At 38.1% G+C, this 138,539-nt stretch overlaps 18 protein-coding genes and 3 non-coding genes across 29 annotated transcripts in view; 10 read left to right on the forward strand and 11 right to left on the reverse strand.

The window, feature by feature from the left end:
* Positions 1-9,445: 9,445 nt before the first annotated feature.
* LOC125471655 (cytochrome P450 71B26-like) lies at positions 9,446-11,845 on the forward strand. Its single transcript, XM_048572342.1, has 2 exons — positions 9,446-10,434; positions 11,018-11,845. The coding sequence occupies exons 1-2, from the start codon at positions 9,487-9,489 to the stop codon at positions 11,639-11,641; spliced, it is 1,572 nt and encodes a 523-aa protein (XP_048428299.1). The 5' UTR covers positions 9,446-9,486; the 3' UTR covers positions 11,642-11,845.
* A 3,261-nt stretch (positions 11,846-15,106) lies between these two features.
* LOC125471458 (myosin-9-like) lies at positions 15,107-18,746 on the reverse strand. Its single transcript, XM_048571848.1, has 5 exons — positions 16,912-18,746; positions 16,733-16,809; positions 16,452-16,563; positions 16,237-16,353; positions 15,107-15,565 (listed from the first exon to the last, which is right to left on the reverse strand). Exons 1-5 carry the CDS (start codon positions 18,310-18,312, stop codon positions 15,209-15,211), a joined length of 2,064 nt encoding a protein of 687 aa, XP_048427805.1. The 5' UTR covers positions 18,313-18,746; the 3' UTR covers positions 15,107-15,208.
* A 6,438-nt stretch (positions 18,747-25,184) lies between these two features.
* On the forward strand, positions 25,185-28,290 carry LOC103949841 (E3 ubiquitin-protein ligase RGLG5). The gene is made up of 11 exons (XM_048571835.1): positions 25,185-25,596; positions 25,761-25,845; positions 25,954-26,094; positions 26,176-26,289; positions 26,369-26,466; positions 26,591-26,670; positions 26,761-26,866; positions 26,971-27,098; positions 27,187-27,457; positions 27,698-27,754; positions 27,876-28,290. The coding sequence occupies exons 1-11, from the start codon at positions 25,339-25,341 to the stop codon at positions 27,954-27,956; spliced, it is 1,419 nt and encodes a 472-aa protein (XP_048427792.1). The 5' UTR covers positions 25,185-25,338; the 3' UTR covers positions 27,957-28,290.
* Positions 28,291-28,580: 290 nt separating this feature from the next.
* On the reverse strand, positions 28,581-34,486 carry LOC125471452 (mRNA export factor GLE1). Its single transcript, XM_048571831.1, has 15 exons — positions 34,238-34,486; positions 33,979-34,146; positions 33,711-33,875; positions 33,352-33,472; positions 32,918-33,066; positions 32,539-32,710; positions 31,902-32,118; positions 31,667-31,773; positions 31,340-31,410; positions 30,735-30,816; positions 30,375-30,449; positions 30,136-30,213; positions 29,316-29,447; positions 29,116-29,238; positions 28,581-29,030 (listed from the first exon to the last, which is right to left on the reverse strand). Coding segments are annotated over exons 1-15 (1,935 nt in total). The 5' UTR covers positions 34,240-34,486; the 3' UTR covers positions 28,581-28,757.
* Positions 34,487-38,784: 4,298 nt separating this feature from the next.
* Positions 38,785-42,762, forward strand: LOC125471453 (glycosyl hydrolase 5 family protein-like). The gene is made up of 4 exons (XM_048571832.1): positions 38,785-39,221; positions 40,694-40,941; positions 41,232-41,752; positions 42,005-42,762. The coding sequence occupies exons 1-4, from the start codon at positions 38,817-38,819 to the stop codon at positions 42,487-42,489; spliced, it is 1,659 nt and encodes a 552-aa protein (XP_048427789.1). The 5' UTR covers positions 38,785-38,816; the 3' UTR covers positions 42,490-42,762.
* Positions 42,763-48,981: 6,219 nt separating this feature from the next.
* Positions 48,982-52,753, forward strand: LOC125471454 (glycosyl hydrolase 5 family protein-like). The gene is made up of 4 exons (XM_048571833.1): positions 48,982-49,389; positions 50,814-51,061; positions 51,237-51,757; positions 52,023-52,753. The coding sequence occupies exons 1-4, from the start codon at positions 48,997-48,999 to the stop codon at positions 52,466-52,468; spliced, it is 1,608 nt and encodes a 535-aa protein (XP_048427790.1). The 5' UTR covers positions 48,982-48,996; the 3' UTR covers positions 52,469-52,753.
* Positions 52,754-53,134: 381 nt separating this feature from the next.
* LOC125471455 (cytochrome P450 86B1-like) lies at positions 53,135-54,831 on the reverse strand. Its single transcript, XM_048571834.1, has one exon. The coding sequence runs from the start codon at positions 54,829-54,831 to the stop codon at positions 53,266-53,268; it is 1,566 nt and encodes a 521-aa protein (XP_048427791.1). The 3' UTR covers positions 53,135-53,265.
* A 7,836-nt stretch (positions 54,832-62,667) lies between these two features.
* LOC103949845 (protein SIEVE ELEMENT OCCLUSION B) lies at positions 62,668-66,676 on the forward strand. The gene is made up of 7 exons (XM_009360971.3): positions 62,668-63,375; positions 63,513-63,638; positions 63,911-64,362; positions 64,496-64,596; positions 64,690-64,829; positions 65,159-65,650; positions 65,793-66,676. Exons 1-7 carry the CDS (start codon positions 62,848-62,850, stop codon positions 66,447-66,449), a joined length of 2,496 nt encoding a protein of 831 aa, XP_009359246.2. The 5' UTR covers positions 62,668-62,847; the 3' UTR covers positions 66,450-66,676.
* Positions 66,677-69,300: 2,624 nt separating this feature from the next.
* On the forward strand, positions 69,301-72,570 carry LOC103949844 (protein SIEVE ELEMENT OCCLUSION A). Its single transcript, XM_009360970.3, has 7 exons — positions 69,301-69,764; positions 69,886-70,014; positions 70,144-70,595; positions 70,676-70,776; positions 70,876-71,015; positions 71,117-71,608; positions 71,735-72,570. The coding sequence occupies exons 1-7, from the start codon at positions 69,489-69,491 to the stop codon at positions 72,377-72,379; spliced, it is 2,235 nt and encodes a 744-aa protein (XP_009359245.2). The 5' UTR covers positions 69,301-69,488; the 3' UTR covers positions 72,380-72,570.
* A 1,885-nt stretch (positions 72,571-74,455) lies between these two features.
* LOC125471706 lies at positions 74,456-74,542 on the reverse strand. The gene has a single exon (XR_007253791.1). It is a non-coding gene; the product is annotated as a small nucleolar RNA R11/Z151 (small nucleolar RNA).
* A 618-nt stretch (positions 74,543-75,160) lies between these two features.
* LOC125471713 lies at positions 75,161-75,313 on the reverse strand. Its single transcript, XR_007253798.1, has one exon. It is a non-coding gene; the product is annotated as a small nucleolar RNA snoR137 (small nucleolar RNA).
* Positions 75,314-75,874: 561 nt separating this feature from the next.
* TRNAT-UGU lies at positions 75,875-75,946 on the reverse strand. Its single transcript has one exon. It is a non-coding gene; the product is annotated as a tRNA-Thr (tRNA).
* Positions 75,947-82,288: 6,342 nt separating this feature from the next.
* LOC103949846 (protein JINGUBANG) lies at positions 82,289-83,836 on the reverse strand. Its single transcript, XM_009360974.3, has one exon. The coding sequence runs from the start codon at positions 83,819-83,821 to the stop codon at positions 82,508-82,510; it is 1,314 nt and encodes a 437-aa protein (XP_009359249.2). The 5' UTR covers positions 83,822-83,836; the 3' UTR covers positions 82,289-82,507.
* Positions 83,837-92,058: 8,222 nt separating this feature from the next.
* LOC125471257 (vignain-like) lies at positions 92,059-94,292 on the forward strand. The gene is made up of 4 exons (XM_048571486.1): positions 92,059-92,503; positions 93,068-93,303; positions 93,395-93,538; positions 94,035-94,292. Exons 1-4 carry the CDS (start codon positions 92,059-92,061, stop codon positions 94,290-94,292), a joined length of 1,083 nt encoding a protein of 360 aa, XP_048427443.1.
* A 3,349-nt stretch (positions 94,293-97,641) lies between these two features.
* On the reverse strand, positions 97,642-101,175 carry LOC125471256 (protein terminal ear1 homolog). 2 transcript variants are annotated; one of them, XM_048571484.1, is made up of 5 exons: positions 100,240-101,172; positions 99,411-100,065; positions 99,156-99,299; positions 98,283-98,424; positions 97,642-98,179 (listed from the first exon to the last, which is right to left on the reverse strand). In XM_048571484.1, exons 1-5 carry the CDS (start codon positions 100,958-100,960, stop codon positions 97,844-97,846), a joined length of 1,998 nt encoding a protein of 665 aa, XP_048427441.1. In that variant the 5' UTR covers positions 100,961-101,172; the 3' UTR covers positions 97,642-97,843. The 2 variants fall into 2 exon arrangements, with proteins under 2 accessions (XP_048427441.1, XP_048427442.1); XM_048571485.1 differs by having other exon boundaries at positions 98,040-98,226; positions 98,258-98,424; positions 100,240-101,175.
* Positions 101,176-108,756: 7,581 nt separating this feature from the next.
* LOC125471444 (D-cysteine desulfhydrase 2, mitochondrial) lies at positions 108,757-111,652 on the reverse strand. Of its 3 annotated transcripts, XM_048571811.1 has the most exons (8): positions 111,368-111,652; positions 111,048-111,233; positions 110,545-110,862; positions 110,356-110,398; positions 109,914-110,252; positions 109,565-109,694; positions 109,268-109,441; positions 108,757-109,167 (listed from the first exon to the last, which is right to left on the reverse strand). In XM_048571811.1, the coding sequence occupies exons 2-8, from the start codon at positions 111,198-111,200 to the stop codon at positions 108,912-108,914; spliced, it is 1,413 nt and encodes a 470-aa protein (XP_048427768.1). In that variant the 5' UTR covers positions 111,201-111,233; positions 111,368-111,652; the 3' UTR covers positions 108,757-108,911. The 3 variants fall into 3 exon arrangements, with proteins under 3 accessions (XP_048427768.1, XP_048427767.1, XP_048427769.1); XM_048571810.1 differs by having other exon boundaries at positions 111,099-111,498; XM_048571812.1 differs by lacking the exons at positions 111,048-111,233; positions 111,368-111,652 and having other exon boundaries at positions 110,352-110,398; positions 110,545-110,687.
* A 118-nt stretch (positions 111,653-111,770) lies between these two features.
* Positions 111,771-116,621, reverse strand: LOC125471443 (oxysterol-binding protein-related protein 1D-like). 2 transcript variants are annotated; one of them, XM_048571808.1, is made up of 10 exons: positions 115,655-116,621; positions 114,884-115,240; positions 114,687-114,771; positions 114,314-114,493; positions 113,903-114,237; positions 113,567-113,722; positions 113,045-113,353; positions 112,579-112,923; positions 112,092-112,258; positions 111,771-112,006 (listed from the first exon to the last, which is right to left on the reverse strand). In XM_048571808.1, exons 1-10 carry the CDS (start codon positions 116,174-116,176, stop codon positions 111,922-111,924), a joined length of 2,541 nt encoding a protein of 846 aa, XP_048427765.1. In that variant the 5' UTR covers positions 116,177-116,621; the 3' UTR covers positions 111,771-111,921. The 2 variants fall into 2 exon arrangements, with proteins under 2 accessions (XP_048427765.1, XP_048427766.1); XM_048571809.1 differs by having other exon boundaries at positions 114,884-115,185; positions 115,655-115,792.
* A 2,846-nt stretch (positions 116,622-119,467) lies between these two features.
* On the forward strand, positions 119,468-123,478 carry LOC103949850 (actin-related protein 3). Its single transcript, XM_048572093.1, has 9 exons — positions 119,468-119,920; positions 120,084-120,543; positions 120,669-120,815; positions 121,028-121,120; positions 121,328-121,447; positions 121,565-121,675; positions 122,141-122,266; positions 122,382-122,480; positions 122,915-123,478. The coding sequence occupies exons 1-9, from the start codon at positions 119,874-119,876 to the stop codon at positions 122,993-122,995; spliced, it is 1,284 nt and encodes a 427-aa protein (XP_048428050.1). The 5' UTR covers positions 119,468-119,873; the 3' UTR covers positions 122,996-123,478.
* Positions 123,479-124,705: 1,227 nt separating this feature from the next.
* Positions 124,706-128,836, forward strand: LOC125471549 (cleavage and polyadenylation specificity factor subunit 6-like). Of its 5 annotated transcripts, XR_007253676.1 has the most exons (3): positions 124,710-124,864; positions 125,574-127,767; positions 128,394-128,836. XR_007253676.1 is itself a non-coding variant. In XM_048572091.1 (2 exons), exon 2 carries the CDS (start codon positions 125,626-125,628, stop codon positions 127,600-127,602), a length of 1,977 nt encoding a protein of 658 aa, XP_048428048.1. In that variant the 5' UTR covers positions 124,706-125,003; positions 125,574-125,625; the 3' UTR covers positions 127,603-128,046. The 5 variants fall into 5 exon arrangements, 4 of the variants coding, with proteins under 4 accessions (XP_048428048.1, XP_048428047.1, XP_048428046.1 ...); XM_048572091.1 differs by lacking the exon at positions 128,394-128,836 and having other exon boundaries at positions 124,706-125,003; positions 125,574-128,046; XM_048572090.1 differs by lacking the exon at positions 128,394-128,836 and having other exon boundaries at positions 124,707-124,903; positions 125,574-128,046.
* Positions 128,837-131,617: 2,781 nt separating this feature from the next.
* LOC103949853 (T-complex protein 1 subunit epsilon) lies at positions 131,618-135,242 on the forward strand. Its single transcript, XM_009360981.3, has 9 exons — positions 131,618-131,934; positions 132,367-132,685; positions 133,008-133,356; positions 133,501-133,633; positions 133,759-133,811; positions 133,995-134,097; positions 134,343-134,509; positions 134,599-134,712; positions 134,816-135,242. Exons 1-9 carry the CDS (start codon positions 131,736-131,738, stop codon positions 134,984-134,986), a joined length of 1,608 nt encoding a protein of 535 aa, XP_009359256.2. The 5' UTR covers positions 131,618-131,735; the 3' UTR covers positions 134,987-135,242.
* Positions 135,243-136,848: 1,606 nt separating this feature from the next.
* LOC125471624 (probable pectate lyase 5) overlaps positions 136,849-138,539 on the reverse strand; it is a 2,295-nt gene continuing 604 nt past the window's right edge. The window contains exons 2-4 of the mRNA XM_048572290.1: positions 137,823-138,539; positions 137,446-137,584; positions 136,849-137,310 (exon numbers count right to left, since the gene is read on the reverse strand). The exon at positions 137,823-138,539 is cut by the window's right edge and continues 21 nt beyond it. Coding sequence (XP_048428247.1) covers positions 137,089-137,310; positions 137,446-137,584; positions 137,823-138,539 — 1,078 coding nt within the window. The 3' untranslated portion in view covers positions 136,849-137,088. The remainder of the gene's footprint in view (positions 137,311-137,445; positions 137,585-137,822) is intronic.

Here is a 138,539-nt window from a genome sequence, read left to right on the forward strand (position 1 = left end):
TCTTTTGTTTTCTTCTATTTGAACGATCATAATTAAATTACGTAAATATCTTATATTAATTTTTATAAAAAAAGAAAGATAAAATAAAAAATATGAGAGAAGGGGATGCAAAGAAATGAAAAGAAAATAAGAGAGAATACTAGTCGGACCAAAAGTTCCTAGACGACGCAAAGAGCAGAAATATGAGAAGACAGATCAAAGGTACAGGAACCCATCTAGACATTGGTCTAAATCCAGTGAAACACCAACTTTTCTAGGACAAGGATTATCTGCTCTCTCACTTTCGGTGTTCTTTTGTTTTATGTGATCATGGTTAAGCCACGTCAACATTTTATATCATTTTTTTATAGAGATAATAAGATAAAAATGAATAGTAATATAAAATGTTTACATAGCTTAACAGTGATCACACAAACAAAAGAGCACAGGAGGGCACCGGAAGTGGAAGGGCAAACAATCCTAGTCCATTTTTCTATGGATCTTATCTGCAAGTACAAAAACAATAGTTTAAGCGAGAACTACAAATATTTTACAAACAAAAAATAACAACAAACAACTATGTGTGTGTTTTAAATGAAAACAAATATTCTATGCTACTCAGGCTAAATTATTTTTGCACGCACACAGTTTGGAAACAAAATTAATTAAAAGGATAAATTTCAACACTTTAGATATATATATATATATATATATATATTATCTAAACAAAATTGTTATTGGCACTTCAAATTTTTTATAATTAGAAAGAAAAATATATTTGATGAGTGTAGAACGAGATTTATGAATGTATGTTATGTATGGAGATTAATAAAATGAATTCTGTGAATTCTTTTCCTACAATCAATATAAAAGTCTCAATCCTTCTAATTTTGTGGATTACAACAACTACACTAATATTTGCATCACGCATTTCAAGTATTTTTGAAATTTAAAAATATTTTTTTAAAAACGTTTTCGGTCATCTAAAAATATTTTCCAAATGAATACTTGTTCAACACCATTTTATTATTATTATCAAAATTATTATAATGATCAATTTGACTTAAAAAGCCCATATTTGATAATTAATCATTTACTTTTATGGATGAAATTGTCTATTTGCACTCGAGTGATGTGATATGTTTTTTTTAAATAATTAATGATATGTTAATATTTAATTATAATAGTGATATTCACATACTTATTTTTATCTTTTATACACCCATCATAATTTTTTGCTATATATTCAAATGAACTGAAGAAGACAAATGAATAAAAATTAACAAGTGGATGTAAAAGATAAAAAGCCACATGTGAAAAACACTATCCTTTAGCTAGTCTAAATCCACACATTGTAAGTGAGAGCTGCGTTTTTTTTTTCTTTTTTCTTTTTTTTTTTTGGTTTGCAGGGGTTTGTGCAGTTAAGAAGAGAGACGTGAGGTAAAGATAGGGTGAGATGAGATGCTTGATGACGGAGTAGGATTATGTTCCCTCATATTTTCATCCCCTTTCCTTTTCTCCTCTCACATATTATTTTCTATCTTATTATCTCTATAAAAAAAAAATCAATATAAGATGTTAACGTGGCTAAACCGTAATCGTTCAAATAGGAGAGGAGGGAAATGGAGAGAGATTAGAAGGGGTGAGAATCCTCCTCCGCTTGATGACATGCAGGTGAGGAAAGATAAAAAATAAAATAAAACTCTTTTTTGTTTGAAATTTATTTTAATGCCGATGTATTTTCTTACAGTTTTATTAAATTGTGAATAAAAGATCAAATTGTTTTTTTATGATAAAGAGAGTTTTGTTAATCAATACTAATATATATGTCCACATACAAAGTGAATGTAAATTTTTTTACTTTTGTTTTAAAATTGAATGAGAGAGGAAGAGAGTGAGAGAGAATGTGAGAGTGGGGAGAGTGGGAGAGAAGTTTGTTTGTTTGTTTTTTTTTTTTATTAAATTAGATATGATAAAATCACATATAGATGAGGTTTAAACAAAAAATAGCAAAATTCTTATTTGGGAAATTATGTTACTGTTTTTAACTTTTTTGTTATGATAGAATACAAAAAAGTTTTTTCACTCTCTTTTGATTAACAAAAAAGATTTCATTAATATGTAGTTTAAATAATATACATGACAACTAATAATCATACAGGCTCCATTTTATATTAGTTTAGATAAGAAAAAAGGAATTTTAAAGAAAAACTTATGATATTGTTCACTTTAACGAAAAATCATATTTTTACACTAAAAAGCCAATCTTGGTACTATTCACTTTACCCTTTATTTTATCATTATCGTTAAAACTCAAAGTATTCAAGTCATGTTAATTAATTTTCCTTAAGAAAAAGCTATAAAATGTAAGAACATGGGTGATTGTCGTTGTTTTTTAATGAAATCGAATAGGAGGTGGTACGTTACATATTATTATAAAATTAGAGAAATTTTTTTTTTTCGGTGTCCTACTGATTATATTTAATAATATGGGGTGTACTGTGCTCAGAGTACATTAAAATGGATTTGGATCCTCTTCTGAGCTAATGGAGATGATCCTCCTGATCCATCATCGTGAACCGTTGGATAAAAATCCAACGGCTACAATTATTATAACTTTAAAGGCATTCTTTTGTTTGTAGCTGTTGAATTTTTATCCAATAATCCATGATGATGGATCAGGAGGATCATCTCCATTAGCTCATGAGAGAATCCAAATCCCATTAAAATGTTCTCCTTGATTACATTTGGTATGCTTATTTAGCACCAAAGGGATAGAACTTTGTGGAATTTTCCGTGGTATGCTACACGTGTTTAGGAGTACGACAAAACCCATTTTTGATGTGAGTCCACCGTTTCAACTTTCGTGCATAATTTTCTTCGACATTTTCTACTCCACTGGGCAATCGTCAGAGTTGATGGCTTCAAGTTTCATCACTTTGACTATCTAGCGCGATCTAGATAAATGGAGAATTTATAGTGTATTAAGAACACTGTTCAACATTTTAAGTATTGTAATATAAGTAATTGGATACTTAAATTTTTTTTCTTCTAACTAATTGTATTATGAGAGTTAATATAGCGAGTTGCTTTTCGGCACACTCCATATATAACATTTTCGCAAGGTTCTAAAAGACGCTAAGTGTTAGTCAGGCGGTGGGCTGAGGCCTAGTACCTAGGTGGCTAAGCCGAGCTTAGACGGGCGCCTAGGAGGACTATACGCATTTAAGTAAATCTATTGTATTTCGGATAAATAAGTGTCTGTTTATACTTAAATATATATAATTTCATCATAAACTAGAAAATATAATGATATATATATATTATGAAGTAATGGAACATAATAAAAACATGAGGAGCAAACATATAATGTGTGTTTATATAAATGTTCAATAAGTATCTTACAATTTATTGGAAACAATAAAATGTAAAAGAAAAGTTATTTATTTTCTATCTAAGTGAGTTGCAACCTAGGCAGGTGCCTAGGCGTGTCTGGGAGGGCTAAGTGGTCTAGGCGCTATTTCTTAATTTTCAAACGCTTATGCATTAATCGAGGAGGTGACCAGCTGCCTAGTGCCTAGACGGGGCCTAACCGGCACTAGGCGGAGATTTTTAGAACGATGATTTTCGTAAAGAAAAGGTAAGCAAGGACGTCATGATCATTGATTATGTTCTCGGCAAGAATGTTTCTTTATCAAGAACTGCTCTCTTAGAGTGGGTTCTCTATAGATTCTTTGTCACCTTACAGTTTAATGACAATTCTCGCAAACATTATAGAATATTGTAACAAAAACATGAAGTGGCAGAGAGTTTATGGAGAGTCTCACTTTAAGATAGTCTTCTTAACATTTCTCTTAGTTATTAGCTTGCTTAGAGTCAGAAAACAAGGAGAGCCTTTAGCTAGGCGAACCTATAAGAGCACTTCCACCCTTACCAAATTGCCCAAGTAATTACTGTCTAGGCTACTAAGCAAGGCAATTACTATCTTTAGTGAATAGTAACTACCCAAGTGTATCTCTTCCTCTAAACTGAATAGCAAGGCTTATAGGTACTAACATATATATTATTATATGTTTATATAAAATAATAAAAGATAATTTTATTTTCAATTTCGGATATGATTTTTAACTAATCTTGTCACACCATATGTCATTAAGCGAAAGTACAATTTTTGTGGATAAATTTTCGAGTAGACTTTTAACCAATTCTGTAACTCTAAGTGTCATGATTCTGTAAGAATTTTGTGGATAGACTTTTGTACGAAATATGATGTAAGGTGGAAGAGCATAGTTAGTGTAACATCCCATATCACCCAGGGGAGTGGATCATGTAAGCCTTATATGTATATTCCCATCTCTACCTATCACTAGGCCTTTTGGGAACTCACTGGCTTCGGATTCCATCGGAACTCCGAAGTTAAGCGAGTTCGTGCGAGAGCAATCCTAGGATTGACCCACTGGGAAGTTCTCGTGTGAGTTCGCAGAAACAAAACCGTGAGGGCGTGGTAGGGGCCCAAAACAGACAATATCGTGCTACGGTGGAGTTGAGCCTGGAATATGGTGGGGGTCTGGGCCGAGATGTGACAATTTTGGTGTAACATCCCACATCGCCCAGGGGAGTGAATCCTGTAAGCCTTATATGTATATTCTCATCTATACCTAGAAGGAAGCTTTTTAGAAGCTCACTAGCTTCGGGTTTCATTGGAACTCTGAAGTTAAGCAAGTTCGGGCGAGAGCATTCCCAGTATGGGAGATCCACTGAGAAGTTCTCGTGTGAGTTCCCAGAAACAAAACCGTGAAGGCGTAGTCGAGGCCCAAAACGGACAATATCGTGCTACGGTGGAGTCAAGCCTGGGATATGGTGGGGGCCTGGGCCTGGATGTGACAATTTGGTATCAGAGTCAATCCCTAGTCGGAAGTATGCCGACGAGGACGTCGGGCCCCTAAGGGGGTAGATTGTAACATCCTACATCGCCCAGATGAGTGGTTCATGTAAGCCTTATATTTATATTCTCATCTCTACCTAGCACGAGGCCTTTTAGGAGCTCACTGGCTTCGGATTCCATTGGAACTTCAAAATTAAGCGAGTTCGCGCGAAAGCAATTCCAGAATGGGTGACCCACTGGAAAGTTCTCGTGTGAGTTCCTAGAAACAAAACCGTGAAGACGTGGTAGGGGCCCAAAGCAGATAATATCGTCCACCGCGCACAATATTGTCTGCTTTGGGCTCCTACCACGCCCTTACGGTTTTGTTTCTAGGAAATCACACGAAAACTTCCTTTGTCTGCTTTGGGCCCCTACCACGCCTTCACGGTTTTGTTTCTGGGAACTCACACGACAACTTCCTAGTAGATCACCCATCCTGGGAATGCTCTCGTCCGAACTCGTTTAACTTCGGAGTTCCGATGGAACCCGAAGCCAGTGAGCTCCCAAAAGGCCTCGTGCTAGGTAGAGATGGGAATATACATATAAGACTTACATAATCCACTTCCCTGGGCGATGTGGGATGTTCCATCAAAATTGTCACATCCCGACTCAGGTACCCACCACATCCCCGGCTCGACTCGACTATAGCATGATATTGTTCGCTTTGGGCCCCTACCACGTCTTTACGGTTTTGTTTCTAGGAACTCACACGAGAACTTCCAGTAGTCAACCCTAAAATTGCTCTCGCGTGAACTTGCTTAACTTCGGAGTTCCGATGAAATCCGAAGCCAGTGAGTTCTCAAAAGGCCTCGTGCTAGATAGAGATGGGAATATACATATAAAGCTTGCAGGATCCACTTCCCTGGACGATGTAGGATGTTACACTAACCATGCTTTTCCACCTTACATCATATTTCGTATTTATTCACAAATTGTTCGGAAGTCTATCCATAAAATTCTTACAGAATCATGACACGTGGGAACTCACACGAGAACTTCCCAGTGGATCACCCATACTAGGAATGCTCTCGCCCGAACTCGCTTAACTTCGTAGTTCCGATGAAACTCAAAGCCAATGAGCTCTCAAAAGGTCTCGTGCTAGGTAGAGATGAGAATATACATATAAGGCTTACAAGATCCACTCACCTGAGCGATGTGGGATGTTACAATCCACCCTCTTTAGGAGCTCAATGTCCTCGTTGGTACACTTCCAGCTAGGGATTGGCTTTGATACCAAATTGTCACATCCCGCCCCGAGCCCCCACCACATCCTGGGCTCGACTCCTCCGTAGCACGATATTATCCGCTTTGAGCCCCTACCACGCCTTCACGGTTTTGTTTCTGGGAACTCACACAAGAACTTCGCAATGGGTTACCCATCCTGGGATTACTCTCGCGCGAACTCGCTTAACTTCGAAGTTCTGATGGAATCCGAAGCCAGTGAGTTCCTAAAAAGCCTCGTGCTAGGTAGAGATGGGAATATACATATAAGGCTTAAATGATCCACTCCCCTGAGCGATGTGGAATGTTACAGTTAGGTTATATTTTTTTTGTATTTTTTAATAATTTTTATTACCTTAATTAATAACGGACGGTTGGATTACAAAAAATTGTAATCCAACAACCTAGTTTTGACACGTATGCCAACGGTAACATTTGAAATTTTTCTGAATTTTTTAGGCCCAAATGTCTGGACTGTTGATCTGAAAATCCAACAGTCCAAATTTTGACACCTAACCTAACTATTTGGAAAGGCCCAGTGTGCCTGCTCGGCGGGCCCCAACTCTTTTTTTTTTTTTTTTTTTTTTTGTCGGGCCACTTGCCCTCCTCCTGTGTGTAATTCACACGCCTGCCTAAAAAAATATAAAAAATGGATGACGTCAACCACCTGAGGCGATGAGCTAGGTGATTCGAGTTTGTGTTGTCTGTCGGGCTCCCTTCTAACCTACTTAAGTGAGTTGGGCTAGAGTGATTTTGATGAGGAGGGATTGGATTGCCCAATAGCCTAGGGTATATTCATGGGGTGGAAGTGCTCTAAAAGAAGTCTTTGTATAAAACAAACCAATCGTGTGAATACCAATAACATATTTATAATAAATCATCAACTTGTTTCATACATCTTGGTAACTAAACAATTTTCATATTTAAAATAATTTTTAAAATTATAATCTTCAAATAAAATTAAGAAATTAAACAATTTTAACTATAAAATTTATACGATATTATTAAAAAATGTTAAATATGTTCTAACTCTATGAAAAAAATGTAATTATTATCCGTCCTCTCGGATATATAGAGAAACCTTCATTACATGTCCATTTCGCCAGCTATATGTTAGCTGGAAGCTTGGCAGACGTTCCACAAGCAATAGTGGAATAACCCACCAGCGGGCTCATAATTTTAATGGCCGGCCTGATTGCCAACACTATAAAACTCCAAATCTCTCTTTTGTATTATCTGTCCCACGTTACATTAATTGGAACCGTTGAATTATAATGTAATTGACATGTTACATTAATTGGAATCGTTGGATTATAATGTAATTGATATGATGGATAGGTTTCAACTTTCATTCCATGAAAGCACAAGGAGTTCTGTTAGCTGCCTGATAAGTTTTTTTTTTTTTTTTTTTTTTTTTTTTTTTTTTTGTCAAAGATAGAATAGCTGCCTGATAAGTTAGCTGGTGGATATTTGCGGGATTTTGCTTCCTGGCCGCGCATGTATAATCCTTATCCATAGTAGACATATTAATAAGATTAATATTATGAGTTTGTAAAAACAGAATTGATTCAGGGAATTGGAGACACAAAATAGAATGTTGTTTGTGCCCATTAGCATGCATAATGCTTAACCATCAATCGGTCGTTAATAGTACTATCATGAGCCTGTCAAAACAAAATCTAGTAGACTACAGACATAAATAGAAAGTTGTTTGCCCCATCAGTATGCATAATGCTTATCCATTTACCGATTAAGATATTATTTTGAGTTTGTCAAAACATGATTCAGTGGAATGGAGACATAAATAAAAAATTGTTTGCGCCAGCAGTATGCATAATGCTTATCCATCAACACGTCAATATATAGGAGTATTATCATGAGTTTGTCAAAACAAGATTCAATAGACTACAAACATAAATAAAAAGTTGTTTGCGCTGGTAAGATGCATAATGATTATCTATTAACCTATCAATATATAGGAGTACAATCATGAGTTTGTCAAAACAAGATTCACTGGACTACAAACATAAATAGAAAGTTGTTTGCGCCAGAAGCATGCATAATGCTTATCCATTAACCGATCAATATGAATGCTATCATGAGTTTGTCAAAACAAGATCTAGTAGACTACATACATAAATAAAAAGTTGTTTACACCCATATGAAACAATATGGTTCAGAGGAAGAGAGATGTATCTTGCATCGGTTGCGTTCCCTCTTTTCCCTTTTTTTTTTTTTTTTTTTTTTTTTTTTTTTTTTTTTTGGGAGATTTCTCCACATGAATCTAATTATTGCGTTCCCTCTTTTCCCTTTTTTTTTTTTTTTTTTTTTGGAGATTTCTCCACATGAATCTAATTATTTGAAGGATATGGATTGCTATCCATCAACCGATCCATATCAGTACTATCATAAGTTAGTCAAAATAAAATCTAAAGGGCTAGAGACATAATTAAAAAGTTGTTTGCTCTTATATGTAACAATAAGATGAAGAAGAAAAAGAGAGATGTGACACGCATATGTATTGTTTTCTTATTTATAGAGATTTTTCCACATAAATTTAATTAATCGAAGGATTTAAACTGCTAAATTATCCCTATCTATCACTGCCGTCCTTCCATGATAACGAAGGCCATTAGAACTAAAAAATAATTGTCCTCTAAAACAAAACAAAGAAGGGCATTGAACTATAAGGCCCTTACAAACTGTTACCTACGACCACTGTTCTAAAAATTCTCACCTAGCGCCGCCTAGGTGCTAGGCAGTTAGCCACCATCCTGATTAATGTCTAGACTTTCAAAAGTTAAGAAATGATGTTTAGACCTACTAAGGCACCCATCTAAACCGCCTAGGCACCCGTCTAGCTCGCCAGACCTGCCTAGGTTGCGACTTACTTAGACAGAAAATAGATAACCTTCATTTTGCATTTTATTTTTTCCAATAAATTGTAAGAGACTTGCTAAATACTTAAACGAACACACACTATATGCTTGGTTCCCATGTTTTCATTATATTCCAACAGCTCATAATATATTTGTCATTCTATTTTGTTGGTTATGTTGAAATTATATATATTTTAAGTATAAACAGACATTTATTTACACGAAATATAATAGATTTAATTAAATCCGCCTAGTCCGCCTAGACCCTGCCTAGCCATCTAGGCGCTAGACCCCAGTCAGTCATCTGACTAGCGCCTAACGCTTTTTAGAATCTTGCTGACGACAATTTACATGAGTGATAATTTTCAACGACATTGAAATACTACTTTGTCGTTTGTTTCCAAAGTCTGAGCTATACATAGCTAGATACTTAGATCACCAGAGCTTATATATGATGGACAAAATCTCCAGAAAAGAAATAACATGTCATTGATAGAACCTCCAATGGCTATCATCACCTCCTTGCTCATATGCCTTCCATTTCTCCTTCTTCTCCCTCTATTTCTACTCCAAAAGAGGAAAAATGTTTATAAGAACCCACTGCAAAAGACCTTTCCACCAAGCCCCCCCAAGCTCCCCCTCATAGGCAACTTGCACCAATTCGGCACCCCACCTCACCAATCTCTCCACCAACTCTCCATAAAGTACGGACCAGTCATGCTCCTCCACCTCGGTCGTGTCCCCACCCTCGTCATCTCTTCCGCCGAAGCAGCCAAAGATGCATTAAAAACCAATGACCTCCACTGCTGCAGCAGACCCTCCTCGGCCGGAGCCCGCAGGCTCACGTACAACTATCTTGACATGGCCTTTTCTCCCTATGGCGATTACTGGCGAGAGATAAGAAAAATATGTGTGCTCGAGCTTTTCAGCGTGAAGAGGGTCCAGTCATACAGGTCAATCAGGGAAGAAGAAGTAGATGAAATGGTCAATTCAATCTCTGCCTCTTCATCTTCTGGTGCTCCTGTTAATCTTACGGAAAAGTTGTCTGCTCTCACGGCTAGTATTATTTTTAGGATTGCTTACGGGACAAGTTTCCAAGGGAGTAAATTTGAGCATGCTAAAAATATTGATGAGTTGATTCAGGATACTGAGGCCATGCTCGGAGGGATGTCCGGGGCTGACTACTTTCCGTCTTGGATGGGGTGGGTTATCGATAGGGTTTCCGGTGTGCACAAGGAGTTCGATAGGATTTCCAAGGAGTTGGATGGTTTTTTCCAGCAGGTGATTGATGATCATCTGAAACCTGGGAGGAGAGTTGACGACGAACAAGCTCATGAAGATATAGTTGACGTTCTGCTTAAGATAGTGAAGGAGCAAGGTGAGTTTGGAGATTCTCATCTTGGTCACAACAACATCAAGGCAGTCCTCTTGGTAATTAATCTCTTAAAAGAACCTCTTGTGGTTATTAATTTTGTGTTAATTTGTTATTGGTTTGAGAATTATTTTATATGCAGACAAAAGTTTGAACCCTTTCCCCTTAGTGCCTTTTTATTTTTTTGAACGAACTATGTTATTTACAAGGAAGTGACAGAGTATGCTGAGCCTCACAATAAATTAGCAATTATATAGTTCAAATTTGGTATTTTCGAGAATTGAACCTAAGAAGAGGAATAAAAGTTAAGAAAACAGTAAAAGTTATTCTGTTATAACCCCAAAAAAATTATTTGTCCAGTTTTGTGAAAAAAGGAAAGGAAAAAATTTAGTTCATGTCCCATTTTGTTAAGGGGTGTGATTTCCGTTATTTTTTTTTTTTTTTTTTTTGACTTGTACACTTTTTTTTTTTCTTTCTGATATTTGAGTTGAAGAAGTCAAACAAGAATAAAAGAAGAAAAGTAAACATGGTATGCACACACAGAAAAGTAGTGCAAAATTCATCAATTATTTTTTTATGCATCATTTTTCTGCATTGTTTTTCAATTATTTTTCTTACTATGATGTTGCAATTGTGAATCAGAATCTATTTTTAGGTGGAATAGACACAGGTTCAATAACAATGGTGTGGGCGATGGCAGAGCTAGCTAAGAACCCAAAATTGATGAAGAAAGCACAAGAAGAAATCAGAAAAACCATCGGAAACAAAGGAAAAATCACGGAAACGGATACAGATCAGCTTCAATACCTCAAGATGGTAATCAAAGAAACCCTAAGACTGCATCCTCCAGCTCCAATGCTCCTTCCAAGAGAAACCATCTCCCATTGCAAAATCCAAGGTTATGATATTGAACCAAAAACAATAGTTTATATCAATGAATGGGCAATCGCACGCGACCCTGAGGTTTGGAGGGACCCCGAAAAATTTATCCCAGAACGGTTTGACGGAAGCTCTGTCGATTACAAAGGACAACATTTTGAGTTTTTGCCGTTTGGAGCTGGTCGAAGAGTTTGCCCCGGAATGTATATGGGAACGACAACAGTGGAGCTTGGACTTGCAAATCTTCTCTACCGGTTCGATTGGAAATTGCCTGATGGACTGAAGGAGGAAGATCTTGACATGGAAGAAGCAAGCGGCTCCCTTTCCCTCACCGTTGCTAAGAGAACTCCTCTCAACCTTGTCCCGGTGAAATTTTCTCAAAATTAAGAAAAAATTTAACGGAGGATTGGAGAAGACCTGTTTCTTGTTATGGTTTAAGATTGAGTAGAATTCAGTCGATATGTTTCTTGTTCTTATGGTGTAGTTAATTAATAATGTGGCACTTGTATTGTGTTTCCTTGAGTGAATGTGTACTATTACTCTGTTCTCGTTTTAAATTAAATAAAACATTACAAATCACAAGTTGATACATATTCTAAAGTGATTCGTTTGTAATGTCAAAGTGCTCTTTACAAGTAGAGTATTAATTAGTTAAATCTTTTCTAACAAAACAGAAATTATTATGTTTTTAATTAATATTTGTTATAAGTTGGAACATCACTTAAGCCTCTGATGTTTGAGGTCACTGAACTCGTTTTCAAAGCAACTGGATATGCATGTTAGGCCTTTTCTTTTCTTTGGGGTTCTTCACATGGGAACTGCTAAGAGAGTGCTGAGATATGTGTAAGGGACACTTGACTATGGAATCAAGTATGAAATGGGGAAGTCAACTATCTTAATTGGATTTTGTGACAGTGACTAGGGTGGTGGCAGTGAAGATGTTTGCAGAAGCACATCAGGTTATGCATTTATTTTGGTTCAGGGGTTTTCTCTTGGGCATCAATGAAACAACAAAGTGTTGCACTATCCACAGCTGAGGCAAAGTATGTGAGTGCCTTAGAGGCAACATCTCAAGCCATCTGGCTAAGATTCATACTCAAAGACTTTGGGGAATTGCAAGTTGATGCCACACCACTTCTGTGTGACACCTCAACAATCACCATGACTACAAATCCAGTTTTTCATCAGAGAACAAAGCACATAGAGAGGAAATATCATTTCATCATAGAAGCATTGCAAGAGAATACAATCAATCTACACTATTGCAAGACAGAAGATCAAATCGCAAACATTTTCACAAAAGCTCTTCCAAAGGAAAGATTCAATTACTTGAGGGGTTGCTTGGTATGACAACCAGAACCAATTTAGAGGGGAGTGTTGAAACCTAAATTGCTTATGGTTCCAAGGATCGAAGGCAGCAAGTGAAGCTCCAAGTAATGAGTTGCTGCATAATCGAAGAAGAAAGAAGAAGAACAAGGGTTTTTACTCGAATGGCTAGTTTTGTTTAAAGCTTTTGTTTGTGTAAAGAGTGACACGTGTACACTCCGGATTAGATCACTAAAACCCCAATGAAGGGCTAGGATTAAATACGGAGAAAGGTAAGTGTAATTCATAGAACATGTTTGTCTCCTAGCACATTTAGAGATAAGTTTGTGGGTTGGCAATGTACCAAAACCCCACAAACATTCTCTATATAAATCAAAATATGGCTAATGCATTTGCATAGCCTTGTAGCCGTCACAAACCTGCAACATTCCTTATTTCTCTTGTTCATTTCAAATCCCTAGAAAACTAATCAAACAGTGAATCAAAACATACAAAAGACACAAACTTTATCAATCTCACGGGACCCCGAGTTTCTGCCATTTGGAGCTGGTCGAAGAGTTTGTCCCATAAAGGTTTGATTGGAATCTCTGTTTGACAACATTTTAACAACATTTTGAGTTTCCGCTATTTGAGGTTGGTCGAAGATCCTGAGATGTACATTGCAATAACAACGGTAGACCTTGGACATGCAAAATCTTCTCTACTGGTTCGATTGGAAATTTCCTTACGGAATGAAGGACAAAGATATCGACATGGAAGACACAAGCGAATCCCTTTCCCTCACCGTCTCTAAGAGAACCCCTCTTAACCACGTCCCAGTGAAATTTTCTCAAAATTCAGAAAATAAAGACCTGTTTTCTTGTTATGATTACGATTGAATACAACTGATTGATCTGTTTTCATGTTCTTATGGTATAATTAATTAATCAAGTGACACTTGTGTAGTCCGGTGTGACACAATGATTTGTCTATAAAGCCGGACTACATGTAAGGTGCCGAATATTTTCCAATTAAATAATGTCTTTTCTATTTCTAACAAAAAAAAATTGATTCTGCTTTTAATTAAAATGTGTTGCAGTCTTACATGATGTTTGAGTCAGTGGCAGAGCCAGAAATTATGATGTTTGAGTCAGTGTGAGTCAGTGGCGGAGCCAGAAATTATGATGTTTGAGTCAGTGGTGGAGCAGGTCGGAGAGTTTGTCCTGCGATATACATGGGAACAACATCAGTAGAGCTTGGACTTGCAAATCTTCTCTACTGGTTTGATTGGAAATTTCCTGAAGGAGTGGAGGAGGAAGATATCAACATGGATGAAACAAGCGGCTCCCTTTCCCTCACCGTCTCTAAGAGAACTCCTCTCAACCTTGTCCCCCATGAAAATTTCCCAGAAAGAATAAGGAGGTTCTGTACTTGGCTTAACAAAAAATGAGGAGGTTCTCTACAAGAGGTCTTAGGCGTAGTCAAGTTAGCTACAGCAGTGTGTTTGAGAAATTTTCTCTGAAAGAACAAGGAGGTTCTCTACAAGTGGTCCTAGGCGTAGTTAAGTTAGCTAGAGTAGTGTTTTTTCAAAATTTTCTTAGAAAAAATAAGGAGGTTCTCTACAAGCAATCCTAAGCGTAGTCAAATTAGCTAGAGTATTTTGTTTCCCCTCCCTAATATTGCTCGAATAAAAAAACAGAGCTGCTCTACATGTTACATATTTTTCTTCTTACGACATAAAAGTTTTACAGAGTGAGGTTTGGGTGGATTGATGGTACAGTGTCTGTGCTTGTTCATATTCTTGTGTTTCTGGATGTTCTTGCATAATACAACTCAAGAGAAACTAAAACGGGATACAAGTAAAGGAACATGAACCAACATCGTAAAGAAAACATGATACGGCATCAGATGTATAATCTCCAAGTAATTTTCCATTTTTATTTGAACTTCAATCGCCTTGGTATGAATAATGTTAAGTTAGCAAGGATACATACAACAACAACAAAGCCTTTTCCCACTAAGTGGGGTTGGCTATATGAATCCTAGAACGTCGTTGCGTTTGGAATGTCATGTCCTCCGTTAGAACGTCGTTGCGTTCTTTAGTCGCCTTGGTATGAATGTCATGTCCTCCGTTAGATCCAAGTACTCTTAAGTCTTTTCTTAGAGTCTTCCTAGGTCTCCCTCTACCCCTTCGGCCCTGGACCTCTGCCCCATAGTCACATCTTCTAACTGGAGCATCAGTAGGCCTTCGTTGCACATGTCCAAACCACCGTAACCGATTTTCTCTGTTCTTTCCTTCAATTTCGGCTACTCCTACTTTAACTCGGATATCGTCATTCCTAATCTTATCCTTTCTCGTGTGCCCACACATCCAACGAAGCATTCCACGAAAAATTTCAACCGGAAACTAAATCACAGTGAGAAAACTGCAACCTCCCCCAAAAGAAGCATGAATACGAAAGGTTACCTTGCGTCTTAAGTAGCTACCCTGCGAAAACAAGCAATTACATGTCCACTGCAAATAAGAGGGCATTGAAGAGTAGAGAGTTAAAAGAAGCCATTTTTTTACAGTTCTAATTTTGAAATATCACAATAAATACACAAAATAAAACTATAAAGAAAAGGGAAAAGACAGAAAAAAGGTGCTAATCATAAAAGAGGTTCAGAGAGCTCCATTTCATTTGAACTACTCTCTTGTTGTGTGTCGGTGCGACTGACACCAACAAAGTCCAGCCCAAGCCACTGCCACGGCCAGCATACATATCTAGGTCCACTCAGTCCCCTTCTTGTGTCTTCCCGATTTTCAATTTCTTCAAGCTGACGCGTAAGCTCCTCTAATCTATCCCGGAGCCTGGTTGCCCTCAAGTCAGCCAATTTCAATGATTTCTCAGCAGCATCTCTAGCTGCCATGGCAGCATCAGCTGTCTCTTCTTTGAACTTGAGTTTCTTCTCTGCTTCCGCAATAGCCTGCTTTGCCTCTTCAAGTTCCTGCTTAAGCGTTGACAACTGCAGGTTCCAACCATAGTCATTATGAACATGCTAGTTGAACAATGAAGATGGAATATGTAAACATGAAATGAAATTCGTAAACCTTTTTCTGCAAACTATCAAGCCCTAATTGTTACGATAAAACTTTGGGTCCATTTGGAGTGTGAGATTTCAAACTCACGAACTTTAGTTAAAGCCCAATGCTTTGTAGCGATCTTGAATGGATATTACCGAAACATAAGTCTTTGTTTGTATGGGAAGAAAGAGAAGAATACATGGATTCCAAATGTTTTGTTATAATACGAAAAATTTCAGGCCACTTTAGGTGTTTGAATCAGTTAAATATTTGAAATGATTGTAGTCTGAAGATAATGAATAGTAATGATATTGCTAACTATATACTTCATCCTGTCACAAGTATCTGTTCCTTTACGATATGGTCCTATATTTCCCTTCGCAATCAGGACGCAGCTAGACATGGTAACAATTTGGACCTATAACTCAGCAAAATGCCACCACACTCCCTTTACTCCTGAAAAGAACTGTGGGGCAAATCTATCTGCTTTATACAATTATATCCGCTCAGGCCCTAAATATTTATTTCTTCCACTGAGATATATATCATTTGAATGCAAACAACTAGGTAACCAAGCGAAGAAAATGATATCATGCCAAACTTGCAAGATTACCTGTGCCACAAATTCTTGTTCTACACCTGTGCCCGCAGCAGCTTCTTGCTCTGCTGCCGCTTTCCATCTTGCAATTTCTTCTTCAGCAGCAGCAATGTCCATCATTAGCCCTTCAACCTACATCCAGAATGGTTTTACATGAGTCCTCTAATTGGATCATGAAAAGTAAGTGCTAGAATAGATCACTGAAATGTAAATAGACACTAATAACATACGCTTTCATTTGCTACCCTCTCCTTCTCTTCAAGTTCCTCGATTCTATGCATTCTGTGGTCAAGCTCCTTAGCTTGAGCCTCAACATGCTGTTTGAGTAAGCTCAACTCTGCCCTTAATACGGTAAACAGTAAATGTAACATAACAATACCATGTCAGGACAAAGTTAACAGTATAAAAGAAAAAGTACTTCTTTAGTAGAAACGAAACTTCAAGTTAAGGTGCATATACAAACATCAAAATTGATTTGAAAGTTTAAATAATTTTGGGCACAACAGTGTACCTTAATTCCTCCGCAGAATGCTGCAGGTCAATGATTTCAAGCTGAGCTGCCTTCACAATGTTCTCCAAAGCCCCAGCCTGTATATGATATAACAATTATATCAGCAATGAAAATTGAGTTTGAAACCGAGTCGAATTCAAAGCAACAGTCATCACAGATTAACAGTAAGGGTTACTTACTAATGCGTATATTTCATCTTCCTCCGACTCAATATCCACATTTCCATTCCCAGCATGCTTACTAAACTTGAAATCTATTCCTGCCCCTCTTAAACCATTTTCTGCAACTTGAAACAATTCATTTGTCTTAGAAGATGGACTGGATGTGATTCGCTTTGACAATGCGCTCCTCAGCAACGATCCAATTTGTTCTTTCTCATTAACTAACCGATTCACTGTTTCATCCAAACTCTTAATCTCACGATTCTTTTCCTCAGACAAATCCCTTGTCTTCTCGACAACAACCCTGGTTAATTCATAAATGGATTCCATCCCAGCCAGAGTTGCACGTATGTTCTCCTCCATGTCCGTTTCTTGAGGGACGAACAGAGACTCTGAAAACTCTGACTGATCCAAATTATTGGCATCAACAATTTTGATAATATTATATAGCCGGTCATGAATTTTGGAAACCAAATTCAATTGATCAAAAAGTAAACCCCTCTGTGCTTCTGTTTTCGAGTCCAAATCCGTCAACTTATCATCATACTCTCCAACTAACTGCTTCAACTGTGAAACCTCACTCTCAGCCTTACTCAACTTATCCTCCATCTCCCTCTCAATATCCGACACTTTCCCACTCTTTTCTGCAATGCTCTTCTCCAAATTCTCAACTGCAGATGTCTTCGTCGCTACTTCTTCTCTCAAACTGCCAATCGTGGCTTCCAGCTGAGAAATTTCAATTGCAATTTCATAATTTCTCTGATCCATCTGCTCTCTCGTTTCGTTCCTAGACTTCACTGTAGTATCAATCTGCCTCACAAGCTCTTCCACAATCTCATTCGCCCGCTTAATCACTCCGTAGGCAACCGCGGGCAATCCCGTGTACTTTTGCGACCTTGGCAATCCCCCGCCCCCAAAATTCTTGAAATTGCTAACTTTCCCCGATATCTTGTCCATTCCAGACATGAGCATATGAGTCGAATTTCCAATCTCAGCCCTCAAACCATCCCTCTCCTTCACCGCCTCCTCCAACTGTTTCGCAATCTCCTCCCTCTGCTGCAACGCCTCCTCTCTGGCCCTATTTGACTCCGCCAGCTCCGCCGTGACCTTCTCGTTGGTTCTACAAGCTTCTTCCTTATCACGCAACGCCTCGTCCCTCTGCCTCCCCCATTCGTCCCGCTTCTTTATCGCCTCGTGCGCCAGAGCCTTCAGCCGATTGAACTGAGCCTGCAAATCCGACTTCGAATTCTCCACCGCCTCCCGAGCTTGCCGCTCGCGATCCAGCTCGGCGATCAGCTCGCGAAACCGCTCGGGGGAAATTTCGTCCGACGACGGAGTCTTGATCACGATCGGCACAGGATCGTCGCCCTCCACGTCACTGAGCACCGCATCGTTGTCCTCGTCGCCGGTGCTTGCCATTTAATATATACGCCAATCGCCGAACTCTTGCTATCGCCGATTGTGCAAGCAAAGTATCATTCCGAGTAGGATCAAATCGCCGAATATCACAACAATTCGTAATTCGTAAAAAGGAAAATTTTGAAATCCTAGGGATTTGGAAGCCGAATCGGAAAAGGAACTGGAGAGTTTGTGTGATTGGAAAGGTGGGAAATTTGGGCGGTAACTTTGTTGAAGAAGGATTACGAAAGTGGGAATTTGCAAGTTACTTTAATTTAAAGAGATGGATTTGGGAAAGGGATTTTGTACCTTTAAAACGAGATGGAGCAGGAGGAGGAGGAGACAGAGAGGGAGAGTGCCAGCGACGGTGCGTAGCACGGTAGCAGTGACGACAACGATTACTACCAACCAGTCTCCCTCCGTTTTTTAACTAAATATTTTTTAATTTTTACTTCTTCATTTTTTTTTTTTGTCAAAAAGTTATTTTTGTGTTCTGTTTGATGCAATCTAGGAGTAAGAGGTAAAATGCGACAAGCTGTCGCATTTCTCATGTCGTTTCGTCCGCCCTCCGCCGCAGGTGCACCGTGTATATGTTGTCACCTTCCGCTTGATTTTTTTTTAAATGCTATATTTTTAAACACTTAACTTCTCACTTGTTATGTAACTGTTGCATCAAATAAATATCGCTAAATTGTAACGTTATTAATTTAACATTGAAAAATAAAATCGTAAATCATTGGAATTTGAGATATGATTATAAATAATTAGTATTCTCAATTATTATTTAATTTATGGCATGAAAGTTCTTTTATTATTATTATTTTTTTTAACGAACGATGGTATCTATATATGTGAGTGGACTAAGGCTTCCAATGAGCTTGCCCCATAATGATGTGGTTCAACTTCGTCTTTAGTGAAAATCAAACATCTCATTTCCAAGCCAAGAAGAATATTATCAAACCTCTTACTATTGCATCTTGAGTTCAAATGTTGTCTCTATTATTTAATGTTGATTAATATAAAATGTCGATTGCATTAAAAAAAAAAAGTGTAAAACTCTATACAATCTTTTTTTTTAGCAAACGATATTATCTATATTAAGAATGAGGGAATGAGTTTAGCCTCACAATGAGATAACAATAATGTGATTTAAATTTTTCTTTGGCGATAATGGAACCTAAAACTTCTCACTTACAAGTGAAGAAGAATATCACTAGACTATAGTACTGAGTAGCCTATACAACCTACTTAAATGCTTATGGATGAAGATAATCTACCCAAACGACTGCATATTTGAATTTGTTGGCTAGGTTATAATATACGGCTTAAGACGGACCAATTTGATCATGATGTTAACATTGAACTGATTATTAAGGTGGGCATTGGATGGGTTAGTTGGGTTGAACTTCAATTTGTTGGCGAACCTAGTAGGTTGGCGTTGACATTATTAAAACACATATTCACCCAAAAATGGGCAAACCCAACCCACAAAAACCGTTCTAAGGCGGGTTGGGTTGGGCATGTTCCAAGGTTGAGATTATTTACTTTTTTAATTATTCCTAAAGTGAATATGAGTGACGAGTCATGCAAAATATATGTCATATTAGGCTTAAATCATGTGAGTTTGGTGTTGTAAAATCACTAGTTGTTACTTAATATTTAAATTTCGTTAACATATGTGTTTAATAACTAATAGGCTTTATGTATATGTATATGTCTATGTAATATACATGTACATTTAAGAATTATTAATATTCAAACAGATCAGTTTTAGTCAGGCTAATAATACTTCAACTCAACTCAACCCACCTATTAAACAAGTGGTCGATTTTTTACTTGAAAATGAACTTGGGTTTTTATCACAAATGATCCCTGAAATTGATCCTCACCATCAAGATGGTCCCTGAAATTGAAAATCAATCAATGTAGTCCTTGAAAAATAGGTGTTGCAAATCAATGTGGTACTTCCATTACAATTTTGTTAAAAATTCTGTTAAGTGCTGATGTGGCACATAAATGGGTCCCATAAGTCTTCTTTTTTTTTTTTCCTCACAAATGGTCCTTGAAATTGACCCACGATATCAAAATTGTATATGAAATTGACCTGCGACATCAAAATGGTCCATGAAATTGAAAATTGATCAACGTAGTCCCGCAAGTAAGTGTCTCAAATCAATGTAGTCATTCCGTCACAATTCTGTCAAAATTTTTGTGATGTGCTGATGTGACACATAATTGGGCCTTACAAGTTTAATTAAATTAAAAAAAATTACAAATAGGCTTAGTACTTTAATATTTAATAAAAAAATTGTCAACCCAAAAACCCAGTCTTGCAATTACCTCTGATCCCAGTCCACATTTCTCTACCTCATTCGCTTTCTATTATCTAAAAAATAAATTACCAATACACTCATCTTTACACACTTCGACACCATTCACCTAATTGAACTTAGATCGAGATCACCTTTGGTGATGGCTTGGCCCATTGGCAACGACTTATGTGACATCACTGTTAACATTTAGGCGATCAATATTCTTACAACCTTAATCTTGGAGAGCTTGTTCGGCGCTTCCCTGGTAGTCTGGTGATGCAAAGAATGGTGAGGTCTGCCTTGAGATAATGAGGTTATAACCGAGGTGCGTCTATTGTTGGTTGAAAAATATTTCCACACCCCCTATTAGGCCTTGGTTAAGCCTTGTGCCTTTGAGAATTTATGGAATGAATCTTTCTTCGGATTAGGCCCTACTATAAGAAAAAAAAAATCCATTGTGCAAAAAGGTATTTAGACACTTTTTTTAATTAATTATTAAACCCACATCAGCATATAACAAATCTTTTTACATAATAGTGGCGGAAGGATCATATTGATATGCGACACCTATTTTTAAAGACTACATTGATTGATTTTTAATTTCAGGGACCATATTGATGGTGTGGGCCAATTTTAGAGACCACCCTGATAGTGTGGGTCAATTTCAAGGATCATTCGTGATAAAAATCCGTAAATCTTGTAGAGCCTATTTATGTGCTACATCAGCAACATCAACACTTAACGAAATTTTTAACATAATTGTGACAAAAGGATCACATTGATTTGCGACACCTATTTTCAGGGACTACTTTGATTCATTTTTAATTTCATAAACCATCTTGATAGTGATGGTCAATTTCAAAAATCAATTGTGATAAAAACCCAATAAACTTTTAAAGTCTGGAGCCACACCCATCAAACCAATTTCGATTGAGTTGGTTGGTTGGTAAACCGTAAACCCACTAAAGAAGTGCCCACAGCAACGGGTTGCGCTTGAGACCCAATATCAAACCGAATATAAACATTAGGCTTAAACAGGGCCTACACACTGGGCCAGCGTGAGTAAGGGTTTCAGTATAAATGGGCTCAGCTACAAGGTCCATATTTCTTTGTCTCTTTTAATTAGGCCCAATATATTCTGTAGATCGACATGACCAAGTCTTATAAAAAGGAGTTGAATTCGTACCCACGTTTTTTAAGCAGGAACAATTTTTTCGGCTTTTTATTTGATTTTATTAAATTTTGAAAGGGAGTGGTTGTGACGTGCGAGAAATCTATCAATTTTCAAAACCCTATGATCGGAATCCCCAAGTTAACGGAGTTATAAAGGAGTTTGACCCCATGCTTCAACAACCCTCGGACCCCTACAACAAACCCTTTCACTTGTTTAGAACCTAACTTCGTGTTCCCACACTGTTAACTTTTATCTACAACAATAATAATAAATATTTGTACGTTTACAGGATCATTAAATGATTGTCGCACCGTTATATAATATATTTAATATGCGTAATATGATATCTGTATGTTTAGTAATAATAATACCACGTAAAAATGTGAGAAACGTAAAAGGCTAAATAGTTAAAATGGTCCATGAGATTTGCATAACACATCACTTTGGTCCTTGAGATTGAAAATCAATAGAATGGTCCCTGAGATTGTCCACCATCTATCATTTTGATCATTCCGTTAAAAACTCCGTTGAGTGTACCGGTGACTTTGGCCGGAAATTTGGGCAATTTTTAAAGCTTCGTAACTCAATCATTTCTTAACCAAATTCGACCCATAATGTATCAAAACGAAGGTGGGAAAGTGTAGAACAAGATTATATCCATTTGGAGGCCCAATGGTTGCCGGAGATGGCCAGAAAATAGCCTCAAAGGTGATTGGTATGCGGGAAAACTGAAAAACTCGCCGGAAACTGGATAAACTTTAAACGTTCATAACTTCTTTAATACTCAATGAAATTGAGTGATTCAAAAATAAAAATCATACTTCTCGACGAGATAAAGAGCATGGTATCTTTCTAGATGACTAACTCGCAGTGGTTTGGCCGGAAAACGGCTCAAAAGTGACTAACTAGAAAATGGTTAGCCACTTTCGAGCCGTTTTCCGGCCAAACTATAGTGAGTTAGCGATCAATAAAGATACAATTCCCTTGGTCTCGTCGAGAAGTATAATTTTCATTTTTGAATCACGATTTCATTGAGTATTGAAGAAGTTATGAACGTTTAAAGTTTACTTAGTTTCCGGCGAGTTTTCCAGCGGACCAGTCACATTTGAGGTTATTTTTCGGCCATCTCCGGCAGCCATTGGGCTTTCAAATAGGTATAATCTTGTTCTACACTTTCTTATCTTCATTTTGATATATTATGAGTCGAATTTGATTAAGAAACGATTGAATTACGAAACTTTGAAAATTGTCCAAACTTCAGGCCAAAAGGTTCGGGACAGTTTAACGAAGTTTTTAACAGAATAACCAAAATGATGCATGGTGGACAATCTCAGGGACCATTTATATTGATTTTCAATTTCAAGAACCAAAGTGATGTGTTATGTAAATCTCAATAATCATTTTGGTTATTTAGCCAACATAAAATTACATGTTTGTTTCGTGACTTTCCTAAGAAAAAACAAAAAAAGTTAATGTGAATCTGACATAGTTCTGCCCTTTCACACAAGAGAATAAGGCCGCCACATTGCGTGCTAGAATCAATCAGTCTTTTACTTTATTTATTGGGTTAATGTAGGAGAATCAAATTATCAATCATAACATCAGCCTCAAGAAACACGTTCTGATTCGTTGTAACTTACACACGGCTTAGAATTCATCATCCAAATTAGGTTTAGGTGAGCCTGCTACTGTTTCAAATAGCTATTAATTACTTTTAAAAATTAAGTTAACGACCCTTGAATTCCTGCCCATTCCACAATTAAAAAAGTAATTATAAGTTTATCATTAATTTTGTGGATCACCATTTTATCCATAGATTTAAATAAAACTCTACTTTTTCAAAAAATTAAAAATTAAAAAATTAAAAAAAAATACTATGGATAATGGATTCTTATTTAGGTTCAAGTCCCAAAAGCAAAAAGTGCATTGTTAGTTCCAATAATTTTTCTAATACAATGGTGTCGACTCGTCTGAATATGTTTTTAAAATGATTAGAAACGTTTTTTTAGAGAAAATTTGAGTTTCAAGAGCATTTACATTTTTATTAACTATTGGTTTCAAAAATATTTTTACCATAAACATTTTCAGCTATTTTAAAAGTACTTCCAAACAATCTCTATATTAGATTAATTACAATATCCAACCACCATACACAAAGTAGCAAATTTGAATAAGTTAGAATATCACTTTGTCTAACCAAAGGAACAAAGTTATGCATGATTGTTTTCTGCGAAGCGCCATTTGCATTTATTTATTAAGAGTCGGACTCTTTTTCGTTCATTGAAACGGACTCTAATTATACACACACATACATATATATATGTGTAATAATATAGATACATAGAGATATATATATAGAGAGAGAGAGAGTCAGAACCTTGGTTTTCATTTAAATCTTCCATCAATTGCCTCGGAGTTTCTTGATGTGCTTGCTGCATCTGACTTGACTTTAAGGGAGGTGTATTTAATTGTGTTAATTGTGTGCTTGCTGCAGCTAACTTGACTCTAAGGAGAATGTATCCAATTGAGATTTTAAGGGATTTAAATTCTTTTAATGAATTTAGGGATATTCAATTAAGATTTTAAATGATTATTTGAAATTCAAGGTGTATTCAATTAGAATTTTAACATAGTTTATTAAAATCCTTAGAAATCCCAGTGTATTCAATTAGGATTTTTGAAAAGTTTATAACATTCAAGGTGTATTCAATTAGAAATTGATTTTAAAGAATTTGAGAAAGTTGAGGAATTAGAGGGAATTGGAGAGATTTCGTAGTGTATTTAAAGTATCCATAAATCTCATATCTTCCCATGAGATTTCGAGAGAATTGAATCAAAATTTTATATAGAATCTTTACAAATCAATTAAACTCCATAAAAATCCATTGAAGTCTTTCAAAATCTCAATTAAATACACACCTAAGTTTTGGTGGAAAATTAAAAGTAAACGATGATGCTTCTTCTAATCAATTGATTGTTTGAATAAGTCGCCTCCCGTTGCCTAAATGTTCTTGGTCTTTATTTGTTTTTTATGACTATTTTCCACTGGGATTTCGTGCTACATTCTCGTCCTTATAGTTTATAATATTGCGGAGTTTTAAGCATTACTCAGTTTTCATAAAAAAAAAAACAAAAACAAAAAGCAAAAATCAAAAATAGAAGAGAGGAACAGCAGCTTTACATACGATTTTTAGTGGGGAGAAATTATATTTACACACCTTAAATTACTTTTCACATTTTTTTTTATTTTTTAATATTTTTCTATCAAGTGTTCATGGTGTGTAAAAAATATTAAAAAATTTAAAAAGTATGAGAAAAGTAATTTGGGGTGTATGAATATAATCTCTCTTTGGTGAAATAGCAATCTTTATTAATATTATTATTATTATTATTATTATTTTAATGAAGCTAATATTGATGTGAAGGTCGTCAAGGTGTTTTATTCATATAGCTATATATATGCAGGTTGACATTTGAACTGCTTCAGCTTTGGAGGAAGAAAGAAGAATACAGCGTTTGCCGCATTATTCAGAAGGGTTCTTCTGCAGATTCTACTTTCTGATGGGAGCAAAAAGCTCGAAAGATTCGAGTGTGAGACAGTTTTCGCACAGAGGATCAACTGCAACTTCTTCATGGAATCAGCATGGCTACTCTGAGCCATCACACCCTCCACACAACACGTATCATACACCGCAGCATCGCTACGCTCCTTCGCCGTCTTTTAACCGTGTGTCTCAGCCAGTTACAGCTCCCCAGCATCGAAGGACTTTGCATAAAAGTTACTCAAGGATTGCTGATAATTATCGTTCTTTGGATGAGGTCAGAACTTTATATATATACATGTAGCATGTTTTTGTTCTGCCCTGCTTTAAGCACATGTTGTATATAAACTACGGTCTAGTATCCCTTCAGTTATGTTTTTTATTAAAACTTTGTAACCAGTTCTATTTGCGGATAATTTCCCGAATATTAATTGACCACAGGTTACTGCTGCTCTTTCACAAGCTGGCCTAGAGTCGTCTAATCTGATAGTTGGTATTGATTTCACAAAGAGCAATGAGTGGACAGGTTTAGTCTTATCTTACTTCTAAGAATTTCTTTGGTCACAGAATATCATTTGAAGGAATAATGCAATATGCTTAAGCTTTGTTTCCACCTTTCCTTCGGGTTGTACAGGTTCGAGGTCATTTCACCGGAAAAGCTTGCATCACATTGGAAATGTTCAAAATCCTTACGAACAAGCGATCTCAATTATCGGGAAAACACTATCTGTCTTTGATGAAGATAACCTGATTCCGTGCTTTGGATTTGGAGATGGTAAACAAAGAACTGTCTTCTGCATTATTTCTACTACTATTTGGATCATGTGATTGACAACTTTCATGTGTATTCTTGTAGCATCTACGCATGACCAGGACGTCTTCAGTTTCTATGAGGACGACCAAAACTGTAATGGATTCGAGGAAGTATTGACGCGATATAGAGAGATCGTTCCCCATCTTCGACTTGCAGGTGCAGCCTCTAGTCATTACACTTAGGTTGCCAAAATGTTACTATTGCTACATAATCAATATTTGGTCCCTTGTTGCAGGACCCACATCTTTTGCACCCATTATTGAGATGGCCATGACTATTGTCGAGGAAAGCGGAGGCCAGTACCATGTCTTGCTGATCATTGCCGATGGCCAGGTAATTCGATTTTAACCTACTTTATTTCAACATGAATCGTCCAAAAAATTGAGCAAGACGATCAGAAGCAACAATCTGCAGCATCTTTCTTTGTTCAAGTATTGAATTGTTTTTTCAATCCTAGGTGACAAGAAGTGTTGATACGCATCATGGTCATCTCAGCTCACAAGAACAAAAGACAGTTGATGCAATTGTAAAAGCAAGGTAAACTTTCACAGAAACACATTATTTTACATGCTTACAGCGAATATTTTGTAGTTTGGTTTTTTCGGTTTCTGAGCTGTTTGTTTGCAGCGAGTACCCATTGTCTATAGTCTTAGTGGGAGTCGGAGATGGCCCTTGGGACATGATGAGGGAATTCGACGACAATATTCCTGCTCGAGCATTTGATAATTTTCAGGTGATCAGACACATTCTAACATCAATTAGTTCTCGAAAACATGGTTGGCTCCTAGAAGTTTGCTTGCTTGATTCTGAAGGAACCGTTGTTCTTTGTCCATGCAGTTTGTGAATTTTACCGAAATCATGTCAAGGAATGTAGATATATCCAGAAAGCAGAGAGAGTTTGCTCTTGCAGCCTTGATGGAAATACCTTCTCAGTACAAAGCAACCCTAGAGCTTGGAATATTGGGGTAAAAACTTGCAGCTTAATGTATGAACTTTTACCAGTTTTACGCAAGCATGTTAATAACATGAAAATGATTTGCCTTGAAAAACCAGAGGACGCAACGGGAGTTGTCCAAACAGGGTTCCCCTTCCTCCACCCCATAATGGTGCAGTCTCAGCAGGCAGCAACTCAAGACGTTTCAGCTCGAGCAATAGTTTTCAGCAGAGATCAGCTCCTTATGCTGGATATAACTCAGGAGCCAGCACACCTTCTCATCTAGGATATGCTGGATATAACTCAGGAGCCAGCACACCTTCTCATCCAGGATATGCTGGATATAATGCAGAAGCCAGCGCACCATCCTATACGGGATATGATAGTCAGGTATTCAAATACGTTTAAGTGAAATCAAGTTCGAGTTTGGTAATGTTTATGTAGGAAACACTACTGCTCGTAAGCCATTCTATTGGGAGTTTTTTTTGTTAAAGGCACAGCAAAACTTTCATTGAAAATTCAAGTGCTTTCTGAGCGCTTTCCGAAAAAGCACCTACTCTTTAAATACTGCAATTTGTTTATTTTCTCCTCTATATGCATTCAACTTGATCTCATTTTTTGTTTATACAGGTTTGCCCTATTTGTCTTACTAATCCAAAGGACATGGCCTTTGGATGTGGGCACCAGGTATACCATTTTCTTTGCGAAATAGCAATCTTTTCATAACCTCTGATTTATGCAAGCAAGTTACAAGTAAAGAGCTTTTTTCTCCTTCGTCCTAAGTTGTGCCTTCGTTTTTGTGTGGCAGACTTGTTGCGACTGCGGAGAAGACCTTCAGTCGTGCCCGATTTGCCGGAGCGGAATCCAAACTAGAATAAGACTCTACTAGTCATGTGTGTTTTATGCGCATCTTTGAAAAAATTTACCATGAAAGCTGGATCAAATGGTTTACAATGCTGGAAACTTATGTGACGTGCAGGAGCGGACGATCTTAGTCGATGCGTGTTCTTGCACCTTGGAAGCCTGTGTCTCATATATGAACCGCCTGATTTGTCGTGCTTGATGACCTTGTTTATAACTGTATACAAGGAATTTCAGGTTTTCTAGTGTGACAGTAGTTTTGAGATTCGAAAGAGAGTGAGTTTTTGATACTTGATGTTGAATCACTGCAATTTTTTTCCTGATTAATGATTAGATGACAGTGGTGAGATACCATTGATGTTCGGAGAGGGTTTTCTGGTATGCATCGGTGTATAGTATAACCGGGATCCTTGGCCACACATCCAACCCCCGTTCATTCACGCGATCGGGTTCATCTTCGAACCTAGTTGTTCTTTTAGTGCAGGCATGAAATGTTCTGAAATGATGGTCAGCGTCATCCCGGCATTTCCGGGATGTGGAGCAGGCTGTCTTGGTTTATTTGTTCTTGGCTCAGAACAAGATGGGGTTGCCATCAGTACAGAATCAATTCGGAAACACCCAAATTCAAATCCGATCGGAATACCGTTCAAAATTCGCAGAATGTTAGGGCAGATTATGCAAATTTCCCTCATCAAAATTCTCGTATCCTTACACTTTTCGTAACTACCAAGAATACAATTAGCTTGACTTACAATAACGGCAAAACATTCTTCAACAGATCCTCCAGGAATCACGGAAGACGGTAAACCTATAGTACATACAAATACAATCAGTAGCGGTATCCGCCGTACGAATACTGATTTGAATGTTGGTAATCAACTTCAGGAACATAGGCGTCTGATTCCAAGGACCCCAACAGGGTCCTTCCCTCAGGTTCACGATGGAATTCGTTGTCCTTTATGAACGCCTCGATTTCTGCAATGACCGAGTTCAGATTTGAATCTTGTCGTTCTTTTAGTGCCTTCAGGAAGTTGTCCGAGATGATATTCAGCATCTTCCTGAATTGGGATTTGTACTTTTTGAAGAGAGAATACCCTGCCGTCTGTTAAGGCATCGAGCCATTTAGCATAAAGATATTTGTCCTACTTTTTCTCCACAAAGAATATTTAACTTGTGTAACAACTTACATATAGGAATGCTTTAAGCGCAACAGCAGTGTATCTGTTGGCAGGGAGAGCATTTAAAAACCTCGCCATCCATGCCCAACCTTCTCTCAGGCCATGCGCATTTTCGACCCTAGAAATTTCCGTCTGCAAAAAAATACCGAGTAACTTAAAGATGCCAAGAAAACATTAAAAATCCAAGCAGCAAGATCGTAGAGCCAAACCTGAATCAGTGCCCCATACAGTTTCATATAGGATTCTAATCGTGCCAAATAATTGTCAACATTTTCAATCTTTCCTTCGTCTTCTTTGAATCCAATTGCTTTATAATAGGCCTCTTGTGATTGGAATGCTGACTGTAGTAAAAGAAATGTCGAGATGCATTTCCAGAAAAATTAAATTCCCACCTAGATAAAGAAAAACAGATATGACATCCTAATGGTTGTAGGGTTGTAGGGTGAAGGGTGGGGGTGGGGTTTAGGGGTTAGGGATTTAGTGGTTTCGGGGTTTTGGAGTTTTGGGGGTTGGGGTTTGGGTCGACCCGGTGCAACTCGACCCAGTTCAGTCAGCCCAGTTTGGTCGAGCCAGTTCGTTCGGCCCGATTTGGTCGGACCGGTTCAGTCTGGCCGGTTTGGTTTGACCCAATTCGTCCGATCCGGTTTTATGTGACCCTGTTTGATTGGATCCAATTCGGTTGGACCCGGTTCATTTAACCGGAATCAGACAGTCCAGTTTCCAGGGCCCAATAGACTCCAAATCCCATCTCCCGCACGATTTGATCTCTCTCCATTTCCCGAGTGGAGGCTATGAGCCCGATTATTTTAAAAAGATTGGAAACTGCCGGATCTCCTCTTTAAATTACAAAGGAAGGGGTGAAAATTTAATTTTGATTATACAGAAAATCATAGAAACTGGAGAGAAGGCAAACTTGTGCCGGCAGTGTGTTATTCTGATCCAGATGGGGTAAGGATCATTCAGGAACCACCCCACCCCCTTTTTCTCCCCTTCTTAAAAGAAAGGAATGAGACTTGAGATTTGAATCACCTGCGAGTAGTGTTTTGGAACTGTATAGATGCAAGCTCTGTGTAACTCGGCAAGGATAAGATCCATCGCCTGCGGAACCTGATTCAAATGTACAAAAATATCATACTAGAGAAAAGAAAAAGACGATTCATTCTGGGACATGAAACTGAGCATACTACGAAAGGAAATGGAAGTATCTTTCATTAACCCCCCACACCCCCACCCCCCGGCGGCGGTGGCGCTCTATCATCGTGCTGTACCTTTGAAGTAACAAGAACAATGACATAGCCACACGCAAAAGCAGCATTACGCGGGGTTTCACAATTGGAGACAACCTGTAATTAATTTCCAAATGTGCAAACCATTGAGCATAAACATTAGTACCAGTTCCATAAGAGGAAATATATTGTTAAAAAAACATAACGGACGCAGTCCACATGTAGAATGACTAGGAATAAAATATTTGTGGAATGATGGAGCTTCTCAAAATTGGCTCCACCTGGTCTCCAAGAAATACCCTAGAAAAATGAAATTCTGAAGTTTTCCATCAGATAGAGAATTCTGATATTCTAGATGGTAAACTCTACATTTTGTCACTGAACTCAAAAAAGTGATATTACCTTCTTTGCAAACGCTGCGATGCTGATAGATTGGGGGCAACGTGCATCATTAAAGATATTGAATAGTTCATCTGCTTTTTGTCTGAAAAAGGTACGTCTTAGAATGTAAAAAATCTCATTGCATTACGAGCAAGAATTTCAACAATAATCAATTAAGTACCTCGACATATAAAAATTCTCAGTTTTATAACAACACTACTTCAGTTATAGTTATTTTTTGAAAGAAAAGAAGATAAATGGGAAAGTTACAATAGCATGTGAACTGGATGAAGATATTTCTCTAGATAGTACATGTGCAAGACTAGGGTTTAGCAGCTGTTCCCGCATAGGCTCGGTTGTCAATATGGGAGAAGAGAAAACATATGAAGAATGGTTAATTTGCCTATAAATATCCCAACTTGGTAGCAAACATCAAGCCAGAACAGCTTTTAATGAGCCTTATGGAGAAATTTCACAAGCATAATGCACATTCCAAGTCCTCTACCAGTGAAAGTAGCTACCTCATGTGCAGCAATGCTCAATACAGTACAGCAGAATAAATATAAGATCAAACAAATGTCAACAAGCCACGTTATATAATTGAAGGCATCCTGCATCCACCTTACCTGACACTATCTTTTGTTCCTGTAATTTGGCGTATCAACTTAGAAATTTGCCTCTCAATCTTTGCAAAATCCTAACAAAAAGAAAAGACATGACATGACAAACTAACATGATGGACACAAAGGAACGTATAAAAAATAAAGTTCAAATATACATTAACATTGATCTCCACAAGTCAAGGTTCAAACAAAACCTACTATAATTTTATAAATTCTATTCGATGTCAGTAAGCGGTAGACAAATAGCAAATACAGAAGCAAAAATAATTGGTTCACAAAAAAAATAAAAAATAGAATAAAGACTTCAAAGCTCAATGTGTGCCAGCAGACCTGGTTGGAACGTAATGTCAATGCCTGGTTTTCTTCTTCTAACTGTATAAGCATTTGTAGTCTTCGCTGCTCTAACTTTAGAGCACTTTCTGCTGCCTTTATCTTACCTGCCATGACGTAGCCCAGTTAATGCATCATATGAAGGAAGATTCTTGAAGGAACCAATTGAAAGGGCAATAGACAAAACATGGGTGCCAAAAAGTTTTTTCTTTCCAATCAATCTACATCATAATACCTGCTGCTGATAGTTTTCCATTGGACTGAGCAGTTAAAGGTCCCAAATTGGCATTTATTTGAAGCCTGTTAGTTTCTTCTTGTGCCGCTCCAGAATCAGCCTTCTTCGAGATTTCAGAAGCTTCTCTTTCTGCAGCTTCTTTAGCTGCTCTGCTCTGAGCTTCCAAAGCAGCTCTTTTAGCATCCTCGTCTCTTTTTGCTTGCTCCACTCTTTTTGCCTGTATTGAGAACATTCTCTTATTATGAACTTAGTATAAATCTACCTACAGAGTGCTGCCTAGAGAAATTAAAGAATGAATAGAGGCAAAGAAAAAAAAAATAACATTGCAGATGAGTGGTATTAGCGAATCAAGATTAACTAAGATAGCTTCGCTCAGTTAATGGTTGTACATGCAAGATAATGTTCTTATACAAAAAGCATGGTGAGCCAGTTAGCGTGGAACTCTAGCTTTTAACCAAGTTCCCTAAAGTTCACTGAAACGGTTCTTACATGAAATGAAAACCTAAAATGAGTGACATAGTCTCAACGCATCAAAAATAGAAATGGTTATGTAATGCAGTAACATAATGGGGCCATTGTTTACGCAAATTAACCAACAAAACCATAAGGATATAAAAAAGGCGAAATAAAAAAAAACCTCAGCTTCAGCTCTAGCTCGTTCTTGTCTAAGTTTTTCTTCTTGGCGAGCCTTTTCCTTTCTTTTAGCTTCTTCATAAGCTGCATCATTTCTTATTTTTCTTTCTTCTATTTGAGATTTGATTTCAAGGTCCCGCTGGATAGCATTCAGGTGATTATCAAGTGCTTCTGCTCTACAGATGATCATAGTAAACTGTTAAAAATGATATATTGTGGCTAATACCAAAAAGAAATGAATAACACTTTTAATAACAATACACACACACACACACACACACACATATATCTCAACCAAGACTAGAAGAATAGATAGTCCATGAACAGAAATTTTGGAGTACCATATTAAGATGCGCTTAAAAAAATGAAATGTGCAAGCTTACATCTGGCGTTGATTTTGAGTATCAAGATTTCTTTCCATTTCCCATCTGTCTTCTCTGTACTTTTGAACCCGAACAAGTGCAGAAATAGACTTTTCCTTTTCTGTTTTCAGATCTGCCTCTAGTGCTGATATTTGGTTTCTAATAACTTCCTGTAAATTAATGAATTACAATTGTCAGCTGTAACACAAAACTTAAATCACATTATAACTTCTTCCATAACTTTTATTAATCAAAACTGTTTGGAGACAAGGGGAAGGTGGGTTTAGAAATGAGGGGCAACAACCATTTTTAAATCACAATGGACGCACAAATGTGTCAATTATACTCGAGTGCCACATATCTCAATCTACTGAGTAGACAATAATTTTCAAAAACTAGAATAAATCAAACATAAGTGAAACAACAGAGACATCACCAGTTACGTAGCTACAGACCTTCACTCTGAACTGATGTTCACGGGATAGCTCGAACAAACTACTTTCCCCCGGTTCAACCTTCTCCATCAGGTAAGGTTGGGCTTCAAGAGATGACTCGTCACTAGAGTCATCGCTATCACTGGAAGATAAAGCAAAACCACATATCAGCCTATTGTTTAATATGGGAGATGAGAATGTAATATCACTATACGACATTTGAGTCAAAAGCTTCAATAGAAATCCACAAAGACGGAAAATAACAGGAGATCTTCAATGGTTATGTCATGCTTAGCCTGGTCAAGTTCACAATAGAGAAGCGAAACAATCAAATATTGGCATTGTATGAAAGAATACAAATGGGTAATTTAATTGCACACCTGAGATAGAGGTCATCGAAATTAAACCGATTGGCACCAACGAAATTTCGATCATTATCCTCCTCATCTTCATCATCGTCAGTGCTGTCCATCTCATCCTCGAGGACGCGCATAACAAACGGGCTAGCAGAAGTTCTCCCATTACTCTTCGAGTTCGAGAAATCTCTAAACAAAGGCGCAGACCCCAAGAAAAAACTCAGACCAGCGAATAACACCGCCATTCGCGGCGGACGAATCCCAAAAACACTCAAATTAAATACGCACTCACCGCGGTTTTTCCTTTGTAAATGACCCCGAAACCTTGGAAGAGCTACTGATCTTTTGTTCCAATGCGTCTAGCTCCGACAGAAGAGATTCGAAGCTCCAATCAGGCATAGGATCAACTGAAATTCCATCGACTGTCTGGGGACAACGAAGCTCCAGCTTCAAAGCTCCCCTAAATTCATATATACCCACAAAAATTCGTAAAAAAATAAAAAAAATCAAAACATATATTCAAAAGATTAAAAGAAATGAACAGAACTTACATCGTCTAATACTCCAATTTAGAGCTTCGACGGCGAAAAACCCTAATCGGCGATATATGTGGAAATTTGAACTGAACCGCCTATTGGAGAAATCGGAACCGGTGGGTCTGAGATTTCGGGGAAGGGGTTAGAACCCCCGAATTGAACTTTCGGATTTGGGATTTACAGAGTCGGCCACTTCGCCTTCGTCTCTCGCACACTTCAAGACGGTGGCGTTTGGGTTAGGAATCGGACCGTTGGTGAGATAATGGACGACCAACCAATTATCTGCTTTTAAAATGTTTTTAGAATAATATTTACTAACGATTTCGAGGAGTAATTAAAGTGCTTTATGGAATGAGCATATAATAGGTAATTCTTACAGAAAATATTTTTAAGTATTTTTGAAACGTAAAAATATTTTCTTTAAAAACGTTTTTAGTTATTTTAAAAGAAAAACTAATGAAAAATACTTGAAAACTTTAAGTTTTAACTATAAGGCCAAGATAAAAAGTAAAATGAATAGTATCAGGATTGACTTTTGAATGTAAAAATATGATTTTTCATTAAAATAAATAGTACTGGAAATTTTTCGTCAAAGTTCCCAATTTTAAAAGCACATAATCTTGATCCCTTGACTAGGGCTGGCATTTTGAACCCGACCCGTTAAAACTAGTATTTGGGTGAGTGCTTAACGGGTTGAGTTGTTAACGGGTCACTTTGGGTCAACCCGCGAAACCCGTTAACACCCATTAAGGACTTTTGTGTAATTTCATAGTTGGAATAGAAAACCTAGCTCTCTCTCTGTTCTCTCATGTTAGAACCCGGACTAAGTGGCTGCCATTCTCTCCCTCATCTTCTTCCTCAAAGTTGGCTGCCATTCACTAAGTTCTGCCACCCTCTCTCCGGTAAGTTCCGATTCCCTTTCACCTCTTCTTCCATGGCAATTACTTTTCGTTTTTGCAGATTATATTTTTTGTCTAATTTTCTCAGTTTTTGCTTGAGCTTGGTTTGAGGTGGTACTCTTCAGATGAGCTTTGAATTAATTTGGAATTAGTTGATTTGTGTTTGATGATTTCGATTGTGATTGTGCTTTTGTTGCCAAATGGTGCTTTTTGTGTGTGATTGTACTTTCGTTCTCTTCCTTCGCAAGTTAGATAGAGAGAGATCTTCCCACTTCTCCATCCCATCACACAATCAATTGTGCTTTTGCTGTTAAAGATCTTCCCACAAATCTTAAGGTCACAATTTGCATTGAGAAGCAAGTTACTCGGTTTCAGGTCGCGGTGCAAAATATTTGCACAGTGTATGTACTTCAATCCCCGTATATATATAGTGTTTGTAGTTTTGGGTAAAAGATATGTAATTTGTGTTGGAATGCAAAATGTTAAAAAAAAAAAAAACAAAAAAAAACAAAAAAAATTGTTAACGGGTGACTTTTTAAGCTTAACGAATTAGGTTCGGATGACCCAACTCGACCCAAACTTAATAAATCCGACCCGTTTACAGGTCTGCGCTTGACTTATGCGACATAATTTTGACCCCTTGACTTACACGAAAATATCAATTTCTCCCGTAGATTTTAATGCTTCTGCAATGCACCCCTGCTCTGTGGGCCTATAACTGGGCCGTTGGTGTAGTTACATTTAGTGTTATGGGGTCTGATCCGGACGATATTTGTGGGCTTGACTATTGTCTGTCTATGCGAACACCTAACATCCCACATCGTGTAGCAAATACAGGTTGTTTTTCTCATATATGAACAACTAAGTAACATTTTTGTATCCTTATCTCTCGTTACTTCTCACATTCCAAGCAAGTAAGTATGGCTAAAGAAACAATAATGCATTTGTACCACATTTCACTTATTGCATTGCATACCATTCAATGGCGGATCTAGAATTCGAATCTTGGGTGGTCCTAGTTTTAAATGTTCAAGTTTTTTAGATAGAAGCTGAATGCAAATATATATATATATATATATATATCATGTCAAACCCTTGATGAGTGATTTCGAGAGAATTTGTCGAGTTTTGTCCACACAACTTGTTGAAATATGCCTATTAGGTATTACATCAAACACGTTGTAGGTGCAAAGGGACCTATACAAAACGCTCAGAGGGTCTTCAAAAGACCTTCACATGTACATTTCATAAAACTTCGAGTGGTCATGGGACCAACTAGGTCCCAATGTGCATCCGCTTCTAATATCACTCCCAAATAGGATAAAAAACTATAGTGTAAACACCAAGACCACATGGTTTGTCTGAATGTCTCTCACTCGTTATATCATGTCAAACCCTTTCACCTGTGATTCCTATCCTTTGTGTTTGATGTCGTATCCTCTTTGAATACTTATTTCTATAATAGAGATAGACCCTACTCATGCACGTAGAATTCCTTTGTATTTAAAGTTGGCGAATGTAGTAGTGAATGGTAAATGTGATTTGAGCGTTTAGTTGGCCAAAATAATGTCCATATCTTTGCACGTGAACTAAAATACAATGACAGAGTTATAAAATTTTCATCGGGTGGGCTAGCTTAAAGATGAAATCTTTATAAAAAAAGAAACGTGATATTGTATTTTTCACAGTATTAGCTAGCTTAAGAAAATTTTCACAAGGTGAGCCAAGAATTTTCGTTATTCAAACAAATTCAAACTTGTACATGTACATGAAGCGATGATAAAAAGAGATAGTTTGTAAATTGTATTATATAATTAAACCGAGAGAATTCGGTCCAATGACTAAATATATAGTGGGCTACATTTTATTTTCTACCGAAAGCTACCTAGGCTATAGTCTAAGGTAGCCCTTAATGTGGCTCTGCCAGTGCTAAAATAGTTATGAACAAGAAATTCCAAGAAAATTCAGTCGAAAATTTGATATCTTGAAAGGAAAGGAATATTTAAGCATTATGTGTGGCATGCCTTGCAAGTGTGTCAAAGACCAAAAAGTCCAAGCACCATTTGATACTCGTCATTCCATAAGGTAAAGGGTTTGTTGGTCTTGTTACATATTCTTGGCGTTGCTTTTGCTTCGTTAATACTTGCTCGTACGTGAAAACTTCCTATGACTTGCCGTGTTTCCAATTCCAACATCAACGGAACCGATAACGCATCAAACGTTATCTCTTTATGGCAAATAACATATATATAACATGAATAAATTTTATATTATTAACTTATTAATCACAATTTTTTCTTCAAATATAACATGAATAAATTTTATATATTAACTTATTAACCACAATTTTTTTTCAATTATACTTGGCATAATAAAATACAAGAGGCCTTTTTGACCTATCTCAACTCTTGGAGTAAAACTCAACTTTTAGATTTTAAACTCACTCGAACTTGCTCTAACCTTGGGGCTAAATATGAGTTTTAACCAAAAACTTATTTTTGGGCCAAATTTCGGCCAGGATACCACACTAAATTAGTGAGTTGGCCCACCACATGTGAATGGAAGCGGCCATCTGAAAGCCAGACGCGGAACTTCACGTGCCCCAACACCACACTGCAAGGGCAAGAGCCCACCCTTGTGGGCTTGTCGACCACAATAATGAGCCCAACGACTCTTGGGTTCAATTGGACGACACATATTCAAATGGACATTTGGTTATCCAACGTTTCATATTCAAATTTATATAATTTTTAGTTTTATATTTATGAATTCATTGAATTCAATGGCTGAGATCTAGTATGATCAAATTTAATGGTAAAAAAAGATCTAATGGCCCAAAATTAAATCCAACAGCTAAAACAATTAAAAAATTTGTTTCATAATGTTCCATGAGTTTCATGGTCTCAGTTTAGTGATTTTTCAATATTGATTGAAATCTAAATTTTTTTAAGTTAAAATGTTCATAAGGTAAATTAAGATAGTCTACATAGCTTCTTTTTTTATTTTTTGAATAAGTTACTTTTAAAAAATAGCCTAAATTTATTCTTTAATAATCTCGAGTTAAAAATTTAACCCAAAAGGGTTGGAGAAGAAAAATGTTTTTGGATTAAATTTTTTTAACCCAATGGTTGAAGATGGTTTAAGGGACGAAATTTTTTTTTTTCTTTTAAAAAAAAAAAAAAGGTATTAGTTGTGGTTGTAGGGCACATATCACATCGAAATTTAACGATCCAAACCGTTTATCTTTCAAGTTGCACCTCACATATCGTTCTTTTAAAATATTAGCTAAATTGAAAATATTTGAGACATCAAATTGAGTTTAAAGAAACTGGAGAACACTTTGTTTTATAATAAACAATGAAATTTTATAGTGATAATTATATAGACAAATAGTTAAGATTGAATTGAATTTTTACAAAAAAGAAAAAAAAGATCTATAAATAAAAACTTACAAAATAAATAGTTTGAATTGTTGAAATTTGATGTGGAAAAAGTCACCAACTAATCACTATTTTTGAATAAAATGAGAATTCTTTACCTTATAAGTCCTGATAAAATATATAAAGCCTTTGTAATAATTGATTATCTTTCTTAAATTTGTACTACATGAGTGCGGTGGGCCTTTGAATCATAGTATATAAATTGAAGATTGAGTTCCCATATATTTTCAACAATCCTCCTTCCGAGTTCCAACCATGGCAAAGCCAGTCATCTCACTCTTCTCCTTCCTCTCGATCGTTTCCCTTCTCACACTCGCGCCTGCAGCCTCGGCTCTCCCACTCTCCACCTCCTCCCGATGGATCGTCGACGAGAGCGGGCAGCGCGTGAAGCTGGCGTGCGTGAACTGGGCGTCGCATCTCGACGCCGTCGTCGCCGAAGGCCTCAGCAAGCAGCCGGTGGATGCAATCGCCAAGCGAATCGCGTCGCTGGGATTCAACTGCGTCAGGCTGACGTGGCCGCTTCTCCTGGCCACGAATGAAACGCTGGCAGCTGTCACTGTTCGGCAGTCGTTTCAGAGCCTCGGCCTTCTCGATTCCATTTCCGGTATCCAGTCCAACAATCCTGCCCTCGTCGATCTCCCCCTCTTGAAAGCTTACCAGGTACGCTGTGATTTTCCCGGGAAACAAACAGAAAAAAAAAGGAAAAGAAAATATGCTGGTTATTTTATTTATTTTGCTTAATCATGATATGCTGCATGGACCCCACAATCATGCGTAGGATTAGGTATTCTCTTAAGTTAATTTCATGGATTGGCTTAAGCTAAAGCTATGAGGATAACTTCCCAGTGAAGACACGTTAGTCATGATCATCAAACTTTAATGAGTTCTTTTGTCAACATGATCGACGGCTTATATTGTTTACACGTAAGAGTATCATGTGATAAATATTTGGTGTGTACGGAATTACCCATCGATGTCAGTCCGTCCCTACCCAGGTACCAAATTTTCAACTCTGTGGTTTCAATTATTATTGTTTTAGTCTATGGCGGCAATATCAAGAGTGATTTTTGTTTTACTAAATCAAATTAAATTACACAGTAATTTGGTTGATGGTGACCCTAATTATACACCGCCATTGTACCTGCCATTTAGTAAATGCATAATTCAATTTTGTTTTTTGCTGGAGCTCAACAGAGGATTCCCCGGAGTTTTTTTTGTTTAACTATCGATATATTACTAATTTATGTGTAAAATATTATATTTTAGAATATACTTAATACAACTAAAGTATGATTTTATGTCCTTCTAGTTTGGGATAAGATGCACTTTAGTAAAGGAGAAAATTTCTCTCATTATATATCACACATGCTAATTTTATCAGATAAAGACTCGTTGGATGTGTTGTTAAAATGACTGAAACCGTTTTTGATGAAAACGTTTTTAGAATCAATCTTTAGTAAAGATGCAAATAAATTCTGGAGAAACACTTAAAGTGCTTCTTGGAAGAAGCATGTAACAGGGACATTTTGCAGAAGCATTTAAGTGCTTTTAGAACCCAAAAATATTTTCTTTAAAAGCGCTTTCGGTTACTTGAAAAGCGCATTCAAACGAGTTCTAAATTGACAATTAAGTTGTTGTCCTTAAATTGCAAGAATTAATACACCACAAAGACTTAAGTCGTGAAAATTGAAATTACAAGGACTAAAGTGGAGTACTACAAGCATCAAAACCATGCCGGCATGTTATGAACCGAAATTTTTCTCAGCCATGCGAAATACGATTAGGGCCCATGGTGGGCTGGATAGAATTGGGCATTAGACATAACATTGGATTGGTAAAGACCTGGAAGACATGACTTGTAACTCATGTATGAGGATATGTTACTGTATTATGGATTCATAACCTATCATGTGCACTCCTATCCATCTCACATTTTGACACAACAAACAATAGACTGGACCAAAGTCTATTTTAATTGATCACAACCTACCTCATCTAGCACACTAAACGGGGCCATAGGTTTTAGATGACATGGTTTTATAAGTTTTTAGAGTGACAATAAGGACTCCCTCATAATTTACTATTTCTAATATTCATAAAAGATAATGACTGGTTTATTTTCATATGTTTAGGCAGTAGTTTCTAGTCTTGGGAGCAACAATGTGATGGTTATACTTGATAATCACTTAAGCAATCCTGGGTGGTGTTGCAACAACAACGACGACAGTGGTTTCTTTGGTGACAAGTATTTCAACCCGGACCTTTGGATCACTGGCCTAACTCGAATGGCCACATTGTTCAAAGGCGTCAGTAATGTGGTGGGCATGAGCTTGAGGAATGAGCTGCGAGGCCCCAAACAGAATGTTGACGACTGGTACAAGTAAGTGCGTCATTTCATTTCCAGCTGAAAATGAATTCACGTATTATAACATAAGTGAATAAGTTATCCCACATGGTTCACATGGCATTTTTGTAACATCAATACATAACCTAGGGCTATATCTATCTTACCTGGATTATTTTGGCTAACCTATTTGGTTTATATTTAATAGTGTAGATAGTGGGTTTTTCCCTAGTACAGCATAATTGATGTCTTTCTTTATGCATACGACTGATCAAAACGAATTAATGGTAATTACTTGTAACTTGTATGAAATACCCGTTGTTTAGGTACATGCAAAGAGGAGCTGAGGCGGTGCACTCGGCAAACGCAGACGTGCTTGTCATTCTCTCTGGCTTGAGTTTTGACACGGACTTATCTTTCCTCGCCAAACGACCCGTGAGCCTCACATTTGCCGGGAAAACAGTATTTGAAGTGCACTGGTATGGATTTTCAGATGGGCAGGCGTGGAAGAACGGCAATCCCAACCAAGTGTGCGGCCAAGTATACAATAACGTGAAGAGAAAGTCAGGATTTTTGCTTGACAATGGGTTCCCATTGTTTGTGAGTGAGTTTGGGGTGGACCACAGGGGCACCAATGTAAATGACAACAGGTACTTAAACTGCTTCATGGCTGCTGCTGCTGAATTTGATGTGGATTTTGCTCTGTGGACCCTGGTTGGGAGTTATTATTTAAGGCAAGGGGTGGTGGGTATGGAAGAGTATTATGGAATCTTGAACTGGGATTGGAGCGATATCAGGAATTCAAGCCTAACTCAGAGACTCTCTGTCCTCCAATCTCCTTTGCAAGGTAATACCGTGTTTCAATTTCCTCGTTTAATTTTGCTAGGGTAAGACGCATGTGATTTCTAATGGTTAATTAGATGTGGACCTTGCTCGCCCACATGGGCCACTGGTGCAGCACATAATCTTTGTTTCATTGAAGAGTTTTGAACCATATATTTCATTTTTGGAGGGTTGACGCTAATTTGCTTGTGGCAAACATGGGTGTAGAATATCGCTTGTGTCGGAGAGGTTTATTATGTGTTTGTGTTGATTGCAGGGCCAGGCTTAGCTCAATCCAGGATGCATAAAATCATTTTCCATCCAGCCACAGGCCTGTGCGTCCTAAAAGTCGGATTCATTGGCCCTTTGAAGTTAGGTCCATGTTCTCAGTCTGGAGCCTGGACCTATTCAACGAGGAAGGTCCTAACGCTGAAAGGAACGTATTTCTGCATACAAGCTGATGGACTGAATAAGCGGGCAGCAGTGGGGATACTTTGCACGACCAGGAATTCGCAATGGGATATCATTTCGGATTCTAAGTTGCACCTCCAATCTAAGACCATGGATGGTACCGACGTTTGCCTTGACGTGGACTCCAGCAATACCGTTTTCACAAATTCCTGCAACTGCTTGAGCAGAGATAGTTCGTGCGACCCGGGAAGCCAGTGGTTCAAACTTGTCGACAGCACGATAAATTCGTCACCTAAAAGCCCCATGCTCGAGCTCAACTCAGTCGTGCAAATGATTGAGGCAACTAGCTAGTGGCTGAAGCTACTGAACAAGGGACTGGCAATCATAGGAAAGAAAGTGTAGGCTCCTTAATATTTCTATACAAAATATCAAATGACGCAATTATATATATGTATGTGTGTGTAAAGAAATAAATATTTGGTCATGGCAGATTAAGAAATTAAGTACGGAGTAGGGTTGATCAAGTAATTAAGGCTGCTTTGTAAAATTATGTGATCCATTATTAGTTGGTGTAAAATCATGATTGGAAAGTAATGTAATTCTAAAGTTAGGGTTTGCTTTGGATATCAAAGATCATGTTTGCTAGACAAGTAAGAAGGAAAATATATAACGATGATTGTAATTTGTTTTGTCAAATTTACGACGTGAGTTTGTCAAAGCATAGATAATATTTGCATTCATTCCGTGTGTGGAGCAACATGTCCATCCTTGTTGAATAAGGTATTTTCAACATAAACTTTTATAATCAAAATCATTGAATTTCTTAAGCATCGTTTAACAATCATTGCTATAAAAATCATTCAAATCAGAATTTTTTTAGTCGTCTAACTGTATCAAATAAATATATCTAATGACACAAATATATGTTTGTAAAACATAAATTGTTCATGGATTAATTACAAGCTAGGGTTTGATCATGTAAAATTGGTGATTTGAAAGTAATTAGAAAAAATCATATTCCAACTGTAATTCATGCTTTATTAGGACGAGCAATTGAGAATAAAATTCTAATAATCATGCTTTATTTTGTCTTCTCCATTGTGTAACAATCGCGCTCTAATACAATATTTGCTACAGGAGTGGTCACCTAAAGTCCTAATACAGACAAATGCGGATGTAACCTATCATTCATGTCTCTTTGTGACGATTTGGGCCTGCTTTTTCGGCCTAGAATCTGCTTTTTAAAAAGTTTTAGGTTGCTAGATTGTTTGGTACAATTCCCACTTTTTACTTATTTTGAAAGTTAGCGGTGGAAAAAAGCAAACTTCACACTTACGCTTGAAAAGCAGCTGCTTTTCTTCCAACTTTTGCTCAAATCGAATTTGGAAGATGTAAAAATTGTGTTTGACTCAACTTATTTTTCATTCATCCTTAAATGTACAGTATATAGTAAATACAAGTACATTAAAAATGAAAACCTAATAAGAGGCCTAATAATGATATTTTATTCTCTATATAAAGAGAAATTCTTTAGTCCGGCAGCTGTACCATATATTCGAATTAATGAGTTGTGATGCAAATGTTGTCGAAAGTAAACTAAAGAAGCACTTCTTGGAGATCAACACCGCCATGTTTAGAATTCACCAATTCTTAATCAACTTCGACTCCTAGAAGCCCCATTCTCCAAATCAACGCAGTTGCTCGTATACTGAGGCAATTAACTTAATGACCCTTGTATAAAAACTCCTGCTACAAAGTTAATTTATATGTCTATAGTTGTATTAATAAGGACAATTTAGAATAAAGCAGGCAGAACCAAACCAAAAACATAAAAGTCCGCTTTTGCATATGGATGTCATGTTTCTCTTATTCAGAACCTAGAAAATTTTCCAAATACGAAGTTTTTAACAAGTTAATAGATACGTAGATGATATCATATTTTTAGGGTCATTTATAATTTGGAGCCATGTGCAAGGGAACTTATTGCACATGCCCAAAACCACCAGCTCCTTAATATGTCTTGCACAATATTAAATGACGCAAACATATAGTTGTAAAGAAATTACCAGCTATTTGGTCGTGGCAGATTAAGAAATTAATTACATACTAGGGTTAATCAAGTAAGGCTGCCCTGTAAAATTATGTAATTCATTAGTTGATGTAAAATTGGTGATTGGAAATTACCAAAGATCTTGTTTGTTATTCATCATCTAAAGATACTTTTAGAATTCAAATGATAGATTTTTAGTCATTTAATTGTATCAGATACTTGGACAGTTTATTGTAAATATGTTATTTGGTACATACATTGTCAACTTGCTTCATACATTTGGATGACTAAACAATTTTTCGATTCTAATGATATTTTGGAGGGATCATCCTCAAATAAAAAATAAGAAATTAAACAATTGAGTTTATGATATTTGTACAATAATAATATGTTTGTCGCAAGAGTTGAATATATACATCAAAGTTAGGTGCAAGGTATTATTCATAAATGTATATTGATAGGATTTTTACCACCTAAAAAAGTAGGTATAAAAATATCTAAAATACTTACAAGAGTAACAAGGTTATCACAATATAGTCGGCTTAAGCAAGGTCATTCTTCACAGGATTCTTAAAACAATTTCTATTTAAAACCAATTGTTAATTAATTATTTAAAACAAAGTTTCGAAAAGATTGATTTTATGTCTTAAAATTATAAAAATGAATTTAATAAAAACAATTTAAAAGGTTTGGCAAAAGGAATATAACTAAAAGAAAACAATTTTGAAAATCAATTTAAAAAGACACTAGGGTTCCGCCGTCACATTAACAATTCTATGTAGTTCCTCCCAATTACTTATGAATTGCCCATCTATATTTTGAAAGTTAGGTTTTCCTAAAGTAAGCTATATTTGGACCTCGAATCTATACGGTATATCAAACATGCAATCCGTCCGGACATTCGGATTAAATGTGAACATGAAAGACTTATTAAGCATTATGAAAACCCTTTGAAAAACCATGCAACCTTGAAGGCGTGGTGTTCACCCTAACACTATGTTTGGATGAAGAATTTATAAATTATCACATAATTTTAAATGACGGGAATTACAAATGACAGTAATTAAATTCTCGTTAATTGAAATTTCATTGTTTGGATGTTGGATACATAGAAATTACAAAAATGACAAGAATTCCAAATTTCATTGTTTGGATATTCGCTAGAATTTGTATTATATAGAGGAATACAAATTTGAATAAAAATGTTAAACGAGTTATAAATCATCAGGGTTAAAGTCATCAAACAAAAATGAGACATTAATTAAAAAATCACCAAGTCGATTCAAAATGATACATCAGCAAGACATTGGTTAATTAAAACCAGAGTCTAAATTTTTCAACAATTAACAGGTGCAATAATGTGATGAGTCTGCAATAATATGATAGAGTTGATTGAAGTAGGAAAATCCCAATAAAGCACACTTGCAAATGTCAATGAACTTTCATGACATGCAAGGCTTTTTTAAAAAAAAAACTAATATCTTACTGAAAAACACTAAAATGGAAAATATAATGAAAACAATCCTATGCGCCTCGTAAAGTAAACAATAATACCATTTTTTTTTTCTTCTCAACTGGAAGTGTCTTTAACATGAGAAATTGCTTGTCATTTTCGATCAACCAAGCATATGCTTTGATTTGTTCTTCAGTAAGATTTGGTATTGCATTTACTTCATCATATACCTTTGTTGGATCAAGCTTTTTTGTATCTGCACAAATATAGTCTTGAAAGGATGAAGCCATCCATCTTGGCAAGTGAATCTGCAATCAAATATTTAGGGGTGGTTGGTTTTCTCTTTGTATAAGGCACATCAACAAAATTTGTTGGCTTTCTCTTGCTTTGAGTCTTCTGACCATTGGCTGAAGTAGTATCATTAACAATTTCAATATCTTCTAAACCTTGCTTATCATCCAAATCAATATGATTAGGTTCATTATGCAGAGGAGCAGCTTCAACACCTGTTTCAGCACCTTCACCCGTGACTTTATCTTTGCCACACAAATCCATTATATCATCCCAATTTGGAATGACCTTCCAACAAAAACTTTCAGCACCACTATGTGACTACCAGTCAAAACATAAAAATCAAAAAGCAAACCATAAGTATAAGAATAGTTAAAAGAATATCACACACACAAAAGAAAAGCAATGATTTTGTCATACCTTCACGTACTCTTGCCAGACATAGTCTTCATCTACACTTATCATCTTTTTGGTTGCATCCCAACTAAATCCACTTTGACTTAGTATATCACTCACTATTGAGAAGAACACTCTTACTATACCAATGCATGACAATGACAATAACATATATAATTGTACTGACAATAATTTTTCTTTTTTTCCCTATTTTCCTCTTCATTTATAGCACACTTTCGCTTTAACCTCGTTAGCATGTCTACAACATTAGTATTTTCCATACATGTTTGAATATATGAACAAAGATATATTGTGATATGCAACAATAGTTATGGGATATGCAACTTTTTGTTTTAACCAAAAGTTGTAGATATACATGTAGTAGACGCACAAGGTTTTTGAGGCAAGAAATTAAGAGTGAGGTTATGCAATCAAAAAACATATGAGGCAAAAGTGAACAAAAAAGAATGAGTAGCCATACAAGTTACATTTAAATCAACAGTTGGTTCGTAAAGAAAGAAAGATCTGACATTAGTATCATGAGAGTAATTCCTTCTTTCAATTACTGCTTTGGTGGCTTAACAAAATAATCACATTCAATCTTGGCTGTTGTTAACCTTCAAAAGAACATTTGTAATAAGGAACTTCTAACCTAATACCAAAGGCCATCAAAAACTAAAAATGGAGGACTGCTAGATTATGTTTTCTTTTCTTCTAGTGAAGGAAACAATTCAAGGGAAGAGCCAATAATGTGTATCCCCTTACCCACCACCACCAAAAATCTTCCCTTTTTCCCAAACAATGTTACAGACCCAAAAACCTTCCCCCTTTCCTAGATAAGGTTACATACCCAATACACAATTCAATCGGGGAAAAAAACCTAATAAGCGCACCAAGCGTATGACTATCAGCAAAATTCACAATTGCTATAACAAGTATACCCAAAAAGCTTAAAATAATTCAAGAAAGAAGAGAGAAGAGGTTGACCTAGAACGAAGGAAGAAGATGAAGCACGAGCGAGAATCCCTTCGAAGATTGGAGAGTTAACAGAGTGAAGATGCAACCCTTTTATTGTGAACTTTGGTGCTAATCATCCCAGTTTGACGCCCTAATCATGAAATTTCAAATTTGGTGCGTGCAAGATTTCCAGCTGATGAATTTGGGATTCTCGTCGTTGTTGGAATTGTGAAATTCCACCTATTTAGACGGAAATTAAACTTGGAAATCTTCATCCCCAATTTCCCCTTTTTTTCTCGTAGAAATTGGCTATTCTCACGCTACAACTTCCCAAATGAGGGAAAATTGCTTTCCCATCCCAAATTCTGTATTTTAAATGAAATTATGTTTTATTTTACTATATCCAAACAGAGTGTAAGTGAACTTACAATTATTAACCACAATAAATCATAGCCAATTTCAAAGAACCTTCAGACCAAAATTGCATCAAATTACTTTTTTAAACATCCTAATGATGGCCAATCATCACAACTATTAGATAGTTTCAAACACGAAGATTAATAATTCAAAACATACATGCATAATATCATAAGTAAATTGAAAAGAACCTACATATTTTTGCAAAGCTTGTGGCCTTGCTCTAGCAAAAGGAATTAGTTACGCATAATCATACTTAAAAAGCAAAATATCATAAAGAAGAAAATGATTGAAGACACCTTGTAAAATGAAGTTGAATGGTCAAATAGCTCTCTAAGCTTAGTTTTCCAAAGTGGTGCTTAGAGGACCATAATGGCCGAATAAGCCTTATTTATACTACTATAAAGCTTCCTATGAAAGGTCTTCAAAAAACTCGGAACAAAATAATAAAACGATAACTTAAAATCACAATCTAAATCAAGGTAGGAAATTTGGCCAATTGAAAAATTCCCACATTTTTGGATCGTCATGGCCAAAACATGTTCAAAATGACTTGAATTAAAGCTTAGGATGTCCTCTGCAAGTTTGTAGAAGAACCCAAGTCCAAGAACCACATCTTGAAGCCCAAATCGCAAATGAGCCTTGCAGCTCAATCTGCCAACACTGCGTGTTGTACCAAAATTAATTTGCTGCAATCAAATACTTCGGGATAAAATTCTAAAATTTTGACACAACTTTCTTGACAGACTCACGAACCTGCTCCAATTGAAATTATTAAAAAATTCCACTGGTTCATCGTTTTATACCAAAAATGAGTTTGCATGTTCTACATTAAAAATACATAATAAAACATCAAAATCTCACCAAAATAATCACTAAAGTATACCAAAAATAAGAAAAAAAATATATAAATAAAATCGCCTCATCGTGTATTTAGTAAAAAACCTTGTATTAATTTACACAATCCGAAGCATGATAAATGCATACCGGGTAAAAAGCCTTGTAAATTGTAACTATTTTAAGGAAAACTAATAAAAAAGGTTTCAAAACTTTGAGTTTTAACGATAAGAACAAAATAAAAGGTAAAGTAAATAGTAACATGATTGACTTTTTAGTGTAAAAATGTAATTTTTGATTAAAATGAACAGTACAGTGGACTTTTCGTTAAAAACCCCAATTTTTTTATCTTATTGTTTTGAAGTGCATGGAGTGAACTGCATGGAGTGTGGTGGGCCTATCAATCAGCAGTATATAGATTAAGAGCTCCCATAAATTCTCAACTAACATCCTAGCCATGTCGAGGCCGATCATCTCACTCTTCTCCTTTCTCTCCATCCTTTCTCTCATCGCAGTCCCAGCCCTCCCACTCTCCACCCACACGCGGTGGATCGTCGACGAGAATGGGAGGCGCGTGAAGCTGGCCTGCGTGAATTGGGTGTCGCATCTCGACACCGTCCTTGCCGAAGGCCTAAGTAAGCAGCCGGTGAACGCAATCACCAAGCGCATCACGTCGCTGGGGTTCAACTGCGTCAGGCTGACGTGGCCGCTTTCCTTGGCCACCAATTCGACGCTGGCAGAAGTCACTGTTCGTCAGTCGTTTCAGAGCCTTGGGCTGCTCGGTTCCATTTCTGGTCTCCAGTCCAACAATCCCGGCTTCGTCGATCTCTCCCTTATAAAAGCTTTCCAGGTACAAGTTCTCTGATTTTCACGGGAAAAATAATGTAGATACTTTTTTAGGGGTTGTTAAAAGGTAATGCTAGATAGATTAAATTTAGAGATTAAATTTACAAATTAAATAATACGTCACCAATAAGAATAAACATGTTTATCAATATCTAAGTAATAAATCAATCATCAACTTTCATGTTATTTAGTTTTTAAAACTTTGTCTACAAATTTAGTCTTTCTAGCATTACTCGTTGCTATATTATCGCTTTAAAAAGGTCATTCTACGTGTCAAATATTGAGTGATATAAAATGAAAAATATAATTGAGGTGAGTTTTTATTTTCGTTTGCTTAACTATGATATTCTGCATGGACCCCACAAGTATTTGTATGAAATTTTTTTTAGTGTACCGAAAATACGGCTCGCTGCACTAAGTGTTATAGTCTGACCGTATGAGTGGGGAGTAATTTTTTTTTTTCAAATGTCCATCTACTTGTATTATGACATTAATGTTTCAGATTACATTTCTACAGTAAAAAATCTCTGTCGGTAAGATTAGTTTTTCTGCAAGAGACCGTATGCACTGAAAACTTATTTGGTAAGTTCTTTAATTTTGAAAAATTGAAAGCCAAAGTTTGAAAATTATTAAAAGTGAGTTTCCGATTAGTTTTCATTACCAAACAAGTCAAGGACAACTTTAAATGAAGAGCTACAATCGTACAAAATCCAGAATAGACTGGCTCATAGCATGAAACAAATGAATCCAATGACTAAAGATAATCGTTATATATCTCGGTCCATGCTATCATGATATTTACAAATTTCTTTTCTATAAATCCGTAGTCGACAATGTTAGCACTTGCATCTGCAGAATAAATAACCCAATAAATTGTTGTGCACCATCGGACATTAACACTGCAACCTGGTATTACTAATCTAATTATTGTAACATTGATAAATGACAGGTTCTGTTATACGCATGTTTTAACACGAGTGTAAATTAAAAAATTTATTGATCATAAGAAATAAAAGTTTGGGATTGTTTGATAACCATTTCGTTTTTAGTTTTCAACTTTTTGAAAATTGAAATGTTTTTTGGTAACTACTTTAAGTTTTGAAAACTAAAAACCAAAACGTGAACATCCAAGGCCAATTTTTGAAAACTCAAGATTACTTTCAGTTTTTTGGCAAAAAAAATGAAAACTGAAAGTAATTATGAAACAAGATTTCGGTTTTCAGATTAAAAAAAAAAAAAAAAAAAAAAACGAATTGGTTATTAATCAAACGGCCAGTTTCATATGACATGGATTTAAATTTAGGGGTGGCTGATTACCTGCAGAACAGACTAGAGAGGTGAAGATCGAGAGTCTACATGTTCCAATTTTACTTTACAGGTTTATTAGTTTAAGCAAGGTTAATAACTGCTTATTACGTCCACGTGTAGGCGGTGGTTTCTAGCCTTGGGAAAAACAATGTGATGGTTGTACTGGACAATCACTTAAGCAAGCCTGGATGGTGTTGCAGCAACACTGACGACAATGGTTTCTTCGGCGACAAGTATTTCAACCCTGACAATTGGATCGTTGGCCTAACTCGAATGGCAGCGTTGTTCCATGGTGTGCGCAATGTGGTGGGCATGAGCTTGAGGAATGAGCTGCGAGGCCCCAAACAGAATGTTAACGATTGGTACACGTAAGTGCGTCATTTCATTTCAAGCAAACTCACGTAGTATAACATAAGTGAATTGGTTATCCCAAGTGGCGATATCCAAGCACATCACAATGATTTCTTTGTGGTATGCATGTACCACTGATAAAAACGAATTAATGGTAATTAACCATACTATTATGAACTATGCATGATATAGGTATATGCAAAGAGGAGCTGAGGCAGTCCACAAGGCAAACCCAAATGTGCTTGTCATTCTCTCTGGCCTGAAGTTTGACGCAGACTTGTCTTTCCTTGCCAATCGACCAGTGAAGCTCACATTTTCTGGGAAAACGGTATATGAGGTTCACTGGTATGGATTTACAGACGGGCAGGAGTGGAAGAGCGGCAACGCCAATCAAGTGTGCGGCCATGTGTACAATAACATGAAGGGAAGGTCAGGTTTTTTGCTTTACAGAGGATTTCCGTTGTTTGTGAGCGAGTTTGGTGTGGACCAGAGGGGCACCAATGTAATTGACAACAGGTACTTAAACTGCTTCATGGCTGCTGCTGTTGAACTTGATGTGGATTTTGCTCAGTGGAGCCTGGTTGGGAGTTATTATTTAAGGCAAGGGGTGACGGGTATGGAAGAGTATTATGGAATCTTGAACTCGGATTGGAGTGGTATCAGGAATACAAGCCTAACTCAAAGACTATCTGTCCTCCAAACTTCTATCAAAGGTATAGTGTGTTCGATTTCTTGGTTCGATTTTTCTAAGGTCAGTCTCCCAGACATGCATGCTAGTGATTTTTTACTCAAAAATTCCTGCGTGCTCATGGGAGACTGATACAACCAATATGTTATTTTAAACTAATATAAACTGTTGGGATGGAAATTTAAACTCGGGTTGATAGGGGAGACCACATCCGCTCTAGCCAATGTGTGCGACGCCCACGTCTACTCAAATTTACATACTTAAGATTAATGTACTTGTGGTGTTTGCAGGGGCAGGTTTACATACACCCACGTTGCATAAAATCATATTCCATCCAGCCACAGGCCTCTGCCTCCTAAAAGTTGGAACCCGTGGCCCTTTGAAGTTAGGTCCATGCTCTCAGACTCAAGGCTGGACCTATTCATCCACAAAGGTCCTATTGCTGAATGAAATAGATTTCTGCATACAAGCTGATCAACTGAATAAGCCGGCAGTATTGGGAATACCGTGCACCACCCCGAATTCGCAATGGGAGACCATTTCGGATTCCCAGATGCACCTTCAATCTAAGACCACGGATGGTACTGAAGTTTGCCTGGATGTAGACTCCGACAAAACCATTGTCACAAATGCCTGCAAATGCTTAAGCGGAGACAGTTCGTGCGACCCCGCAAGCCAGTGGTTCAAAGTCGTGGACAGCTTGATAAATTCGACGCCATCGAAGGAAGGTTTGTAAGCGTAGGAAATAAAAAATTAGGCAACTAATGACCGAAGCTACCAAAGGAGGGTCTTGTACTTTATGTCTAAAGACGCAAATATGTGTTTGTAAAATAAAAATGTGTGGTCGCGGCAGATTAAGATGGAAAGTAATTCAGGTTCGCTTTGCATATCAACGATCTTTTTTTTTGTTAAAAGCCTATATGCCGAAGTGGTTGCCTAAAGGAGTAGGAAAAAATTCGAACTGTAATTCATATCTCTTAAGACGAGCAAACAAGAATGAAATCCTAATTATTATGTTTTATTCTGTCTTCACATTTGCCAAATAATCGTGCTCTGATACCATGTAAGAAGTGGTAGAATTAGAATTGCATATAACCAATATAATTAATATGTGTTCACTTATTGGTCAAGACTTCAAATAAACTAGAGACTTGCACACGAATCAGAAAATCATTTTTGAGTATTTACTTTCCAATATTAGGCTTGGAGGCGATAGATGACCGATTGGTGCACTACGTCGTTATCACCACGTCTTTTGTTTGGCCACACTCAAATAGAGTGGGTCCAATGCAGATGGATCCCACTCTTTGTGAGTGTGGCTGGAAAGATGTGGTCCACTGCCAGATCCTTTAACTGCCAGTCTGTCGCATTATTCCAATTTCTAGCTGCTAGGACAACAAAGAAAGCTTGTACTGCCTGTGGTTTTACCATATCAAGTTTATTCCATGGACCAGTTGCCCAAGAGGAACATAGAACAGCAGCCTAGGATTTCCATAAATAGTTAAAAAATAAATGCTCGACAATTCCTCACACTCACAGAGTTGTAAGAAACCTAGGCTTGAGAGTTACAAGCAACCCATTCTGCATGTATAGTGTGGTTGTCAACTTTGGAACTACATTATGTTCTTCAACAACTTTAACCTCATACCTCAACAGAATGGCAGCAGCCACCATTTTCATCTGCATGTAGGCAAACTTCTTCCCCAAGCACAACCTTGGACCAGCGTTAAACACCGGATACTTGAATTGATTCTCGCTCACATAAGCGCCGTCTTTAATCCATCTTTCAGGCTTAAACTCCAAGCAATCTCGTCCCCATATGGACTCGATTCGCGCCATGGAGAAAATCGAGTATAGAACCCGGCCTCCCTTTTTCACCATGGTGCCATCAGGGAACACATCGTCTTCAACAACCTCTTTGATGTCAATTGGCACTGCTGGGTAAAGCCTCAGTGATTCTGACAATGCTGCTTGTAGATACACCATTTTCTTTAGTTCTTCCACTGTAAAAATTGGATTTTTCTGACTGCATTCGCGTCCGCCTAAAATGTCGTTGACTTCTTTGAGGATTTTGTTTTCCACTTTTGGGTTTTTTTGCACCAACCAAAAGAACCATGCTAAGGCCACAGAGCTTGTGTCCCTCCCAGCTAAAATAAAACTTATGCAGAAATCTGTTAGGAACTTATCCGAAAAGCGCTTTTGTTTTCCTTGTCCTTGTGGGTTTTGATCAGTGTACTCCATAAGCCTAGACAGGAGATCAGACCTATCTTTTAACCCGCTGAGCTTAATTAATTCGTTCCATCGTTCTGTCACTACCTTCCCGGCAAAGTCATGCACGATTCCAATTGATTCTTTGAGCCTCCTCTCGTACCCCATTTCGAAGAACTTCATAACCTTCCACACAAAAGGTGGAACCATGAACCTGAAGAGAGTCAGTTCAGTGGCTTCTTCGAAAGCTTTCGCGAAAGGAATTTCAGGCAAGTCAAAAGCCAAGCAACCTGGATCAATACCAAGAGCCGTGATGCAAATGTTGTCGAAAGTAAACCGAAGAAGCACTTCTTGGAGATCAACAACACCATTTTTAGAACTCACCACATGCTCCATCAACTTCAATAGCTTGTCGTGCACCAAAACTTGCATGGAAAGAAACGAGTGGTCCGAAAACCGGCTCGAATGCATCTCCGAAGTTGCAATTCTTCTCTGTTCCTTCCACATTTCGCTGTCCGCATTAAAAATCCCATCCCCGAGCAAATCACGAAACCTCTCCCTGTAGTACTGGCCTTTTGGGAAGTTGATAAATCTTGTTTTGAGCATGTACTCGATTTTCGAAGGATCGATGGTCACAATCCCGTGGGCCCCGCCGAACCACATTCCCCTGAAGCGAAAGGTTCCTCCGGCCCTGATCAGAGCTGGGGTTGCCCAATCGTAGATGTTGGATATGTTGAGAAAAAGTGAGGGTGCGATCCCCACTACTGGCCATAGCATTGGACCCTTGTTGGTAAACTTTTCTAGCAAGCAAGTGAATATGAAAAGACCAAACAGGGCAAGAGCTGCATCCCAGAAGCCTACCAAGTTTATAATTTCGGAGAGAAAAAACATGTTTGTCAATTATTCTTTTGTGAGCTTAGTACTTGAGAAATGAAGTTTTAAGGTTGCTAGTTTCATATGAAATGTGCCACCTGCTTTTTTGACCCCACGTAGAGGAGAAATTTTTTATTGTGCTTAGAATTGAGATGGTACACCACGTGTCATTGAATAAGCGGAGGGAAATTTCATTTTTTAAGTTGTTAGTTTTTTTTACACAAGTATCTCATCACTTACTTTATAAAAAAATATCATCACTTATATAGTGACACGTGATGTTCTACTTCGTGTTCGGGCACAGTGAAATATCCCCCCACATGGAGGGATTAAATTAGAGATTCTTCGGCCGCATGAGGAATTTTTCTAAATGTCATGTAGTCAAGCGGATACTCCACGTGTCATAAAATAAGTGAAGAGATGGGAAAAAATATATCATTTTTTCACTTGTATTATGACATATATGTAGAGAACCGCTTGAATACTTGGCAATTGGAAAAATCTGTCCAGACGCATATACTATGTATTGAGAGATTTTTCAGTGTAATTATTGTTGAGAATGGATCTCACTTGATGGGAGGAGCGACCTCAAATGAGCTTATAAGAGCTTGTTTGGACATGCTTTTAAAATGATTAAAAGCGCTTTTGGTGAAAATGTTTTTAGAACCAATCCTTAGTAAAAATACAAGTAAATCCAGGAAAAACACTTAAAGTGCTTTTTGAAAGAAGCACATAACTGGTGTTTCTTGCAAAAAGCACTTCAAGTGCTTTTGTGAAGTGCTTTTGGAACCTAAAAAGATTTTTTTTAAAAACGCTTTCAGTCATTGTAAAAGCATATTCAAACGAGCCCAAAGTTAGATAATTACGCTTTCATTACGGTCGTACAAAATAACAATTACTTAAAATACGTTCGTATCCGCCCAAGGGTTAATAGGTCGGCTCCATAATGACAATTAATTCTATAGTGTATCCCCAATTTTCTTTAACTCTCTCCACATACTTTATGACGGGTAATGTATCGGCTTATGTTTTGCAGATATGAAAAAAATCTCTCCTACTTTACTGTGCTTATTTCGTTTTGAATAAAAGCATGTTTTCCGAGAAAAGAGAATCAAATTAGCGAGAGAATAAAGTGGGTAGGAGTTGAAGTAATAAAGGAGATCAATAAGTTGGGTGGCAATTAAGTAAATGTGGTTAGCATGTTAATCCGTCGAACTAGATGTGTTTAAAATGTTAACGTGTATATCAAAAGCTATGCTTGACCAACTTTAATTATAAACTTCTCAACTATAATTTTTTGCTTAAGTAAACATTTTTGGAAATCCCTTAAATAAAAGCGATACAGGAGAAAAAGAAAGACAACTACTCGTTTATCAAGCAATGGTAGCAGTTGGGCATTAACCTTAAACAAGGCAACAGAAAAAGAAGATTAATGTTAGGGAGACCAAATTTCTAAATTAAATTTTGTAAATCAAATTATGTGGACGTTGATGATTAAATTATTACTTAAGTAATGATTAATGTGTTTATTTTTTATTAGTGAAACATCATTTGATTTAAAATTTTGATCTCCCTAACATTATTCGAAAAAAAACACAACTACTTGTTTATCATTTCGAATACCTAAATTAAAAATCATATAAAGGGAATTAGAATCAAAGTCAATTGACAATGGATGAAGAACCTCATTATATTCTACATTATCATTTTAAACAATCAAAGTTTAATTCTCTAATAAATTCTGATAGTTGTTATTCGCTCTCTAAAAATGTTATATACACTCTAAATATATAACTCACAAAAAAAAGTTTATATAGCTAAAAAGAGTGTATGATGACAATCTTTTTTTGAACCAAATTGTAAACCAAACGATACATCACCGATAAAAAACAAGCATGTTAATCGACATTTAATCAATAATTAATTATCTACAATCACATCATTTGATTTGCAAATTTAGTTTAAAATATTTGATCTCCCTATAATTCCACTATTTTTAATTATTAATAACATAACCCCAAATTTTTTATCCAATTCAACCGGGGATATCCTTCTACCAGACTGCCATTTAACAATTCGCATCTCGAAATTAATTTGTATTTTGCCGAAGAAATAGGATGCATCGTTTTGGGGGGTAATTTAAAGTTGTAATGACCTAGGGATAATCTCATACTCTCCTTATAAAAAAGGGTATCTCAGACTCTCACTTAAGATTCTGAAGGCATATTAAAATATAATTTCTCTGCAAGAAGGGTATTCTGTATGAAAATGTACGTTACTAATCCAAATGTGTTGAGGTTGCACTTAAGAACAAAATTTAACAAGAAATTATATTACTATAACGTTTAGTCGTAGACGTGGATAAAGATCATTATATACTTTTTGTACTCAACTTTAAATTGACGCTCCATATGTTTGTTGATTAAAAGGCAAAAAAAAAAGAAAAAAGACGACATCTTTTGTAAGACGACACAAATGAGCCCCATCAAAGAGTTTTATTTCAAAGACTGGGAACAAAATCTCTTTATTAGATTTGTGTGATGGATAAAACGGCCTCCAGCATTGGATATCAGGATTGCACGAGTTTCGGTCCCCATTTCAACCTGAAAATCAATACTATAATCTGCCATAATACATGATCTAAGCTCCAAGGTAATGAAAATCAAATTAAGTGCGTTCAACGCATATTGGTCGAAGTCAAGAAATATTATCCAACTTTGCCTCTATAAAATGGTAACTTCTATTCCGTTTAAAAGGTTAACTATCTTTCCTACTTAAATACTATATTAAAGCTAAATTCACCCTCATGGCGTCTTCAACATACTTTGTTAACTTAAGCATCGGAGGCTCTTAGGCTGCTACCACACCGGTGTCTTTCGATGCTTATTCAATCTTCCTTGCATGTTGCTTCGTTTGCCCACCCTTGATTAGAGCGCACTCGTGAAGGTCTCCACACACTTTACGTTGACTCAAGGTCCAATAAATTTCGTACATCAGCAGAGTGCGTGAGATTCTAAAAAAGTGTATGTATATCATTTCTCATCATCAAACTTCACTTTTATACGCATCTTTCAAGATACACATAAACAAAAAAAACCCAGCAACCAACCAAATTTTATAAAGTTGTGTTCTTTTATTTTCACTTTTCTTTATTTAATAAATTTTGAAGATAGGGGGCGGAGGGGCCATTCTATCAGGGAGAGCACTTTCTAATCGCTCTGAGAGGGAATAAATTTGCCCACTTGTAGTTGATGGCTAATCCTAGTCTTGGTTCTTTCTTTTCGCCTTGTGTAGGTTTAGAAAGTAAGATTTCTATTATTATAATCCGACGACCAAGCCTTCTGTGTAGCTCACCTAATGCATTATCATTGTAACATCCCACATCGCCTAGGGGAGTGGATCCTGTAAGCCTTATATGTATATTCTCATCTCTATCTAGCACGAGGCCTTTTGGGAGCTTATTGGTTTCGGGTTCCATCAGAATTCCGAAGTTAAGAGAGTTTATGCGAGGAAAATCCTAAGATGGGTGACCCATTGGGAAGTTCTTGTGTGAGTTCCCAGAAACAAAACTGTGAGGGTGTGGTAGAGGCTCAAAGTGGACAATATCGTGCTACGTGAAGTCGAGCCCGGAATGTGGTAGGGGCCTGGGCTGGGATGTGACAATTTGGTTTCAAAACCAATCCCTGGCCGGAAGTGTGCCGACGAGGATGTTGGGCCCCTAAGGGGGGTGGATTGTAACATCCCACATCGCCCAGAGGAGTGGATCATGTAAGCCTTATATATATATATTCCTATCTCTACCTAGCACGAGGCCTTTTGGGAGCTCACTGGCTTCGGCTTCCATCGGAACTCCGAAGTTAAGCGAGTTCACGTGAGAGCAATCCCAGGTTGGATGATCCACTGGGAAGTTCTCGTGTGAGTTCCCGTAAACAAAACCATGAGGGTGTGGTAGGGGCCCAAAGTGGACAATATCGTGCTACGGTAGAGTCGAGCCCGGGATGTGGTGGGGGCCCGGGTCGGGATGTGACAATTAGGGCTTAAGGCCATTTTAATATGGCCAACCTGTGGCCACACTCATAAGCACACGTGCAACCTACATCCTCTCTCTCTTTCTCGAATTTTCTTCCCCGTCCGTACAACCGAGAGCATTCACCCTCAAACTAAACCAAAACACTACGGATCGAACTTGGTGTTTCCAGATTCTTACTCTTCTCGAACCCTAGAACACGGTGATACCTTTTGTTAAGTGGTTTGACTTCGAAAACCTGAGACTCCATAAGCTCCAGCGAGGGGTGTAATTTTCTCCGACATGATCGCGATTAAGGCGCTAATTGGATGATTTATGCGTATTTTCCCAATGAGGGGCATGATGGTAATACTGCATCCTCTGGAATTTGTTACTTACTTATCGGGACAACAGTGAGTTTTGGTATTACGAGCTGCAAACCATAATATTGAGAGTTTAATTGTTGAACTCGTTAAGCAAGTGGACATCTAGGTCCGTCTACGTTTAGTTGTTTATTTATTGTTTAGGCTTAACCCAAAGATACCACACACTCATCTTCGGGACACGTGACGCCTACGGGGTGTGTAGATGAAGTTTTTCTATTTTCGGTATTGTTTTCAGTACAACTATTTTAACTTCACTTTATTATATACGCACTTCGACGTTACGCTATTGTAACATCCCACATTGCCTAGGGGAGTGGATCATATAAGCCTTATATGTATATTCTCATCTCTACCTAGCACGAGGTCTTTTGGGAGCTTACTGGCTTCAGGTTCCATCGGAACTTTGAAGTTAAGCGAGTTTGCGCGAGAGCAATCCCATGATGGGTGACCCACTGGGAAGTTCTCGTGTGAGTTTCTATAAACAAAACTGTGATGACGTGGTCGAGGCCCAAAGCAGACAATATCGTGCTACGGTGGAGTTGAGTCTGGAATGTGGTGGGGGCTCGAGCTGGGATGTGACAATCATCCTTTAAGGAAAAAAAAAATAATATATATATATAATAAGCATATTGCTGATTCTACATGTCCACATTTTAAAACTGAAACTTTCACTCAAGGAATACCATAAGAAATTTAATCAAAGGAGAAATTAGGTTCTAATTATTCTTTTTCATTGACCAAAACCTTATTTCTTTGTAATTTTTTTATCAAGGTTCTTAGGCTTTAATGAATGTCATTATTTCAATATACAACATAATTACATTAAATTTGTAAAATATTCATTTAGTGTGAGAAAAATTACATATGGTATACCGTATATTTATATTTTATGGCTAAACTTTGTATCTTATATTTATATTTTTAGTTTGTACCCACTTTTAATTTGCAACCCTATTTTCAAATTTGTACTATTTTCTTTTTAGTTTTAATTTGCACCCATGTATTAATTTATTTTTGTGCCCATATTTTGCTAGGTAGAGATGAGAATATACATATAAGGCTTACAAGATCCACTCCCTTGGGCGATGTGGGATGTTAGGCCAAAATTTGTATCTTATATTTATATTTTTAGTTTGTACCCACTTTTAATTTGCAACCCTTTTTTCAAATTTGTACTATTTTCTTTTTAGTTTTAATTTGCACCCATGTACACCCATGTATTAATTTATTTTTGTACCCATATTTTGCTAGGTAGATATGGGAATATACATATAAGGCTTACAAGATACATTCCCCTGGGCGATGTGGGATGTTAGGCCAATCCTGATACCAAATTGTCACATCCCGACCCGGGCCCTCACCATATCCCGGGCTCGACTCCACCGTAGCACGATATTGTCCGCTTTGGGTCCCGACCATGCCCTCAGAGTTTTGTTTCTGGGAACTCAGATAAGCAGAACTTCCTAGTGGGTCACCCATCCTGGGAATGCTCTGGCCCCTTTCTCGCTTAACTTCGGAGTTCCTACAAAAACCGAAGCCAGTGAGCTCCCAAAATGCCTCGTGCTAGGTAGAGATGTGAATATACATATAAGACTTACATGATCCACTCCCTTGGACGATGTGGGATGTTACATTATAAATCTCATAAGATATCAAACAATTAATGTCAAGACTATAGAAATATAAACATTAATAATATTATAATAAGGTGTACAAAGTCAAGGGACTTTGATCAAACTTTGAATACTATTAAGGTTTTAATAAAAAAAATGTTGAAGACTAAAGACCGCATCCCTTTATCAAAACTTGTATCTGAAGATCAATTTTATGGGTGGGTGATCTGTGTAATGTTTTCTAATTTGTGTCGGTTATGCGCCCAACTTGATTTACCTTTGGCTCTTCTGAGTTTCGAAAGACTCTGGCCCCTATTAGAGATCTTGAACAATAGTAATATTCCCCTTTTACCTTGGATTTCTTGAGGCTTTTCCCTGTTTCTTTCATATTTTTGTCTTTTCCAGCTGATAAAAACAAAAGATTTATATTTATCCTTTCCGAGCATATTAGGCGAGATTTTGTTTTCAAGTAAAGCGATACGCTATGTGTCTTAATAGAAAGGAACAATTCGATAGTAAGCATGTGTTAGTGAGTCAATTGATTTTGAATCTTATGAATGAAATCCAGGCTACTCAACAAAATGATATATTTTCTCTTATTCTTCCATTTATTATATGACACGTGAAGTGCCTGATTGAGTACCGGACACTTTAAAAAAAAATTCTTGCATATTAGGCTATTTTATGTTAGTATCTTGTCATATATATCAACACTTATTCCTTTTTGTTTCCTACTTCCTACCATATCTCAAGCAATCCCCTGGTCCCTCATGAGCATGGCCAAAGTTTTGGAATCTTATCTATATAAAAGAAAAGAAAAGCAGTGTTAGGACGCATCCCAAACGCATATGGGTATTTTCGTTTTCTTTTCCTTCCAGGGTTCTATTATTCAGTTGGCCACCAGCTTAAATTTATATGCTTTTCTCGATTGGTGAAAGATTTCAATAGCTTATTATACTTTGAGTACAAAAGGCACCAAACAATTTGAGTAAAACATCAAATTATTGGTGGGATGAAGAAGGCAATGAACTTTCTAATTGATTTTTCTTGGTTCCGTACGTTATACTGTCTCCTTGGTTCCTCACTTTCGCTTCTGGGAAAAGTTAAAAAAAACCAGTGATACTAGCTGGAGTATTAAGACTGAATTAACAAAATTATTATATGATAGTTCCTCGTATTATATTTATACAGATTGGAAAATTCTAGACCTATAATATTATGAAATTGTTACACCATTTTGATAGAATTGCAAGGCCCTCTTGGTTTTGCATGCTAGTCTAGATGATTTAAAGCAGAAGGAAAACTCACTTGCAACTTAAACGTTAAAGTGATAGAGCTCAAACTTATTACGGACTCTCAAGTGTTTTAATTTTCTTACATAACTTCACATAATTTGTTTTGATAATATTACTATATTGACGTCATAGTTGCAAGGTAAGTTATTCTCCTAAAAGTATCAATCATGTACGAGTACGTATGTTGATTCTATATGAATACTGAATGCCTAAACACAAAGAAAGTCATGAATATAATAATTCTAATACTCATTTAAGTAAACTTATTTGATGCATGCATGAAATTAATTAGTAATAAAGATAATCAATTTATAACAAACAAACACTATATAACATGCATATGAATATGTCTCAGGGCAAACTATGCATGAATAACAAATATTCCTAGAGTAAGAATATCAGCATAGCTAGGTAACCTTTCGAGAAGGTTAAAAAGGATTTCGAATGCGACCAGATACATGAATAGACAAGCCCTTGTCTCTAAAGAGTAGAAATATCAAATATTATAATATCTACTCTCTCTCCTGGCACTTTTTGGAGCAAACCCTAATGGAAGCAAGGTAGCAGCTACCACATATTGTTTTTGCACTTCTTTTCTCTCCATTTTAATTGCATGCATCAAACTATATAAACCCTAGCTAGCGAGCTTGAACTGAAACCAACAAACATCGAAGCCATTTCTCTCTTCTCTCCCATCCCCTCACAGCCAAGCTTACAGCCTCAACCTTTCGAAAATGGCCCTTGTTCCTCAGAATTTCCCTAAGGCCCCTGCACCTGCTCAGAATTATAGTAACCCCCCTGTACCGGCTGCTCAGAATTATAGCAACCCCCCTGCACCTGCTGCTCGGAATTATGATCAGGCCCCTGTACCAGCTGCTCAGAATTATACTGAGACCCCCATCCCAGCTGCTCAGAATTACAATCCGGCTCTTGTACCGGCTGCTCAGAATTATACGGCACCCGAAGCCCCAGGTGCTCAGAATTACTATGCGCCCCGTTCACCAGCTGGTCAGTATTACAATAATCCCACCGCCGGAGGACGCAGAGGCGGAGATCACTACAACCGCCCTCTGCTCAAAAATGGGCGTCGCCAATCTTCAACAACTTCTGATGACAGTATGCTGACCAACCAAATTCTGGCTAGTGACAAGTCTCATGCCCGTCCCTATGATGTCACTCTTCTTTCTTTGAAACACATTCTTCAAACCGTCGACGTCATCCTGTCCCGCGTTACCCAACCTGACATCCCCGGCATTGTCACTGTAAGTTTGGTTCTAACGAGATAAAGACGATAAAATCAAAATGGCATAAAAAACCACTACGTTGAAATTTTATAAATGATTTAGTTTATTTATGATACTTTGTTGCTCATAATGTGACATTGTTTGTGTATAATTAGGGAGCACCAGGGACAGGTGCACATGCCGATGCTTTGGAGCATGAGAAGGCTCTTCATGCTACCATGAATGGCCTCCATGACAACTACGATGTTCCAACCAGCCTGTTTAATGAAATTTCCTGCGAGGTTTATAACATACATACTATAGCTTATAACTAATTGTGGCGTTCATGTGATAGATACATAAATGTGAACGTGTATCACACGTTCAGACAACAATTAACTTGATTAATGGTCTAGATTCACAGTCGGTGACATAAAAAAAATCCTTTCTTGCTATAGATAATTAGCTCTATTGCAAAACAATCAGCATTATGATTAATTTGTTCCTTTAATTAAATTTACAAAATAAGTGCCCTATTAATTGTCTTGGCACTCTATATGTGTGTGTGTGGCAGATGTTCTGCAAGTGGCAGTCCGGGGAAGATGCCAACAAGATAACCATGGACATATTAGACATTGTGCAACACTACGACTGGGATGAGAAGGTTGTTCTTGCTTTGGGAGCTTTTGCTGTGAAAGATGGTGAATATTGGCTTGTGGCTCACCTTTACACCACCAACCCTCTTGCAAAAGCGGTTGGGCAGCTCAAGCAAGTGCAAGAGATACTGGAACGTGCCGGAACTAGCTTGAAGACCAAGTTTGACGCCTACAACAATCTGGTTAGGGCCGTGCTCAACGTGACCAAGTGCATTGTTCAGCTGCATGACCTCCACCGCGATCCCCACTTGACAACTGAAGCAAAGTCAGCGGCTAACACTGCTCTTATCCCCACAGCTGTTTACTGGACGGTTCGGAGTATTGTAGTTGCTGGATCACAACTTTTGGGGATCACTGGCATGGGTCCTGAGTAAGTACTCGTTCTTCTGGATGCATGTGTGTGGTTTATATTCATAGTTGACAACATTAATTAACATTTTTTGACAAGCAAGAAAACGTTATGTTAAAGTTATTATGTTTTCCGTTTATTTGGCTTTTATTAGGTATGTGACAGAGACATGGGAACTATCATCCTTGGCTCATAAGCTCGAAAACATACACAGCCACCTCAAGGACAATCTCGACAGATTACAAGATATCATCCGTGAGTCGAGTTAACGAGTAGAGCTAGCGTATAATTAATTACCCTATATGTTGCAAATGCCTATCTAGAGACTAATGGTCTGATTGGATGCAGAGAGGAAGAAAGATGATGAAGCCTTAGCTGCAATTGCTTACATCTTGGAAACACCACACATTGATAACACCAAGCCTTTGAGGGTCTTGTTTTACAAGGACGATCTGCCTGCACTCTATGATTGCTACACCAAGAAGAGGGTTCGCTCTGAAATCTCACTTCTCTTCTATCCCCACAATATATATAATCAAATAGAATTGATCAACCAAGATCATTTTCAATATCATCAGGTCAACTAACCTTGATTGAAACAATTAATAAGGAAATAGAAGTGCTGAATGATTTCATGAAGTACTTAATTATTTTTAATCAAGTGAATTCTAACAAGCTCTAATTGATGATCTTTAATTAAGCCATGCATTTAACTTGCATTAACCACATACTTGGAAGGAAAATTAATGTCAGAGTTATGATTTCAATGTTTAATGAACCAATTAACGCCCTCATACCCAATGGATACATCAAACAGGTTGACATTGATGTGCTGAAGAGGAAGGTTGTGATACTGTTCCTTTCGGACCTAGACGTTGTCCACGAAAGCGAGTACATGATTGTGCAACAAATGTACATGGAAAAACGGCATAACCCAACTAGGCCAGAGAGCCAGTACGAGGTTGTGTGGGTTCCTATTGTGGACATGTGGACTGAAGCCAAGTACCAGCAGTTTGAGGAAGTTAGAAGGAACATGGAATGGTTCACAGTGTTCCACCCTTCGGTTGTCTCTCCGACTGTCATCAGGTACATCAGGAAGCAGGATAAATGGAACTACGTCAAGAAGCCTCTGCTTGTGGTGATGGACCCTCAAGGCAAAATAGTGCACACCAATGCGGTTCACATGATGTGTGTTTTTGGAAGCATTGCCTTCCCTTTCACTAGCAACAGAGAGAAGTTGCTCTGGGACGAGGAGACATGGAGGATGGAGCTTTTGGCAGACTCCCTCGATCAAAACCTAATTACCTGGGTACATCCATATATATTCACTTTATAATATTTAGCATGCTATGTTGTCAAACTGTTAATTAGTGTCCGGAATGTTGACAGTTTGATGGCATAACAGGTCACTGAATGTAACAAATACTAATTCTTGACATGACCGATTTCAGATCACAGAAGGGAAATACATTTGCTTGTATGGTGGGGAAGACATAGATTGGATCAGAAACTTCACAAGGTCAGCAAAAAAAGTGGCTCTAGAAGCTGGGATCCAGTTGGAATTGCTTTATGTGGGGAAGAGCAAGCCTAAGGAGAAAGTGGTCCGGAACATCATGAACGTCATCCAAGCCGAGAAGCTAAGCCACACTCTTGAGTGGAACCTCATCTGGTTCTTCTGGTTGCGTCTCGAGAGCATGTGGCAGTCCAAGGGACAACAGACTCAGTCCGAGGCTTTTCGGTCTGGTCAATTTAGGACCGACAACATAAAGAATGATGCAGTAATGCAGGGGATCATATCGATGCTGAGCTTTGGTTCAAGTGACCGCGGGTGGGCTGTGATTGGCGCCGGTTCATCAGAGATGTCTAAGGCTAATGGGGAGCACATGCATAGAAGTTTGAGGGAGTTTAACTTGTGGAATAGAAGGGTGACTGAGTTAGGGTTTGTGCCCGCACTGAATGAGTACCTGGCTGGGGTTTATAAAGAAGCTCCACATCACTGCACCAGTCTCATATTGCCTGCCACCGGACTCATGCCAGAGACTGTGGCCTGCGCTGAATGCGGCCGCCTCATGGAACGGTTCACCATGTTCCGCTGCTGCACTGATTGATGAGCTTCTGTTGCACCAGACCACAAGTGTGATTTTTATGATACGTTGAGTTTCCTTTGCTGATTACAGGCTGCTGCTGCTTTTCACTACTCGAAGTTTGCTATATTATGTATGACAATAAATGTGACATCTAAATTATGCTGGTGCATTAGGTGCCGCCTACAGTGTGTTTTCATATTATGATCCAATATTATCGCCATCAATAAATTTCAATTATTCATTTTTAATATGGGTTCATTTTAATACGTTATTAGAGTACTATTAGCATATCAAACTTGTTCACCAAATGATGCGGTAGTATTTGATTGGTTAAATTTGGATCCATTTTGAATATTATTAGTTATTAACAAATAAGATATTGACACATATACTAACACATTATTTGACGAACAAAATAGTAAATAAATTTTGTGAATTTAACATTATTCATGTTACCGTTGTCATTTTTGTCTCCTAATTTGTTAGTATTGCCTCTGATGGCATGCGTGGCTGCATGTTAAGATTAATATACACAGAGATGATGAAAAATAGTTAATGAACTAAAGTAGTTCGTTTATTAAAGAATTATCAGAGAGATTATCTTAATTATTTAATTTACTGGGTACTATTTGACTTGAATTGTCGTTGCTATTCACTTTTAACAATCCACCCATTTGTGAAGAGCAAGGGCAAAGGCAAGGGCTCCATTCACAAATATATTTTTTATGCTTTGTAGGCTTGCTCTATGAAAACAAAACAATTGTCTAATTTCAATAATTTATTTCAAATGCAAGGTAATAGCATAGCATTACAACCCGCCAAAGATATTGAAATATTATTATTCTTAGTAGTTCAAAATATGCTTCACAACGAATGACACTATTTTGTATTTCAGAGTATGCTTTCACAACATTTCAACATTCAGGATTTGTGAAATTTTTTGTTATTGTCAAAATTGAACTGCATTTGTGCTTGTAGTTGCTGAAAAAAGAATTGTGAAACATTTGAAATATACTAATAATGAAATGTTATTACCTCATTTGATAGATTATTGCCACTTTGACAAATTGCTTCCTATTTTGTGATGGCTTCTTGCTAAGATTTCAACTCCTTATGTAGATATTTGTACCAACATAATAGAGATTGCTTGGTCCTGCATGTGCCTTGAATTTGCTTGACAAATTGTGCATGGATCTTTGTCCATATTTGTTGCACCCTCATCTCATTTCTTGTGACGGGGTCATGAGTAATATGCACCCAACACTCAAGCAAAGCAGCATCTTCCTTGATTGACCAATTTGCCCTCTTACTCATTTTTTGTAGTAACAAAAGGATTTGGGAAGCATAAACAAATATATGAGATTTTAGTATTGAGTTGTGGTGTGGAGAATGAAGAAGATGGTTGGATATTTATAGAAAAAAAATTTTGAGTTTTTTTTGGATTTTTTTACCGTTAGAGTAATTCTGACTATTTTTCAAAATTAGTACCGTCGGATGCCCATGATTGCACCAGGTGCATTTACATTTTTTATTATTTATTTATTTTTATTTTTTTTGCAAATTATTTAACCATAGAAAATTCAATGATCCAGATCAATAATGCCGAAGGGGTGCGAATAAAAAAGCCATTTGGCTCTGTGGCTTGCTTGTGGGGGGCCTAACTTCACTCGATTGGTTGGCTGATGTCACACTGACGTCGTCACTGCCCATGAGCTCAAACCCAAGTGTCAATTGCAAGGGCAGTTGATTGAGCATCCTGGAGCCCACCAATTAGCTTCCCAATTTTGCACCGGTGGACTACTTTTTTAAGGGATAGGGCAATTTAACCCAATTGCCCTTATAATTGTACTCCTGATCAACTTGCTCTAAGAAAAAATTTGTTGTTGGAGAACTTTTCCTCAATCTTGTTTTTTTCCCTTATATGGACCATGGGAAAGAAAATCTAAGTAAAATTGGCCAATATCTATGTTCAAATTATTGTGCTTTTGGCCGTACGGAATTAAGATTTAGATTACAACCGCTGCAAAATACAAACTACAGTTGAGCAGGATAAACATAAACAAGAAATAAAGACACGAAGAACTAACGAGATTCAACAAATTCTGCCTACGTTCCCTGAGAGATAATTCTCTCTACTATAAGAATAACAAGTACAAAATACACTTGAGTTAAATCAACGTAACTCAAACCCTAAACCAGACTTACAGTATTTCCCCAGATCTCACTCTCTCCAAATGATCGTTCACTCTTGCTCTCTTATTTTCTCTCCTCCTATGTTCAACCCTCTTAATGTTTTCTGACTCAACCAGCTTATGCATGCCTTTACTTCTATAAACAGAAGCCTTGAGTTAGTCACCTTTCATATCCACCAAGCAGACATGCATTTACTGCATACTGAAGACTTGCTTCAACACACAACCACTTCACCATTACGTACATGGCTGTAATAGTAAATCTATATCATGTATTCACACAGTTAAGTCAAACATAGCTGCTGCCTTCTCCTTGTAGCAATCCAATCATGTCTTTACTTTGAAGACTTGCACCGTTACACGCCATAACACCAACACAAGTTGATCTTCAATTGTTGTAACACATGACACATGATATATGCGCCAATCCCAGCACAAATTGAAGCCCAACTGTCTAAATAAAGAACAACAAGGTCAAAATCACACGACAGCACCAGTAAAAGGAAACTGAAAGAAAAAATAAATCAGAGAAAATATGAGCACAGTAAAATGTCGTCATGATGCCAGTAACTAAAAACATATTCCTGGAGTAAGAAGAATGTGTAGAAACTGACAGAGCCAAAGCCACTTTATCCAAACATCTGTATCTATATATTCTCTCAAGTACCGATGACAGTTTTTAGTTTAAACCCTAATGCAAGCAAGGTAGCAGCTGCACACCCCCTTTTTTTTCTTTACCCCTTTTATCACATCAAGTAATTACTATATAAACCCTAGCTAGCAAATACCAAATGCAACCAACACATTGAAACCATTGCCGGTCTTCTTCCATCCCCTCATAGCTTCGAAATCCCAACCTTATTCGGTAATGGCACTGGTACCTCACAATAAGGGTGTCAACCCAACAAGCAGAGACGGCGACCGTAATCGCGCTCCTCTGCTTAAAGATGGGCGCGACGGACATCGACGGTATTCGACAACAGCTGATGACAGTGCATTGGTCAACCAAATTATGCTTACTGATAAATCTCATGACCATCCCTACGAAGTGCCTTCTCTTGCAGTCACACAAATTCTTCAAACCATTGAGGCCATTCTTTCGCGCGTCACGAAACCTGACATCCATGATGGCACTCTAGTCCCGGTCTGTCCATGCTTAATTTTGTCACTTAATTATGTACAGAGAATCTTTAGCTGCTGCTAATTTAGTTTCTTTCCTGTGTTGCTCGTCGATTATTTTGTTTCGATGTTTGTGTGTGAATTAGGGAGCATTAGTACCAGCTGCTATACATGCGGATGCTTTGGAGCATGGGAAGGCCCTCCATGCTAGCCTGAGTACCCTCCACGACAGCTTCGATGTTCCAAACACCGTGTTCAATGCGATTCAATGCGAGGTTTGCCTCTACATGTATACTTATTTTCCAATTGTGACGGAACATTATTCATAAGTTCTATTTAAATCGACAGTTTAATAATATAACGAACTTGTCAACTTTGTTGAATATTGATGTAATGGGAGACAGTTAATGTCCAAATCGCTGCAAGGGGAAGATGCAAACAAGACCGCAATGGACATACTAGACATTGTGCAACACTACGATTGGGATGAAAAGGTAGTGCTTGCCTTGGGAGCATTTGCGATCAAAGATGGCGAGTTTTGGCTCCTGGCTCAGCAATACACCACCAACCCACTCGCCAAAGCGGTTGGACAGATTAAGCAACTGCACGAGATCTTGGAACGTGCGGGGACTAGTTTGAAATCGAAGTTTGATGCATACAACAATCTGGTTAGGGTCATATTCAAAGTGACCAGGACCATTGTTCACTTACAGGAGATTCACAACGACCGCCATTTGAGCCCCGAACTCAAAGCTACAGCTGCCACTGCCCATATCCCAACAGCTGTTTACTGGACAATTCGGGCTATTATAGTTGCTGCATCACAACTTCTGGGTATCACAGGCTCCGAGCCAGAGTAAGTTATTTTGTGGTTTGCTCTAATTTTTCAAGTAGAAAACTATGTGTACCTACTCAAGTAACTATATGCTGTATCAGGTACGTGACAGAGGTGTGGGAACTATCATCGCTGGCCCATAAGCTCGAAAACATATTCGATCACCTTGAAGAGATCCTCGACAGATTACATCAACTTATCCGTGCGTCTTAACCTAAAAAAGATAGAGAGTACTAATACTGATTAGGCTTCTCCTGCATAACTTGTTTATGTATAACTAAATAATGGTTATGTGATGCAGAGAAGAACAAAGAGGAGGATGCCTTCAATGCAATTGCACGCATCTTGGAAACACCACACATCGATAACTCAAAGCCTCTGAAGGTTTTGTTTTACAAGGATGATCAGCCTGCACTCTATGATTGCTACAACAAGAAGAGGGTTGGATTTAAAATCTCACTTTCTTTTCTCTTCTAGGAGCCACCATGTTTTGAATGTCTGACTCCCCCAATTAATTGAATTTTTTTCTTTCTGAAATACAGGTTGACATTGATGTGCTAAAGAGGAAAGTGGTGATTTTGTTCATCACAGACCTAGACGTTATCCATGAAAACGAGTACATGATTGTCCAACAAATGTACTTGGAAAAACAACACAACCCTACAAGGCCGGAGAGCCAGTACGAGGTTGTGTGGGTTCCAATTACAGATGTGTGGACTGAAGCCAAGTACCAGCAATTCGAGAGCCTAAGAAATAACATGGAATGGTACACCGTGTTCCACCCTTCGGTGGTGTCTCCGATTATGGTGAGGTACATCAGGGACCCGAGGAAGTGGAATTTTGCCAAGAAGCCTCTGCTTGTTGTGATGGATCCTCAAGGCAAAATTGTGCACAAGAATGCTGTCCACATGATGTGCATTTGGGGAAGCATTGCCTTCCCTTTCACTAGCCAGAAAGAGAGAATGCTTTGGGAAGAAGAAACATGGAGGATTGAGCTTTTGGCTGATGCCCTAGATCAAAACTTATATACTTGGGTACACACTATTCTATTGTATTTGCATCTTATATTGCCAAACTGTGAATATGAACCTGTTTAAGATATTTCTTTTTAGAATGTGCAATCGAGATTCTTAAATGTGTGATATTTGCATGAATTTCAGATCACGGATAGGAAGTACATTTGCTTGTATGGCGGAGAAGACATCGAGTGGATCCGAAACTTCACAAGGGCAGCGAGAAACGTGGCTCTTGAAGCCGGGATTCAGTTGGAATTGCTTTATGTGGGGAAGAGCAAGGCTAAGGAGAAAGTCGTGAAGAACATCATCAACATCATTCAAGCTGAGAAGCTAAGCCACACCCTTGAGGTGAACCTCATTTGGTTCTTCTGGATTCGTCTCGAGAGCATGTGGCAGTCCAAAGGACAAATCCTAAGCGAGCAAAGCAGAACCCAAACTGATCACTTGAAAAGCGATCCCATAATGCAGGGGATCATATCGATTCTGAGCTTCGGCTCGAGCGACCGCGGATGGGCAGTGATCGCCTTTGGCTCAGCAGACATGTCCAAGGCCAACGGGGAGCACATGTTGAGAAGCTTGAGGGAGTACAACAACTGGAAAATAAGGCCAACTGAAATAGGGTTTATCCCGGCACTGAATGAATACCTAGAAGGGGTGCATAAACAGGCTCCACACCACTGCACTAGTCTTATTTTGCCTGCAACCGGAATCATGCCTGAGACAGTTGCCTGCGCTGAGTGCGGCCGTCTCATGGAGAGGTTCTCCATGTTCCGCTGCTGCACCGATTGAGCTTGAGCTCGACAGGCACCCGTCAGATTTCTATATACATTTGAATTTCGTAATTATATGCTGCTGCTACTTCGACACTATGAAAATAAATGTGACATCAAAAGGTCTCATCTATGGTCATTAGGGGGCCTTGTTGATGTGAATCTGGAACTTGTTACTATGCAATAAAGCAATATCTGCATCTTCCACTCTGTTATGTTTGTTTTTGGTATTGTACGCCGGTTCACACTCCCGTTTTTTCTCTTGTTCGAAAACTTCCGTGCATTAAATCCACTTAAAATTCTAAATATTTTTGCTTTTCTCTCCCAGCAAACCCGTGCGTTCTCTCCCCCAGCAAGCCAGATCTGAAACCCTCCCAGCCGCCGCCCCTTAGGCTCGGCGGCATCCCGACTCCCACCTTCTTCTAGCCCTCTTTCCCTCTCCCCCTTCCTTTTCCACCCTCTGCATTTTCCCTCTTCCTCCTTGATAAAACTCAAAATCCTATCGTATCTCAACCTTGGCAGTGGAGCTATGTAGGATAGAGCGAGAGGTAGAAGAAGCAAAAGCCTCGTGTGTATATTTTTTATTAATAAAATGATATTACCTTTACAAAAGCAAGAGAGCTATTGCTCTATTTGGAGTAAGAGTAATAATATTCTTATCATATTTTTATACTACATTTCCATATCATCTTAGGTGGCATCTAATATGAACAATCATATTATTTGAAAAATTTGCAAAACCCAAGGAAAGAAAGGAGAAAGACTCTTCGTATACCATAATCATCATTTAATTAACTAGTTTTTTAACTATTAGTTTATTAAATAATGAACTAAATTTAAAAATCTGATTAAGTGGTTGTCCACCTCAAATGCCACCTAAGATGGTATGTAAATGTGGTACAAAAACATGGTATGAATAGCATTACTTTTAGAGTAATGTTATTCATATCGTGTTTTTGTACCATATTTTCATACCATCTTAGGTGGTATTTGAAGTGGACAACCACATCATTTAAATTAATCAGATTTTTAAATTTAGTTCATTATTTAACAAACTAATAATTAAGAAAAACTAGTGAATTAAATAATATTGTGGTATACGAGAAGTCTTTCTACTTCATTTCCTTAAGTTTTGCAAATTTTTCAAATAATGTGGTTGTCCACATCAGATGTGACCTAAGATGGTAAAGAAATGTGGTATAAAAATATGGTATAAATAACATTACTCCTCTATTTAAGCCTTTAGCACACAAGAAGTGCCAAATGGACAATCCACTAATAGCTAACGACTGAAAAGAATAGTTATAACAGAAATGTAAACTTCTAAACTCAGTGATTAAGCTGCTACTTAGTACTACGGTTTAGTAAGTATTTGTCTTCACTTATAAGTGATAGATCTTAGGTTCGATTTTTGTCAAATGCGAATTTGAACCACATTATTGCTAACTCATTATAAGGGTAAGTCCGACACCTCCTCCTTAATGTGAATAATATCGTTTGTTCCAAAAATAAAAAATAAAAAATAAAAAAACTCAGCGACGAAGTTGAAAAGCTCCAAAGTAACATGTCTTATCACTCCATCCTTCACACTCAAAAAGTTTAGTTTCTGCGTTTTTCTCTCTTTTGGCCTTTTGTTTCGGGTTTCCTTAAGCTTTGTTCCTTGAACTTTGTCTCAATGAGCTTACTTTGTTGCTACTTTCCTTTGCACGTCCTCAAATCTCTGCTACTCGGCATCTGTGCCTCCCCTTAAGTATTTTTAGTACTATTTGGTAGGATTATAGAAGCGCTCATTGTGCCCCCATTTTCTGTTGATCCAGTTATTTTGTTAGCTGTTTCGTTTGTTCGTTCTCTTAGTGGCATTGGCTCCATCTGCTAGCTACTGGTTTCCATTCCAGTTTTAGGGTTTTCAATTGTTGTTCGGATGACTTATTTTCGTCTTTGCTTTGAACTTGTATTTAGGTTGTGAGCTGACTTTTGGGCTCTCCTTTCTTTATAATAGTTTTTTTATTTAATAAAAGTAATCTAGTTTGACCAAAAAAAAAAAACTGCGTAACATTCTTAGCAATTACCAAAAAAAAAAACAGTTACAAAATTAGGGCTTCAGTGTGTGTAACATTCAGATCATTGACACTAAGGTCTCGCTGAAATCCGCTAAGATATTGAAAATTTTCATCATAAGCCCAATTTGGAAGAAAACTCTTGTGCGTTTCTTGTCCAACCATTCACCGTCAAAGTAAATCAAAATCCAAAAGTCACGTGCCATTACAATTAGGTCAAATAATTTTAGGGATTTTTAAAGAAAAGCTCTGTTCATTTTAACGAAAAATCATATTTTTATACTAAAAATTAATCATAATATTATTCACTTTAATCTTTATTTTGTTATTAAACAAAACCAGGTTAGACAAGGAGAAGCCAGAAGAGTGCTCAGACAGCCAAGGGTTGGTAATCAACTTCTGGTTTGTTAAACCCAGATCAGAAACCCTAATCCATGATAAAATGCTTCATCAATAGACAAAGTTTAACACAATTAAGACAGACCCAAATAAAAATTAGCAACAAAAAAACAGAAACACAAACGAATCAAAAACCTTAAAACAAAAAAAATTAAGGATTGGAATGAGCTCAGACACATCCCTTAATAATCAGCTTCTGGTTCTACTAATTACCAGATCAGAACTACAGCCAAGGGTTTGTTTCATCGTCATTGCTCAATCACTTTCAAATTTCATACAAAAAATATTATTAAAAAAATAAAAATAAAATGAAAAGAATAATAATAATAATAATAAAAAGAAAATTTTGTACCAGGCGACAGGTAACACAGTGCAAAAGCAAAAAGCAGGCACGGTGCTGTTTAGTACCGGTAATTCTTAATTTTAATCTACGCTCCGGAAACTAGAACATCCCCAACCCGATCGAAATTTACGGGGCGTTCACCATATGAAGCAACTACGACAATTCCGAAGAAAACACCGACAGTGATTTGTAAGGCAATGTCTCGACTCCGGCCCAAAACCAGACAACAACCTACGACCATTTCGAAAAATGCGTGGCTGTTTTTGATGAATTTGGGATGGAAACCGAAGCTGATTTACGCTTCCGTTGACACGTCCTTATGGAACTACAAACCAGCCGATGAACGTAACGCCTATCAGAAGCGACCCACAAACCCTAAATTTGAACACTTGTAAGTGCTAGTCAGAGTAAAAAATGGAGATGCGTACCGAGAGGAGCGGCGGCTACGGAAGTTAGGGTTGGGGGGATCGCAGGGACGCGGGTTTATATAGAAGAACGCGGCGGGTTGGACGTACACGAGAAACCCTTTGTTTTTGCGGTATAACGATAATGCCATTAGGGCCGCGGAAGGAAGTTCTTGTAGTTTGTGGGTCTGGGTTTAGTTGTAGTCTTGGTTGGGTTGGGCCTGAGCCCGTTTGTTTAAGATCCAGGATTCAATTGCGCAACTTTGTGAGGAACTCAAGCAAGAAGAAATAAAAACGAAAGCATAAAAAAATGCCCCCATGCAGGATCGAACTACAGACCTTCAGTTTACAAGACTGACGCTCTACCACTGAGCTATAGGGGCTTCTTGATAAAATTCTCGAAAAATCCTTATAATTAATCCTGCTTACACTTTCAGAGCCCACTTTTTTTTTTTTTTTTTTTTTTTTTTTTTTTTTAAATCAAGACAGAGCCCACTTAGTTTTGAAGTAAGAGGCTTAGCTTTTGGGTCCCTGAATTATGAATTATCGGCAGGGAAAAGCACAAGTACTAGTACTATATTGAGCAACTTTTAAGCTGATATATAAATAATAGGGGTTTTATCACAAATGGTTCTTCAAATTGACACATCCCATCAAAATAGTCTATAAAATTGAAAATTAACCAATGTAATCCCTGAAAATGGATGTCACAAATCAATATGATCATTCTGTTACTTCTGTCAAAAAATCTATTATAAGCTAATGTGGCACCATATAGATTAAAAATGCTTAAATAATAAAAAAAAATTATTTTAATATAATTAAAAACGAAAAAAACAAGAAGTTGAACACAATGCGGTAACAAAACCCACACAAGAACTTTGACCAGAAAAAAAAAAAAACCCAACACATAAACCAATTAATTAAATAGTTACCGCTACAAAAAACCCTTATCCTGCTCCAGCTTCTCCATTGTTGGAGCCTGCAAGCTAATCTCCACATCAATGCTCCTCCCGCCGCTCTTCCCCTGGTACAAATACACCTTCCCGTCGAGCTGATTGTTCGACCCGATTCTCATCCCCTCGGGTTTTCCCCATCCAAAATCCACCTCATAGAGACCTGGAATCTCAGCCAGCTCCCCACCGCCACGCAGTTCACCTCCGCGTTCTTCAACTCGAAAAGCTTCTGCGAGCTTTTCCACTTCGTGTTCCTCTAATCAATCGTTTCGCATTGTTCCCCTCGATTGCCTTCTGGATAATCGATTCCTTCGCGTTTTTAATTATATTAAAATAAATTTTGTTTTCTATTATTTGAATATTTTTAATTCATATGGTAAATATTTAATTATATTTGTGCGACCCAATTATGGACCACGTCAGCACATAACAGATATTTTGACAAAATATTAATGAAATAATCATATTGATTGACGACATTTATTTTCAAAAATTATATTGATTAATTTTTAATTTTATGAATCATCCGTGATAAAAATTCTAAATATAATTGCTAGTGACACTTGTGGGCCTATCAATTTTACATCTAATTGCAAAAAACTTGTCACTCGGATGTCTCGTCCGTTTCAGACATGTCAAATTCTAAAGTTGCGTGCCAGTATAAAATTCCATGGCTTTTAGTTATTTTCTGGTCAACTCTGAAGAAACTGAAACAAAAGCTCAGAAAGCAACCAGGAGTACAGAAATCCATGCCCACCCACCCCACCCGGCCGTCTATTTTCTAACCAGCAAAAGTCTTCTGCTTACGTTTGGCCGACCCTTGAATATTCTTGGCTCGGATGCTTAAACCTTAATCAACAAGAGCAACTTTCGTATTACAACAACATCACTATACCGATATCTCAAGTTATCACACATTACTGCGTAAAAAAATTAAAATACATAACAATGTGTGATTGTTTTAATAACATTCACTATATATGTAAATTTCAGACGTTTGCAAATACTAATTTGAACTTTAATCAGTGTTCTAAGTTGTTGTAAAGTTGAGATTCTACTACAAAATCAATTGGTAATATAGGAAGTAGTCCAACCTCTTATAAGTCTTTGCATGGTTGGACTTGGTCCCGTGCTGATGTGGGATTTTATCTTCACATTCTCACACGCATCTTCATATATGGCAAAATTTCAAGCCTAACACATAGACAACAAGCACGGGAGGAAGGGAGTGACATAGAGCACGTGTGACCGTTGAGTTTCACATATGGAAGAATCTGCTCTCATACCATGAAAAAAGTTAAGGCATCATATATAAAACCAATTGGCAATATGGAGAGTAATCAGCAATGTGAGATTTATTCTCAACACGCTCTTAATATGTGACGAATTTTTAAACCTAACATGTGAATAACACAACTTAAGTAATGTGAAATACATGTGACAGTTGGACTTCGTATTAAATACGGTGGATTGTTGTAGACAGCCATACTATAGTTTCATAACATATGCTATGAGAGAGGTTGGTTGAAACTCGAAAGAGACAGTGAACTTGTTTGCTTGCATGCAACAACTTTCAGAAAAAAACTGGGACATAAAGAATAATAAGGCCACTACTTGAATTGTTTGTGGATAAGAGTTTTAAAAGGAAAAGATTTTCTGATCATCTGCAGTGCCGATGCCATATTGGAGAACAATGCTCCCATCATGTTTTTGGATTTCTTTCTTTCTTTCCCGGTGTCCCGAAGAGGAGCACGTACGTCTACAATAACATTAATACATAATATATATATCTATATATATATGTATATATATGCAAACAACTGGTAGATATTTGATGGAACAGTAGGGAAAAGATAGAATGGATGAGATTTGTAGGCCAGCAAGTTGGCAACTTGAGCCAGAAAGTAGCCAAATATATATATATTGTGATGCGAAGTGGTCAACGACTCAAAGGGAGAGGAATATTACTCATGGTGCATGCAAATCCTCACTTAACTACAAACAAAATAATATGATACAACGAATGACTTCTTACACACAACGAGCTATTTCTTTTTGCATTTGTAAATTATAGTCTCACACGTTTTTCACATCGACAGAATGACAGAGAGAAAAAGAGTTGAAATGACTTCAACTACTGCCGAAGCTTTTTATGATAAAATTTCACATCAATCGAACTCTCCAAGTGACACTTAACAAGTTGGAGACAATGGTGTCACTAAAAGGATATTTGATCTGTCTCTCTGATAATTTGACATGAATTTGATGGTAACTCACAAAAATCACAATATATAAGAAAGCATACATGTTCTGTAGAGAGGTCAACGACTCAAACGCTAGTGAATTAGTAGGCGCCTTTCAATTCATACTGAATCCAAAAATGCGTTATTAATCACTAGGTTTGTCTCCTGTCTGAAGGTAGCCATCGGTCGATAATAATTTAGAATGGTTGTCCTTCTTGTTGCAGATTAATCCACGCAATATGTTCAAGGAGGAGGATTTAATTAATTAAGAGATTTATTGTCTTAAGAGATGTACCCAATGGCTACTTATCCAAGCTCCAAACCACAAAATCCAACCAAGGGTTCAACACTATTATTTCTTGATATTCATTCGTCAGGAGATTATTTCGCAATTTATTTTCATTCCAAATTGAGTTTAATTGAATAGAAAATTAGAAATCAATTGGTTATGTTTAAATTGAGAAATTTCTCAATGTGACCAGAATACGGGATGGTACAGTACATGTTATCATATAATTTGTGAAATTTTTTTTTTCATGTGCCCCTCTAATTATATAATTACCCATGGTGTACCACCCCACGACTGCACGCTAAAAAATCTCTCATCTAAATCGCCCTTCTTTTATAAAAAAGACAATGAGGAGACAGCTTGGTATTAATTAATCTTAAGCTTTTGAAGTTGTCTACTAATTGTATCCAAACAAGCCGAAACTGAGATTGATGAACCACTAAACCACCATCTAATTAAGCCTCAAATGATTAATACATCTGCGTGGATTTGCGTGTAAAACAGAACTAATATACTCATTATTCTATAAACCACCCAGAGTTTCAGAAGTACTTCACCAATTAATAATGAGTAATTTCGTGCAAGACTACTAACTTAATCTTAATTAAGTGATCCTAATTAATTAAGTTATTTGGAACAAATTAAGGCGCAATGCAAGGGGAGACGCAAAGGGTGCCTTGTGATATGGAATGTATTGTACATTTAATTTCCCAATCGATATATGCATGAACACAATTATGAGAGATTTTTCAATGTAATCGGAACATGAAATGGTATACCACGTGTCATTTTACAAATAATGAGATATGTGTGTTAAAAAGTTAATAACTTAAAAGATAAAATTTATTACCACTTATATAAAAACACATGATGTACTTTTTTTCGTGTTCCGGTCACAATGAAAAAATTCTCCACAATTACAAGTTAAAATTAATTAAAATATTAGTAACAAGCTTTGTTAGACATTGATTGGTCGATTAATCGCGTCCTTGGAGGGTGTTATGCAGTAAAGCACATGGATTAACAAAGTGTTTTTTTATCTTCATCTGCTGAGGTCTAGTACTCTTATTCCAGCTCTTCAATATATTATTCTTCCAAATCAAGGTAATTGAAAAGGGCTGTAGATTAAAACATTTAATTATTTCTGCAATTTTCTTTTTGGGTAAAGAACTCCCTTTGACTGTGTAAAAGAGTAATGTTAATGCATGTTACATGCCTATATATTTCTTTGGAATGCACGTCATATTTTATGTACCATATTTGTACTACATTTTTAATCGAGGTAAAAGTCATCAACACATGAGATCTCATCGTTATTAGAGAGACGGTACATATGTCGTATGAAAAATGTGTAAGAGTTGCATTTTTGTGGATTATTAGTAAAGTTTACGTTAAGGATAAAGGTAATGGACAAAATTTATAGACAAAATTTGCAAACCAAATAATATATCACCAATAGAAAATGAGCATGCTTATCAACGCTTAAGTAATAATCTAGTCATCAACTTCTATGTCACTTAATTTGCAAAATTTTGCCTACAAATTTAGTCTTCCTAACATTAGCCTTAGGTTTATGAGTTATTTTGAAGGAAAGGGATCTGTAGAGGATCATTTCCACCTAATCCTCCTCATCAAACAATCCGGACCCTTGAAATTTGATCTAACAGCTAAAGTTATTATAACTTTTAAAGTGGGCCCGTATTTTTAACCGTTGGATCAAATTTCAAGAATCCGGATTGTTTGATGAGAAGGATTAAGTGGAAAGGATCCAGAAAGGATCCCTTTCCTATTTTGAAATATTAGCCTTTTTGAGTTTTATGGTTTTCGCTAAAAAATTTGGTGACGTGGGGTTTATTAAAAAAAAAAAATTAGGGCATTTTTATTACGAATTGAATTTTTATTTGATTGGAATTATTAACCGATTAAATAGTGATTGATTTTGTAAATTATTTTGCACTGCCCTTGATTGAAACGTCATAAAATTTATATGATTTTGGATCCCACTTGAGGAAGTGTCTCAACTACCTGGTCGTATAAATAAATAAAATGATGACATCTTGATTAGATTGATCACAAAAAAACTCACATCAACAAACGTTACTTAGAGCGGAAAATATCTAACAAGCCATGCAACTAATTAATACTATTTTTAAGAATATATATATTTACCCAAAATCACACGAGTCATCGTCTACTTCATCCATACAATACAAAAAAGGAAGTGTTATTGGCATTTCAAAAATCTTATTATACATTCCTCACAAGTGTATTTTTCTTTCCTAATATAGAAAGTTTGGAGTGTAGAATGAGATTTTTGGAGTGCTAATAACAATTCCCTACAGAAAAACCATTCTATATAACAAGAGTAATGCTAAGGAGGTTATGATAAAGTTTATGAAAAAATGATGCAAGTGTTGTGTCCTCTTAAGTGATATCTTTTCGTTTGATTAGATGTAGTTATGTGAATTTGTAAACATGGAATTGTTTTTCTAATCAATAGTGTTGTTCATTTTATTTTAGGCCAAATTAGATTAATAATTTATTCGGTAAAAAATTAAGATTTAAACCTTTGTGTTAAAGATTATTAACAAATTTAACCAAAAAGGTTAATTATCAATTAAATGTAGGGATATAAATGTCCGACCATACTCTTTCGCCTGCTTCTCTCTTTCTCTCTCTCACTGTAATTGTACCTCCTCTCAGCCATCTACATACAAATGCATCCTCTACACATCTCTCAAAAACCCTAACCCTAAACCCAAAGATTCTTAAGGACTCCGAATTTGGGGGAAGTGGTTGGGAGGGGAAGCCTATGATTTAACGAAAATTGGAAGCGAAAGGTATGGGGGGAAGAAGGTGCGCGGGATAATTAAGGGGTGGGGCGTAGGTGAAGAGGGGAGACCTAAGGATAGAGAAAAGTGATGGGAAGGGGGTTGTGTTCGGCGGTGGAGGAACAGGTACGGCCTCGTCTTCGGCTGTCTTGTGGGGAGAAGATGGTGTGGGGAAGCCTTTTGTTGGGTGTCACCCTCCAAGTCTCTTTCTTCCTTTTTTTTTTTCGTTGTTTTTTCCACTAAGAAATTAGGTAAATGTTTCTTCTAAGATGGAAAACGTTACAAGTCTACGGTGGAGGAGGAGGGGACGGTGGGAGAAGAGGCCGCCGGAGGGGAGGTATAATTACACAGACAGAAAGAGAGGGAGAGGAAGTTGGAGCTGCTGCAATCACATTGCTAATCAATCTATTTTTTTTAATAGTTGCTAATCAATCTTTTAATCAACGTACCAAAACACGTCTGAACGACTTAAACAAACCAAAAGATTGCGGTATTTACGTACCATGCAACAATTATCTAACAAATCACATCTCTATCAAAAATTAAAAAATACAAATCACATCCATAAAACCAGATTATGATCGCAGTAAGCTTTACGTAAATTGTAATTAATTAATCTAATCAATTACATTTTCAACTGAGACAGTAGGCCCCGCGCACTGTTCACATTCGAAACCGAGACATGCCACGCCTTCACTTCTCCATCCAAGCTCCCACTGTAAACCGTAACGATGCCGTTCGACCCCTCGTCTTTAACCGCCACTAACGACTTCACCGGCTTCACGTGCCCCTCCAAAACCGCCAAACAACAAAAACTCCCGTCCTCGCCGCGTTGCCACACCCTCACCGTCCGATCAGCCGACCCACTGAACAACAAATCCCCGACGTTGATCATACACAGTATAGCCTTCCGGTGACCTCTCAGCGCCCCCGTCACCGCCATGTGGTTGGCGCTGTCTTCCCTCTCCCACACCAGGATTGAACGGTCGCAAGCCCCCGAAAACAGCACCGATCCGTCGTCGTTTAAGGCCAAGGCGTTCACTGCCGACTTGTGCTTCTCCAGCGTCGCCATCAACACGTGGCGCTTCTCCCCGAATGGTTTGGACCACACCCTGATCCGACAATCCGCCGACCCGGTGTACACCGTCCCGTCGTTCGACACCACCACCGCGTTCACGGCGTCCTCGTGTGCCTTGACCGACTCGATGCAGCGGAGATCCGAGTCCCGCCAAATCTTCAGGCTCTTGTCCCAGGATACTGAGTAAATCAGGCCGTTGTAGACGGCGATGCCGGTGACGGCGTCGGCGTGTTGGATCCAGAGGCATTTCTTGTGGCGGCGGACGGTCACGTAGTTCTTGGGGAGGACGAAGCGGCGCAAACGGTCATTGACTGTGGGGAGGGAGTTGAAAAGCTTGTGCTGTTTTCCCGCCGTCAACTGCCAGACTCGGATTTTGGAGTTCTGGTGTGAAGTGAAGATATTGCCGTCGGAAAAATTAACGGACTTAACGGATCCCGAGGAGGCATCGTGGGCGTTGAATGAATCGAGAAGCGTGTGGTCCGTACGATCGTAGACGTTGATCGCGTGCCCCGATGCGGCGTAGAGGAGGTTGTGGTGGACGGCGAGGCAGGTGATTGGGAGGGAGGGGCGGCGGGGCGGGAGAGTGGCGAAGCAGAGGTGGGAGACGGAGAGATCGAGGGGGTCTAGAGGGGAGAGTTTCTGGAGGGAGAGGACAGATGGCAGCGTCTGGAGGGAGAGGTTGCTTTGGAGGCTGCTACTGCCGTTGTCGCTGGCGCTGGTACTAGTGCTGGGAATATCGGAGGAGCTGCTGGTATCGGAGGGTTTGAGTTTCGGCCGAGACGGTGGCGTCTCGGGGTTGGAGAATGGGACGGTGGAGTGACGGGTGGTGGAGGAGATGGCTAGCCAGGATCGGGACCTCATGGCGGCGTCGGTGATAGGAAAGCTGAGTAAAACTTTGTTTGTTATTCATATATAGACAGAGAAGATTTTGGACTGTGGGAGTGTGAGGGTAACGCGTGGAGAAGAAAATTTTCAGAGTAACTGTACACCATTTATCATTATATAAATGATAAAATATGTGTATTAAAAAGTTAATAACTTAAAAAGTAAAATTTGTCGTTACTTACGTAAAAACACGTGATTTACTATTTGTATTCTTGTCATTATAATCCGTGTGAAGGGTGGGAGGAGAAGTAAATGACGAAAAGGTAAGGGTACGATTGGTACGAGACTCGGATGTTTGACAAATACGATTTTGCAGGTAGGGTTAGTTTGATAATATGGGGTGTGGATGGAGTGGGGTCCATCTAGGGTAGCTTTGCCAATTGGGAGTTGCCGGGTAACATAAGTTAGGGTACACCACGTGTTAATATACAAAATGTATGATATGTGTGTTAAAAAATTAACAACTTTAAAAATAAAATTTACACTACTTCTATAAAAACATATGACGTTCCATCTGTGTTACGGTGACAAAGAAATTTTTTTTGAGAGAAGGAAGAGGGTGGCTTTGGCAATTGGCAATTGGCATTTGCCTTTGGGATTTAAACAAGAGGAAGATGCTAAAGCCGTAAAGCGATATTGGAATTTGGAGGTCAAAACTTTGGGCTGCTTGTTCCACCAAGTTGGCTTTGGTCTATTTCTTATCCGTGTCTGAGCTGTGACCAGTAAGATGAGACTGTATTATTAGGATAGTTTCTTCGGGTAGTGTGACCAAGGCATGATTCGGGTGACTTCAAAATATAAGAAAGTACCCTGCTTTGGTGAATGTTGTTTTATGGATGATGTGATCGAAATATAAATTTGAATTTTTCTCCTTAATCAAGGAGATGTGGTTGTATTTTATGGTATTTTTTTGTGGAGTGAGATCAGAGCATAATTTAGGTGACATCAAAATATAAGAAAGTATCTTGTTTTGGTGAGAGTTGTTTTATGGATGACGTGATCGAAGTATAAATTTGAGCTTTCATTCCCAATTAGGGAGACGCGGTGGTTTTATGGTTGACCTTGGTTGCGATTGTAGGACGTATAATATGCAGTAGTTCTCAAAGTCAACACTATATCAACACTATTCTTTTAATCAAATATATTATATATTATATATTATATATCATCATACGCGTATAATGACCGTGTATTGATCACATATGTCTATATTTGTGTATTTTTGCCCTTTTTTGGCTCTATGGTATGAGGGGTGCTATGTAGGCAATATACAGTCAATATACAAACAAGACGAAGATATTATTGGTCCAGCTTTAGGGAACAGTGGAGCGGAGTTCCTCTTAAGATGAGGCTCGTGTGTGCAAACACTGAAACACACAAAATTATGGTAATCGGTATAATCGGTAACATATCTTTTTATCTAGTGATTTGGCCATGGAAGACTGTAAAGCTGTGAACTGATATCTGCTCTAGCAAACTGGAATCCTTTTATTGTCTTAAACACTAATAATATAATCCGCAAGATTACAAACCTTAATCTCTACTTAACATGACGTTTAGTTCATATTCAAATACACATGTAGAGCGATAACTTTAAATAAAGGATTTGGAATCAAACTTTAATTGTCACCCTCAAGTGGTAGTGTTTATTGCAGAATTAAAGCTTAATTAATCAATCTCGTTAATATAATTTTTTACAACTTAATTAAGAAAATTATCTGGCTTTTAGCCTATGACAACTCAGAGCAACTCCAGCGTTGGAGCCCTCCTCCCTGGCAATACACTATTCAATCCACCTAATGAACAGTAATTGCCCTTAATGAACAGTAAGTAGCCCTGGCAATAGATTTTGCATCTGCACCGTTACACTTCTATAGCCCTGGCAATAGGCAATAAAATATTAGTATTTTTTTTATTTATAAAATTAATACAAAATAATTTTAAATGTAATATCGGATAAGATTTTTAATCGTTCTCGTTGCGCCACGTGTCATTATCCTAAGTATTATTAAATAATACAAAATAAATAATTATAATACAATTATTGGTGATGGATTTCTGATAAGATTATTAACCAATCACGTTGCGCCACGTGTCATAATCGGTTCACAATCTTTGAGGATAGATTTCCATCAGATTTTAAACGAATGACGGCATGCCACGTGTCATAATCTGTTAACAATCTTTGATGATAGATTTCCATCAGATTTTTAACGAATGACGGCATGCCACGTGGCATTATGCAGAACCTAATCCTTTCTGAATCTTCTATGTAATCCACCATCCATCTTCACAAATCTCACACCAAAATTCTCAAGATCTCTATCATTATTCATAATTTCTGCTTCCTTATTCACAAAAATCAATTTCAATATTCATAGTTTCTGTTTCTTTCTTTCAATGTCTTCTTCTTCTTCCTCAAGGATGATGTGGGAATTGAATCAGGAAGAGGAAGACTTGTTTAACCAATCAGAATCAATGTTCAAGCACCAGGGGGTAAGAAATGAGAGGGAAGAAGATGAGGAGCGTCAAATGAGAGATGACGACGTAAGAAGGGGCAGAGCCTCACATTCCCGTCGAGTCATCCAAGCTGCGGCTCAGATCTGCAGGCCCAGGCGTTCCGGAAACCTTGATAGAAGCAGGCAACGACGAGGTATGGAACTCTTGGATGATTATTTTGTTCCTAATAGTGCATTCCCTGATACGTACTTTAGACGTCGTTTTAGAATGGAACGACATTTGTTCAACAAAATCATGATTGCTGTTTGCAACCATGATTCTTATTTTGTGCAAAAAAAAGATGCTTTTGGTGCTATGGGTCTACTGCCGGAGCAAAAAATTACTGCTGCCTTGCGGATGCTTGCATATGGAGCATCTGCAGACCAAGTGGATGAGATAACGAGGATGGGGCAATCAACCATTCTTGAGTCCCTGATGAGGTTTTGCGGAGCAATCGAATCTATCTACACCGCTGAGTACCTCCGCAAACCCACACACATGGACTTGGAGCGGCTGTTGAAGAAGGCGGAGATGCGTGGCTTTCCTGGGATGATTGGAAGCATTGATTGTATGCACTGGACGTGGAAAAACTGTCCAAGTGCATGGCAAGGCGCTTACGGGGATAGAAAAGGGGCAAAAAGTATCATTCTGGAGGCGGTGGCATCTTTTGATACATGGATTTGGCACGCCTTTTTCGGAGTCCCGGGAGCTCAAAATGACATCAACGTCCTTGCCCAATCCCCAGTGTTCAACGATGTCCTGCAAGGAAAGGCACCAAAAGTTACATATGAGGTCAACGGACGTATGTACGACGGGCCATACTACCTAGCTGACGGCATCTACCCGTGCTGGTCAACATTTGTCAAAATAGTGCCACGTCCGCGGAGTGCGAAGGAAAAACACTTTGCAAGCTGTCAAGAGGGGTGCAAGAAGGATGTGGAGCGTTGTTTTGGTATCCTCCAAGCTCGCTGGGCGATCGTCAGGGGTGCTGCCAGATTGTTTGATGTAGAGTCGCTTCGATCCATCATGATGACGTGCATCATTCTTCACAACATAATTGTGGAAGATGAGTACGATTATGAAGCTGTTGATGAATATGAGCCAGACCCGATGAACAATTTAAGAACACGTATATATTGTGCTCATGACGCCACCGATGACCCCGTGCAACATGAGCCATTACAAAGGGATGGACGTTACAATGAAAGGCTCATTCAATGATATACTGCATTTCAAATGCCAGACATGCACAATGCCCGACAAATTGACTTGATAGAGCACCAGTGGGCATTGAAACAAGCTGAAGATAATTAAGTTCATTTTAGTGTGTTATTTTGAATTTGGTATGTTTATGTTATTTTATTTGGTGTGTTTTATTATTTGGTATGTTTATGTAATTTTTTTATGTTTATGTTTATGTAATTCTTAGTATATGTAATTCTTAGTATGTTTATGTTTATGTAATTCTTAGTATGTTTATGTTTATGTTTATGTTTATGTTTATGTAATTTTTTTATGTTTATGTTTATGTAATTCTTAGTATATGTAATCTATGTAAAGGACTTTTAATTAGAACGATGGACTTTTAATTATTTTATACAAGGACTTTTAATTAGAACGATGGTCATGGTCATGGACTTTTAACAACATAAATAACTTACCAAATTAAATAACTTACCAAATTAATTCTTAATATAAATAACTTACCAAATTAATTTGAATAAATATTCATGAACATGGAAACAACATAAATAATACAAACAATAAATAATAAATTACAACCCAAAGTGATTGGAAAATTATGGGCTCCGATTACAAAAAGTACTCTATTCATCATCACTTAACCAATTTGTGGTGCTAGGATGATCTTCTCTTGATAATGAGAAGGTATTTATAGAAAAGTAAAAACAATTTTTTTTACAATTTTTTTCAGATTTTTCAGATATTTTTTTGAATTTTTTACAATTTTTTTAAAATTTTTATTCAATTAATTAATCTCTGCCGTTGGATATAAAAAAATTTGAATTCCAACGCTCCAGATTGTGCCACGTGTCACAACGGTAACTTTTCAGATTTTTTAAACTATTTTTTCATTTATTTTTTAATTTATAAAGCATTTTAATATCCACCGTTGATCTCAGATCGAACGGTGGATATTAAATCTGACACTTTTTTTTTTTTTTACCGTTGAGATCTAACGGTCCACATTAAGTGACCGTTAGGATCTAACGTACCGTGGGAAGCCACATGGCTTCCCAACGGTAACAGACAAAACTTTTTTTTTTCTGATTATTGTGTCAGGACGCGCCCCCACGCGCGGGTGGGGTGCACGCGCCTGACACAAAAAAAATTAAATAATACGCTGACGCCACCCTGGCGTCAGCATGACGTCATCCCCACCTCGGGCTCAAGGCCTGGCAATCCCTCACGGGCTTGGCCCTCGGGCCTCCCCCATCCCCCGGCCTGCCTCATGCTGGAGGCCATCCACCGGCCCTCGGGCCTTTGTTCTGGAGACAGTCCCCCGAGCAATTTGCTACGGTGGGGATGCTCTCATGGAGTGTAAGCTTACCGTACGGGGTTAAAAGGTGGCATTGGAGCTTATGATGTGACCGGCATTACCAAGAAATCAGATGTCAACTGGTAACTATCAACGCCAAAGTGTGATCCTTTTTCTGCAACCTTCCCATTAACTATCACAGCGATGGAGTCTGCTCTCTTACTTGTGGACAGCCTGTGAGCTACAACTACTCATGTTCTACCGACCATCATCTTCTCCAATGCTTCTTCGACTAAGTTTTCCGACATGCTGTCAAGAGCGCTGGTTGCTTCATCCAACAGATGAATTGTTGGGTTCTTTAGGATTGGTCGAGCAAGTGCTATTCTCTGCTTCTCGCCTCCGGATAGCTGCACTCCTTTTTCTCCACAGTAAGTCTCGTATCCCCCTGATGTTTTTTATTTAAGGCAACTTATGTAGTTGTATTTGTCACTTTATCTTTGAACTAGTAAAACTTAGTGTTCAAACTCTCTGAGTTTTTTTTTTCCCTGATGGATTCCGGAATACTGATGAATTAGAATTTATGTTTTTAGATTTAGGCTTTTGTCAATCCTATCTATCCTGTTTCTTGCTACGTCAACAACTGTTTGTGAAAGTGTACGTGTTGTAAATGGAGTAAATAAATTGTAGCCATAGCTTATAAATTCACGAGCATGGGCAAGTTTTGCAGCCTTCCTTACTTAAGTTACTGTTGCATTTTCTTTACCATACACAATGTTTTCATGGATGGTTCCTCTGCAAAGAGTAGGCTCCTGGCTTACCAAAACAATTTGTGACCTCAATTTCCTCAAATTATAGAGCTTGATGTTGCATCCATCTATCGATACTGATCCATTTAGCGGGTCACAAATCCTTTCGATCAAGCCAATGACAGTGGATTATCCGGAACCACTCTGTCCCACTAGTGCTATTGTATTTCCAGCTTCTATTTTCGGATTCAGCCCCTTGAGCTCATCTGGTTCGCCCACACTGGGTAAGCGAATACAACATATTTTAGTTCTATGTGACCATTGAAACTCTTCTTTTATCCCTTCAGGCTCTTTGCCACCACACATATTCTTCCGACCATCATCTTGTCGAGCGTTTGTTGGAGTAGTCTCCGACACACTGTCGAGGGCACTTGTTGGACTAGTCTCCAACACACCATCATCTTGTTGGGTTTTTCAAAATTGCTCGAGCAAGCGCTATCCTCTGCTTTTGGCCCCTGGATAGCTTTACTCCTCTTTCTCCACAGTAGATTTGATATCGATCTTTCATAGCACTGCATAGATATGTGCCTTGTCAGAAAGTAACAAATGTTATGTGTCTCAGTTTTAATGAGAAGATAGGGAGATGTATAATGTATGTGTACCTTATAAATTCGGATTCTCTATAATTCTCTCTAACGTAAACTACGTTGCCATGGATTGTTCCTGGGAAAAGCATTGGCTCCTAAGACACTACACACCACCGCGATATGTGACCTCAGCTGCCTCAGGTTGTAGTTCTTGATGTTGTTTTGATCTATGTACACCGATCCCTTTACTGGTTCGCAAAGTCTTTCAATTAATCCGATGACAGTGTATTTACATGAAAATCATCTCTTCTGGCCTTGCCGGGTGAGCCAAAACCACATTCGTCAGTTCTATACATGCAGTGATGGTTCTGTGATTGAGTAGAGTAGCCTATTGCTGCATGTTAAAAACTTAACAGTAGCCACAAACAAGTTGCATTTTCTCTTCGGTCTCTTACTTTGTTTGTTGTTCACAGAATATAAAGGAAATGGTAAATATTTACCAACCATACTAACATGGTTATTGAACAGGCGCAGGCCAAGTCCACACCCTTAGTTTGATATTCTTCATTCTTCATAGGTATAAAGGTTACGCTACTATTAAATTTCATCCAATGATCAAAGGTGGTTAGTCAAATTATCCACAATCCAATCCACCCTTGCATTTAGATTTAGTACAGAAAAAATAATTTTTAATGTTGGAAGAACAAAGTTAAAATCATAATGGAGAGGTTGAAGTTTACAAATAGAGACCTAATACTATGTTTGGACGAGGAATTTAGGCCAAAATAGTCAGAAATGTCCCACAAAAGATTAAGTGGAGGGATTTGAAGAGTAGATATAACGAACTAAGGGGTTGAAGAATGACTATTTGATGTGAGTAATTTATACATAAATCTCTTATTTAAATTTTTGGAATGATCATGTAGTGCATTTTAAATTCCTCCATTTAATGTTTTGATAGAATGATCTTTTTTTTTTTAAAAAAAAAAAACTAACTAGTGACTTCGCCACGATAGTCCACTCTTCTGGGGGCCGGGAATGAAGACTCATAAAGACATTTCAGCGTCCTCTGGCTACTTTCGTGATGTGCCGTGTAGAATACGAATTTGAAATTCGTCTCCAACTACTGGATCACTTTTGATAGAATGATGATATCAGTTTAGCAAAAAAGTATTCTACAAGTCTGATAACGTTATCTGTTTGTTGTATCCAAAAGTAATCTTCTGATCATGAAAAAGATAACAATGGACAAAATGCAAAGATAGAGAATCACGCAAGTTTCACTTCAAATTATCAACCTTTTGGAAAAGTTTTCGGTTTCATGCCAAGACAGGCAAGTCCTAAGCGCTGTGCTGCACCCGTAGATAGGCTTGCAAGAAATCGTGCCCTAAAGCTCTGCAACAATGCATAACCGATTTGTCACCATACAAACAAGTTAAACTAGGTCACGTGTTTGGCATGCAGGCACAAGATTTGAACCAATAAAATACAAATTCCACCTCCAAAAATAGAAAAGCTTTTTATAAATAGCAAGAACATTTATCACATGATGTATCATTTTATGCGATATGTTATGTGTAGACGATATGATTGATATGTCTCACTTCTCAAGTATATTAAAAAAAACACACTAGTTAAAGTGTGAGAAAATATAATAGCATCACGTAATAGTATTTCGATGAACTTCTGGAAAAGACGACCACCTTTTCTCCATTTTTTCTCTCTACAGCTAATAAAGTTGGTACGTACTCATAGTGCTTATCCCACTCGAAAAATGTATATAAGATCGATATGCTTCCATTGCTAGTTCAGACACCTCCGTCTCCCATAATTCTCAAAACCCTAAATTTCATATTTTCTTGATTAAACTATAATTATAGAGTGATGAACTTGGGGAAGTTTATTTTGGTTGCCCTAGCTCTAGCTCTGGTCCTTGTCCTGGCTGAGAGCTTTGAATTTCAAGAGAAGGACTTGGCTTCTGAAGAGAGTCTGTGGGATTTGTATGAGAGGTGGAGGAGCCACCACACAATCTCCCACGACCTTGGCGAGAAGCGAAAGCGCTTCAATGTTTTCAAGGAGAACGTGAAGCATGTGCACAAGGTGAACCAGATGAACAAACCCTACAAGCTCAAGCTGAACAAGTTTGCAGACATGACGAACCATGAGTTTGCGAGCTCCTATGCTGGCTCGAAGGTTAGCCACTACAGATCACTGCATGGCAGCAGAAGGGCTACTGGCTTCACACATGAGATGACCGACGATCTTCCGGCAAGTGTTGATTGGAGGAAGAGTGGAGCTGTCACTGGAGTTAAAGACCAAGGCAAATGTGGTAAGTCTCTTATAATTGAGCAAAATAAGGGGACGTTGGGAAATCCCTCAATTAGAAATACTTTTGTTCATAGGTGTTTTTTACAGGTGAGTCGATTGTTTTTTATAAATATCCATCTTCTTCTTAGAAAGTCACTTTAAGTGTTTTTGTTACACATAACCGCTTTTTAATATTTTCTACCAACCATTATTAGAAACACTTTTAGTTATCTGAACAACATTCCAATAATAAATAGTTCTACTTTTATATTTAAAATTGACCCTAAGAAGGTTTTTGAAGTGCACATATATGAATAATGTTAGGAAGATTAAATTTTGAAAACTGAAAGACATGTAAGTTGATTGGTTTATTACTTAAATCATTGATAGACGTGCATATTTCTATTAGTGACATATAATTTAGTTTGCAATTTTAATCTCCAAATTTAGTCTTCTTAGCATTACTCGCTCATATTTACAACTTTCAGGGGAAAATTGGCAGTTGAGCATGGATGATTGTCAATATATTATGCGGTTAAAATCAAGAGCTGAATAAAATTCACTGCATGGTATTTTGATGTTATAGGTAGCTGCTGGGCATTTTCAACTGTAGTTGCAGTGGAGGGCATCAATCAGATCAAAACAAAGCAGCTAGTCTCTCTGTCTGAGCAAGAGCTGGTTGATTGCAACAGAGATCCGAACGAAGGGTGCGAAGGTGGATTGATGGAAAAAGCATTTGAGTTTATCAAGAAAAATGGTGGAATAACAACGGAGCAAAACTACCCTTACAGAGCCAGTGATAATCCTTGTGACTCATCCAAGGTGAAAAATTAATTACCCATTTCAATATTTATGTTATTTGTATGAGTACTACACTATTATCTTCTTACTTAACTTCGTGTTAAATTTGCAGATGATGAATTCTCCTCTGGTGCAAATCGATGGTTATGAAAACGTGCCTGAAAACGATGAGAATGCCTTGATGAAAGCTGTTGCAAACCAACCTGTGTCAGTTGCACTTGATGCTGGTGGTAAAGACTTCCAATTCTACGCGGAGGTAAACTAGCTTCTAAATAACCAACTAAGCACCAATAAAACTTGATATTTCATAAGTTCCTATCCACACTCCTAGTAATATATAGCATCTAGCACAGTAAACAATCTGAATATAAAGAAATTATTAGATACGATCGTGCGTGTCACGTCACTTATTTACTGAAGACACATAAAAAGGAGACCTTATGCACATGTTGGGTCCGAATGCAATGTGAGGAGTCATCATTTTGCGTGTTTGGACAAATAGATAACATGACATAGACGATCGTACCCAATAATCTCTTCCTAACAAGTCAATCACAGTAATTAAACTACTTTATCTGAAGCATATAAATTCTTTTCAAAAGCATGGACATGTTTTAGTTTCCAACTTTACCCATGCCGGTACAATGCTCCTCGAATAAGTGCAGAATGACAAAGGAGTGTAACAAAGCATCATCGAACATGTATATGTGTACTTATGTGTCAAATGAGACGTTAATGTTTTAAATTTGCAGGGTGTGATGAATGGAGACTGTGGAACAGAACTGAATCATGGAGTGGCAGTTGTGGGATATGGAGAGACTCAAGATGGAACCAAGTACTGGATTGTGAAGAATTCGTGGGGAGTTGAATGGGGAGAGAAAGGTTACTTGAGGATTCAACGAGGAGTTGATAAAGAAGGAGGGATGTGTGGAATTGCTATGGAGCCCTCTTACCCTATGAAATCATCACCAAACATCACCAGAAGAAGCTCATTCAAGGATGAACTTTGATGATGCCACTATATATATACGTACACACGCATATCTATATATAGTTTAATTGGTAATTTTAAATTTCGTTGCCAGTTTAGTAAGTGATCAGGCTTTGTCATAATAAATAAACAAATAAATAAATAAGAGAGAGGTATAAAATCTTATAAGATATGTTATAGTGTGTGCGTTTGTGTTGTACTGAATTTACCTTTCATTTAGATGAAAATAAATGTTTATTGATACTGAAAAATGAAATGAAATAAAGAGTTGAAATCAGTTATCATATATGGTTATGTCAATTCAATTTCAAGGCAAGTAGGGGATTGCTCTTGTAGTTTTGACATTTCTCTTGAATCATCTGCTTTTAAAAGTTTCGTTTTCTTTTTAGTTTAACTTAGATTAGTAACATTGCTTGTAATAAAAAATTAAAAATATTTTTATTCAAAAACTGAACACAAAAAGGATCCTCATCCGGGATAGAGGGTGGCAGCAGCCTGACAATTAACAAGATGGCCACAACAACTACAAGACATGACACTGAAACAGGGTAGTGGAGGATAAATGTCTGATGGTCCGGTGGCTGCGCCCTGCGCCTATAGCGAATTGACATGGATGGCAGGGATGCCACTAAAATTTTTATGCGGATTTTACATTTTTTTACTCTGTAATATGGTATAATTCAAAATCGTTCATTTTTTAACTTCTATTTTTATAGGCTGATTTTATAAAAAAAAAAATAACTAAATCATAAACTGTTTAGTAAAGAATAAAATTATATTATAAAAATTGATATGACATGTTACCTACTTAATTTTCTTGTAAAAAAAAATTGTACTCTCTATTACATTAGACAAATAAAGTAGATAAAATTATACTTTATTATTTTATTTCATGTATAATATTAATTTTTAATTTTATCATCTCCCTCGACAATCGACATAAGATATTATACGATAAAATGATATATGAAACTCCATTATTGTAGGCAATGTTGCCAACTTTGGAGAGTAGGGAAAGTTTGCTTAATCTGCCTGCTCAATTGACTACTTTATAGAGCTTGATGTTGCTCAAATGTCTCATCCAGGACAGTTTGACTGCTCTTTTGATTACACCATAACTCTGCAACCCTAACTTGTAGGGATCATTGAGGGTCAAAGGCTTTAGAGCCACATGTACGCTATATCACCCAACTTTTTTATCATCAGATTCGAATTACCTGGCACCAACTTCACGAGCAACCCTCTCTCTCTCTCTCTCTCTTCCCCCCTAGGTACGCAGATAACCGAGCCAAACCTCTACAGGCGATGGCAAAACATGGACGCAGCTGCAGTCAGCTTACTATTCCAAGCTAAATGTTTAGCAAAAGTTGCTTTTTGTTCAGTACTTTAGCAGAAGAATTGTCCATGTAATCGCGTGTAAGTTGAAGCGAATGTATTATTGACACGAAACGAAACCTACCAATATAATTGTGTTTTGAATCTTTGATTTATGGAAGAATTTCTCAAACTTTATTAGGGGTTTTTTTTTTTTTTTCTTCCTGTCAAAACACTTTATTAAAGCTGTGATGCCGTTTACTCGGACTTACATTGTGAGGCTGCCTGAACAGTGGTATTAGTATTGGACCTGGCTTCTTTATCCTTCCATTTTCATCTATTTTACGATCACGGTTACGTCAACATTTTATATTAATTTTTTTATAAAAATAATAAGATAAAAAACAATAATAATATAAAATATTAACGTAACTTAACTGTGATCGTACAAATAATAAGAAATGGAAATGTATGTTAAGTGGGAGGACAAAAAAGCCAGATCCATTAGTATTTGAAGTAATCAGAGACTTGCAGGCAGGCATGCATACTTCTGGGCGGACAGTCACAGACTTGATCGTAAATTAATGTAATCTGACTCCATCGTCAACTTATATCCCAGAGAGATATGCAGCGCAGATCGGGTACATCACATAACCAGACCAATGCCATAGAAAGTACCATTCCTTTCTTCTCAATCTCCTTTTTTGGAATAAACACCAAACCAAAAAAATTATCTATACTAAAAGGTATGAGATTGAGCTAAATCCCACAACGAATTAACAATAATATGGTTCAAATTCGTCTTTGGCGAGAATCGAACTTAAAATCTCTCACGTACAAGTAAAGAGAAATATCAATAAACCGTAATATTAAATGACCCCTAATCCTATTATCATACTACCATATACGTGAATGCTATAAAGGAAACGTACAACTAAATGGAAAGGAATGTTTCCCTCATCCCTTCCATTAAATCCTCTCTATCAATCAATATGTGTCCTTGAAATTTGATTCAACGGTTAAAGTTATTATAACTTTTAAAGTGAACCCTGTTTTTAACCGTTGGATGAAATTTCAAGTACCTAGATTAGTTGGTGGGAAGGATTTGATGGATAGGGAGGATCCCTTTCCTAGCTAAATTGTATGAATATTAATGAAACGATTAAACAATACAATTGAAAATGATTAAGGAAGTTTTAACAAAACACTCTCGATATTGTTCACTTTTAACGAAAAACCACATTTTAATCTTTTCATGTTTCTATTCACTACACCTTTATTTGTCATTTTTCATTAAAACTAAAGTTTTTTTTTTTAACTTTTGTTAGTTTTTCTAATGATTAAACGATATTATTTTTGTTTAATAGGAAAATGTACGGCTGACCAAACCATTGCAGTACGTACAAAATTCAAAGCAGAATATTGCTAGCAAATCTGAATTCGCGGTGTACATTTTTTAATTTCAAGGGTGGAAATTAGCTACAATTTTTAGAGTTCAAATTATTTTCCATGAAATATATTCTAAATTGATGTACAACAAATAGCATAATGGAACAAAAAAAATAGAAAATAAACTATCGAAAAACAAAATGATACATGCGGGAGTTTACATATTTAGCATCCGAATTACGATTTGAACCCATAATACTTTTTAAAGGAAATGACACCATGATTCAAACTCACAGCTTTGTTGTGATATACGATGAATTTCAACCAATCTCCAAAACTGTGTTTAAAGTTTCATAATAAAAATCAAACCTTTCGATTTTCGTCCGATTAATGTTTAATTAGTCATTTTACTTCCTGGAAGTCCTGGACCCAAAAAACATATCCTAAAAATCATTTGAGTTGTTAGCGGTTGTAATCTTTATTTAAGGCATGTGTACGTATTAATTATATTCATTCAACCATTAATCAATTCAACCCTTTGAGATTTCTCTCAATTTCGTAGTAGATTTCAGACTTGTTCTTCAAGCGATTTATGTTAGTAACCCTTTTGATTACTCCGTGCTACATCACGAATGATTATAAATTCAGCAGCATTAAGGAGAAGATGAAGAAAACACATTAGATTAATTCAAACTACATTAGCAAAACAAGAAATCAATACGAGCCCTTTGCAATTCTTCCTTCTTTCGAGAATATACGCTAGTCAACTTTGGACTGAAAAGGAAAAAAGAAAACTTACAAAACACGACATAACATGGCGGTGGAGGTAGCCGCTGCTGGTTGCCTTTTTTTCTAATGAACTTATAGCTAGGTAGGTGGTAGTTGTATATCTTGTTCATCATCATCGTCAGCCATGGCGCCGCCGTTCTGGCTGCCGTCGTCGTCCGTATCACACGCGGACACAGGCGCGTCGTAATCAATATCGTGATGGTGAGGTGGCGGGAGCAGGAGAGAAATGGAGGAAGAGGAGGAGGTGGTGGAGGAGTGGGTTTTATTATTAATTTGGGCGCCAACGCCAACAATGGGAAGTGGTTCGGTCAGTTGCTTCCCGTCCCGAGGCGGAGAAAACACCACTGGCAGGTAGTGCTCCATGTCGCACGGGAACTTCGAGTTCTTGAAATGCTCCTTCAACGCCTCCAATCCCTTCACATTAATTAATATTTATAGCTAATAATAATTAGCAATTTTGATGGTGGATTATGCTGAAATAAAAATGTTTAACGAGGAAATTAAAGAGACTTGTTACCTGAACTCGAGCGTAGGTGACTTGGCAGATTTTCCGGGAATTGAAGACCTCCCAATGTTGATGGTGAAAGGCTTTGTACAGCCTCCATGTTGCCTGCGGAGTCGTCATGTTCACGAATCCATATCCCACATTGCACTTGTTGCTGTGCTTTCCACACATTTGAATTCGACCCATGAATTTGATATTTGACAAATGTGTACCAGAACATAATCACAATTTTGGAAATAAAATTTACAGAGAGAAGATAAAAATGATCGCAGAAGCATTTTGGTGACGAACTTCAAACCATTTTTTGTCCAAAAAATGTTACTTTTACTATCTAATTGTAGCATCACTTGTATCATCTCTCTAATAGAGATGAGACTCACATGCGTTGGCAAACCCTATCTCTATTACAGAGATAATACAAATGAGGGTCCAGCTAAGTGATAAGTATAGCATAATTCAATTCTTTGGATATGATTCTCTTTCTTCCTAATCTCTCTTCCCTCCCCTTTTATTTAATCGATTTCAATTATGATACGTCAACATTTTATTTTAAATTTTTTATATAGAAAAAAAAAGGACAAAACAAAATGTGAGAAGAGAAAAGGAAATGAATTGTAATAGGAACGGAGAGAATCTTAATTCTTACCTTTTTTTTGTCGCCGAAGAGAATGTTCATATCTTTACTAATATCAAATAAAAATTCATGACCAAGCCAATAGACAATTTTGTAAATTAATCATTCTGAAATTAAAGTTGATGTTTTCACCATTTTAGCTAATTCCCCTATAAATAATTCGTACAATTATAAGGTATAATTTTGATATTTCTAAAGAAATCAATTAATAAAACAAAATAATAAATAGAATAAAAGAAAAGGAAAGTTACTTGAAATCAATGGGAAGATAAACGAAATCGTAGGAGGAGAAAGGCTGCTTTTCATCATCATCACCACCGTGATCGCCGGCGCTAATGATCTGTTCATTACAGTGGATACAGTGGTTGTCCAGCATGTTCAACAGCAGCTTCTGACTGCCACAATAATCCACCACCAAAAAAACAATTTCATCACCATCACAGCAAAAACAAAAACTGAAAAAAAATAAGAACAGAAATATGAATTGCCCTAAAAAATTTATTTACCTGTACTTGTTGGGTATGTTCTTGATCATGACGGTGGTTCTGGTATCTCCGCTGGTGGATTCCGATATGGCATCTTCGTTGATTAAAAATTTAGAATCTAACTTCTTCGCTTGTCTTGCCTTCTTCGCCCTACTGCTCTTCGGCTGCTTCGGACTCTGCGAGCTCCCGCAACTCATCTTCTTCGAAGACGAAGACCACCTTTTCTCTTGGATTGCATCCAAATTTAAACCCGCCATTTTGGATTCAACATTGTTTCTGCTAATTACCATTCCCTTGCTGCCGCTAGAACTACTTGATCTATTATTGCTCCTAGTCGATGAAAATTGGATTTGCGATGAGGATGTACAAAGAAGAGGCCGCGGCCCCGCCAATCTAAAACTGTTCGAGAGTCTAGAGAATTTCACAGCCAATTCGGCCGGCGGCAGCGGTGCAAAGAGATTGTGAGGCGAAAGTAGAGTGGGGGCAGTGTGAGCCACCGCATTCAAAAACTTCCGGCTGTGGCCGCCGGGCCGACTGATTTGAATCACAACTGATTTTCCGTTGATTTCTTTGCCGTTCATCTCCTCGAGAGCTCTCGCCGCGTGTCTGACGTCGAAGAACTCGATGAATTTTTGGTGCTTCTTCGATGGCGTCTCTCTCAATTCCTTCACAGCACCTGATAAAATTACAAAATTACACCCGACAAAATTGAAACAAAATCCAGGTCCCATGTTCTCCCATTGGCCATGAAAAACGTAGGACAAAGACGCATGAGACCTACTCCTTAATTATCCCCACAAAAATCCGGAAAAAATAACGTGAAAAAACAAATTAATGGAGGAAATGCTACCAAAAGCTTGGAATATGTCTTTGAGAGCGGAGGTGGTGACAGCCGGGTCCAAATGGAAAATGACGATTGTGCCCTGATTGTGGCCGTCCGGGACGGCTTTCAAGGCCGGAATGACGAACTGGGCCCACACGGCCTGCCCGGCGATGAGGCCGCGACCCGGAGGAAACGGAAGCGGGAAAATAGGAGGCGGCAGAGGTGATGTGGCCGTCGTGAACGACAAGGCGGCGTAGTGGTTACGAATCCTGTCTTCCTGCTGCATGTGCTGCTCCCGAATCTCCCGCAACGCCCTCTCTGCATGCCTCAGATCGTAGAAATGGACGGTCACGATACCGTCGCACGCCCTCTCCATCTGCACCCACCTCACCTCCCCGAACCCCTCCAACTCCCTCCGCACAGTCCGCTCGCTGACGTCACTCGGAACCCCGTTCAGAAGCACTGCGCGTGTGGCAGCCGCCATCGGAGGCGGCAACGGTGCGCATACAGTAGCCCCCGCACTAACGTACGCGGCTGGCGCGGAGAACGGAGCGTACGGTACAACTTCGCTGATTGGCGGTGGTGGGTAGGGGTAGTAAACCTGGTGGGGAGATGGAGACGGTGGTAGCAGTTGTGGCGGCGGCTGAGGAGGCCCGAAGATGGGTATTTGGTTCGGGTTACTGGGTCTGAACTCTTGGGCTCCGGGGTCCAAACTTCCCGGAAACCGTACAAAGCCAGTATCTTCCATGTGGTGGATGATGTCGGAAAACCACTGTAAGTAAGGAAAGTCGTGACTGTCCGGCGAATAAAAACTGGGAGATATTAGTTGGTTATTTGTTGCTCTGGTCAAATTCCACAGCTATCTTCCCGTGTAACAGTACATCTCTCTCTCTCTCTGTCCCCACTCTTTCTCTCTCTGGAAAATGGAACTGAGATGTTAAGTGTAGGCAGCTATGGTATAAAGAAAAGCAGGCACAGCACAGTTGTGTCGAGGACACAAGGACGTTATATCAATTTTTTTTATTTTTAACGAACGATGTTAATTACACAGGAAAGAAAATATATTTAACCTCAGATTATGCTCTATACCACATGATATAGCTTTTTTTTAAAATTTATTTATTATTATGAAAATTGAAGAATTCAAAATTATTACAATAATTTAAAAATAAAATAAAAATTTCGAGCCCCAAGTGTATGAATAATCCTAATAACCTCCTACTTATTAATTTTACATAAAGAATTTTAGTTTTTAATTCCTTCTAGTAATAAAATAACACATGATGTATTGCTTTTAAAAATTAAAAAAAAAAGATAATTTCTGAATTCTTTTCATCTAATCCATCAAATTAGGGAATTTGTGTTGTTGAAATTTAATTCAACGTTTACAAACAGAAGTCCATTTTAAAAATTATAATAAATTTAATCGTTTAATCAAATTTTAACAACACAAATTCTTTAATTTGCTTAATTGGAAGGAATGAATTTGGAAAAGATCCCTTTCCCAAAAAAAAAGTACTGAAAAATCTCTCAGCACAGAGGGCCTTGGGCTTGGCATGTTTCCTTTTCCACTACTTTCTTTTTTCAAACCAAAGTTGCCGAAGATGTACTTCTATCCATTTAAAACACGCCATGAAATTACCATACTACCCCGGAGTTATCCGATTACCGCGGGGCATAGTTTGCACGTTGGGGTTATGGGGGTAATTGAGTCCCGGTAAAGGATGAGAATGAACGTGGGTCGTACACGTGGAAAAGAGGACGAGTGGAGTGTGCGAAGATGCGCGAATGAAGGGGATGGGAGGCTATAGAGAGAAAGGAAAAAATTTTAATTGTGACGAGAACACATATGGTACCTTATGTGTTTTTATGTAAGTGATGAAAAATTTAAAATTATTAACCTTTTAACACACATAATCCACTATTTTTATAGAAATATATAATGTATTATTTCGTATGACGATCGCACTAAAAAAATCTTTCGAAAGGAAAGGTACAAGCTGGTAAGTTGTGACACAAAAGAGGGATTTCCGTAAACGGATGATAATTATTGCTCTGCTACCTCCTGCATGGTACTTTTTGAGTTCGGATGATTCTTTTTACGGGATTTCGAGAATTCGTAAATCGTATCTATTTATCGTACGTCATAAGATTAAAAATTATTTTAAATATTTTTATTTAAAAATAAATATAAATAGTATTTCATAAAAAATGATCATATGATATACAATTAACTAATACAATTCATAGATCTCTACAATTCTCATCAAAAGAATCCGAAAATGATTTTGTTGGGTACTTTTTAACGCGACCTTGTTTTGACTAATCATCCTCCCTTCTTTTTTTTTTTTTTTTTTTTTTCATCTATCATATTTTTGCTATAAAAAAATGTACCCCTTGGGGTATCTCGAGGCTTGAGATTGAGAAATACATTTTTCGTGTCTTTGTTTTTCATACAAGTAATATTGAGAGATGGTATTCAAATATAAATGCTCGAGTAGTGCACGATTAATGTTCTTATAATTACTTGAATTACAAACCTTATGATTTGATGGAATAAATATAATGCTTTATTTTTATTCTTGCAATTAATTGAACATTTAATTATTTACTGGTGAACAAAATAATTAAATTTATGTCACATAATATTGGGAATTTAGGGACTATCTTAAAAGAAGAATTAGGTTAAATCTCTGACTCAAACAAACAATGGGAGAGAATAATAATATTTGAATAATTATAGGATGGTTCTCGGAGAAATTGATGTTCTACTGTAAAATCAAGAATAATGTTAGGAAGATTATATTTTGAAACTAAATTTGCAAATCAAATGGAGCATTAACCTAAAATCAATTGGTAATATGAGAAGTAGCCCAATTTACTTATAAGGTCATGTAACGTTCCTCATTTTCTTGATGTGAAATTAGAACTCTGAACATGCTCATTCACGTACAATAAATTTTCAAATCTAATACGCAAACAACATATATTGATCAGTGAAGTAAAGCATGTGTGGCCGTAAGCTTCGCACATAAGACAATTTACTAATACCGTAAAAAAATATTAAAGTTCCACTATAAAACCAATTATTCCTCTTAGCCGTTGTTTTACAAGTGTATACATGCAACATGGGAAACAGGAAAAGCTTTTACTTGCTTGGTTGAAGAATGTCCGCAGATTGTTGGCATTACCACTCGCTAATTATTATTTCCAATTCTTTTAATTTGTACGATATATATGTTTAATCATCTTATTAGTCCGATTCGTACATAGTTTGGTTGATGTCTGCAAGGAACAAGGTGCTTCGCGCTATTCGATAAGCGACCCTAGAATTGGGAGTTGAAGTTCCATTTGTGTGATTTTCTTAAAACTGAAACTCTTTATCGACTTTCTGTTATCTCATATTTTTAGCATAATAAATAATATTAATGTTAAATTATGATGTAACAGGAAATTCATAGAAAATCATACTTTAAGAAAACCTCGTTAACATATCTCTTTAAATCTTTCTTCTTAAAGCTCTTCATCATGCATTGAACTATTTACTTTTTAATCGTTTTTTTTTTTTTTTTAGATTATCTCTATAAAAAGTTAATCATCAAGTAAATGAATCAACATTTTTTTAGTTAAAACACTAAAATTATTACAATGGTAATTAAGGATGACTTGAATAAATAGCTAATTATGATTATCAAGTAACATTGTAAGATTGCAATACTAAACGAGAAGTTGGAGGGAAAGGTGTAGATGAGATAGTTGTTTGCATCCTCCTTCAAGATTTACGTTCAATCTCTATGTTAGACTCTCATCATTTGATATAAGAATGCACCTCACATTTAGAGTATTTTTGCACATAACACGTAGAGAAGTTTCATTGTGTATGTCTGCCACATACACAATATGTCTTCAGCTAATATCGAATTACTATGAGCATTAATTTAATTCAAAATCAAATCATATGTGAAGGAATTAAAAAAAGATTTCATTTTTTACTGAAGTTTCATAGTTTATCATTCAATGAGAGATAATATCACATGCCATAAGTTGTTCAAATTAATCAATATCGCTCATTTGTTCATATTTAACTGTCTTTTTGGATTACTTTTTAAATGATTAAAACACATTTTTGTTATCAAAAGCATTTCTAAACACGTTTGATAACAAAATTTAAAAGTATTATCAAACACAAGTTTAGGGTTTAGAAACGTCTTCTTAAAACACATTTTAAACCTTAAACTCGTGTTTTCAGGTCCTAGAAGTACTTTCTAGAGAACCACGAGTTTTGGGTTTAAAGTGTGTTTTAAAAAGACGCTTAAATTTTTAGTAAAAGTTTAATGCATTTTTAAAAGCAATTGTAAGAAAATCGCTTTGGACACAAATATTTCTCACAAAAAACAATCTCAAACGAGCTCTCAGATCTCAAATATGATCAAAATAACATTTTTCTCCACCCATAAATCCCTATTTTTAATCCCAACAACAGCAATACAAGCTCAAACTTCGAATTGCTTCCACGAAGATCCACCCAACTTCCATCCTCTCTTTCGAGACATAAACAAATTAAGATGAACTCGAACAAAAATTTGTGTAAATCTAGTACTAGCTATTAGTATATATTACTTAAGAGTAGCACACGTGCGCCGTAGTTTCTACTATCCAGTCATGGGGTCCAAGCATGAGATGAGACTACCAATGCGGTCCCGACCTTAATATCCCCAAACATCGATACTTTGCATGCTCTTGTCTCCCTCTCTCACATTAAGGTACGTGCAAACATTTCGATACGGTGTTATTTATTTACTATCTCTCCTCCTCGTTGTGGTCCATCTGCATTATTTACTCCTCAATCTTTGAGTTTGGCAAGAACTGCACCACATGTATAATTTGCGCCACTACATCGTATTTATTGTCCCACTAATGTCAGTGTGGTAATTAGGGTTATATGGTTACTTTGTTATTACATATCAAAAGCTATATTATATGCCAGAAAGGCGGATAATACATTGTCATTGAACTTAGTGATACTTGGTGTCTTAAGTTCAATTCACAAAGAAGCAAACATGATATATCATTGTAGGTGGATTAAGGACATGTTGGAGAAGTATTTTTGCCAATATCCTGTCGTTTGACTTAAAAAACAATGATAAACAAGGTAAAATGCATTATTATTTTGAAGAATTGTTGAGAGATAATGGGTCGGTTTTGTGTGTTCATACAGAGGTAATGTTTTTATACACAACTTATTAGCTAACTAGTCATATATAGGCTTATTTTTAGTTACGCTATATGAAACTCGATTTCGATCCCACTTTGGCTCCTAAAACTCTAAAGTTGCGACTTTACTCTTTGAAACTCAATATTCGCTCCACTATGCCTTATTTCTGTTATTCCGTTAAATAACCATTATGTTGATGCTTATTTGTATTTACACTATGAAACTTGATTTTGTTCCCACTTTGCCCCTTAAAACTCCAAAGTCACTACTTTACTCCTTGAAACTCAAAATTCGCTCCACATTGCCTTGTTTCTGTTATTTCCGACTTTGACAATGCCATGCCTTCATCTTTTCCTATTTCTCTTTCTTTCCTCATCTTCCTCTTTCCATAAACGAAATCCAAATTCCTCATTTTGCCCTGGCTCATAAAAATAGTAAAATCAATGGAACTGATGATAAGGTGGCTAGAGATAAAGAGAGAAGAGATGAATGTATGAACAACGTTTAGAGAAGGGGACGGAGGGTTATTTAACAAAATACACATACACAAGCAAAAGTGAAGTGAATATTAGGTTTCAATAAGTGAAGTGACGACTTTTGAGTTTCAGGAAGTAAAGTGGAATCGAAATCGAGTTCCAAGAAGCGTAACTAAAAAAAAGTATTCTAAAAATGTATGTTTTAATCCACATTAGCATATTTGACGGTTTTTTATTTTGAATATAACATCAACATGACAAAATGAGTTTCAAAGAACAAAATGAGATCAAAATTGAGTTCTTGAGCGTAGCTAAAAATAAACCATATATATTGTTGTGATCCCCATTTGATTCACATGATTCATGGGCCACTACTCTCTCTCTCTTGCACTATAATTTGTAATGGAGCCCTTTTGATGGCACACAGAAGTGAAAGAGATGTTTCCTCATTTGTTTTAATCTCCATCGACCCTATTTTAAGGAGTTGAGTCACATACAATTGTGAAAAAGTTGAAAGCAGGCAAACAAACAAGAGATACATAATTAAGGAGACATTCCCTATGCACCTATGCTGCTGCCTTGCCATACTATAACCTTTGTACCATCTTTTGTTTCTTATTCCTGTGCCTTCGACATAAAGTGCGCCCCACCAACGTATAAAGCTGTCAAAACAAAGATAGGTCACCACTACTCATCACTTCATTATGGACGAGGCCAAATCTAATAACAATGGCATGTGAATTATACAATGTATCAATAGTTAAGATTTGTTTGCGCGTTAGTTACCACTCACCAGCTCATTTTGGATAAAAGCCAAGTGTAATAGTGTTCTAGATAAACGTTACGGACAGTTGCTTGCTTAAGTTGGAAAATTTTTGGCCGATTGAGTCGTTCGCATTCTGGTCACATGTGATCATATAGATAAATGTAACAACTTCTTAGAGAGATGATACAGACAATCCCATGTGCGAGTTTTCGACTTCTAACAGTTGATTCCATAATGCGATTTTTAATCATTGATACAAATATGTCTCATAATGCATCAACGGCCACACAAATAATCATGTATAGGCTTTATTTGATTGGCCCAAGTGTGAGCTACTCCTAAGTGGTAAACTAGGAATATTGGGCGAGACAAAAAGGTTCTTTAGACCATCAAGTTTTGCTTCCCCTTCCCTTGGTACAAGGAATATTGCCTGCTCCTCTTGTTTTGTTCATGCCTTTGGTTTGCCACCAGACCAGCTCACCCACAAGACACACACATAAAGCATAACTGCATATAATCGCATTGCGGACCATGTCGTGTCCTACTGTGGCGAATCGTTTTGCAACTGCCACACACACACACACACACATATATATATATATATATATTATACGCACATGTATATACACGTACATTCGTTGGGACAAGTGTTCCTTTCTTATGTCTTTTTTTATTGCGTACGATATGATTTGTTTGAAAGTACTTTTAAAATAATTGAAAGCGTGTTGGTGAAAATGTTTTTGAAAGAAACTCCTAAGCAAAAACACAAGAGAATATTGGAAAGACACTTAGGGGGTGTTTGTTTCCCCTCACTAAAGTTCACTGGACTGGACTAGACTAAAGATTAGTCTAATCCTGTGTTTGTTTCCCGGCTGAACTAGCTTGAATGGGATTAGCCAGGAGTCGTTTTCACTAACAATCTCACTAGCCGTTCTTAGCATGTCCCCTCGAAAACCATCGGACTAGCTAAGAACTTCTTCGTCCTGCTCGAATCACCTCCCCTACGTCGATTTTGATAGCACAAGCTTCGAGCACGGCTTCATCTCCGATGACGAACTCGTTGACTTTTTCATCTCCGACGATGACCTCGTCGACTGGGTCATCTCCACCATCTTCTTCTCCTTCGCTACTTCGCTATTGCCATCGTTTGTGGCTTTGAAGCTACTGATTTTGGATTTGCCTTCAACTTGCCTCCTCATCGACTGGGTCATCTCCACCATGAATGCTTCGCAATCTCAATAAATCAATTTTTGTTTTGGGTTTTTGAGTTTTTTTTTCTTTTGGTTTCTAGGGGTTTTTTTTTCCTGGGATTTGCAGGTTTCATTGGTTACTGGAAGGCTTGCCTTTCTTTTTGGAATCTCTGAAGGCTTGGCGAATGGTTAAGCAACAAATTCTCTTAATTAAAGAAGAAAAGCAAGAGATTCATGCATAATTTGATAGAGAGAAAATGATGGAGAAGAGAAACGAGGAAGGGTAAAGGAACGAAAGGGAAAGAAAATGTGCTTGGGTCCATTCATTTCCAGACTTCACTGCCCTTTAATTATTAATTTTTGTTTAATTTTTAAGCCAAAAGTGAATTAAAAATGGAAAAAAAAATATAGTCTGTGACTTAGTCCGACACTGCACCAAACACTTAACTAAGCTAGTTTAGCTTAGTCTAGTCTAAGCCAATCCAGTTTAGTCCCTGAAGCTAGTCCAGTCCGAGATAATACGGTGTAACAAACACACCCTTAAAGCGCTTCCCAAACACAAAAATGCAAGTGAACCCCAATCCAGATTTATAGCCCCTGAGAGAGCGAGAGAATTTGTTGGCAGAGCACATGTAACTTGCAAATTTGAAAGATCTTTATCAGGATAAGATGGTGTTACTTGGGTAGCGGTATTCAAAATATTCAGAAGCCCAATTCAGGATTTTGGGCCATAGGCTTAGGTTTGTATTTATCCTCTGCTAAACAGTTTTGGGAGGGATCAGCCCGGAGTCCGATCTCAAGCCAGGGCCATACCAAGTAAACTCATGCGTCTAATAAGCCCTTGGAGTTGTCCCGACTGCTGTAATGGGTTAAAATTAAGATACATTCAGAGTTCAATTCGCTCCAATTTACCAAAAGAAGCTCGTATGTTTAAAATGACACTAGTTTGGACGTCGAACATTTCTCTATAATTTCTCAATTTCGATACAAAAGGTTGGATGAAAGTACAATGGAGATACAAATGCCTTACGGTTAAAGTGAATTCAGTGGACTCAACTCTCTCTCGACTTGGACGGTCCAGTTTTGAGGTTAGAGAAGTAGGATCTGTACCTCTGTGCTAATCCAAACAAGCCTAGAGTGCCTCCAGTGTGAATCATCACCACCGTTGCACCTCCTTCTGCTTCCTGTTCACGAAGGATCGTTGCCATCTCCCACGCAGCGAGTGTATACACTGGATCCACCAAAATACCGGTTTGTTTTGCAATGTGTTGGCATGCCTCTACTTCCCCTTCTAAAACATTGCCAAACCTGACAGATATAGGGCAGGGTTTAACTTATATTACAGAAAACAGATGAATATATAAATGAAATATTGTAGAAGCTGTGGAGAGGATGACAGGCTACTTACTTTCTTGGATGGCGACGTTCTACCCAGTGCACGATTCCTCTATCCATTTCATCGAAGCAGCTATCAATTTGGGAACCAAAATGCCTCTTGAAATCGGAAATCAAGCGCTTCTCCTGATGTCTATACCCGTCAACTGTACCAGCCAGCATCACTGCGGTTACCTCCCATGGAAGCCTGACACGACGAAAAAGAAATAGTTTAAATGCGGCAATTGACAAAAGTCTGCTTGCACAAGAAGCTACGTTATTTAGATGACATTTTTAACATGTTTGAGAAATAATACGTATGAGAACATACCCCAAACATATGGCTCCAAGTGCTAAACCAACAGCAGTTGTCCCAGTTCCAGAATCTACAACAAACTTCAAGGGCCTCTCTTTCCCAAGTAAGTGATTCTGGGATAAGTACTGCACTAGGCGAATCAGACCTGAGAAAACAAATTAGGAGAAAGCAAGACCGAGCCGTCAAAGATGTGTGAAATTGCAGACATGAAACAAGGAGCAGGAATGTTGGGGGATTGGATTCAAAAATCAGATGTGCTTACTGACATCCAATAACTATATAACACCCCCTCCCCAATTAAAAGAATGCGGATATGTATACATGGAACCAAAAAGAGGTTTATTTATTCCTAAAGTTACGTTACCTAGTAATGCTACAACATCTCCTGCACCTTCGTTAACGATTGCAATTTTACAAGGACGGTCACTCTTCCAAGCATCCGTTTGCAAAAAATTCTGAGAACCATCATCTTCTCTCAAAGAAGCCTCCAAAATATCATCGAACCATACGACACTACTACTACTGCCTGCCAAATCATCAGCATGGCTCTTTAGCATCTTTTCCCTGTTGGCATACAGAGATCTCGGAACATACGTGACACTTCCATACATTGTTGAAATCAAGTTACAGCCGGTCAGTATTTCTGGCTGCTCCCCTCGTAGAAGCAAGTGTGGTTTAAGTCCTCTCTCTGAACATGAAACAGCTGCAGAACACAAAAATGGCCATATATGAGCAAGGATGCACATAGCTCTTTACACCAAAATTGCAGCTATATCCCATAGCAATTGCAGCTAGAAACTACCTACCAACAGCTGCTGTATGTGCGCTTTGACAGCCTCCGCATGTGACCTACACAATAAAAAAAAAACGTAGCTGAATGCCATTTGGTCTCGAAAGGAATTCAAATTCAACAAATCACAATCCTGAAAGTTGAACACAATATGCATGATGCAATGTAATCATCCCTCACAATCTTAGAAGGATCAGAATCTCACCACATGAGTCACGGAATGATCTTCCACGAGGGGAATCAGCGCGTCCAACTTTCGCGCTTTATTACCATTTATCAACGGATGCAACAAATCATCCCTCACAACAAAAAAAGAAGGTTCTTGATCATTCTTGCTCATCATAAAAGATGGGTTGGTATTGTTGGAGAAGGAAACATCAGACAAGGCTTTGGCTGGCTCTGCTACTTTGTTGCTAGAAAACACTATTTGGTGAATTTTGGCATCAGGGGCAGGCAATGCCCATCTTCTATCAAGCAATTTTGACACAAAATCTCCACCACGCAAATTCAAATTGGAAACACACTGCCAAATTGGGGCAAAAATAAAACACTCATCAATCTGCAACACGTACGACATTATAACAATTTAATTAAAATCCGAAGTCATGAGCATGCAGGACCGATTAAATTAAACAAAGGGTTATCGTTTTAATCCAACTTTAATCCAGAACTAATATGCAAAATCCAAAATTTAGTCCAACCCATTACTTGCAACAGAAAGCTTAGCCTGGCTTCAATGGTGAGAGGTAGAGAGAGAACCTGAATCCGACGGCCTTTCGAAACGACGCCGGAGTGAAAGCCGCGGTTAATTGCTGCCGAAATCGCGCTCTTACTGGTAAAGCATTCAACTTTCATCCTCATCACACCAGCAGATAATTGGAAGGGGATGATGAACTGGAGTTGGAAAACAAAAAACGTCACAAGATATGGCGCGTTTTATTATTAACCGTACGATGACAAGCCTTAAAGATCGAACGGCGGGAAATGGGCTTAGGGTCCCACCCGGTTTAAGGTTTTATCAAATTTACCGTCTCATCCAACACTAAAACCCCCAAAAATGAATCCTCGCCGCGCCAGTATCGGAACGTCGCCGGAGGCGCTCTGGAAGTCGGGTCGGGGCTCCAAGAAGATGAGCTTGCCCGCGCTTCAGTCGAAGATGAAGTGCGACCCGGAAGAAGGCATGGAAATGAGGCCCGTTGTATTCCGTTTTCAAGTAAATTGTTCGAATGCTTGTGCAGTTTGAACTTTGAACACACGATGCATGTAATGGTAAACGCTCTTAGCCACGTAACGCCCGATCTGATAGGCAATGCCTGTTTCTAAGGAGTCTCAACAACATTTATTTACATTAGATCCCACCGTTCTTGCATTTCACCCTCCTTTTGACGAAAACCAAATTCGTCACGTGACAAACATTTATTGGATGAACAGTTCACTTTTTAAACTCGTAACATTACTTTTTAAACATGTAACATCACAGTATATCGTTTTTAACCAAATCCCGGTAAGAATTTTACCATGAAACAAAGCATGCTCCAAAGTGGAACATTAACGCTGACCAGGAGGAGCTCCATGGGGGATGTCATGTCCCAAATGAAGGCGTAGAGAAGACAGAAACCATTAGCAAACTATCATTACGGCACCAAGGTTTTTTTCCATGACACAGCCTACATTAAACTCGGATTTAGGGTGGAAGAAGCGAAAGATAACCATAATCTAATACAACAAAGGTCGGGCCGAGAGATGCCTTACTCTTCACCAGAACACGAAGGCAAATCGCTACTCTGGCCAAAAATATCAGGAATTCCATCCCAGTTGTTCTCCCTAGTTTCCCAATACCCTCCCACATAACTATAACAACCCTCCTCGTCTTTCCGAAACCATCTTGGCTGCCACCCTCTCTCTTGCAACTTCCTTGCCTGCACAGAATTATCAACAGTTGCTAAATACAATTTCAGAATAGAATATAAGTTTACAAATAAATTACACTGCATACAGGAGCCCATCAATGCCCCGAAAACACCAGGGAAATGGCTTTAGCAACAAATTCAGTTTAGAGCTGAGTCCTGAATCTCAAACTCTCAAGATCATTGGCCAGATATGAGATTGAAGTCATTTTCATTTCAATTAAATTCAAGCGGACATTAGGTTCGCAATTAGAAGCAAGAATGCATGAAAAGAGGAAGATGAATGGATGAATAACGGATCAAAAGGAGAAAGAGGATGTACAGGGGGGTACCTGTCTTTGAAGCTGTTCAAGTCTTAGCTTCTCCGCATTTGCCAATTCATATTCACCATTCTCCAAATGTCTTTGATCTGGCCTTAGCCTTGAGTCCGTCGGCGGTAACTTCTCCAATAAGCCAGGTGTCAGTTCATTAAGGGATATTGCAAAAGGGGAGAAATTGTATCTTGTCTTGGTCACATAGTCATCTCTTTCCCAGAGAAGCACCGCCTCTGTCATTGGATCATAACCCTTTGGTTTTGTAGTTGGATCTCCCAGCACATAGTACATTGCCTCATCCCACTTACCCACCAACATCGCTACATTCTCTCCAGTTCTATTGTCTTGAACAAATCCATGAACCTGAAATTTCATGAATTTATGTAAAGCCCAGCAATGTCTAAAGACTAAGTGTAACATAAACATGAAAATCGGGCAGCAATTGAAAGCTATTGTTCTGGGGAGAATTTAGACTTTAGCCAACCTGATGTGGATTTCGGTCTATGATAGACTGCTCCTTGAACTTTAGCTTGCAGGAATAATTGCCACTGCCCCTGATGCGCATGGTGCCATAGTGGTCACAATAAATTTTTCCTAGTATGATATTGTATATAGAGGTAGTGACCTTGCTCCACTGAAATGTCTCCCCATCCTCAAACTGCAAGGAAAGGGTACCCACAGGATCAAGCTGAATAGAACGCCCCCAAAACTTGCCCTTGAGATTGGAGTCCGCCCAGAATTTCCAACCTCTTCCTTCACAATGACAAGCAACAACCATTGGGTGGTGACTCACCTGAGTGCAAGCTTGTCCTTGTTAGCCAACAATCAATGGTTCATAAACATTTGACAATTATCTGTGATGCTTCAAATTCAATGAGTCCTAACAACACAAAGCAACTAAGAGGCTACTTTTATCTTTTACCGCTCTTCAGACTTAATGGACAGAAATCCATTTAAAAGGGTGCTACTAGACATCAACACTAAAAAATTTGTCAACGTGCATTACCTTTTCAGAGAAAAAACGAAGTCCTTTATCTGGATAGTCAGCCTCATAGGTCTCCCCGAGGAGAGGATTAAAGGGTTTGCACTGCCGACCTTCTGTTGATGCATAGCCAGATACAGCAAAAGCTGCAACGTTTAGAATTCTCATTAAATCATTCCCCTGCACCACATGAAGTCCAAATTAATTTAAGAACTCAAACAACATGGTCGGGAAGAGTAAGCCTGGAGCTAAGGCTAAGATTTGAAGACTATGAACAACACTCCCTTGCTCCAAATTAATTCATGTTCCAAAGTGCAGACAATTAGGTGATGCATAGAATGGGACAGCAGAGGACCTTACCTGCTTTCCCCATTCCGATGCTCGATCAACCAAGTTTGAATATTCCAGATCTTCAAAGCACTTTTGCAACGATGAGAGTGGTTCATTAAAATAAACAGGAAGGCAAACTCCAGACAAGTCCTTCCCAATATTATCCTTGATAATCGACCACAAGCCAATATGCTTCTCTTTCTCCTTGGGTTCTGGCAAATCATCCCTCCTTTTCACGTATGGATATTTAATTGTCTTGATCTTCTCAAGTCCACGCAATCGATCAGAAAAGAAAGAATCTCTTTCAAATATACAACCATTTCCCAAACCTTCCCTGCTCCGGTAGGAAGCACTTCTTAGAGCATCTGAAGACAAAATAATTCATATCAAATTATGTTTCTTTAACTAATCAGAAAGAAAGAATCTCTATTGTATACACACCATTTCCCAAGCCTTCTCTATTCCGATAGGAAGCACTTCTTAGAGCTTCTGAAGACAAAATGTCATATGTATCAAAATATGTTCCTTCATCTTCATCTGTTTCAACATCTGCCCCATCTTGACTTTCGTTATCTGCATCAGAATCACTTGCACTACCCTCAGATAAGACGGAGTAGAAATCTGTGGCATGAGCAAAACCATAATACAGTCAAAACTAACGGTCAAAATTAAATATTCATTGATAATAAATCAGAAACTAGTATGTGGCTTGAAACATTTTTAGCACTACCGAAACTTAAATCATCATTATACATCTCATATTTGAAAACATTTGAGTTCAACAAAATACTAGGATAATGGAAAGATAACCGACCACTAAATCTCCTATCCCCCTGTCCGTATGACTCACGCTCCTTTGTTTCATCCACTACTGTAGTTTCCAGCTCTATTTTTTCTGTCTGCAAAAGGAAATTTAGATAGGGATTTACTTTCCGACTAGCAAGCTTTCCACCACCCTTATTGCAGCACATGTATAAAGCAGAAACTTAGTGATTAAATGCATGGAAATACCTCTAATTGCCTCAATGACTCCAACAGCATCACATGTTTACTCTGAAGACCCTTCAACTGATTTTGAAGCTCTGACACTTCTAAGAGCATAATTGACTCGCATTCTTTGATCACTGGCTCACCAATTCCCTCCTGTGTTAATCTTAGCCTTAGCTTCTCTGTCGAAACAACTATATCTTCCGAAGGTACCAAATCATTGCTCGTAAACACTCTAGGGAAAAGATCTTTAGCACCCAGCAGTGCGTCAATCCATGTAGCTCGGTCCTCTCTGGTCACACACCGCAAGTGAAGAGTTTTAGTTCCTGTGAATATGGAAAGCCGTTTATCATCTGATTTGCTGGCACGAATTGAAGAGACCTGTAAACCAGACCACTTCGAATTCAGTAACCAAAAACCAAAAACTCAAAAGTACAGACCATGCGCATTCGAGCACGCATTTTTATGCATCATCAAACAAAACACAAGCATTCGTCTCAACGTATTCGAGTTTTTGTTGGTCCTTCAAGATTGATGAATACTTTTGGTGGGTATCAATCAATGTTTTTTAAGAATTCCATGAAAAGTATAGGAATAACATTTTCTGTAGCTTTCGACTCCCACCACTCACATTACAAATATACAAACTCAGCAAAAGGACCCAGATAGTAGCAAAAAATAAACTCAATGCATACATACTTCTGATTTACTAAATATAGCATCAGCTAAAAATAGCATTGCTTACTATATCCCAAACAATGGCTTCACATTTCTGTGGTAAGCAAAAGCTCATACCTTCAAATGCACTTCTCCGAAAGGCTTCCACGGCCTCGCCGGACCTCCGAGCCGATTACTGCCCCAATTCGCCTTCTTCATGTACCTCAGCGAGTTCTCTCCAATCACCCTCAATCCCTTCTCTCTCACCTGGCTCACCAAAATCTTGTCCGGTCCATGAACCTTGTAGTACGAAAACACGCCGTCTTCGAGCATAAACCACCGCGACCGCCACCCCTTCCCGTAGTTCACCCACTTGTACAAAATCCCCGCCAAGCTGCCGCTCACGCCGCCGCCAAACACCTTCGAATCCCTAGCTTCGCTGATCGTATCCTCAACCTCGTGGCCCGCCGCGGCGGAAGCCCTGTCCGATTCGGTCCCGGCCGTCGAGACCTGAGCCGAGTAGCTCGGCTTCGAGCCGCAGCTGACGTTCCGGATCGGAGCCTCCGAGCCTACCTGGCACTGACCCGACTGCTTCGCCGCCACCGGGGTGCCCCGGTCCCGATCGATCGAAACCGGCGCAATGCAGCACAGCGGGTTCATCTTCAACCCAATCAGACCATCCAATCAGACAAAAAACGAATCCGATCCTTGCAATCCTTATCCCATGCACATGCAGCGCCGATCACACAGCTCCGATTTGTAGAAATGCAGGACCCGATCCGAAGCGAAAACGAACCGTTTCGGAAATGACATAAAATTCTCGGAGCTTCTGGTTCTAGAGAGAGAAAGTAGAGAGAGAGAGAGTTATGAAGAGCTCTACTCACACAGGTCCATTAAGACACTTCTGCTGCTGCTGCTGCTGCTCAGTAATTACATATTTAAATAACTTAAATTAATTTAATTAACAGCTAAAAAATGGCGTGATTAAAATAATTAATGGCGCAATTAATGTAAATGCATGGGGTTTGGTTTATGGGTTTTTGGGTTGGGGAGGCATAATTGTGGGTGGAGGCAGAGAGGGGACAGCTAACGTGCGCGTTTGTGCGCAGGTGCTAGTGATTGCTGTTGTCCGGTGGGAATTATGAATCTCCCTTGTGAAATTATGGCACTACCCTTGTATGTTTGGCGGGTGTGCAGTCAGTGGATGGGGATGTTTTGGATAATTCGGAGGTTTTTGAAAGCGACGAGTGAACGGACGGACCGGGGTGTCCGTGGAGGGAACGGGGGAGTGGTCGGGTGGGCTGGAGAGCATCGTGGACGGTGGAGCTTCGGGCCAGTTGGGCAATCGATGTGCTTACCGCGAGTGGCTGTTGTTGACTTGCAATCAATAAATATGTTCAAATTTGGGCTAACTGGATTGGCTGTCTGGTTGTGACAGAAATTTTTCAGTTTGAACGAAACATAGAACGATACAAATTACATAGTCGGAGAGAAAATTTTTTTTCTTCAATTGTATAATAACATGTATGTCATGGCATACGTCTCTAGAGATGCCAAACTAATGAGTAAATTGTAGTTTCTTCAATTTTAATTGAATTAGAGCAATAATTATTTAAGTAAAAATCTATTACCATTAATCCCTTAATTCATCAGAATCTGCAGTTCGTGAACTCTGTAAAAATTTTCTTCAAAATACCACTCATTTTAACTTTTTGAAAAGCATAGAAAATGCGTTCCATAATTCCATATTATTTGATTGATCAGTGGATCCACTAACTAACTAATTGACAAAATTAAGGTAATGATTCGATTTGCAGCACGATTAGACCTCAAAGACGACGACAATACAGTTTGTTATTAGGAAAGGGGACAACTTGCGGCCACGTGGTTGGATGGTTGGGCCTTTGAGGCCCTCGTTTGAGGGTTTCAGGTTGGGCTATGGCTAGTGGGACCAAGGCCTGTACGAATTGCTGTAAGTTGGCCCAGCCAATTCTGGCTTTGTCTTTGCTTTTTCAGCTTTATTTGTAAAATTACCTTCCTTGGAGGGACAAAATTAACTGCACCAGTCACCGCCCCTTTGGCACTAGTCTTAATGATATAATAGGCACCCCTACCTAAGAAGAAAACCACTATACATGAGAAAACTTTTCCGATATCATGTTGTATTCACTTTAACGTGAAATATATTATAGTTTTAGATTTTGTGAAGTACTTTGTATGTTTTTTCACTTTTACTTTTGAATTTGAAATATCGTCTTCTAATAGTGAGAACAAATTTACAATTGAATTAATAGCTAGATGATAAGTTTGTATAAATAATGATTAATACTTGTTGAGAGAAAAAAAAAATTCACCTTTTGTTGTTGGCTCCTGTTTTGACCATGTGGTCAGTGACCACCTTTCGTAACAATCTTTCTTGATCCCTTCCTTCTCTCCTTTTATTTTACTTTGGTCATTGGTGCTGAATCCTTATCATAAAACGCTAAAGTCGTTAGGATTCTAGTTTGTTAGCACACATACACATCCAACACAAGGTATTGGCTCTAGTTGACAGCTTCGATATGGATTTGGAGATGCACAAAGTGTGGAAGTTGTCGAATTGCATAGGTTTAGCCAGTACGGTGCTATGACTCACATCGGAATGCGGAGAGGACGTGGGGCGGCGATGCCATTTGGTTCTTTAGTTTTGATTCTGTTTTTTAATAATTTTCATAAACTTTATTGGTTCCTATTGTTTTCTTTAGGAAAGTTTTGTTCTTTTTAATTTTTGTGTTGGATCTCTTTCATATCTGTGTGAAGAGGTGGAGCTGCAGGAAGTTGAAAGGAAGACTCTCACCACTAGAGTAATCCACCATTTATAAAAAAAATATCAATTTTGTATGTACATTGCTCAAAACTAAACAATTCACATCAATAAAAAAAAAAAAAAATCACAATGATCCCTACAAAATGTCTCGAAAAAATTTTAATTTGCGAAAATTTGTCACACATTACACTGATGCTACTTAGTGTTTGCACCTAGAAATTTCACATGCACTCTAAATTTTTTTATATTAAAAAAAAAGCACATAAAAATGCGAAATAAAAATTTTAGAATGTCAATACAACACCTACACATTAATACACAACTCAGTCCTATCATGATTGTAGTAATTTTTGTTCACAAGTTTCGGCCAAAAAAATCCAAGATCGTGAATGTCGATAATGTTCGGTAAATCGAATTTTTACAGCAAATTTACAAACTAGGTGATGTGTCACCGATATAAAAAGCACTTTGATTAACAGTTAAATAATAATCCAATCTAAAAATTATGTCATATAATTTATAAAGTTTGGTCTAAATAATTTACCCTAAAGTTTTTTAGGAAAAACTAATGAAAATAAATTGAAAACTTTAAATTTTAATAAAAAAGAAAAAAATATGTTGTAAGTAAATCATATCATAAGTTACATTTTAAAATAAAAATATTATTTTCATTAAAAAATAAATAGTACTGTAAATTTTTTTATTAAAATCCTTCGAATTTTCTTCCACAAAATGCACAAAGTACAATACAACTATACAGATATACAATTCACCGACAGTACCATTTCGCTACACTACAACAAGTCCACGGGCCCCACGACTGGGTTCCGACCGGAGGCAAAATTGGATCAGAATCCTCTCTCCTGATCTAAGGATGAGGATCCTTCTAATCAAGGAATTTGGATCGTTGGATGAAAATTTAACGGCTATAAACAGGGAGATCCTTTAAAGTTATAATAATTATAACCGTTAGATTTTCATCAAACGGTCTATGTTCCTTGATCAGGAGGATCCTCATCCTTAGATCAGGAGAGGATCCTGATCCGGCAAAATCTGACCCGTCGCTCCATCCCATCAGCGAACAAATCCAACGGCCCCAAACCAACGTTCTATTTCAGAACCAAACAACAAAACGTAACCGGCCAAAAAGAGAAGCCCCAAAAGAGAAAGCGAGAGGGGGGTCGACGTTGTTTGATTGCCAATAAAAGCATCGAATCGGAGAAAATTTGCCGAAGCTGCAACGATGATGATGCAGTCGACGAGAGCTGCCGCCATTGAAATGTTCAGCTTCTGCGTCTGTCACTGAAATGGGTGGGGCACCAATCGCAATCACCAACTGCCGTGAGCTACCGAGCTGTTCGTTGAGCCGCCGCTTTCGCTTCCGATCCAAGTCTGCGTCGCCATCATCAGCACCACCACCAGCTTCCACTTCGTGCTTTTCTTTCCCGCGCTCTTCAAAGCTATGATCATTTGCCTCGCACCCTCTATTGGATCTCAGCTGCAGATCCACCTCCGTAATAATCAAAGCCAATACCAGTTTCAAGCTCTCTCATGGACCCGGCCTCTCGCCCAGCTGTAGTCATCGACAATGGAAGTGGGTACGTAATTAAGCTCGAAAACTGTTCGGCGAAATGCCCCAATTGACTTTTCACTCTTGTTTTCCGATTGAATTTGGAGTTGCACGTATTGCCCCCCACCTGTTTGTTACAATTCCCAGGAGGATTTTGCTCTAATATGTGCATTTGCATCCATATTTTGTAGGTATACTAAGATGGGTTTCGCTGGAAATGTCGAGCCGTGTTACATTGTTCCGACTGTAGTTGCCTTAAATGAATCGTTTTTGAACCCGTCCAGAACGTCCTCCAAGGCCGGCTGGGTAGCGCAGCACAATGCTGGCGTGATGGCTGATCTTGATTTCTTTATAGGGGATGAGGCACTGGATAGATCTCGATCTAGTACGACTTACAATCTGAGCTATCCCATTCGACAGGGCCAGGTCGAGAATTGGGATTCAATGGAGCGGTTCTGGCAGCAATGTATATTTAACTACTTGCGTTGTGATCCTGAAGACCATTATTTTCTTTTAACTGAGAGTCCGCTTACTGCCCCGGAGAGCCGGGAGTACACGGGCGAAATCATGTTCGAAACTTTCAATGTTCCTGGCCTTTACATTGCCGTGAATTCAGTACTTGCTCTTGCAGCTGGTTACACTACCTCTAAGGTTGGTATTGAAAGTTCAAGATGTTTATTGTATTATTTCATGTTATGAGATATGTGTTACCCGAAGTGCTTAGTAATGTGTGTTATCTCGATCGTTTCCTCTTTGATTGACCTATAATTTCTTAGTGTGAGATGACAGGGGTTGTAGTGGATGTTGGAGATGGTGCAACTCACATTGTACCTGTTGCAGAAGGTTATGTTATTGGGAGCAGCATCAAGTCGGTTCCTATTGCCGGGAAAGATGTCACTCTATTCGTCCAGCAGCTTATGCGGGTATGCTGTATTCCATTCCTTTCTTATTCTTATTACCTTTGTTGTCATCATGAAAAATGATTAGCTAGGGTTAGCATTTGGAACCGGACAGTATTGCGTATGAACTTTGAAAAATTTCATCCATAATGCAATTACACAATATGGCTAATTAAGAGTACTTAAGGTTTACAGATAGAGTGTTTGTGAGCTAATGCTTCTTGCATTATCTTCAGGAAAGAGGCGAGAATGTGCCACAAGAAGACTCCTTTGACGTAGCTCGAAGAGTGAAGGAAATGTATTGCTATACTAGTTCTGACATTGTCAAGGTGAACTTTACTTCCATGACCATAATAAGTTTTGAAGACCTTGGTACAAATTGGTGCAATTTTTCTTATACCTGTTGTAAATTGTTATGAGCGACTAAGTATTTTGCAAGTTCACAACTACTCGTGTTACTTGGTTCATTTGTGTGAGTTTATATTCTATTTGGATATTGTTTTGATGACAAACTCTTGTTTCTCTAATGATTGCAGGAGTTTAATAAGCACGACAAAGAACCTTCCAAGTATATTAAGCAATGGAGAGGCATTAAGCCAAAGACAGGGGCGCCCTACTCTTGTGACATTGGCTATGAACGATTTCTGGGTCCAGAGGTTTACTTCCCCTCCTCCCTGAAACTTCCTCTTTTCTTTGCCTAGTAGGAAAATTGCTCCCCAATTTCTACAATCACTGCTTGTTATCTCAGCTAATCTGTCTCAAATTTTTAACAGGTTTTCTTCAATCCTGAGATTTATAGCACGGACTTCACCACTCCCTTACCGGTTGTAATTGACAAGTGTATTCAGTCTGCTCCAATTGACACCAGGAGGTCTTTGTATAAGGTGAAGTAGGCTTCGAAAGAAGTTTATAAATGGGATGTGTTTTAATTGAAGAAATAAGAATTAATATGCTGTATAGCTACAATTTGGTTGTTGGACATTGTAAGTTTGTAACGGTGTTCAGGATCTATTACGGAATGATCTTTGGACACTGGTTGAATACAGTCTCTTTATTTTTGCCTTAATATCTGAGTACTGTTTTCTACAACTTCATTTGACTGTACATACATTGGGTCGTAGTTGTTTTTAAACTCTAGCACTAATTTCCTCCTATATTCATAGTCCGGTGCTTGAATTGTTTTAAGCTCTAAGGTCCAGACCTAGTCCCATACAAATATTTTTATTCATATGTAAAATAGTTGGTTATAGTACTATGACCTCATGTAATTAGTTATCTTCGTTCTTGTATTTAAGATTTCTTGATGCAATTTATTGATTTAGTCATATTATTGTTACTGTTATTCTCAGAATATAGTGTTGTCTGGAGGTTCAACCATGTTCAAGGACTTCCATAGGAGGTTGCAACGGGATATAAAGAAGATTGTTGATGCCCGGCTTCTTGCATCTGAAGCTCGAGTTGGCGGTGAAGTAAAAGTAAGCATTTTAATATTAAATGTGTGTGCAATGTGTATTTGTCTATAAACATATTTACATATGCAGTGTATTTACAATACATGAGTTTGATTTTTATTTTGTTATGGGCATTCAGTCACAGCCAGTGGAAGTGAATGTAGTTAGTCATCCCATCCAGAGATTTGCAGTTTGGTTTGGAGGCTCTGTACTTGCATCCACACCTGAATTCTTTGCGGTATGAATTTCTTCTTCTAATCTGTGGGCATGACGATTATGAATTTCTTTCCATCTCATGTTACACTTCGATCTATATGTTGGACCTATTTGTAGTAACTTTCGTATCTCCTTTGAGTTTCCCTTGTATTTATTTATGTAATTATGCGCACTGATTACCATCTCCTCAGATTTGAAAACATTTTCGTTAATCTATGATACCTTGAGTCCAGTTATTCAACCTTCGAATGGCATGAAGGGGAACTTAACTGATCATGGAGGATGAGATCTCCTCCTCTCCAAAATCATACAAAGAATCGAATTTGATTTTGATAGCAACCTCAGCATTTGATACTGAGCTTTCACCTTCTTTCATGTTTATATTTAAAACTGCCGAACTATCATTCTTCTGTTGCTAAATTCTTGTTGTATACTGAGAAATTTCTATTGGTACAGGCTTGCCATACAAAAGAAGAGTATGAGGAATACGGCGCAAGCATATGCAGAACAAATCCTGTTTTCAAGGGGATGTATTGATGCAAATATCGATTTTGGCTGGACCACTTGCTGGCAATTCCTGATAAAAATGGTATTCCCCGTCAATTCCACCTCCTACATGCTCAGTAATTTTACTTCCTGAATCTGCCTGGTCAGATGTGTACTCATGTGCTGCTAGGGGCAGTGTAAAATATAGTTTCTCAGTTGTTAATTTTGTAAGAGAAATTTCATTAGGAGGCAATAGGTCTTCCTAAAAGCAGATAGGAAAATAGTCTACAGTGTTTTTTAGTCCGAGTGGCCCCTGAAGGATCAGACGAGAATCATGATGTGGGTGGACATGAACCTGCCTGAAATATGCAGTTTTGATGTTCAACTTAGATAGATAGAGTTTGCTTAAGATTGTTACACTGTAGTGCATTTCCGGTAGGTAGTTTGATTCTTTCGGATTGGATTGGATTGGATTGGATTGTTGTAGCACAATAATTTCTAATTTGAGTTCAAATATATTTCTATTTCAAGACATTTGTTACAGAAAACACTGATGCGGTTGTATCTCAAATCTAGCACGCACCATCAAAAATTTAAACTTGCTGACGTAGTTTCGCATAATTCAGTTAAGATTTCGTAACTTTGAGATTTCAATTGTACGTAAATATTTTTTTTCGGAGAATGGAAGTTTACTGGTGTAACTTTTTTAAGACAAGATATTGTAGGAGATGCATGTAACTTCTGGAATACCGTATGGGATGTGACTTCATGATGTCCTTTCTTCTTATAGTCTTCCTCCCTCATAAACAGGGAAGGACGATCGGAGACAAGACATTAAGACGACATGATAGGAGTTGATAAAATGTCAATTGCATTCACTCCAATTTATACGATGTCACTCTCTCCACGCTTCAAAACTTAAGCAGAAAATAAAGCGGTCGATAAAAGTAAAAGAGGAAAAACAAAATTTGGTAAGAAAATATTTGAAGTGCTTTTTAATAGAAGCCTTGTTATGGAACATGGGTTTTTTTTTTTTTCTTTCTTTTTTTGCTCTTTTCTTCCTACAAACTATAGAATAAGCTATATTAAACTCCAAGGATGTGGATTGGAAAAGGGAACCTCGAGAGCAAGGACGATTGCTCTTAATTAATTAATTGTGTTACAAGCTACTTGCATTATTGAATTTGAAATTGCTTTTAAATAAAAATGTTTTCTAAAGAACACTTTGAAATGAAGTAAAACGAGCGTGAGCATTTTAACATATCAGAGCTCTTTTTGAAAGTGTTTTTAAAACGGTCGAAAGCGTTTCTGATTAAATTGTTTAAGGACCAATCCTAAATAAAAATGAAAGTGAATCATGAAAAAACATTTATGCTTCTTGCATAAAACACTTTAATTGTTTTTGAAACCTAAAAACATTTTCTGTAAAAACACTTTTAGTCATTTTAAAGCACTTTCAAACGAGTCTCCTAATTTGTTGGCCAAATAAGAAAAAAATCTTAATTTTTAATATAACACAAGAAAAAAAAAACAGCATGGGTTCAAATTCTGTCGGGTTTTAATCTAACACCTAATCTAACAAATTTATCGTTTGAAAAAAAAAAAAAAAAAAAACAAAACAAGAAAAAACTAAAACAAAGTTACAGTTGAGAATTAACAGGAATTTACAGACCACCGAAAGAGAAGAAGGGTGGAAACTTTGACTCGATCGAATGGAATGCGTGTATGGTATCACTGTGTGTGGACATTGCGTAGAAAATAAATATTAAAAATCCAAACACAGATAGGAAGAAAGGGAATCGCTTAGTTGATGTTTGTTGATGTTGATGAGAACTTGAGAAGACGCAGCTGCTGCTGCTGCGAGTCTGTCGGACGCTTCGGTACTAGTAACACTAGCTCAGCCTGAGAGAGATATCATCTGTAAGACAACAACAACAACATCCTCTGCAAATCGAACATGTTGGAATCCCCTTGTCCCATGATTCTTTGTTTCCATTTTCTCCTATGCATTGTCTGTCAAATCTCGTTAAGCTAAGTGTTGTTATAAGGTCAAATCTTGGTGGGTGTTTGTGTTTTCTGTTTCTTCTGTCAGATTTGCAATTTCATTTCTTTCCTGCGATTCTGTGAACCGCGTGTGCTTGGGTTAATCTGATATTTAATTAATGTAATTATCCTGTGATTTGTCAAGCGGATTATGGTATTTCTGATTTAGGTTTTGATTTATCTTTTTCCCAGCAATTTCATGAGATGGGTAGTTGGTGGGCGGTGGACATTTTGTTGCTGCTGTTGTTTTCTTTAGATCGTGTTATTATCTTTTTGTCGTCGATGATGATCGAAGTTATACTGTTTTGAATTTGATTAGTTGATGATGGAAGATGGGCTGTTTTGTATTTCATTTGTTGCTAAATATGTTGTTACAACTTCCTTGTATCCTCATAGTTTCATAGTTGTTACCTCGTTTTCATGCTGTATATCCGAGGTAGAAGAACCGATTTGAATTTTCAGGTCCTCTTCTTACTTTCTGTGGTTAACTTATGTTTGGATTCGGATCTGTATCTATCTGTATATCTAGTTTGCAGTATGAGATGGGTCTAAGGACGGTTCTTTTTCTTGGTTATGTATTATATAGGTAGAGATAGAGATTGGTCAACTCGACGTCGAGTATATATTAGTTGGCCTAGATGGATCCGATGGGTGATGAGCAAATAGATTATGAAGATGAGGAATATGGTGGGTCTCAGAAGCTTCAGTATCAGGGAAGTGGAGCCATCTCTGCGCTTGCAGATGAAGAGGCGATGGTAGAAGATGATGAGTACGATGATCTGTATAATGATGTTAATGTTGGAGAGGGTTTCATGCAGATGCACCGATCTGAGGCACCAGTTCCACCTGGTGGAGTTGGCAATGGAGGACTCCAAGCACAGAAAACTAATGTTCCTGAACCAAGAGCTCAAGCTGGTGTCTCTCAGGACCTGAAAATTCCTGGGGTTTCAGTTCAAGGGAAGTATTCTGGTGCTGGAGCCCAGTTTCCGGAACAGAATCAGCCACTAGTGGCGAAGGAGCCAGAACTGGGATCCACAGGTTATGTGGGTGGGGCTTCTGGATCACAGAAGGGGAGGGTTATGGAGATGACTCATGATACTCAAGTCAGACAAATGGGGTTTCAGGGGTCAACAACTATACCCCCAAATGTCAGTATTGATTCTTCTGATATTACCGGAAAAGGTAATAGTGAGTTTATTCCGTCACTGAATCCTGGCACTGCTGGTCCTCCGGGAGCTGCACCGATACCGACTAATCAAATGAGTATCAAGATAAATGCTAATCGTCCAATGGTTAATGAAAACCAAATCCGGCCACCAATTGAGAATGGTTCGGCTATGCTGTTTGTGGGAGAACTACATTGGTGGACAACTGATGCTGAGATCGAAAGTGTTTTATCTCAGTATGGAAGGGTCAAGGAAATTAAGTTTTTTGATGAGAGGGCCAGTGGTAAGTCCAAAGGGTATTGTCAGGTTGAGTTTCATGATCCAGCTGCTGCAACTGCATGCAAAGAGGGAATGGATGGTTATGTTTTCAACGGGAGAGCTTGTGTTGTAGCTTTTGCTTCTCCGCAGACCTTGAAACAGATGGGAGCTTCTTATTTGAGCAAATCACAAGGCCAGGCTCAGGCTCAGCAACCAGGAAGAAGGCCCATGAATGATGGTGTTGGGAGGGGGGCAGGTGTGAATTTTCAAGCGGGAGACACAGGAGGGAGGAATTTTGGAAGGGGTGGATGGGGACGAGGTGGACAGGGAGGAAGAGGTCCTGGAGGTGGAGGACCAATGAGGGGAAGAGGAGGGGCCATGGGTGTGAAGAATATGGTTGGGAATCCTGCTGGTGTTGGAACTGGCGCTAATGGAGGAGGCTATGGACAGGGTCTCGGGGGTCCTGGATTTGGTGGTCCTGTAGGAATGATGAATCCTCAGGGTATGATGGGTTCTGGATTTGATCCAACATATATGGGTCGAGGAGGTGGTTATGGAGGGTTTCCAGGTCCTGCCTTTCCTGGAATGCTTCCTCAATTTCCTGGTGTTAATACAATGGGACTTGCCGGGGTGGCTCCTCATGTAAACCCAGCATTCTTTGGCAGGGGAATGGCAGCTAATGGGATGGGGATGATGGGTTCTTCTGGAATGGAGGGACATCATGCAGGGATGTGGAATGACCCAAGCATGGGGGCCTGGGGAGGAGAAGAACATGGTCGAAGAACTAGGGAGTCAAGTTATGGTGGTGATGATAATGCTTCTGAGTATGGATATGGTGACACAAATAATGAGAAAGGAGCAAGGTCAAGTGCTGCCTCAAGGGAAAAAGAACGGGGATCTGAGCGTGACTGGTCAGGAAACTCTGAGAGGAGGCATCGTGATGGTAGAGAACAAGACTATGAAAGGTCTGAAAGGGGGGAGCACAGGGAGCATCGTTACAAGGAAGAAAAAGATAGTTATCGAGACCATCGGCAGAGAGATCGTGACGGGGTTTATGAGGATGACTGGGACAGAGGTCAGTCTTCTTCAAGACCTCGTAGTCGTAGCAGGTCCAAAGCAGTGCCAGAGGATGATCATCGGTCTAGATCAAGGGATGTTGATTATAAGAGGAGACGGTTGCCATCTGAGTGACAGAGTTAGATCGTTACCTTCTATGGCAGGTCTTTGAGAGACTGCAGAATATAAATTCTGACTATTACTATATGTAGCTTTTGATACGTACAGTGAATCTGCATTCTTCCTCTGGGCTTCACCGGGCCTACTGCCTACCAATAAGCGTGGTTTCTTGAAGGAGAAGTAAGTTCTACCAGTGTGCATAGGAGGGAAGGATCAGTTCCCCCTTTGCTTTATTATACTGCTTTCCACAGAACATTTAGCTGTCACTATTAATATTTGTGTGCTTAAAAACAATTAGAAACTTTTAGTAGCATACCAATGAAGATATAGCTGTGGGGTTTGGCTACTCATTTCCTGCAGTAGTATCTTCTTGGTTTAATAACTATGCTACCTAGTTTCTTCAAGACAATTGCTTTATTGGGTTTGTGATATTATAGTTTGAAAACTTCTTGTGCTCTATGTGATTGTGGGAGTTCTTCTCTTTCTATATTATATCTTGAGTAAATAGCATGAGAAAGATGTTGGCATGATTGGCATGTTGTTACGGATATCTTTGACCTGAAAACAGAAAAAACAATTGGGGGGGGACTCACTTGATGTCATTGTTGTCTAATGTGTCATACCTATAGGGAAGTTAATTACACAATGGATTGGATACCGTTAACTTTGGTTGCTTTGTTCTTTTTCCCTTTCTTGCTCTTATTATTATTCTTAAGTGGCCGTTATAGATTATGAGGTGGTGTCTTGAAAGTTATTTTATTTGATGTCTATTGACATGCGGGTTTTCTTTCAATCATCATATCCAGGGAGTAGAGTGGGCAACTCCTTCTTTTCATTATTGAATCAGCCTGTGCTGGTCACATGGCGGAAGATGTGTTTTATGGATGCGTTGCCAACTGTGCAAAAGAAAAGAATGTTCTTGAACTAGTGAAATATTTAATGGAGACTTGTCATTGTGCATGTAACAACTGACTGTCTGTGTGTAATCGTAGACTTCTTGTATTAGGTACATATGTAATGCCCTCTTTTTTATGTTTCTATGACTGTATTAGGATTTTAGGCTTTGCATTGAGCTTGTAAAAGTCTTGTACAATGTGCTTAGTTGTACATATTCATTGTGTTGTAACTGTCGTTGCTTGCTCTATGCACTATAGGGAGTTAGGATTGAGCCATTGATACGTTGTAACAAGAAGCCACTGTGCTAAATTGTAATTAGTCAGTGAGATTTGTACAAGCCAGTTTCTGCTGATGCCACTTCCTGTAAATAATCTTAGTTTTTCTGTATTATATGTAACTGTGAGTAGTTTGGGGTTAGGGGTTGTGAGTTGCAAGTCAGTACTGCATTGTAAATGAGTTGGAACGGAAACAGTTGTTTAGACTAGGGTTTGTTTTTCTCTCCAGGGAGACATATTCTGTGCTCACTATTGTACATTTTTTGGACGTAGTTTTGTAACTCTCAACATAGATTTCATGTCATCTATTTCTCATCAATGTATCGCTTAGTGAGGTTGTCTGAAATGGTTGTTTAGACAAGTTGTTTGGTTTCTCAACTATGTATTTTAGAAATTTGGTGTATTTTCATGTTTAGTGCATGAGAGGCTGCATCGTTCTTGAGGGAGGCGTTCACTGGAAATGCTTTGCTTTACATGTCTTCCTGCTGGCAGTATTGAAGGATTGTGCTTTGTTTGAATTACCATCATATAATCTTTTGTTGTATCTTCATTTTTCTCTCCTTTCTGTTTTTTCGTATTCAGTTTCTGTATTAGTATATAAAGTAACTGTGCATGTACTGTCCTGCTGTTGTTTGAGTTCTGCCCTTGTAGTTTTTGTGTTAAGCTTCGTAGTTGCCGATTCTGTATGAAGTAACTGAAACTCTAGGCAAATTCACAGTTGATGGAATAATTTTCAGGAGGCAAGCGGAAAGGCGCTTTTGTTTTCAGTCTTTTGAGCTCTATGGTTTTTATCTTGAAGCTCTGTTTGTCAGTAATCAATAGTTGAGGGCATTCGTGTCTGGTTTTTCTGTTGCATCATAGTTCTTAGCTGCAACTGTTAACTCACAGATGGTCTTTCATTTCTCTGGAATCTCTGCCGTTTTAAAACTGCTTGGTTATGTTTATTTGAATCTGCGAATGGTTTTTGCTTATATTTGATCGCAGTACATACGGGCGTGCGCGTGACAGCGGTAGGCAGGGAGTTTTGGTGTGCATGTTTTGTTAGTTTGTTTCTCTCCAGTGCCTCGATGGCTATCGTTGTTCTGTTATTTCTGGGATTTCTATTACGAATCTTGTGGATTTTTTCGCAGCTGGTTAGATTATTACCTAGGCAGTGCAATTTAAAACCAGATCTTGGCAGTGCCTTCATTCTGCATCAAGGCACCTTATCTCCTAGTTGAATTGCTGTAACGAATTATACACCCCCGGGTCCCAATAGATCGTATTCGATGGAGAAGAACTTTCATGCAACCGTAATATATATCTTCTTGCAGTTAAGATGGATTAGTCGGGTATATATCGAGGTTTAGTTCTTCGCAGTCATTTTGTTCAAAAATTTCAGACTTAAATACGAGGGTTTAAAACTACAATCTAGTGGTAACAAGTAGAATTACAACACAAAAGAATGACGTTTTAATTTGTAACGACGAAAATATTTTGCTCGATTACGTATGTACGAGCATCCGCTACAATCACTAAATATACGGCCAACGAATGTAGCGATGGTTCTCGTTTATTTCCATTGTTCATAATAATATCGAGCACAAACGTTTGCATGGGAACTATATACTATGCATGCAAGCACGGAGCTTAGAACAAGAAGGAGGCGGCGACGCCTGTGGCAACAACTACTCGCGCTGAGAGGTGTCCAACGGTGGCAGCGCTAGCATTAGGACCCTCGGCATTACCACTGGCAATGGAGCCGAAAGTCGAATCAGAGACAGGTCCACCAACAGAGCCGGCGGTAACGCTGTCGGCACCACCAGGAGAAGGAGCATCGGAAGCACCAGCACCGGAGCCACCAATGGCACCGCCAGGAGAAGGAGCCTCGGAAGCACCATTACCGGAGCCACCAACGGCAATGGTTCCCACATCGTTATTGTCAGGGACTGGTCCGGCCGAGGGCACACCAGCGAAGGTTAGGAGGTCGGGTTTGGTAGCGGTGGCGGGGCTGGCGGCGTCGGCAGCGAAAACCAAACCCACGGTGGCCAACAGAAGAAGAGCAACAACAACTTGTTGGCGTGCCATTTTTGTATGATTAGAAGGGTAAAGGGTTAATTATGCGCGCAGTTGGTTCTCGTTGGTGGGTTTGAGAACACTGCAGGCTAATGGAAAGTGGCGGTGGGTGGTGGTGGGGTTGGGGGAGAAGTGGGTATATATAAGAATTTTTGGGAGGAGGAGATTGGCGGGCTTGGAGGGCGTTGCGGAGTAGAGCTAGGAAAGCCGTCGGTGGCACCGTGGCGCGCAGTTTGTTAGTTGCTGCCGTTATTTTTGGTTGGAAATATCTTTTGTGAATTGAGGTATTTGTCGGTTTGTTCCTGAACTTGTATAGAGCTGTCAATATTTTTCATAAATTTTAATTTTAGTTAATCACCTCCATAAGTTTTTATAAGTCAATTTTCTACCTCTCTGGAATTTTAACTTTAGCCGATTATCTCCTAAACTTTTATAAATAGCCAACTTACGTTTATCGTTATATTTTAAAATTTCTCATTCTTTTTGCCCCATACAATTGTTATGTGTCAAAATGGATGAAAATTTTTAAAATCTAGGTCGGGGGAAAATTAGCTAATTATAAAAAGTTTAGGATGGTAATCTGCTAAAATTAAAGTTTAAGTGAAATTAACAGCTCTATACAAATTCAGAAGACAAATTGATAAATATGCCCTTGTGAATTCGCTCAAATATAACAAAAAGAAAAAAGAGTGGGCCAAAAAAACCAATCTGGGCCGAAGCCCAATAGTGTTTTGTAAAGCCCATAAGTAACACGACATCCAGAGGGCTTCCCACTTCAAGCAGTCAAAATCTCAAACCCCAAACCCTAGAAGCAGATGCTTAAACAGAGACGAAGATCCTCGACCTAAACGGAAGTGGGAAAAGCAGTGAGGGTTTGAGGAACAAGTGAATCGGATTTGGTAACAGAGTGGTGGTGCAGCAATGGCGTTGGCGTTCGATGAGTACGGGCGCCCGTTCATAATACTGAGGGAGCAGGAGCAGAAGTCTCGATTGCGCGGCCTCGATGCTCAGAAGGCCAACATTTCTGCCGGCAAGGCCGTCGCTCGCATCCTCCGGACCTCCCTCGGACCCAAGGGCATGGACAAGATGCTCCAGAGCCCCGATGGCGAAATCACTGTTAGTAAGTATCTCTCCTCTCTCTCTTACTCGCACAGAATATGAAGCTTTTGTTTCTGCTTGATTCGCATTTTTGGTTTTTTGGTTTTTTTGTTTTTTATTTGGGTGTGGATCTATGTGCTTCTGTTTGTCTGTTCATTGTGATTTGGGTTCATTCCCTTTCATTTTCGGCGTCTGGCATGATCTTTTTCAGTTTGAAAATGCTAATCTTGAAGTTTGTATGCTTTTCTGAGTAATGGGTTAGTGTGTGTTTTACCTCTGATCGGCGCTTGTCATTTTTCCCATCTTCGTGCCCGTGTGGTTATAATTATACCTGCCCTGTAGTGTGAACATGGCTATTTGGGGTGGGAGCACCCACTTATCTGGAGTATAAGCTTTGGAATCTTGGCTTTGAGATAACCTTTGTGTTACCTTACCTTTCTTTTGGATATATCAGCAAATGATGGTGCCACGATTCTGGAGCAGATGGATGTCGACAATCAGATTGCGAAGCTGATGGTTGAACTATCCCAGAGCCAGGACTATGAAATTGGTGATGGGACAACTGGAGTTGTTGTGTTGGCTGGTGCACTTCTAGAGCATGCTGAGCGGCTGTTGGAGCGAGGTATTCACCCCATACGCGTTGCAGAGGGATACGAATTGGCATCTAGAATAGCTTTCGACCATTTGCAGCATATATCACACAAATTTGAATTTGATCTGGATAATATAGAGCCTCTGGTTGGAACTTGCATGACCACGTTATCGTCCAAGATGTAAGTGGAACTTTTAGATTTACTTTTCACCTATGTGCGTTGCTGCTGTCTAGTCAGAATTATGATAGTAAGTTTACTTCACCACTTTGTTATACGATGGTTTTTGTCATCATAATATAATGGATAATTGTATAATCTGGTAAAAGCTCACACTTTCTTTTTGACGAGTTGGATAATTTTTGTGATTTATTGTAAAAGTATAATGTTATTCTTCCGCTCTCCGTCTGCGTTTGCAAATTTTTAATAGATTGTTGCGTTAAAGTGTCTTCTATTGTCATTCCATTATTGGCTTGAATTTAAAATTTTCTTGTTCATTTTGTAGTGTGAACCGGTGCAAGCGTGACCTTGCTGAGATTGCTGTGAAAGCAGTTATGGCTGTTGCAGATTTAGAGAGGAAGGATGTGAACCTAGATTTGATAAAAGTAGAGGGGAAAGTTGGGGGTAAGTTGGAAGATACTGAGCTGGTATATGGTATTCTTATTGACAAGGATATGAGCCATCCACAAATGCCAAAGCATATTGAAGATGCAAAAATTGCTATCTTGACGTGTCCCTTTGAGCCACCTAAGCCAAAGACAAAACATAAGGTTGATATTGATACAGTGGAGAAGTTTCAGACTCTACGTTTGCAAGAACAGAAGTACTTTGACGACATGGTCCAAAAATGCAAGGTCAGATTGCATCCCCTACTTGCATAATGTTATCGCTATTAAAGAAATTCTGAAATTCATGGCTACAATTTGGTTATCTTGGTATTAAGGATGCTTTTCTGTTACTATGTCATCTGGGTACTTATGGATAATCATTGGTTGCAGGATGTCGGTGCTACCTTGGTCATCTGTCAATGGGGGTTTGATGATGAAGCAAATCACCTGTTGATGCACAGGAACTTGCCTGCTGTCAGATGGGTTGGTGGTGTGGAGTTGGAACTAATTGCAATAGCTACAGGTATGCCTTATTTTGAAGACTTTATAGAACCTGAGATTTGGTATATAATTTTTAGCAGTCTATGGTTTTTATACTATTTTGTCATCATTCTCCACCAAAAAAATGATGTCTTTATTTATTTGTAGGAGGAAGAATTGTGCCCAGGTTCCAAGAATTGACACCCGAGAAGTTAGGAAAGGTATAGCTCTTTAAGTATATTGTTTGCTATTTAATTATAATTAGCAAGCAATGTTTCATAACAAGTAGTGATTTTTCCAACATTTTTTTTTTAATTTTTCTTGATTGATATCCGTTTGTCCATATACATTCCATTCTTGTAAACATAAGAACCCTAACTTGTGGTTTTTTTTTCTTTCACTAGGCCGGTATAGTTCGCGAAAAATCATTTGGCACAACTAAAGATCGCATGCTGTACATAGAACACTGTGCAAATTCAAAGGCGGTGACCATATTTATCCGTGGTGGTAGGTTTCTTTACTTGTATCTTTCCTGGTACTTCCAAAGTGATTCAGCATTTCGCTTAAGTGAAAATGATGTCAATAAGATTAGGTAGCGTCAACTGATGAAATGAATATTATGTATGGCTAGCAGATTTTGCAACCTTTCGACTAGCCTGCCTTTTTGTTATCCTTTTCTGTGATTATGTTTATTCTTCAAGCCTAATTTAGAGTTTTTATAAGAGGTTTTGGTATTTCTTTGGACTCATTAGGTAACAAAATGATGATAGAGGAGACTAAGCGCAGCATCCACGATGCCCTCTGTGTTGCTAGGAATCTCATCCGCAACAATTCTATTGTCTATGGTGGTGGATCAGCAGAGATATCTTGCTCCGTTGCTGTAGAGGCAGCAGCAGACCGATACCCAGGAGTTGAGCAAGTATGAAGATAGTCTCCTCCCTCTTTTCTTTGCACTTTTATAAAAGTATTAAGTAAAATGTTATAATCAAATCTTCCTTTTCTCCACAGTATGCCATTAGAGCATTTGCAGATGCTTTGGATGCTGTCCCTATGGCGCTTGCAGAGAATAGTGGCCTTCAACCCATCGAAACGCTATCTGCAGTGAAGGCCGAGCAGATTAAGGTAAATGAAGCATGATAGCCAATCTATTCTCGACTCTCTCTCTCTCTCTCTTTGTATGGCTGCGATTCTGAATTTTGATCATCAATTTGAACTGTTAATGCAGGAGAACATTCCCTACTACGGAATAGACTGCAACGATGTTGGCACAAATGATATGCGCAAACAGAATGTCTTCGAGACTTTGATCGGGAAGCAGCAGCAAATCTTATTGGCAACACAGGTGGTGAAGATGATACTAAAAATCGATGATGTTATTTCCCCCTCTGATTACTAGTTTGTTTTACCTGGGGATGAATTTCTGTAATTTTTTTAGCTTGATTCAGAATTTTGAATGACTCTTAAGGACATACTGTTCGCTTGTGGAAACTTGTTTGTAGAATTTGGAGTGGTTTGTAGCATGATCGCTCTTCTTTCCCTTTGTTTAATTGGTGTGAGGTAGGCCAAGTGATTGGTGAAGAATTGGGAGAAATTGGCATCAACTTGTATCGCTTCATCTATTTGTGCGAATCATAACGAATAAGTTTCCTGCACGATCAATCCATTTATTTCCTTCCGCTTGGAAGAATTTTGGATCTTGACCCTCGTTTTTCACTTGCATTCTATCCAATTCTAGCCACCACATCGACTAGCGAGCCTGAGCTTGGCCTTAGATAATCAAGTAACTTGGTTTGAGGAAACTCTCGACGTAATTTTTATGTATTTTTTTAGGAGTGTTTGGGATGGGACATTTTTTTTTTCCCTAAGTTCAGGTTGAAATCTCCGACAAAGTTTTAATCGAGGGTCATTGTTAGTTATACGTATTCCTTCTTCATAAATCAATATCGTACTTGAACACACAAGAAAAATGAAAAAATGCTTTCTTATTTTCTAGCTCCTTGTCTATTTTGTAGATCCACCGCAATGCCAGTCGATAGAAAAGATGCCATCGTGCTCATGATTTGTCAGTCTTCCCAATGTGCATGTTGCTCTCAATGTCTGATGAATGTGAAAACTTGGGACTTGAGATTTTGTCTTCATAGCAAATTTTGTAACTCTTAGATAATAAAGATCCAATCTTTCCATGTGTGGCTTCTAAGATTTATATCTGCGTCCAACGTCATAATCAGCAAAGCTTATGAAATTTTTACTTAATTTAACTGCTGAATGTACGATTAAAATACAAAAGAACAGAATATACACGATACATTGCCGTATAGTAGGCCCCTAAAGTCAGAATTAAACTTCAGAAATAAAGTAGTGGGGAATGAAAAAGCTTTAATGCCCCATTTATTTATTTATTTTTGACTAAATAGCCAAAATGGTTATTGAGATTTGCATAACATATCACTTTGGTTCCTGAGATTGTCCACCATCCATCATTTTGGTCCTTCCGTTAAGTGTGTCGGAGCTTTGAAAATTGCCCAAACTTCTGGCTAAAAGCTCTGGAACACTCAACAGAGTTTTTAACGGAATGACCAAAATGATGGATGGTGGACAATCTCAGGAACCATTTCTATTGATTTGAAATCTCAGGGACCAAAATAATGTGTTATGCAAATCTCAAGGATCATTTTCACTATTTAACCTTTATTTTTCATTTCTAAATGAAACTCTGCCGACCATATAGTTTGCAATTGTGGAGGGCACAGTGATAACATGGGTCGATTAGGAGTTGTGGTGGCCACATTTATGGCAAACTGGGGGCAAAAAATTTAATGGTAAGCACTTGGGTTGTTTGTGGCTGTTGGATTGGATGGAGGCAACGTGATCTGATCAAACGCTTGGATGTTCTGCAAATTTGTCAAAACACGTACATATCCTGTTGAAAATCATCCACTTTTGGTCTGCAGAAGAAGAAGATGATGATGGCCCCATAAATTCAGTCCAGTGAGAGCATTTATTTGCTCACAACTTTAGCTCAACTCATCCGTAACCACTTCACCGACCCCATGTGAGTGACACTCTAGCATTATAGCGTCACAACGATGTCTCGTGCTAATAAAACAAACGTGGGATATTTATGCCATGCAAATTCTTCTTCAAATTAGAACCTCAACGCATATCCCCCGAGTTTCAACGACTAGTTGTATGTCTCTCTCATTATGTAAATAAAATATGGTCGTACACAGTCGGTAACACTCAAAAACTCAAGAGAAAAGTACGAAATTTTGCTTTCATTTCATATTCAATTATATCAACACTTTGGCCTTGTTTCTTTCACGATCAAGACATCTGGGAAAAAGTTACACATAATTCTCAAAGGTGAAAAGCCAAGGTTGAAAATTACCAAAAGATTAAAAGCGAAACACCGATATTGATATACAAGAAAAATCAAAACACTAGCTGCTGTAATTACAGTGGGTCTTATTTTTCCCATTTTATCCTTCCCTGTGATGGTCAGCAACGGGAGCCCTTCTTGCACCTGAGCGAACCAGCTCCGGCAGTGAGTGAACTCACGAGCGACGAAGGTCTTGCACCCAAGCTCGATGCCTTGGCGTAACTAGAAGATGCTCCGGCACCGGATGCTGTGAAGAACGCACCGTTTAGCAGCAAATCTCCCGAGGACCTCCAGTTCCATTTGCTCCACTCCTTCTGTGGCGCATCCTCATGCTTGGTGACCTGAAAAAAGTAATTCAAATTTTCACCTTAGAAAATCTTGATTTCGAGAAGAATTATACTGAACAAAATTTAATGTGTTGCAGTAATTAATTGAAATTATTCTTTGCCTTACTGGAATTAATGCTCACTGCTCACCTCTTTGTTGAATCTATCATTTGGTGCTAGAAATCTGTTGCCTTGGCTGTTGATGGTTGGAGAAGCACTCCCGCCAATAGCATACATTTCCCAATGGGTGTAGTCATTGTTCACCACATGAAAGTTCCCATGTCTACATCTGCATAATTCATAAAAAAAATAAAAAAGGGAACTTTAACGAAAAGCTCCGGATATTGTTCATTTTAACGAAAAACCATATTTTTATATTAAAAAGTCAATTCTGGTACTATTCACTTCACCCTTTATTTTATTAAAACTCAAAGTTTTCAAATCTTTTCCAGTAGTTTCCTTAAAAAAAAAAAAAAACTTGTTGATTCACCTTTCCACTGACCCGTAATTATATATTGATTAGTTACCTTGGCATCCTCTGAACAAGGCCTTCTCCAAAGTGGTTGAATGCAATGGTGACCTGCATATTCTTGTCCTGAGTGTAGGAATCACTGTGCCCCAAGAGCATGACCTTGTCATGATGCGTCATGTAGTTGTTAGAAATGGTGATGGAAGTGGAACCATGGATGGCATCGATGAGCCCGTCACGGCAGTTCGAAAGAGAGTTATGATCCACCCAAACATGACTACCACCAAAAATGGAAACCCCGTCTCCGTCGGAAAGCGTCCGCCACCCAAAATGCTCCGGCGAGTCCCTCACGTAGGCGTTCCCTCCTTGCTTGCAGTCGTGAATGTTTAATCCGTGGATGATAATGTTGGTCACGTACTGTATGGTAATGCAGGGCCCACCGGCAATGTGGACGCTGGCTCCTCTGCCGTCGATGGTCTTGAAGGAGTTCATCATCAGTTCTTCTTTCAGCTTGATCGTCATGTCACGCTGGAATACGATCCAGAGCGGTTCGTTTTGGATCACGCCGTATCGGAGGGTTCCGGGTTTAGGGTTCACCGGATGGTCGCCTGAGTCCGTGACCACGTAGATTTTACCGTCCCTGCCGCCAATGGCCTGCTTTCCGAACCCGATTGCGCAGTCGGCTAGCCGCTGGCGGTTCTTCTCCCAGTTGGGGTCACACCTCCAGCAGTCGTCAATGGGGTTTCCGGTGCCACAGGAAAGATAACCCAAATTT

The sequence above is a fragment of a genome, unplaced genomic scaffold, assembly GCF_019419815.1.
Source record: "Pyrus x bretschneideri cultivar Hongxiangsu unplaced genomic scaffold, Pyrus_bretschneideri_v1 Contig6, whole genome shotgun sequence".
Lineage (NCBI taxonomy): Eukaryota > Viridiplantae > Streptophyta > Magnoliopsida > Rosales > Rosaceae > Pyrus > Pyrus x bretschneideri.

Excerpts from the sequence above, each read along its gene's own strand:
- LOC125471455 (XM_048571834.1), bottom strand. The coding sequence starts at position 54,831 with ATGTTTTTTCTCTCCGAAATTATAAACTTGGTAGGCTTCTGGGATGCA.
- LOC125471443 (XM_048571808.1), bottom strand. The coding sequence starts at position 116,176 with ATGAACCCGCTGTGCTGCATTGCGCCGGTTTCGATCGATCGGGACCGG. Across the intron at positions 114,772-114,883 it reads AGTCATTGAGGCAATTAGAG|ACAGAAAAAATAGAGCTGGA; the intron begins GTATTTCCATGC and ends TTCCTTTTGCAG. Across the intron at positions 113,354-113,566 it reads TTCGTTTTTTCTCTGAAAAG|GTGAGTCACCACCCAATGGT; the intron begins GTAATGCACGTT and ends GCTTGCACTCAG.
- LOC103949845 (XM_009360971.3), top strand. The coding sequence starts at position 62,848 with ATGGCCCTTGTTCCTCAGAATTTCCCTAAGGCCCCTGCACCTGCTCAG. Across the intron at positions 63,639-63,910 it reads TTAATGAAATTTCCTGCGAG|ATGTTCTGCAAGTGGCAGTC; the intron begins GTTTATAACATA and ends TGTGTGTGGCAG. Across the intron at positions 64,597-64,689 it reads CAGATTACAAGATATCATCC|AGAGGAAGAAAGATGATGAA; the intron begins GTGAGTCGAGTT and ends GATTGGATGCAG.
- LOC125471444 (XM_048571811.1), bottom strand. The coding sequence starts at position 111,200 with ATGAGGATGAAAGTTGAATGCTTTACCAGTAAGAGCGCGATTTCGGCA. Across the intron at positions 110,863-111,047 it reads GGCTAAGCTTTCTGTTGCAA|TGTGTTTCCAATTTGAATTT; the intron begins GTAATGGGTTGG and ends CCAATTTGGCAG. Across the intron at positions 109,695-109,913 it reads AGATGTTGTAGCATTACTAG|GTCTGATTCGCCTAGTGCAG; the intron begins GTAACGTAACTT and ends TTGTTTTCTCAG.
- LOC125471454 (XM_048571833.1), top strand. The coding sequence starts at position 48,997 with ATGTCGAGGCCGATCATCTCACTCTTCTCCTTTCTCTCCATCCTTTCT. Across the intron at positions 49,390-50,813 it reads CCCTTATAAAAGCTTTCCAG|GCGGTGGTTTCTAGCCTTGG; the intron begins GTACAAGTTCTC and ends GTCCACGTGTAG. Across the intron at positions 51,758-52,022 it reads CCTCCAAACTTCTATCAAAG|GGGCAGGTTTACATACACCC; the intron begins GTATAGTGTGTT and ends TGGTGTTTGCAG.
- LOC103949844 (XM_009360970.3), top strand. The coding sequence starts at position 69,489 with ATGGCACTGGTACCTCACAATAAGGGTGTCAACCCAACAAGCAGAGAC. Across the intron at positions 70,015-70,143 it reads TCAATGCGATTCAATGCGAG|TTAATGTCCAAATCGCTGCA; the intron begins GTTTGCCTCTAC and ends AATGGGAGACAG. Across the intron at positions 70,596-70,675 it reads ATCACAGGCTCCGAGCCAGA|GTACGTGACAGAGGTGTGGG; the intron begins GTAAGTTATTTT and ends ATGCTGTATCAG.
- LOC103949850 (XM_048572093.1), top strand. The coding sequence starts at position 119,874 with ATGGACCCGGCCTCTCGCCCAGCTGTAGTCATCGACAATGGAAGTGG. Across the intron at positions 120,816-121,027 it reads TCGTCCAGCAGCTTATGCGG|GAAAGAGGCGAGAATGTGCC; the intron begins GTATGCTGTATT and ends CATTATCTTCAG. Across the intron at positions 121,121-121,327 it reads CTAGTTCTGACATTGTCAAG|GAGTTTAATAAGCACGACAA; the intron begins GTGAACTTTACT and ends TAATGATTGCAG.
- LOC103949846 (XM_009360974.3), bottom strand. The coding sequence starts at position 83,821 with ATGAGGTCCCGATCCTGGCTAGCCATCTCCTCCACCACCCGTCACTCC.
- LOC125471458 (XM_048571848.1), bottom strand. The coding sequence starts at position 18,312 with ATGGCAAGCACCGGCGACGAGGACAACGATGCGGTGCTCAGTGACGTG. Across the intron at positions 16,810-16,911 it reads AAGATGAAATATACGCATTA|GCTGGGGCTTTGGAGAACAT; the intron begins GTAAGTAACCCT and ends TATCATATACAG. Across the intron at positions 16,354-16,451 it reads AGAGGGTAGCAAATGAAAGC|GTTGAAGGGCTAATGATGGA; the intron begins GTATGTTATTAG and ends TTCTGGATGTAG.
- LOC125471549 (XM_048572091.1), top strand. The coding sequence starts at position 125,626 with ATGGATCCGATGGGTGATGAGCAAATAGATTATGAAGATGAGGAATAT.
- LOC125471655 (XM_048572342.1), top strand. The coding sequence starts at position 9,487 with ATGTCATTGATAGAACCTCCAATGGCTATCATCACCTCCTTGCTCATA. Across the intron at positions 10,435-11,017 it reads ACATCAAGGCAGTCCTCTTG|AATCTATTTTTAGGTGGAAT; the intron begins GTAATTAATCTC and ends ATTGTGAATCAG.
- LOC125471453 (XM_048571832.1), top strand. The coding sequence starts at position 38,817 with ATGGCAAAGCCAGTCATCTCACTCTTCTCCTTCCTCTCGATCGTTTCC. Across the intron at positions 40,942-41,231 it reads AATGTTGACGACTGGTACAA|GTACATGCAAAGAGGAGCTG; the intron begins GTAAGTGCGTCA and ends CCCGTTGTTTAG. Across the intron at positions 41,753-42,004 it reads CCTCCAATCTCCTTTGCAAG|GGCCAGGCTTAGCTCAATCC; the intron begins GTAATACCGTGT and ends TGTTGATTGCAG.
- LOC125471452 (XM_048571831.1), bottom strand. Across the intron at positions 33,067-33,351 it reads AACATCAGTTCAGAGTGAAG|GAAGTTATTAGAAACCAAAT; the intron begins GTCTGTAGCTAC and ends ATTAATTTACAG. Across the intron at positions 32,119-32,538 it reads GAGCTAGAGCTGAAGCTGAG|GCAAAAAGAGTGGAGCAAGC; the intron begins GTTTTTTTTTAT and ends TTCTCAATACAG.
- LOC103949841 (XM_048571835.1), top strand. The coding sequence starts at position 25,339 with ATGGGAGCAAAAAGCTCGAAAGATTCGAGTGTGAGACAGTTTTCGCAC. Across the intron at positions 25,597-25,760 it reads ATTATCGTTCTTTGGATGAG|GTTACTGCTGCTCTTTCACA; the intron begins GTCAGAACTTTA and ends AATTGACCACAG. Across the intron at positions 27,755-27,875 it reads CCTTTGGATGTGGGCACCAG|ACTTGTTGCGACTGCGGAGA; the intron begins GTATACCATTTT and ends TTTGTGTGGCAG.
- LOC125471256 (XM_048571484.1), bottom strand. The coding sequence starts at position 100,960 with ATGGAAGATACTGGCTTTGTACGGTTTCCGGGAAGTTTGGACCCCGGA. Across the intron at positions 99,300-99,410 it reads AACATACCCAACAAGTACAG|TCAGAAGCTGCTGTTGAACA; the intron begins GTAAATAAATTT and ends TTATTGTGGCAG. Across the intron at positions 98,425-99,155 it reads TATCTTCCCATTGATTTCAA|CAACAAGTGCAATGTGGGAT; the intron begins GTAACTTTCCTT and ends TGGAAAGCACAG.
- LOC103949853 (XM_009360981.3), top strand. The coding sequence starts at position 131,736 with ATGGCGTTGGCGTTCGATGAGTACGGGCGCCCGTTCATAATACTGAGG. Across the intron at positions 132,686-133,007 it reads ACCACGTTATCGTCCAAGAT|TGTGAACCGGTGCAAGCGTG; the intron begins GTAAGTGGAACT and ends TTCATTTTGTAG. Across the intron at positions 134,510-134,598 it reads GATACCCAGGAGTTGAGCAA|TATGCCATTAGAGCATTTGC; the intron begins GTATGAAGATAG and ends TTTTCTCCACAG.
- LOC125471257 (XM_048571486.1), top strand. The coding sequence starts at position 92,059 with ATGAACTTGGGGAAGTTTATTTTGGTTGCCCTAGCTCTAGCTCTGGTC. Across the intron at positions 92,504-93,067 it reads TAAAGACCAAGGCAAATGTG|GTAGCTGCTGGGCATTTTCA; the intron begins GTAAGTCTCTTA and ends TTGATGTTATAG. Across the intron at positions 93,539-94,034 it reads ACTTCCAATTCTACGCGGAG|GGTGTGATGAATGGAGACTG; the intron begins GTAAACTAGCTT and ends TTAAATTTGCAG.